The sequence below is a fragment of the Spea bombifrons genome, chromosome 1 (assembly GCF_027358695.1).
Source record: "Spea bombifrons isolate aSpeBom1 chromosome 1, aSpeBom1.2.pri, whole genome shotgun sequence".
Taxonomy (NCBI): Eukaryota; Metazoa; Chordata; class Amphibia; order Anura; family Pelobatidae; genus Spea; species Spea bombifrons.
The window spans coordinates 70,717,809-70,861,987 of NC_071087.1; the positions used below are offsets into that span (position 1 = coordinate 70,717,809).

At 43.4% G+C, this 144,179-nt stretch overlaps 1 protein-coding gene across 1 annotated transcript; it reads right to left on the reverse strand.

Moving 5' to 3' along the window:
* Positions 1–333: 333 nt before the first annotated feature.
* SH2D4A (SH2 domain containing 4A) lies at positions 334–111,040 on the reverse strand. The gene is made up of 10 exons (XM_053463414.1): positions 110,894–111,040; positions 88,428–88,775; positions 53,515–53,674; positions 39,377–39,515; positions 30,404–30,545; positions 28,968–29,166; positions 16,617–16,750; positions 14,594–14,814; positions 1,048–1,164; positions 334–578 (listed from the first exon to the last, which is right to left on the reverse strand). Exons 2-9 carry the CDS (start codon positions 88,606–88,608, stop codon positions 1,090–1,092), a joined length of 1,251 nt encoding a protein of 416 aa, XP_053319389.1. The 5' UTR covers positions 88,609–88,775; positions 110,894–111,040; the 3' UTR covers positions 334–578; positions 1,048–1,089.
* Positions 111,041–144,179: the final 33,139 nt, after the last annotated feature.

Below are 144,179 nucleotides of genomic sequence, written 5' to 3' on the forward strand. Positions count from 1 at the left end.
GTAGACTTTAATAGTGAATACACCACAATTCTGTACACAGATATATACTAAATACATAGCCTTATGATTATATAATCACATATACAGGCAGTGACTTAAGTAAACAGTTTGTAGAGTCACATCCATATTTGTTGGATTTTCTAACGACTGTGCTTATCACCTCTCACAGGTTATTTACAAAATCATAGTACCTTATTAGGATCTCAAGATTTCAGTCTAATATTTTCCAGCAGATATCAACTAAAAGATGCATAAGAAACAGGGGCGTATCCAGGGTAGATCTTATATTTGGCACTTCCCACACTTTAAAATGTAAAAACACCCACAAAGAAATATGTTTCTGAGACAATTTATTACACAAATTTGCCTCCAAACAGCATGTCTATGGCATATTTGCCACCAAATAGCTTATCTGTGCCATCTTTGTCTCAAATTGGTCAGTGCCCCCAAACAGCTGGGGCTGCTTGTTCCACCTGTGGAATCTTAGGATGTGAAGGGTATGGGTAATAAGAGGTTAAATGTTTTCTGCATTCTGTTGATAAAATGCTCTGGGAGGTACTATTCTTCTGCAGAAAATCCTGTAAAATAAGACATAGGTCAGATTAAACAGCTGAATTAGTTGGTGAGAAACTGGACCATAAGCGTGACTAGGGGTCTACTTCAGGGAAAAGAATGTCTGATTAACATTACTGATTGATATGTCATACACATTAATATTTGGTTGGTTACATTTGTTGCCTTTTATAGTAAAAAGCACATTTATTCTAATTGTTGCAACCTTTAGAAGGCGTGTTATAATGTTCTTCTGTGATCAATGTATATTGTGAGAAACTGTAAAGCCGTAGACCTGCCTTCAAAAGCACAAACAGGTGCAGGTCTCCCTGCAGCTGCTTGTATTTATTATTTAAAGATAAATTATTCCAGGGTGCTAAGCAAGTATGCCACTGGTAAGAAACTAGGTAGTACACAAATAATTTATCTTTAAATAGTAAATAGAAGATCCCATTAACACTCATTTTTGTTGTCAGGAGAATAAGGACAATGAACCTTTTCAACTAAAAAGAAGATATTTCATTACAGGATTTCTTTTTAGTCACAGCTGGGATGAGGCTGGCCAACTGGATAAAGCAGCATCTCTCTTCCCAATGAAGTAATGGGTTCAGTCTGTCAAAATAAAAACATGAACATATGTAAATTAGATTTTTTTATCACACAAAGTGGTTGGACTGCATTACTGTCTTAGTTAAGTTTGTTAACTACCATACAAAAGCCTCTTTAACCCCCTGATGACAATTGACGGTCCGGGCACGCCATGCAGTTAGTGACAATTGACATGCCAGGACCATCACGGCTTTGAAAAAATAAGAGTTTTGGCAAATGGCAAAGTTTCCAAAAGGGTCTCTTCAGACCCTCCTGAAAACTCTGGCTTCACTTGCAGGTTGAATAACAGGTACTGCATTCAACCATGCAAGCTCAGCTTTCTAATCACAATGTGATTAGGAAAATAAATGTAAAAAAAATAATCATTAATAAAAAAGATAACAATAGTTAAAATAAAATAAAAAATTTGAAACTAATTTCCCACTGATGTCACCATCAAAAAAGTATATCATCAGAAGAAGTCACACCCACAAGAACATCCACAGGCAGGGATAATACTGCCCATGCTTTTACAATTTTTTCCTTCATTTTGCATCTCCATCCCCTCGTTATATTGGAAGACCCTTACAGCCATACCCTTAGGCGCGACCGCCACACCCATCCCAATGATTCTGCCTTCAAACCAGATAGGAGAGATTCCTGGCACGGTTCGTGTTGCTGCCTACACCTCCTTTCAAAGACTACTCCCAGCGCTGAACCATTTTTCTGTATATACCGTATTTGCTCGATTATAAGACGAGGTTTTTTCCAGAGCAAATGCTCTGAAAAATACCCCTCGTCTTATAATCAGGGTCGTCTTATAATCAGACCTCAAATAGGTCTGATTATGAGACTAAGATCCAGATCCCCCGCAGCGATGCAGAGGACCTGGATCCCCTCCTGTGTTAACCCCCCCCCCAACTTACCGGGGCTTCTGAGTCCCCGGTGCTTAGTCCGGGCTGCGTGTAGAGCTCTACGCGATACAATCGCGTAGAGCTCTACACGCTTCCCGGACTAAGCACTGGGGACCCAGATGCAGGGGACCTGGATCCTCCTGTGTTAACCCCCGACCCAACTTACCGGTGCATCTGAGTCCCCGGTGCTTAGTCCGGGCTGCATGTAGAGCTCTACGCGATATAATCGCGTAGAGCTCTACACGATACAATCGCGTAGAGCTCTACACGCTGCCCGGACTAAGCACTGGGGACTCAGAAGCACCGGTAAGTTGGAGGGGGGGGCATAACACAGGAGGATGCAGGGGACCTGCATCCTCCTGTGTTATGCCCCCTCCAACTTACCGGTGCTTCTGAGTCCCCGGTGCTTAGTCCGGGCAGCGTGTAGAGCTCTACGCGATTCGCAGGGGACCTGGACCCTCCTGTGTTATGCGCCCCCCCAACTCAGAAGCACCGGTAAGTTTGGAGGAGGGAGGGGGAGTGTTAAATGGGGGGTGTAAGGCATTTCTGGAGGCAGAGTGCTCTGTGAAATGCCTTTTAACCCCTTTAATGCCACTCTGCCCTGAAATGCCTTAAACCTCCCTATATGCCACTCTTCCCCATAATATGCCTTTTAACCCTCTAAGTGCCAAAGTGGCATATAGGGTTAAAAGGCATATCATGGGGCACAGTGGCATATAGGGTTAAAAGGCATATCATGGGGCACTGTGACATTTAGAGGGTTAAAAGGCATATCATGGGGCACAGTGGCATATAGGGGGTATAAGGCACTTCTGGGGCAGATGTGCATAACTGGGGGGCAGGTTGGAAAATAGAAGGAAATAAAACCAAAATAGCTTTTATTAAAAAAAGTGTTTAAATGAATTAACATTTACTGGTAAAACTTTTTTCCTATAGGGTCGTCTTATATTCAGGCTTTTTCTTTTTTTCCTAAATTAATATTAAGATTTGGGGGGTCGTCTTATAATCAGGGTCGTCTTATAATCGAGCAAATACGGTATGTAGAGATATATATATATATATATATATATATATATATATAATATTTTTATGAGCTAAGGGTTAAGAGAGTTATCTGTTAAAATACTGGCATCTTAAATGATCATGGGGTGTCTACTTTTAAAAAATGTGTGATTTGATGGGGTAAATTGAAAAAGGATGAACACATGTCTAATTTCCAATTTGAAAAATGCACATGTCACAAATTTGGCCTTTTAGCCCCCAAACAACCCAACAAACCCATGCATGCTTGGTATCACTGTACTAAGGAGATGTTGAACTCATATTGGGGTGTTGTGTGATATATACCAGAAGCTATAAATTTATACCTAAAGTACAATGTGTGTGGGAAAAATACACACAAAAATAATACTGATAACTTTGACAAAGGCTGGTGGTAGAATTAGTGCATGAAAAGAGTTACAATACCAGCATTTGAAATACACTAAAGTGTCTAGTTTTCAAAAAGATATGGTTTTATTGGGCACACTGAATTGACCAGGTTCAAAGATGTACCAAATAGGGCATGGGCAGTGGATCACCAAAAAAAGTACTGAAAAATGTGCATGCCCCAAATGTGGCCCTTTTGCCCCAAAACAGCCAAGAAAACCCATGCGTGGGTAGTATCACTGTACTCAGTAGATGTTGCTGAACACATATCGGGGTGTTGTGACATATACCAGGACCTGTTAATTCATACCTGAAGTAAAATGTGTGTAAAAAATGACTACCACAAAGTTTGACAAAGACTGGTGGTAGAATTAGGGCATGAAAAGAGTTAAAATACTAGCATTTTAAATACCCTGGGGTGTCTAGTCTTCAAAAAAATATGGTTTGATTGGGTAAATTGCATCGGCCAGCTTCAAAGATTTGGAAAAAATGGTTTTGGAATAGCAACTTGTACTAATTACCCCATTAAAAAGCAAAAAAAAACCTAAAAACTTAGTTTAGTATTACTAAACGCAGGACAAATAGTACAATCTTTTTAGCAGGTTTTATCATTAGCTTTTATATTTGTCAAGTAAAAGTCAGAAAAAGTCATTTTTGTCTCAATTTTCCACCATATTTTATAGTAAATGATATGATACAATCAAAATAATGACATCTAAAGAAAGCCCTTCTTGTCCTAAAAAAAAACATATATAACTTGTGTGGGTTCAGTAAACGGGAAAGAAGAAAATTACAGCTTAACACGAACACCACAGATATAAAATCAGCCATTGCCATGAAGATGTTAAACTAGGAGACAAATGTACTAAATAATAGAATCAATGGCTAGATGGGGTAAATTCAGCCTTATAAGTTTAAATCTAAACTGGTACCTTGAACACTCCAGTAAAAAGCCTACTTACAAAGCATGTAGAATTGTACACCCACATTGACAAAACATTATGTGCTGGTGGGCACTTAGACCTTTTGCTCTGCTCCACCAAACCAAGATTAAATAATCACTAGTAAAATATAAGGGACTTTGTAAATAGTTTTTTGGTGGGTGAGAGTGCCTCTTTCAGTGGCGGAACTACCGCGGTCACGACTGCGACCGGGCCCCGGCGGCAGGGTGGCCCAAGCCAAGGGGCCGCCCGAAATCGGGCCCCGGCGGCAGGGGGGCCCAAGCCAAGGGGCCGCCCGAAATCTTTTTTCCGTTTTTGTTTTTTTTTAAATAAGGCAGGGGCGTCCAACATGTGGCCCGCGGGCCAAATACGGCCCGCGAGACCTCGAGGTGCGGCCCGCGTAAGATCGGCAGCCAGGGCAAGCGATCTTACGCGAGCCGCACCTCAAGCCCTGCTACTTACTTGTGGGAGGGTCTTCTGGACTGCACAGAGGAAGCGGAGTTCACGTGACATCCTACTTCCTCTGTGCTTTAGCAGAGAAGGCAGAGGGAGGCCGCACCCCCTGCTGAAGTCTCTGAGCGGCATCGAGGAGCTGCAGTGCAGGTAAGGGGGTGGGGAGGGTGTTTGAATGAGTGTGTGTGATTGAGGGAATGAATCTGTGAATGAATGATTATATGAATAAATGAGTGTGTGTGTGTGTGTGTGTGTGATAGCATGGATGTGTACGTGCTGGAACCTGGGCATGATGGGACTGTGATTGCTGTTAGCAATCACACTCCTATCATGCCAAGTCAGCCAGCACATGCTGAAACCTGGCCAGCTGCCCCCCTTGTGTAGTGATGCTGCCAGCAGTATGGGGTCTGCACTTACAGCCACCCTGTACCAGCATGTACTGGCTGACTTGGCATGATATGAGTGTGATTGCTAACAGCAATCACAGTCCCATAATGCCTAGGTTCCAGCATTTGCTGGATGGATGTGTAAGTGCTGGAACCTAGGCATGATGGGACTGTGATTGCTGTTAGCAATCACACTCCTATCATGCCAAGTCAGCCAGTACATGCTGAAACCTGGCTAGCTGCCCCCCTTGTGTATTGAGGCTGCCAGCAGTATGGGGTCTGCACATCACTTACAGCCACCCTGTACCAGCGTGTATTGGCTGACTTGGCATGATAGGAGTGTGATTGCTAACAGCAATCACAGTCCCATCATGCCTAGGTTCCAGCATTTACTGGATGGATGTGTAAGTGCTGGAACCTAGGCATGATGGGACTGTGACTACTGTTAGCAATCACACTCCTATTATGCCAAGTCAGCCAGTACATGCTGAAACCTAGCTAGCTGCCCCCCTTGTGTAGTGATGCTGCCAGCAGTATGGGGTCTGCACATCACTTACAGCCACCCTGTACCAGCATGTACTGGCTGACTTGGCATGATAGGAGTGTGATTGCTAACAGCAATCACAGCGAGCACAGTCCCATCATGCCTAGGTACCAGCATTTACTGGTTGCCTGGGTATGATAGGAGTGTGATTGCTGTTAGCAATCACACTCCTATCATGCCAAGTCATATTGCTAATTTTGTCCAATTGTGTGTTACCTACTTTTATTAAAAATGTGAGTTTTTATTATTATTTTTAAAGGTGGGGGTCATTTTCGGTTTTGGCTAAGTGAACCCTGAATGTTTTGGTCCAGAATTTTCATTTTAGTTCATCCCTAGAATAAATCTAAGGAATCCTGAATTTGTAGTCGGAAAACTTTCTAGGCCCAGAAATCAGTGAGAGGAAGAGTAAAGGTTTTGTGTCATTTTACTTTATTTTAATCTGCATATTTTATTAAAGGCCATATTTTTTGCCCTTAACAGATTCTCGCACCCGGGCCCTGAGGTGTCTAGTTACGCCCCTGGCCTCTTTCCTCTCCTTCCAGAAACATTCCAAGCTCTACAAACCAATATCTAATGAAAGGCCCTTGCAAGAACCAAACAACTTTCCTGAAACAACCCAAGCCCTCTGCAAACCAACATCTTGGAAGACACTTGGGGCAGAAGGAAAAAAAGACATGAGGGCCAAACAGAAGAAAAAATCTTGAACAGTTGAAAGGATGAGTATTCAGACCAATTTAATCAGGGTTGTTACGCTCATAACTTTTGCCCTACAATTTTTCCACTCGTTTCCCCACACCATTTTCTTTTCTCTTTTGTTTGCATTCTTTTTGTCCCTCTTCTTTTCCTCACCACTATTTTATTCCTGAAAAGAGTTTTTTGTTTCTTTGGTTCCCACTCTCACCCACCAATAAAAGCAGATTATGAAGCCTACACATCCCCTTATCTTTTGCTATTGATTATTTAATCTCTGTTTGGCGGAGGAGAGCAAAATGTCTAAATCGCAGCAGGCACAGATTCATCTATGACAGGGGTGTCCAAGTTTTTTCTGCAGTGGGCCACTTCATCAGAATTGTATACGTGCAAGGGCCGCACTCATTTTTCACTGTGAGAAAATATGGCCTTTTAATAAGATATAGTAACATAGTTCATAAGGTTGAAAAAAGACCAAAGTCCATCAAGTTCAACCTATATACCTATTGTGTCCCTACTGTGTTGATCCATAGGAAGGCAAAAAACCCTTATGAAGCAGATGCCAATTGCCCCAAACCAGGTCCCAAATATGGCAATCAGAATAAATCCCTGGATCAACGTTCTGTCCCTATTAATCTAATATCCATAACTTGTATTATTATTGCTTTCAAGAAACACGTCCAGGCTCCTTTTGAACTATTTTATTGAGTTTACCATTACCACTTTCTCTGGCAGAGAGTTCCATAGTCTCACCGCTCTTACTGTAAAGAACCTCCGTCTGTGCTGGTGTAGAAACCTTCTTTCTTCTAGCCATAGAGGATGTCCCCTTGTTATAGATACAGTCCTGGGTATAAATAGGTCCTGGGAGTGATCTCTGTACTGTTCCCTTATATATTTATACATAGTTATTAAGTCCCCCCCTAAGCCGTCTTTTTTCTAAACTAAATAACCCTAATTCTGATAATCTTTCTGGGTACTGTAGTCCTCCCATTCCCCTTATTACTCTGGTTGCCCGTCTTTGAACCCTCTCCAGCTCCACTATATCTTTCTTGTACACTGGTGCCCAATACTGTACACAGTATTCCATTTGTGGTCTGACTAGTGACTTGTACAGTGGTAGAATTATTTCCTTGTCGTGGGCATCTATGCCCCTTTTGATGCACTCCATGATTTTATTTGCCTTAGCAGCAGCTGCCTGACACTGGTCGCTACAAGTAAATTTACTGTTAACTAAAACTCCTAAATCCTTTTCCAGGTCAGCCGTCCCCAGTGTTTTCCCATGTAATACATATTCCCAGCCTGGATTTTTCTTCCCCATGTGCATAACCTTACATTTATCTGTAATATATATTGTAGTTTTCCTCCCCCCCATTCCCCATTAATATGCACATTAAAATAAAGTAAATGACAAAAAACCTTTACTTTTCCGCTCACTGATTTTCTAGAACTAGAAAGTTTTGTGACTACAAATTCAGGATTCTGGATAAGTAAACTAACAGTAATCACAGTCCCATCATGCCTAGGTTCCAGCACTTACACATCCATGCTATCACACACACACTCATTCATTCATTCCGCTTCCTCTGTGCAGTACAAAAGACCCTCCCACAGGTACTAAGCAGAGCCCTGGCTGCCGATCTTATGCGGGCCGCACCTTGAGGTGCCGAGGGCCGCATTTGGCCTGTGGGTCGCATGTTGGACACTCCTGATCTATGATGTTAACTGCTGCAAGGATAAGTCTTTTTCCTAGTCATTACAAGGAAAAAGACATCCCTGCAGCAGGTCTCTCATAATCTAACCATCATTCGGGAAGCAGTTGGTTGGAGTATACACATATCTTAATAGCTGGCCGGTTACTGTGGAATTTGATTTGTCACATTATAGTTATGCCACTATTCATAACATGTGTGAATGTTCATAAATAACTAATGCAAAGTGCAGCTAGAGGTCATATTTGATCTTGTATGACACATCTGTGTAAACTAGAAATCTTCTATGCACATTATCTCCATGTGGTCTAAATCACTAGGCACATTGTGACTAAAATTAATTCACAGCTGGATTGGCCATGGGGCAAATTCATAGAGATGCACTGGGCTAGATTTGCATTTCAATTGCATTAAGAATGACATTCACTGTGGGCTTTTGGGCTTCAACTCTTAAGTGTAAGCATCAGGGTGCATTTTCCCCCTGGGAGACAGAGCTTGTTTTCATTATGTTACATTCATTTATAAAGCACATATTCTGTAGTGCTATTACAATAGGCATGCAGTGTTAATTGATGATAACATTAAAGTTGACAAGATGCAATTTGACAATAAGATTCATACAAGTTAAATTAGGAGAAGACACTGCTCTCTTCTCTTCACTTCTTACCTCTCTGATCTCGTACCTTCAGCATCTCCATCTCTAGTACCACTTCCCCTCCCCCTCTCAGTTGGGGTACCCCAAGGCTCAGTTCTAGGATCCCTTCTCATTTGGCTTTCAATACCACCTGTATGCTGATGACACCCAGATCTATCTATCCTTCCCTGATCTCTGTTCCTGTGTCTCAGATCGTGTAACTAACTGCCTTGCGTCTGTCTCTACCTAGATGTCTGCACGTTTCCTGAAACTCAACCTCTCCACACCGAACTTCTCATCTTCCCTCCCTCCAATGCTAAGATTCCCGCATCAATTTCCCTCAATGTTAATGGTGCTATCATCTCCCCGTCTCCTCATGCTCGCTGTTTTGGTGTCACCCTTGACTCCGACCTTTCGTTCACCCCCCATATTCAGTCTGTCACTAAAAACTGTTGTCTCAATCTAAAAAACATTGCCCGCATCCGTCCCTTCCTAACACAGCATGCCACTAAGGCTCTTGTCCATGCCCTTATCTCCTGTCTTAGCTGGGCTCCCTCTTAACCATCTCACCCCTCTACAATACACCATGAATGCCGCTGCCAGACTTATCTTCCTCTCCCATCGTTTTACTAACGTCTCTCCCCTCTGTCAGTCTCTTTACTGCCTGCCTGTGCGCTTCAGGATTCATTTCAAAATCCTGACTCTTACTTTGAAAGCCCTTCACAGCGGTTCCCCTCCCTACATCTCCTCTCTCATCTCTAAATACACTCCTCGCCGGTCTCTCCGCTCTTCCAATGATCTCCTTCTAGCCTCTCCTCTGATTTCTAGCTCTCATGCGCGCTTACAAGATTAATCTAGGGCTGTCCCTATCCCCTTGAATGCCCTCTCCCGGCCTATCCGTGTCTCCCCCTGCCTTTGGTCCTTCAGAAAATCCCTCAAAACCCACTTCTTTAAGGATGCTTATAATATTGCACATAAATATTCCCCCAAATTCCTTTAGCTCACCTCTTCTAGTCTCTATTCTGCAATACTTACACTAGAGTCCATCCCTTACAATGTCATTTTTACATTTTACCTATTATGTAATACACCCTAAATCCCTCTAGATTGTAAGATCATTTGAGCTCACCTGTTGTCTCTGTAAGTCAAACTGTTATGTTACATCCTACTTGTTATGTCCTGTATACCCATTGAACAGCACTACGGAATTTGATAGCGCTATATAAACAATAAATAATAATAGCATACAATTCTATCAGTTCTACAGTTTTGCTATCACTATATTTATAAGTCATCATTATAAACAGCTTGCACATTACCTAGATAAACCTATATAACTATAACTGCAATCGTGAGACATGTTAAGCTGTTCATAATAAAACGCAACTCGTCTAATCACATGATACACTGATAACCAGTGTATGATGTGATTAAACAAGTTGCTAAGGGGTGCTCAGGCATTTACTAAACGAGGCTAAGGCCTTGATTCCATTGCACTGGGGTGAAACCTCGCCTTCCTTCCGAGAGTGGGTTATGAGAGTGGAGGGAGTGCGTGCCCTGGAGGAAATAGTGGCCGGATTGAATGGTCTCGAGGAGAAACATGGGAAGAACTGGTTTTACTGGTCCCGGTATGTGACTTTTAGTCTAGCTTTGTGGTGTGTGATGGGATCTGCGACTTTCCATTGGAATTTACTGCTTGTCCTGTGTTTATAATGTTCTGCTGCACCAGGATCTTGATAATTGCTGACACCTCCCCTCCCATCTTTCCATTTCTCTTGTTCCACAAAATCAATAAACTTTGATTTACCAAAAAAAAAGACAAGTTGCTTTTGATTATGACAAACCCATCCTAAAAATGTACTGTGTCACAACCCTGGGTTAAAAAGTGCCATTTAATAATCGGGGGTTGTGATTGTAGTATATACCGTATTGGCTCGGATATAGGCCGCCCCCGTATATAGGCCGCACCATAAAGGTTTGGTGCTTTTCTAAAGAAAAAGTTTTTTTCTTTAAAAAAGCACCAAAAAACATGCTGCCACTCTGTCCCCCCCCGAGATATGCTGCCACTCTGTCCTCCCCCTCCGAGACATGCTGCCACTCTGTCCTCTCCCCCTCCCCGAGATATGCTACCACTGTCCTCCCTCCCCGAGATATGCTGCCACTCTGTCCCCCCCCCGAGATATGCTGCCACTCTGTCCTCCCCCCCCTCGAGATACGCTGCCACTCTGTCCCCCCCCGAGATATGCTGCCACTCTGTCCTCCCCCCCCCGACTTACCAGAGCAGACTCCCGGGTGTCTTACGGGGCCGGAGGGGGACATCTATGCACATCGTGTATTCAACTCCCGGTGCCGGCACTCAGCGGAAGTGCCGGTACCGGAAGTTGTATACGCGTATTGCGTAGATGTCTTCCGCCGGCCCTGCAAGACACCCGGGAGTCTGCCCTGGTAAGTCGGGGGGGGTTAGAATGCATCGTGCGCACGTTCACCGGCAACGGCGCACCCCCACTTTAAAGACTTAAAGTGGGGGAAAAAAGTGCGGCCTATATTCGGGCCAATACGGTATCTATCTGTGTGAATATCTTATGTGCCTTTGTTCTCGAGCTATCCATCGGTACCCCGGGATCGCGGGCTACGGTGCTATTTCATCAAACAATCAAAGCAGTTCCTGGTCCCTTCCAGCACTGGAAGTGGTTAACCCTTGTGCTTCCGAAAGGAAGCAACAAAGAATCGACAGGTGTACCCAGCCGGGGTACCCAAGGCCCGTCACATACAGTATTGGCCCGAATACAGGGCGCACTTTTTTACCCCACTTTCGGTTTTTAAAATGTGTGTTTGGCATATATTCGGGTTGTAGCTCAGGGATGCACAGTTCGTACTTCCCGCCCGGGATGAATGTTTTTTTTCATTCATCCCTGCTGCAGGTAAGCAGCAGGGTTAGGATCCAGATCCCCCGCAGCCCCTCTGGCAGCCGTGGACGTCTACGCGATGCACATTGACAACCTCCATTGCCAGCACTTCCACCAGGGCTTCTATGGTGGAGCACCGGCGTGACATAACCTTCTGGTGTTCCACTATAGAAGCCCTGGCAGAAGTGTCGTCAGCGGAGGTTGTCTGCTCGCATCGCACAGATGTCCACCGGCCGGCCCCGCTAGACACCAGGGAGTCTGGGGGTGCATTGGTAAGTCACTTCTAGGAAGCAGAGTGGCATATCAGGGGGCATAAAGCATGTCTGGGGGGCAGGTGGGCATTTATAGGGGACATAAAGTATTTCTGGGGGGTCAGAGTCCCATATCTGGGGGGCATAAAGCATATCAGGGGTTATAAAGCATATTAGGGGCAGAGTGGCATATATTCGGGTGTGGACATCTGTGCGATGCGAGCAGACAACCTCCGCTGACGGATTGAATGGTCTCGAGGAGAAACATGGGAAGAACTGGTTTTACTGGTCCCGGTATGTGACTTTTAGTCTAGCTTTGTGGTGTGTGATGGGATCTGCGACTTTCCATTGGAATTTACTGCTTGTCCTGTGTTTATAATGTTCTGCTGCACCAGGATCTTGATAATTGCTGACACCTCCCCTCCCATCTTTCCATTTCTCTTGTTCCACAAAATCAATAAACTTTGATTTACCAAAAAAAAAGACAAGTTGCTTTTGATTATGACAAACCCATCCTAAAAATGTACTGTGTCACAACCCTGGGTTAAAAAGTGCCATTTAATAATCGGGGGTTGTGATTGTAGTATATACCGTATTGGCTCGGATATAGGCCGCCCCCGTATATAGGCCGCACCATAAAGGTTTGGTGCTTTTCTAAAGAAAAAGTTTTTTTCTTTAAAAAAGCACCAAAAAACATGCTGCCACTCTGTCCCCCCCCGAGATATGCTGCCACTCTGTCCTCCCCCTCCGAGACATGCTGCCACTCTGTCCTCTCCCCCTCCCCGAGATATGCTACCACTGTCCTCCCTCCCCGAGATATGCTGCCACTCTGTCCCCCCCCCGAGATATGCTGCCACTCTGTCCTCCCCCCCCTCGAGATACGCTGCCACTCTGTCCCCCCCCGAGATATGCTGCCACTCTGTCCTCCCCCCCCCGACTTACCAGAGCAGACTCCCGGGTGTCTTACGGGGCCGGAGGGGGACATCTATGCACATCGTGTATTCAACTCCCGGTGCCGGCACTCAGCGGAAGTGCCGGTACCGGAAGTTGTATACGCGTATTGCGTAGATGTCTTCCGCCGGCCCTGCAAGACACCCGGGAGTCTGCCCTGGTAAGTCGGGGGGGGTTAGAATGCATCGTGCGCACGTTCACCGGCAACGGCGCACCCCCACTTTAAAGACTTAAAGTGGGGGAAAAAAGTGCGGCCTATATTCGGGCCAATACGGTATCTATCTGTGTGAATATCTTATGTGCCTTTGTTCTCGAGCTATCCATCGGTACCCCGGGATCGCGGGCTACGGTGCTATTTCATCAAACAATCAAAGCAGTTCCTGGTCCCTTCCAGCACTGGAAGTGGTTAACCCTTGTGCTTCCGAAAGGAAGCAACAAAGAATCGACAGGTGTACCCAGCCGGGGTACCCAAGGCCCGTCACATACAGTATTGGCCCGAATACAGGGCGCACTTTTTTACCCCACTTTCGGTTTTTAAAATGTGTGTTTGGCATATATTCGGGTTGTAGCTCAGGGATGCACAGTTCGTACTTCCCGCCCGGGATGAATGTTTTTTTTTCATTCATCCCTGCTGCAGGTAAGCAGCAGGGTTAGGATCCAGATCCCCCGCAGCCCCTCTGGCAGCCGTGGACGTCTACGCGATGCACATTGACAACCTCCATTGCCAGCACTTCCACCAGGGCTTCTATGGTGGAGCACCGGCGTGACATAACCTTCTGGTGTTCCACTATAGAAGCCCTGGCAGAAGTGTCGTCAGCGGAGGTTGTCTGCTCGCATCGCACAGATGTCCACCGGCCGGCCCCGCTAGACACCAGGGAGTCTGGGGGTGCATTGGTAAGTCACTTCTAGGAAGCAGAGTGGCATATCAGGGGGCATAAAGCATGTCTGGGGGGCAGGTGGGCATTTATAGGGGACATAAAGTATTTCTGGGGGGTCAGAGTCCCATATCTGGGGGGCATAAAGCATATCAGGGGTTATAAAGCATATTAGGGGCAGAGTGGCATATATTCGGGTGTGGTCTATATTCGAGCCAGTACGGTATATTTCCCCATTAATACCAAATCTAATAGTAAAAGTAACAAAAACTAAATAATTTCCCTAAAAGTCCTCACATCTCTCTTAGTATTTAGTATATTTAGTTGTGCATACATGTAGATTGCTGTCTGTGACAGTACATCTTGCAGAGAAGACACAAGAAGGGGTTCAATTCCATAATGATGCCTTAGAAAACACATAAAACAAACATAGAAAATGTTTTTGATCATTCTGGCTGAAATGTTAGTTTTGATCAACAAAAGCTACAACAGTCCAGGAGAGAAGTTAATTTCAAAAGAGGAGACATTTTAGAACAAAAGGCTATTATCTAAAATTAGATGTAATGTAAGGAAGTTTTACTTTACTCTAGATAAGCAGAGCAGCCTACTGGCAGAAGTGGTAGAGTCTAATATAGTGAGGGAATTTAAAATCCATTTGACAGGCATAAAGCTTTCTTAAATGTAAGACAAGATCCAGGTCTGATTTATCTTTAGATAAGAAAAATGGGCCGAAAGGGTTCTTTTCTGACTTCAAGTTTTTTGTTTTCTAACCTTGTGATATTCAACAAGCTCAGCCAAAGTTGCATGCTGCAGTTGATCCACGCCCAGGAAGCTGTAAGATGTGCCAGACGCATCTATCATAAAGTGCATGTATCCTTCTTCAGAACGATAAGAGAGAATGTAACCCTTGATCTTTCCACTGATACGCACCAAGAAACTGCCTTTCACATGGCTTTTTAAAAGATCCTCTGATTCTGCTCTTGATATGATACCTATTGGTGGTAGAGAAGATGAAATGGGAAAGAACTACTAATTAGTAGTTCTAATTAGAGTAGCAACTTTTACCTGAAAATTACAATGCCAGTGTAAAAGCATACCACTAACAGTCTTACTTATTACATAGTACTGATGTGAATATTTTTTTATGATTAGATTGGCAGATATGTCTGCATTTGCAAAAAGGAGCACAGGGGTGGGCTGGCGTAGCGGCAATTGCACCCTGGACTGGCCCAACTTTTTCAAACAAGGCTGATCTGAAATGGGCCTACATGTTCTGGGAGGTGAGAGCTACATGAATAGAAAGACAATAACAAGAAGTGTGGATCTATAAGAGAGAAGCCAGGATGTGTGAATAAAAATTACGTTTAAACACCACAGGAAATGTAACTCTTTTACAGTGATCACACAAACTTGCATTTACAAAAACCATTAATTGAATTTTTCAGCATACATTTTAATGTCTACCTTTGCTATACAACCTTGTCAAGGTTTTTTTTTTTTTTTCAGGATACACATTGCATGGTACCAAGCTCAAGACCTATTATCAGGAATTGTACCAGAGGATTGGAGGAAGGCAGATGTGGTTCCTATATTCAAAAAGGGTTCAAACTCTGTGCCCGGAAATTATAGACCTGTGAGCTTAACTTCAGTGGTTGGGAAAGTATTTGAAGGGCTGTTTAGCGATATTATTGAAGAATTCATTAGGAAGAACAGTATTATGAACAAAAATCAGCATGGTTTTATGAAACATAGGTCCTGTCAAACTAATTTAATTGCATTCTACGAAGAAGTAAGTGGAAGTGTAGATCAGGGTGTTGCAGTGGATGTAATCTACTTGGATTTTGCCAAGGCGTTTGACACAGTTCCACACAATAGGTTAGTATTCATACTGAAGGAAATTGGTCTAGATGCAAATTCTTGTTCTTGGGTAGAACATTGGCTTAGAGACAGAGAACAGAGAGTTGTTATAAATGGTACATTTTTAAGCTGGTCAAAAGTGGTAAGTAGTGTCCCTCAGGGTTCTGTTCTGGGACCATATTTATAAATGACCTGGCAATAGGCCTTGAAAGTCATGTTTCTGTGTTTGCAGATGTATTACTTTACCTAGTTTAGTTAAACTAGGTAAAGTAATACAGTGCGAGCAGGATATTACAGTGCTGCAGAGGGATCTAGATAGACTGGGGGACTGGGCACACAAATGGCAGATTAAATTCAATGTAGATAAATGTAAAGTTATGCAATTCGGGGTAGGGAATGCACAAGCAACCTACACCCTAAACGGTAGTGAATTAGGAGTCACGACAAATGAGAAGGATTTGGGAATTGTTATAGTCAACAAACTAGGCAAACTATGTAACTATATGGGGAGCGGGGTCATCATTTTGCAAAGAATGATTTATTACGTTCATAATATTCCATTACGGGATAATGGAAAAATACATTACGCAGTAGTTCAAACAGCTGTACTTGTACACAACACATTTGTGACATTTGGAACATATGTTTGCTTGTCCTAACTAAGTTATACTAAGTGAACCGAATTTAAAATAACAATCTGAAAATATGAAATCTTAGTATAGAAAATGCCAATGTGAATCCCAACACAGAAGCTAAAGACCCACTAAACTTTAGAAATATTTGACTTTTCTAAATTCTGGGAGCTCTGCAAGAATAACTTTGGCTTCTTTAAAATAAGTTTTTAAAGTATAGTGGGCCCTCTGGGTCCAACTAAGAGCTAAGTCTAACAATCACATGAAATCTAGTTATACAATTATAGTACTAAACCAAAGCTTACCATGAAACCATGGTGCAATGGAAGTTGCTGATCTTGCAAATCCCGCACTTAGCTGCTCTTCCTTAAACCATTTTATGATATTTTCTTGGGTGGAACCAGAATTCACTCTTCTGACGCCTTGTCTTCTCTCGGATCTAAAAAACATCCATGCAAAACATTAGAAACAAGAATTTCTGTCAGTCCAAACTTTATAATTTCTATTTAATTGATTAGGAGTGCATACATTTAGTCAGCTTGGACACTGATCTGACACAATGAAGTTAATTCACTAAACTATGAACCAGGTTTCTAATGTAGCATGTAATTAATTGTACTTTTTTATGCTCATTAACTACACGGTGCATTATGTAGAAACAACAGGCCCTGCATAATTAAATTGATGAAATGTATTGAATATCATATCATTTCCCTGCCTGGGGCACTGCAATAGCGACATTCGCACACCCATATAACCAGGGCCGGCCCTATAATGGGGCAGACTGGGGCAATTGCCCCAGGCGGCACTTTAGAAGGGGCGGCACTTTGCCGCCCCAAGCGCTTTTTTTTTTTTTTTGAAGCGGAGGAGAGAGAGAGAGAGGGGCACCGAGTGGTTTTCGCTTACCCGCTCGCCGCCCCTCTCTCTCTCTCCTCTGCGGCGAGTCTCCCTGTTCGGTCCCGGTGCCGGCTTGTAATGCAGAGCGCCGGAAGTGACGTCAATTTCCGGCGCTCAGCATTACAAGCCGGCACCGTGGCAGAGCGTCAGCGTCGGCGAAGTTTAAAATCCCCCCCCGGCATTGGCGGGGGGGCGGCGTTTTAAACTTCGCCCCAGGCGGCGTTAAGTCTTCGGCCGGCCCTGCATATAACAGTCAGAAATTTAAGATCAAAGGTTACTTTACTTGTGGTAACTAGAGGGACATTTAAGTATGTAGATGATAGAATCACAGGTAATGTCACAAGTAATGTCAAACTATATAAAATTATATAAATGATACATGCAGGTACAAGAGATAGGGATGGCCCAGTTGCTAGGCATTTTAAAATGACAGGACACTTAGTGAACCAGTTTAGGTTCCAGGTCATTGGCTCCCACCTAGTCATGGCTGAGATCCAGAGATGCAAAACGGAGACTAAATGAATTAACCCCTTCAATCCCAGGGGGTTTTGGTACCTCAAGTCCCAGAGCAATTTTGCCATTTTTGCGCTATGTCGGTTCAGTGAGTATTCTCTTTTCCTGTGAATAGTGTACCCATGTAAACTATATATTGTTTTTTCAAGGAGAGATAGAGCTTTCTTTTGATACCATAGTTGGATGATTAGCTGAAAACATAGAATGCGAAATTTAGTAAAAACTAGCGAAAATTAGAAAAAAAACACCTATTTTTTTTTTTTTTAAAAAATGTTCCCTCTGAATCCTCACAAAGTTAGGTAAAGTGATGGAAAATCCCCTCCAAGTTTATCAATTCAGGTGTCCTGATTTCAGAAATACCTAATTTATATAGATTTTCCATACTTTCCCAGCACCAGGGAACATAATATAAGGTGTACATTTTTTGTAGAATTTTTATGCTTATGGCTTTGGGCAGGTTTGGGGGTTGTGAACGGGGGAAGGAGGGTTATAATGGGTAGCTATTATGCTAGGGCAATGTTCAACATTTTAGTAGAATATTTATGCTTATGGCTTAAGGGTTTAGGGGTTGTGAACGGGGGCAGGAGGGTTATACTGGGTAGATATTACGCTAGGGAAATGGACTTTCCAGCATGACAATGACCCTAAACACATGGCCAAGTTGACCCTCCAGTGGTTGCAGCAGAAAAAGAGAAAGGTTCTGGAGTGGCCATCACAGTCCCCTGACCCTAATATCATTGAATCACTCTGGGGAGGTTTTTAATTTTTATTATTATCTTTTTTATATATGTATTGTATTTTTGTATTTGTATTTTTTTTATATTGTATTTGTATTATTGTATTTGTATTTTTTATATATATACCGTATTTGCTCGATTATAAGACAAGGTTTTTTTTCAGAGCAAATGCTCTGAAAAATACCCCTCGTGTTATAATCGGGGTCGTCTTATAATCAGACCTCAAATAGGTCTGACTATGAGACGACTAAGATCCAGATCCCCCGCAGCTGCAGGGGACCTGGATCCTCCTGTCCCCCCTCCCCCGCCCCACTTACTGGTACTTCTGAGTCCCCGGTGTGGCTGGGGCAGCGTGTAGATGTCTACGTGATTCGCGTAGACAACTTCCGCTGCAGCAGGAAGGAGTTGTGGCTAGCAGCGGGGGTTGTCTGCGTCCATCGCGCAGACCTTCCCCGGCTGTCAGAGATCAGAGTTCCAGGCACCGGTGCGGGGAACTTTGATCTCTGACAGTCGGGGAAGGTCTGCGTGCTGGACGCAGACAACCCCCGCTGCTAGCCATGCCTCCTTCCGGCTGCAGCGTAAGGGCGTGGGATCTACATGCTGCCCTTGCTACATGACAGGGAAGTCAGAAGCACCGGTAAGTTTGGGGGGGGCGGTTGAGTGTTAAATGGGGGGCATAAGGCATTTCTGGACGCAGAGTGGCACATAGGTGGTTAAAAGGCATATCATGGGGCACAGTGGCATATAGGGTTAAAAGGCATATCATGGGGCACAGTGGCATTTAGAGAGTTAAAAGGCATATCATGGGGCACAGTGGCATATAGGGGGTATAAGGCATTACTGGGGCAGATGTGCAGAACTGGGGGGCAGGTTGGAAAATAGAAGGAAATAAAACCAAAATATTTTTCTCAATCATAGCTTTTATTAAAAAAAAGTAGTTTAGATAAATTAACATTTATTGGTAAAACTTTTTTCCTATAGGGTCGTCTTATATTCAGGCTTTTTCTTTTTTTCCTAAATTAATATTCAGATTTGGGGGGTCGTCTTATAATCAGGGTCATCTTATAATCGAGCAAATACGGTATATATATATATTTTTTTAATGGTTAGAGGTCCTCTTAGGGACCACCTGAACATGTTATTAATGCCAGTGATGTCACAATGACATCACTTAGCTCACTTTAGTGCCGGCTTCTGCTGTCAGGGGGGAGTCCAGGCTGTCAGGGATGTGTCCCTGACGCTGCAAGCAGGGCTGGACGTACCGGTACGTCCATAGGGGATTCTTGGGATGCATTTTTTGGACTTACCGGTACGTCCATAGAGTATTGAAGGGGTTAATAGCCCTCAAATGGTTCAATAAGGATTATGACCTTAGACCGTTTTTATGATACTTCTGCTATGACACACCACAGGCACCACCCAAAAGTGCCCCATGGACAATTGTCCAAATAATGTAAACTCCCAGGCAAGAGATTTTATCACCTTTCTGGTTACAGCTAATGGTCTTAGAAGGATGTCTAGAAGCATGCAGCCTGCTGTGAGCGTATGCAACAACTTGTACCCTCAGGAACTATGTATGCTTTACCCTGTCTTCTACGTAATATCTTAAATCTCTCTCCCAGTAATGGGCAGACATTAACTCATTAAAACCCTCATGACCTTCTATGCCATCACGTATGGCATAGAACACAGAAAAAAAAAAGGTTGGAATGCAGCACTCAGAGTGAGATGGTGCACAAGCCAGGGTACCACCAAGTCCTTCAATAAATCCAAAATAAAGAAACATCATAATAGAAAAGGATATAATCTTTCCAAATTGGATAGACAGGTTCTTGTAAATTTATGTATCTAATGATAAATTGGTGTTTAGGCCAGCTGATAAGGGGGGTTCACCTGTGGTAATGAATCAGATTGATTATGTTAAAGAAATTGAAAATCAACTTAGTGATCGTGTGAACTTAATGCAGACCCTCTTCCAAAGATTAAAAGGTTAATATTTGATGTTGTGGACAATGCAGTACAGGATTATGTCATTGATGGAGCTTTAAAGGATTTCCTGACGAAAGAATTTCCTATGACACATGTTCTTTATATTTTACCTAAAGTGCATAAGTCATTGACCCAACCTCCTGGTAGGCCCATTGTAACAGGGGTGGACTCTATATTTAGTCCATTATCTGTCTTTTTAGATAGGATCTTTAGTCCTTTTCTCATTCAGAATCTGTCGTATCTTATTGATACCACTGATTTGTTAAATAAAATTGCAGATATTAAACTTAAAGATCAGGCTATATTAGTGACCTTTGATGTAGCAAGTCTTTATACTTCTATTCCCCATGTGGATGGTTTAAATGCTATGGAAACAGCAGCTAAGAAATTGGGATATAATGGAGCCTCTTTAAATTTTTTGATGGACTTATTACATTTGGTCCGATATGAAACTTATTTTCGTTTTGATGATAGATTTTTTGGACAAATTCGTGGGACAGCTATGGGCTTAAATGTGGCCCCGACCTATGCGGGTAGATTCATGGGCATGTTTGAGGAGAAGTATATATATATCAATTCCCAGCATACCATCAACATGTTAGAATATGGTATAGATATATCGATGATATACTTTGCATATGGGAGGGCCATTTGAACCCTTACAGGAATTCTTAGTCAATCTTGATTAATTTTCGGATAATATTAAATTTGAGATGACATGTGATAATACTAAGATTAACTTTTTAGATACTATGATCCAAAGAAAAAATGAGTCTCTGATAACCGATATATATGTTAAACCGACTAATAGAAACAATCTTCTTAGATATGACTCGGCCCATCCAGAAAGATTGTTAAAATCATTACCAAAAAGTCCATTTATCAGAGTAAAACGGATTGTTTCTGACGAGGAGACACAAGAAACCAGATTTAAAGAGATGTCAAAAAAGTTTTTAGATAGGGGTTATCCCCCAAATTTATTGGATGATACATATAGATCAGTTAAGAAAACATCTACAGTGGATCTGTTATCTAAAACAGATCAGACTGGCTTTTGTGTCCGATTTTGGTACCCATAGCAGAGCTGTTACAAAGATTTTTAGAAAACATTGGCATATATTATCTGATGGTTACCCAATGATAAAAGAGTTTGCATCGCACCCTCTCATGGCATTTAGAAGGGGTGGTACCATTCGGGATCAATTGGTCCATGCTGAGCTTAAAAATGTTAAACGTGATAACTCGCAGCGGTTTTTGGGGTTAAAAAATCTTAAATCCCATTAGATCCTATGTGGTTGAAATACTTACGTGTCCTTGTAACCTTTTATATGTGGGAGAAACTACACAGAAGATCAAAAGTAGATTTTCCAAACATAAATCCACCATCAAATTAAGAAAATTGGATTTACCGGTCACTTTGATGAGTTGAAACATAAATTGACGGACCTTAAATTTCATGTTATTGAACACCTGTTCAATAACATGAAATTTAAGGTCCGTCTAGACCTAAACGGGGGGTGATCGAGTTAATATTCTTAAACAACGTGAATCATGGTGGATTTATGAATTGGATACATTGTTTCCAAATGAACTCAATAGGGAATTGGATTTAATGCCATTTTTGTGAGCCTACGGCCATACCATCCTGAATACACCCGATCTTGACTGATCTCGGGAGCTAAGCTAGGCTGGGCCTGGTTAGTACGTGGCTGTTAATTTATGTGAAAGCCATGCCCGAATATGAGATATTTAGGGTGATTGTGAATTAAATTATTTTGGAAAAATACCGTATTGGCTCGGATATAGGCCGCCCCCGTATATAGGCCGCACCCTAAAAGTTTGGTGCTTTTTAAAAGAAAAAGTTTTTTTAATAGACATGCTGCCACTCTGTCCCCCCCCCGAGATATGCTGCCACTCTTCCCCCCCCCGAGATATGCTGCCACTGTCCCCCCCGAGATATGCTGCCACTCTGCCCCCCCCCGACTTACCAGAGCAGACTCCCGGGTGTCTTGCGGGGCCGGCGGGGGAAATCTACGCAATACGTGTATACAACTTGTATACGCGTATTGCGTAGATGTCCCCTGCCGGCCCCGCAAGACACCCGGGAGTCTGCTCTGGTAAGTCGGGGGGCAGAGGTAAAACGCATCGTGCGGATGTTCACCGGCAGCAGCGATGCACGTAAACAACCTAAGCTGCCGGCACGTCTGCACGATGTGCTTTAACAATCTCCCCGTGTGAATTCCCGGCAAGGTTAAAGCTGCTGCCGGTGAACGTCTGCACGATGCGCTTAGACCCCGAATATAGGCCGCACCCCCACTTTAAAGACTCAGGTCCCCTGCATCCTCCTGTGTAATGCCCCCCCTCCAACTTACCGGTGCATCCGAGTCCCCGGTGCTTAGTCCGGGCAGCGTGTAGAGTTCTACGCGATTGTATGGTGTAGAGCTCTACGAGATTGTATCGTGTAGAGCTCTATGCGATTATATCGCGTAGATCTCTACACACAGCCCGGACTAAGCACCGGGGACTCAGATGCACCGGTAAATTGGGTCGGGGGTTAACACAGGAGGATCCAGGTCCCCTGCATCTGGGTCCCCAGTGCTTAGTCTGGGAAGCGTGTAGAGCTCTACACGCAGCCCGGACTAAGCACCGGGGACTCAGAAGCACCGGTAAGTTGGGGGGGGTTAACACAGCAGGATCCAGGTCCCCTGCATCGCTGCGGGGGATCTGGATCTTAGTCTCATAATCAGACCTATTTGAGGTCTGATTATAAGGCGACCCTGATTATAAGACGAGGGTTATTTTTCAGAGCATTTGCTCTGGAAAAAACCTCGTCTTATAATCGAGCAAATACGGTATTTATTTAAAAAAATGCGTAAACTTTTTTTTTCAGTTTGTCATGTATAGTTAGTAATTTATACATGTTAAAAGTTCCTGCTCATTGAGAAACAATAAAAAAGTAATGCCTAACATGCACTTACACAGATGGCAGGAATATGCATTTGTTGTCCACAACACACAATGAGCCCATTGTGAAAACGTGTCAAAGGGAAAAACATCACTAAACCAAAGTGCATTGTAGACTACAATAGACATATGGGTGATGTTGACCACTGCCTGAAATTATATTCGGTAGACCCCAAAGCCAACATTTGGTACAAGGTAGTTTGCATCTATCTAACACAAATGGCAATGTTCAACTTCTTTATATTAAATAAAAAGGCAGGCACAAGGAAGGAACAGCAGAGAGTTATCCAAAATCTCCTGCACTTCTGCATCCTAAAGATATCACCAGACTCCCAAGGGAGGATTCCACTAACTGCCTCCAAAGAAATCAGAGACATAGGGTCTGTTGGAAAAAAGGCATAAGAAGGCATAGTAGCTTTTACTATCCCTCTTGTCCATCTCTGCCAGGTCTCTGTATCAACAGTTGTTTCCAAAACTAGCACATGCAAGCAGACTTCTAGATAACATTTTTTTAAAGTTTTAAAATGTGTTAATTATTATGTTTAGACTTCAGTTTTAGATGGAGGTGTCCTTTCCTCATGGGCAGGTAGGAAAAAATAAAATAAAGAAAAAAAAACATGTAATAATTAAGTTTTTTTAACCCCCTTTATTCAGTAAAATGTGGGGAAAATTAGAAAGGAAAAGGAAACATTTTCACCAATATAACCAGTGCAAATGGAAAGCGATTATAAGACAAGGTTTTTTCAGAGCAAATGCTCTGAAAAATAATCTTATATTTGAGGTTGTCTTCTAATCAGACCTCAAATAGAGGTGTGACTACAAGACTAAGATCCAGATCCCCCGCAGTGCTGCAGGGAACCGGGATCCTCCTCTCTGGCAGCCTCTGCTGCTGCCGGCACTAAAAAACATGTTATATGCATATTTTCTTCAAACTATATATGCAGTGTATATAGTATGTGTTTATGAAGTGATTGTATGATAGATATATACACACGTTATTTCTCATATTTTGTCTATGAGATAAAAACCAGGACCCAAACAAACATGCCAGGACAGGCTCTGCCACAGCGACACCCAAACACACACACACACACCAGGGCAGCCTCTGCCACACCAACACCCAAACACACACACCAGGAAAGGCTCTGCCACACCGACACCCAAACACACACACCAGGACAGGCTCTGCCACACTAATACGTAAACACACATCAGGACAGGCTCTGGCACACCAACACCCAAACACACACCAGGACAGGCTCTGCCACACACCCAAACACATGCATCAGGACAGGCCAAGTGTAAACTAAGCATTATAAAATGTATTTTCTGCACTGCTTTGCCATTAACCCCTCTTTTATATTTAATGTGTATTAATGCCCCAGCCAGGCCTCCCTTTTGTATTGATTAATGTGTTCCCCCCACGACCTTGTATATTTATGCCCCACACCCTTGTGTATTGATTTATGTGATGCCTACCAGCCAACCCCCTCCCTTGTGTATTGATGCCCCCACCTGCTTAGTATTTATTTGTGTAATGCCAGCCACCCTCTTGTCTCTTGTGATGCCACCCACCCCTGTTTATATTGATTTTGTAATGCCAAAACCGAGTCACCCCTCCCCTTTTGTATTATTTAATTTTTAATGATGTCCCAAAGTGTAAATGTAATGTTTAGAAAAAGAGACTGGGCATGTTGTACCCCAATATTGCCAAATACATAAAAAACATTGGGGGGCATTTCAGTAATCTGGAGACGCAGCTGAATACATTTTGTTGGGATTTTCTGCAGTTACATGTAATCTGTGCAAGCAATCCTAAAGTTGGTGGGAAAAAAAATGAAAATGAATGTCCGGACTCAATTTGCCAGAGATTGGTGACCAAATGCTTGCATGATAAGTGTCCAAATGCTCTTAGTGAAATACCCTTGGTTGTCTTCTATCCAACAATACATACCTTTTTGGGGGTATTTTGAGATGGTGGGCTACTAAACAGTCCAAAATGAGACATTGAAAAAAAAACACCTATATATATCGTATTTGCTCGATTATAAGACAAGTTTTTTTTTCAGAGCAAAAATATCCCTCATCTTATATTTGAGGTCGTCAAATAGAGGTCTGATTACAAAACTAAGATCCAGATCCCCCGCAGAGCTGCAGGGGACCTGGATCCTCCTCTCTGGCAGCCGATGGAAGTCTGCTTGATGTGCACAGACAACCTCCGCTGCTACCTGACACTTCTGCCGGAGCTTCTTTGATGAGACATTCCGGTGCTCAGTCATAGAAGCCCCAGCGGAGGTCCCGGGTAGCAGCGGAGGTTATCTGCGTGCATCGCGCAGATGTCACAGGCTACCCCCACTAGGGATGCATTGTAAGTTGGGGGGGCATACAGGGGGAATAGGGCAAATGGGGGTATAAGGCAACTTTTTCCTATAGGGCAGGGGTGTCCAAGTTTTTTCTGCAGTGGGCCACTTCATCAGAATTGTATACGTGCGCGGGCCGCACTCATTTTTCACTGTGACAAAAAATATGGCCTTTAATAAAATATGCAGATTAAAATAAAGTAAAATGACACAAAACCTTTACTCTTCCTCTCACTGATTTCTGGGCCTAGAAAGTTTTGCGACTACAAATTCAGGATTCCCTAGATTTATTCTAGGGATGAACTAAAATGAAAATTCTGGGCCAAAACATTCAGGGTTCACTTAGCCAAAACCGAAAATGGCCCCCACCTTTAAAAATAAAAACTCACATTTTTAATAAAAGTAGGTAACACACAACTGGACAAAATTAGCAATATGACTTGGCAACCAGTAAATGCTGGCAACCCAGGCAACCAATGCTGGTACCTAGGCATGATGGGACTGTGCTCGCTGTGATTGCTGTTAGCAATCACACTCCTATCATGCCAAGTCAGCCAGTACATGCTGGTACAGGGTGGCTGTAAGTGATGTGCAGACCCCATACTGCTGGCAGCATCACTACACAAGGGGGGCAGCTAGCTAGGTTTCAGCATGTACTGGCTGACTTGACATGATAGGAGTGTGATTGCTAACAGTAGTCACAGTCCCATCATGCCTAGGTTCCAGCACTTACACATCCATCCAGTAAATGCTGGGACCTAGGCATGATGGGACTGTGATTGCTGTTAGCAATCACACTCCTATCATGCCAAGTCAGCCAATACACGCTGGTAGAGGGTGGCTGTAAGTGATGTGCAGACTCCATACTGCTGGCAGCATCAATACATAAGGGGGGCAGCTAGCCAGGTTTCAGCATGTACTGGCTGACTTGGCATGATAGGAGTGTGATTGCTAACAGCAATCACAGTCCCATCATGCCTAGGTTCCAGCACTTACACATCCATGCTATCACACACACACACACACACTCATTTATTCATATAATCATTCATTCACAGATTCATTCCCTCAATCACACACACTCATTCAAACACCCTCCCCACCCCCTTACCTGCACTGCAGCTCCACAATGCCGCTTACAGACTTCAGCAGGGGGCGCGGCCTCCCTCTGTCTTCTCTGCTAAAGCACAGAGGAAGTAGGATGTCACGTGAACTCCGCTTCCTCTGTGCAGTCCAGAAGACCCTCCCACAAGTAAGTAGCAGGGCTTGAGGTGCGGCTCGCGTAAGATCGGTTGCCCTGGCTGCCGATCTTACGCGGGCCGCACCTCGAGGTCTTGCGGGCCGCATTTGGCCCGCGGGCCGCATGTTGGACGCCCTTGCTATAGGGTCTTTTTTTTAAATTAATATTCATATTTTAGGGATATTCAAATAGAATAACATTAATCCGATTGCCTCTTGAAGTGAAGAAGGAATTTTTCCCCCTGATGGCAGAATTCGAAGTAGCTTATAATAGGGTTTTTTTGCCTTCTTTTGGATCAAGAATACGAAGGTTAGGTAGAAGAGTTGAACTTGATGGACTTAGGTCTTTTTTCAACCTTATGAACTATGTAACAAAAGGAGAATCATGGTTAACCCCCTTTGTGACAGGACTATTTTTGGCATTTTGGCCCTTCATGGCAACAGCTGTTTTTCCATTTCTTTGGTGTTTGTGTTGTCTGTAATTTTCTTCTTTCTTGTTTGCTGTACCATCACAAATTATATATAATACAAGAGGGGCTTTTTTTACATGCCATTATTTTCATACTCATATATAATGTATAATAAAAAATAATAAGATATGGTGATTTTTTTTTTTTTTTTTTTAAATATGGCTTTTATTTAACCCCTTAATGACAAAGCCCATCCATGTACAGGCTCAAAATGCATTGTTTTCAATGGGTTTAGGGACCACCCATTGTCCTTAAGGGGTTAAAAAATATTTGTCTTGCGTATCATAGTATCATGTGACGTTCTGGAATATTATTGATGCATTTCAGCAACACCTGCTGAGAGAAGCTCATTCTAGCAGCACCGCACTGCCTTTCAATATGGCGAATGTGATCGCTCCGCAGTAGCCGAAAGCGTCAATACCCCATGAGGTGTTAGTCATGTCAACTGTCGTTAACTGTATGTTTTTCTGTGAAACCTCACGCCAATTGTCACAAAGGGGTTAAATAAACAATATAAAAATGCTGAAAATGTTCCAGGTTTTTGGGTCTGCCCTGCCAGTACAGAAGAGGTTAAGAGTTATTCTGTTTTAACTGCTGAAGTTATTTAAGATGATTGCCCTCTGAACATCTGTACACCACTGAGCTGATTATTGGTGGACTTTGACTAGTGAAATGATGCTGCCCATTTTGCATCTTGACTGACAATATTTTGGGAAGATTGTTGGCCACTTTTGCATGCTCACAGTTTGCAAGTGCTGACATGACTATTAGGACTCTTATTGGTACACTGCATTGTTTGTAATGAAGTTTACTCTATTTTTGATTATATACCGTATTTGCTCAATTAGAGGACGACCCTGATTATAAGATGACCCCCCAAAATTTGAATATTAATTTAGAAAAAAAAAAAAGCCTGAATACAAGACGACCCTACAGGGAAAAGTTTTACTAGTAAATATTAATTTAACTTTACTCCCCAAACTCCCCAAATTAAATACAATCAAAACCACACAAGTGTCTGCGCACCCAAATAATAAGAGAGTAAATTATATGTGCAACACAAAAATAATATGTATCCCACACAAGTACCAGTGTGGGATAAAGAAACTCCTAAGGAAACCATTACACTCTATGTATGGGCATATTTATGCCCTTTAAATTGCATAATTTTTCTTTTTTCTCTTCCTTTTATATATGAACCTTTTGGATACTGTGTGTGGGAACTCTCGCTGGAAGGGTATCTTTGTACATATTATTTTTGTGTTGCACATATAATTTACTCACTTATTATTTGGGTGCGCAGACACTTTTGATTATAAGATTTTTCAGAGCATTTGAGTTTTGACATTGAGTTTTTACACAAATATCAAGGTGTCAGTCAAAAATGATTAGAATCTTAGGATTTTACTCGAGCTGACTTATTCTCTAGAAAACAAGTAATTGTTGGAAACCAAAACAATATTCCTGGTCTTAGAACATGCTCCTACCTGCTTATGCCAGAGTTGTTCACATAAGTAGCAGGTTTTGGTTTGGGAGGCAAGGGTGGACGCTTCACTTCTCCAAAACTTTTGGCCTTTTCAGCCACACTACCTCTTTCAATGGCTTGCATCGAAAGCCTCTTATAGTCGTCCCGGGCTTGTTTAGCCATAGACCTCCTCCGCTGATCAGCTGCTTTAGACTTTTTTACTACAACATGACAATAACACAGTTTAATAACTCAGTATTACATCAGCATTACCCAATTTAAAACTGACAATACTTGCATGTAACAGACTATATCCATCATTTAGTAACAACAAACGTATTCCACCAAGGATATGTCTCCCATAAGAAGAAAATGTATAACAGCTATTTAGCACATTAGCAAATTTATAAAACCATTTTAAAGCATTTCTTTAAAAAGACAGTCACAAGACAGTAATTCATAAAAAGACCAACGTAAGCTGGTCATTTCTTTGGAAGGCTCTTGGGCCTTGGGAAGTTAACTTCTTTGGTTGATTTTTTTAAATTAAGTTTGTTTCTCCCTCTGATCTCCCCTCTTAGCAAACATGGCTCATAGCAATGCATAGGTGATAGCAACGTGTATTATCAGTCAGCAGTGGGAGCAATATGAGATCCCAGCATGGTCTGGACACAGCATTGACATTCCCAGCATTGACACCTAACGGAACAGAATGCCTTATCGCCCATTAATGCAATAAAGGTGCACCGTTACAGGAGATCTGTTAGCAGGAAGCTAGAAAAGCTTGCGTCTGCCGACAGGGGAGAGTCCGGGCTGTCGTTTGTACGATCTCTAGTATGGTGACAGGGAGATGTCCCCTACTGCTGCAAAAAAGACTGGACTTACTGGTTCGTCCGAAGGGACATCTCGACACAACTTTTATGGACATCAAAAGCGTTAATGGATATGATATATGAGAGTTCATTTTAAAGTACATGGTAAATACATGTATTTGCCCCTTCTGCTATTTTCAGCACAGTAGATATATTAAGATGAACATATCTCCTGCCATGTGATATACTTACTGACAGTGCTAGCTTTGCAAAAGTTGTGGTGGTCTAAGGGGCCCCCTTTGCAAATGTGGAGATATAGTCCCCAGAGATGTGGCAAAACACACCTCCCTGCACATGATACACTCACTTCCAGTCAGCTCCAGTGCTGGCCGAGAACGCAATGAGCATATGTGGAAAGTGCTCCGATTATTTTCAATGAGAGCACTTACCAGCTGCTGTCTGGTTGCTTCAAGCATCCAATCAGTGGTAATACCACAGAAGAGGAGGGCAACTACAGCAGCAGGGATGCATCTTTGTGTCTGGTAAGCATTTTTTTTTTTTTTTTTTTTTTTACTTTCGAATAATGCATGCTAAAGTACACCTTGAGTCCGTTTAACTAATATTTTTGGCTCATATCATTAAAACTTACATGTCTCCTGCCACTCTGAATCTTCTTTCTCTAAGTTTATTTTAACCTCTTGTGCTTCTTTCCAGTTCATGTAAATTTCCTGCGTTCTTTCCTCTAGCCTTTCAATCCCTTTGCCGTGCGTCTCCAACTTCATAGTTTTTTTCTGTAACAAAAGGACTTTCAGGGTTGTGTTCCAAATAAAAAAAAAAAAAAAAGCATCACGAAAATAAGAAACAGAGGGAGCAATACACACACACCCACACTCTTGCTTGTTTTTACCTGGAGCCTGGCTTGAGCTGCTATAGGGTCATATACGGGTCACATATAGGGTAACATGATACCACTGATCTTCTAGTGGGCTGTCCAATGGACCTGTTCAATGGGGCAATTGCTCCTGGGCCAGTCCACTCCTGACAAGAAACCCAATCTCCTTCTTTTATCCCCTGTACCTCTTTTTTTTTTAAAGGAGCTCAGAATGTTTGGTGGATGACAAATTCCAGTCTGGACACTAAACTTGTAACCTGTAGGTATAGTGGCTCATGTTCCCAAGCAACTTCACAGGGTGAATGGATGATTAAAGGTCAGCATTTTCTCTTTGTAGCTCTTCAATAGTTTGTAGACAACTATGAGTAAATACATGTTTATTTCAAAAACACAATTAAACCGTTTCAGTGCTGGAAATTCTGAACCAAAAAGGTTCAGGGACACAGTTCCAAATGTCAACCTTAAAAGATGCAAGTTGAGGTGAAAAGTGCTATCCAGGGACCAGCCAGTGTCTAATGTACTAAAAATGTAATCATCCACATATCTGCCATAAGCTAGGGTAGGTGGTTGTGGAGATCGCACTGGAAGCCAGGCAGAGGTGGTAGCCAACCGTTCTCTTCTTCTTTCACGAAGGCGGCCGTCAATCTGGGTGACAAGTGTAATAAAGTCCTCCAAACTGGTAGGGATAGAGGTGCGGGCAAGCTCGTCCTTCACGGCCTCTGAGAGACCCCAGCGGAATTGGTCGTGTAATGCTGCCTCGTTCAAGGAAGAGTCAAGAGCAAGACCACGGAATTCGGTAATATACTACTCCACTGGTCTTTTCCCTTAGAGTGATTGTGGCGGATGAGGCTCTGAAAGGGTCATCGTAGAGGGTGTCAAGGCCAGAAATCCAGGACCGAGTTTTGGTTGTGGATCAAATTATGTGCCCACATCTGAGGTTCTTCCGCCAGCAGGGCGATGACTGTGTGAACCTTAACATAGTCCGTAGCATAGGTTCTGGGCTTCAAATTAAACATGATTTGACAGGAGGTGATGAATGTGCGGTACTTGGTACGATCTCCAGCAAATCTCTCAGGAAGCGGAATAGCTGGCACTAAGGCAGAAGCTCCCTCCGGGGCTGGGGCAGGAGAGGTAGTGGCAGCTTCAGATGCAGCTCCTTGATGGAGCTGAAGTTGATGCACCTGTTATCTAAGGTGATGTTGACTGGTCTGCATCTCTTGAAAGGATTGTGTCATGGCTGCCATTTGCTGAGTCAGGGCAGTGAGGGCCTCTGTAAATCCTGCGGGCTCCATATGGCTCAGTTATTATGTCAGGATATATATAAGGAACAATCTGGAAAGGATCACAAATAGGGAAAGTTGCCGCGTCCAGGTAAGTTGGTAAGTTACCGGATCCAGGTAAGTTGCCGCGTCGGGTCGCCGGACCCTGACAAAGTCTGACCTTGCCATCTGAATGTCGCAGCTGGAATCGAGACTCATCAGACCAGGCAACGTTCTTTCAGACTTCTATTGTCCAATTTTGGTGAGCCTGTGTGAATTGTAGCCTCGGTTTCCTGTTCTTAGCTGACAGGAGTGGCACCCAGTGTGGTCTTCTGCTACTGTAGCCCATCTGCTTCACGGTTCGACATGTTGTGCGTTCAGAGATGGTATTCTGTGTACCTTGGTTGTAACAAGTGTTTATTTGAGTTACTGTTGCCTTTCTGTCATCTTGAACCACTCTGCCCATTCTTCTCTGACATCAATAAGGCATTTTTGTCCACACAACTGTGTGGACAACTCTCTGTAAGCCCTAGAGATTGTTGTTGGGTTGATTGGGTTGTACGTGAAAATCCCGGTAGATCAGCAGTTTTTGAAATATTCAGAGCCTGGCACCAACAACCATGTCATGTTCAAAGTCACTTAAATCCCCTTTCTTCACCATTCTGATGCTCGGTTTGAACGTCAGCAAGTTGTCTTGACCATGTCTACATGCCTAAATTAATTGAGTTGCTGTCATGTGATTGGCTGATTAGCTAATTGTGCAATTGAACAGGTGTACCTAATAAAGTGGCCCGTGAGTGTATATACACACAAGCCCTTCAGTGTTTTGTTAAAGGGGCGGAGTCTCTGAGCACAGCGTCTTCCGTCCTTTTGAGGAAGTGCTCTCTGAGGCCTTGGTCAGTAGAGTTGGTACCGGGAGAAGAGAACAGAAGAAAGAAGACAAAAAGAAGAAGAGGCAAGAGAAGAAGTGGAGCTGCAGGAAGCAAGGCAAGGACATAGACGCATTCATTAGACAATGTAGGGAGACATTAAGAGAGCATGAGCAAGAATTTGAGAGAGCATGAATAAGAGTGAGGGAGTAAAAAAAGCAACAAAATGCTAATGAAAAATTATGATAAAGTACTGCCGTAAATATCTGGCACAGCATACAGTTTTGGGAGTTATGGTATACCATTATCAATTTTAGGCTCAGTATATAGTGATCAGAGTCATGCTCTACCAACATCTTTGTCTGGATCACTATATTATTGCTGAAAGTGGTAAAGCAAGACTTCTATTATTATAGGAGTCTTGCTTTACCACTTTCAGTCTAGATATATTATGGGAGTGGTGGTGTACCACTGTCAGGCTTAGTATACATTGATAAATTATACTGTATCACCCTCAATATCTGGCTTACTATTTAATGATGGGAGTTTTTCAGTACAACCATTAGTAATTCTGTATAAGTATGCGCCGGGGGGGGGGGAGATGGATAGAAAAAAGGTAATGTCTGGGAGAGCTGCTAGACACCTGAATGAACTGTTTTTCAAGGACAAAGAAATGCTGTTGGAAAAAAAATTGAGATGAGGGTTGGTAAGAACAACTGAATAGTTAAAATATAAAAACAAAATAATTTAATAATAAATGTTCATTTCATAAATGAGAATCAAAACTTCAAAATCATATGATGTTATAATGTTTCTGTCTGGTGCTGTGAGGCGATATCCAACAGCTTCTTCAGAGGTGAGCAAGTGTAATAGCAGATTACAATAACTGCCAAATATAAAGAATAGGAAAATAATAATGAGTAAAGAGAGAACATGATAATGATTTATATTTAATAGCTATCCAGTTTTGTAATGAGTATATTTTTGTCCTAACTTTTATCAACAGTTATCCAAGTATTTCCTACTGAGTTGGTACATTTCTGTGGTTTTTACTACCGTATTTGCTCGATTATAAGACGACCCTGATTATAAGACGACCCCCCAAAATCTGAATATTAATTTAGGAAAAAAAAAAGAAAAATCCTGAATATAAGACAACCCTATAGGAAAAAAGTTTTACCAATAAATGGTAATTCATGTAAACTATGTGAACAATTGTTTGTTAATAAAAGCTATGATTGAGAAAAATATTTTGTTTTTATTTCCTTTTTTTACAACCTGCCCCCCCCCAGTTATGCACATCTGCCCCCAGGCTTGCCACTCTGCCCCAGAAATGCCTTATACCCCCTATATGCCACTGTGTCCCATGATATGCTTTTTAACCCTCTAAATGCCACTGTGCCCCATGATATGCCTTTTGACCCCATATGTGCCACTCTGCCTCCAGAATTGCCTTATACCCCTATATGCCACTCTGGCATATAGGGAGGTATAAAGCATTTCAGGAGGCAGAGTGGCGTATAGAGGGTTAAAAGGCATTTCTGGATGCAGAGTGGCATTAAGGCATTTCACTCTGCCTCCAGAAATGCCTTATGCCTCCCATTTAACACTCCCTCCCTTCTCCAAACTTACCAATGCTTCTGAGTCACCGGCATGTAGAGCTCTAAGTGATTCGCGTACACAACTTCCGCGTAAGGCTCTACACGCTGCCCGGACTAAGCACCGGGGACTCAGAAGCACCAGTAAGTTGGGGGGGGGCATAACACAGGAGGATCCGGGTCCCCTGCATCTGAGTCCCCGGTGCTTAGTCCGGGCAGCGTGTAGAGCTCTACGCGATTTGCGTAGAAGCTCTACACGCTGCCCGGACTAAGCACCGGGGACTCAGAAGCACCGGTAAGTTGCGGGGGGGCATAACACAGGAGGATCCAGGTCCCCTGCATCGCTGCGGGGGATCTGGATCTTAGTCTCATAATCAGACCTATTTGAGGTCTGATTATAAGACGATCTCGATTATAAGACAAGGGGTATTTTTCAGAGTATTTGCTCTGGAAAAAACCTTGTCTTATAATCGAGCAAATATGGTATATTTGGTGTAAATTGTATAATTGTACATGTGATTCATTTTTTTTGTTGCAAAATTCAAGTACAGCAATGTATCAATTTGTTCAATGATATTGAAATCCTATAAAATCTTTGAGAATAAATATGTCCATAATAAGAGGAGAGGAAAAAAAGTATACATATATGATATAAATATATAGATATAGTGTCTGTATGTGTAGCATTGTGCAATGCTCAGAGAAATTGCAAAAAACCCAAGGGTTAGATCTCAGACTCTATAGGCCTTAGTTAGCATGTTAAGTGTTAAAGTTCATGACAGTACAATTAAAAAAAGACTGAACAAGTATGGCTTGTTTGGAAAGCCTCTTCTCTCTAAAAAGAACATGGCAGCACATCTTAGGTTTGCGTCTAAAAAAAATAAAAGGTTTCTGGAGGTTTCGTGAGGGGGATGAGTGGAAAACCGCGTTCAGGTGTCGCTATGGCCACTTTGAATACCGAGTGATGCCCTTTGTACTATGTAATGCTCCGGCCACGTTTCAGCATTTCGTTAACAATATCTTTCGTGACATCCTGGATCACTTTGTTATCATATATCTAGACGGCATTCTCATTTTTTCTTCCACACTGAAACTTCACAGGGAGTATGTACGTCAAGTACTTACCAGATTGAGAATCCATGGTCTGCTAAATTAGAAAAGTGTGTGTTCGAGGTGCAAAGCGTGGACTTTTTGGGATACATCCTTTCACCAACCAGTATCCAAATGGACCCCAAAAAAGTGGAGGCCATCCTCCATTGGCCACCACCTATGGACCGTAAAGGAGCACAACAATTTATTGGGTTCGCTAATTATTACCGAAAGTTCATTAGAGACTTTTCCAAACACATACAACCCATCACAGCTTTGACCTCCAAGACCACCCAGTTCATCTGGTCAAAGGCCGCTCAACAAGCATTCGACTTTCTTAAGACCAAGTTAATTTCCACTCAGATACTTCAAATGCCTAACCCTCAAGCTCCTTTTACTCTCGAGGTTGCCGCCTCTTACTCTGCCGTAGGAGCTGTTCTATCCCAAAGACAGGACACCGATGAACAATTACATCCCGTGGCCTATTTCTCACATACCCTGTCCCCCACCGAAAGGAATTATTGCGTTGGGGAACGAGAATTATTGGCTATAAAACTGACCCTTGAAGAGTGGCGGCATCTCCTGGAGGGCGCCTTGCACCCAGTGACTGTTTACACTGATCATAAGGATGGCACACTTTATCCATTATAGTCGGAAGATCTCCTTAATGAACAAGGCCGCCGTCTCGGTGGCTGGAGGAAGGCTCCTTCAGCCACCGAGACGGCCGCCTTGTTCATTAAGGAGATCTTCCGACTACACGGATTACCTGAAAGAATCGTCTCCGACCGAGGTTCACAATTTACCTCTCATTTTTGGAAAGCATTCTGTACACAACTTCACATCTTCTGCCTACCATCCTCAAAGTAATGGACAGACGGAGCGGACTAACCAGACTATCTTAGTCTATACGACTTATTTGCAAGACGATTGGAACCAATACCTACCACTCGATGAATTCGCTTACAATAATCACATCCACCGCTCGATTAAGACGTCTCCTTCCTTTGCCTCGTACGGATATCATCCTTCCATGCTACCAGGAGCACCGATCCTCAGCCCAGTACCCTCGGTTGCCGAACATGTTAAGCGTTTGTCAAAAACTTTTTTACATTTACGCAAGACTTTGGTTGATGCTCAACACCGTTATAGATCTTTCGCAGATCATCACCGGAGAGCAGCACCAGCCTACCAACCTGGAGACAAGGTTTGGCTCTCCACAAGACATCTTAAATTAACTTGCCCTACGTAGAAGTTGGGCCCCAAGTTCATTGGTCCATTTACTATTGTGCGACTTATTTCCTCCTCTGCAGTGGAATTACAATTACCGTCATCTTTGTCCGTTCACCCAGTCTTCCATGTATCCTTAGTCAAACCTTGGGTCATGAACCCATTTCCCGGTAGACATGTGTCACGAACCGAGGACACAGGTTGATAAGAAGCCCAGGTGCAGGGGATACGAGGGGCTCTGTCTGTACCCCACGATGCATGATGGCTTGGGGTCGGTACAGACAGGCGTCGGAAATAAACCACAGACAGGAGATGCGGATTAAGAGTTGTATTGTAGATGAACAACAATATATTTGCAAGGAAAGTCTCTTGGCTGAAAGCCCGCTGTATGGGGCACACTCGGCAGGAAACCCTCGGGATGGGGCACACACGGCAGGAAGCCCTCGGGATGGGGCACACACGGCAGGAAGCCCTCGGGATGGGGCACACACGGCAGGAATCCCTCGGGATGGGGCACACACGGCAGGAAGCCCTCGGGTTGGGGCACACACGGCAGGAAGCCCTCTTTCAGGGCACACGGCACGACTAGAAGCCCTCTTGCAGGGCACACGGCACGACTAGAAGCCCTCTTGCAGGGCACACGGCATGGCTAGAAGCCCTCTTGCAGGGCACACGACTAGAAGCCCTCTTCCAGGGCACACGGCACGGCTAGAAGCCCTCTTCCAGGACACACGGCAGGTTGCCCACTTGCAGGGCACACGGCAGGTTGCCCACTTGCAGGGTACTTGACTTGGGAGTCCACTTAGTGGGGCGCTGGCCGCAACTCAGGAACACGGCAGGTTGCCCACTTGCAGGGCACACGGCAGGTTGCCCACTTGCAGGGTACTCGACTTGGGAGTCCTCTTAGTGGGGCGCTGGCCGCAACTCAGGAACACGGCAGGTTGCCCACTTGCAGGGCACACGGCAGGTTGCCCACTTGCAGGGTACTCGACTTGGGAGTCCACTTCGTGGGGCGCTGGCCGCAACTCAGGAACACGGCAGGTTGCCCATTTGCAGGGCACACGGCAGGTTGCCCACTTGCAGGGCACACGGCAGGTTGCCCACTTGCAGGGTACTTGACTTGGGAGTCCTCTTAGTGGGGCGCTGGCCGCAACTCCGGAACATGGCAGGTTTCCCACTTGCAGGGCACACGGCAGGTTGCCCACTTGCAGGGTACTCGGCTTGGGAGTCCACTTAGTGGGGCGCTGGCCGTAACTCAGGAACACGGCAGGTACTGGAACACGGCAGGTACTGGAACACGGCAGGTACTGGAACAAGGCAGGTACTGGAACAAGGCAGGAACCAAAGCAGGAACAAAGCAGGAACCAAAGCAGGAACAAAGCAGGACCCAAAGCAGGAACAAAGCAGGACCCAAACAGGTAGTCCTCTAACTTCAATGTCAAGGACCAGACTGCAGGGCTGGGCAGGTTTATAAAGGCTGTCTTGATCATGAGATCAACTGCAGCTGGACCTGATAACCAGTCTGAGTGGTTCTGAATGGCAAGGGCGGCCACTAGTGGCTGGAAACGTAAAATGAATGGCACAAAGTTTAACCAAGTCCATACAGCGAAGGGTGAACGTTACAACATGCTAGTCCTCCTCCTCCTCCGGTCATCGTAAACGATTCTCCTGAATACGAGGTTAAGGAGATCCTGGATTCACGTTTCTTTCGCAATCATCTGCAATACTTAATTTGATGGAAAGGCTATGATCCTGACGAGGACTCTTGGGAACCTGCCAATACGGTTCACGGTCCTGCTCTGGTTTCCTCCTTTCATCATCGTCATCCTGATCGCCCAGGTCCTCGCAAAGGCCGGAGGCCTTCCATTGGGAGGGGGAACTCTCAGAGTCCGGCGACCCGATGCGGCAACTTACCTGGATGCCCGCTACCTGCGGGCATCGGATCCGGTGCGTCTTCCTCTGCCTCCTCTGTCCGTCCGGCTTCTGCTAGGCACGCGCGCCCCGTTCTAACTTTATTGTTCCCGGAACACTGTTTGCGGGAACTTGCTGCAGTAGCTTCCCACTCGGGGGCGGAGCTTCCCCCAAGCGGCAAGTTTAAAACTCAGTTATTGTGCTTCCTGCTACATCCTGAGTGCGTCTTCCCTGTGATTATACCGTGTACCTACCTGGCTTTCCTCTGACCTCGCTCCTGCCTGACCCTTATCCACTAAACGGCTTGTGATTTATCTGTGCATTTACCTGGCTCTCCTTTGACCACGAATCTGTCTGACCCTTCTGTACCTCACTGCCCGCTCGTGTACCGTGTTTCTGACCATGTCCATCCCTTCTGATGGCTACTTCTAGCAGGATAATGCACCATATCACAAAGCTCACATCATCTCAAACTGGTTTCTTGAACATGACAATGAGTTCAATGTACTCCACAGTCACCAGATCTCAATCCACTAGAGTACCTTTGGGATCTGGTGGAACGGGAGATTCGCATCATGGATGTGCAGCTGACAAATTTGCTGCAACTGTGTGATGCCATCATGTCCATATGGACCAACATCTCTGAGGAATGTTTCCAGCACCTTGTAGAAAGTATACCACAAAGAATAAAGGCAGTTCTGAAGGCAAAAGGGGTCCAACACGGTACTAGCAAGGTGTACATTAAAACAAATATATATTCTTACATTTAATTGTTACCTGGCTTTCTTTATTGATCATTGCTTGTTCTGGCATCCTGGCTTCTTCCACACTTTTCTTCCATTTCTCTGTAATTTCACTTTGGGTCTGAAGTTTCAAAGTTGCTGACAGTTTGGCTAATTCTTCTTCCTGTGCTTTCCTGTTTGAAAAACAAAATCAACTGTTAATAGCAGGAAAGTTATGAAGTATCAATTTTTTCTACTGATGTATTTCAAAGAGACAAGAGGCCACGACAGCAGATTTTTGGAGGGGGGTCATAAAAGCATTTAGATTTGTAAAACAATTTTACCTAATTTGTACTTAATGTGTTAAAATGAGGAGTCCCAAGAACTCAAGAAACACACTAACATGAATGAGCGAATTAAATGAATATTGTTAATACCTTCTGAGGTAGATCTTCAAATAAAAAAGCAAACGTGCTAATAAAATGTCTGCAATAAAAGTCTGAGAAACCACAACCAAATGTAATTGAAACAACACAACTATTGTAAAATAGATTGAACCAATATTACCATATATTCACTTTGATATAGTGTTAACCATCATATATATTTATATATACACACTATATAGACAAAATTATTGGGACACCAGACATCTGGGACATTGAGGATATCATTAAATACATTAATATGTACTTGGTTCCTCCTTTGCAGCTATAACAGTTTCTTATCTTCTGGGATGGTTTTTCACAAGATTTTTGCGTGCTTAAGATTTCCCTTCACTGGAAGTAAGGAGCCCAGCACAATCCCTGAAAAACAACCCTATACCATTATAACTTCACCACCAGCCTTTACCATTGGCACATTGCAGTGGGGCAGGTAACATTCTCCTGGCATCTGCCAAACCCAGCCCACCAGACTACCAAACAGATAATTATGATTTGTCATTCCACAGAACATGTTTCCACTGCTCCAGAGTCCAGTGGCGGCGTGCTGTACACCACTACATCTGTTGTTCTGCATTTTACTTGGTCATATGAGGCTTGCATGCAGGTGTTCAGCCATTGAAACCCATTTCATGAAGCAGTTTTTGTTCTGATATGAATGCCAGTGGAAGTTTGGAACCCTTCAGTTATTGTTGTCAAATTTTATGCATCATGTGCCTCAGCACTTGCGATGACCACACTCTGGGACTTTATGTGGTCTCCCGCTTTGTGGCTGCTGTTAAATGCTTCCACTTTTCAATAATACCACTTACAGTTGACTGTGGGGACATCTAGCACGGATGAAATTTCACGAATTGACATGTTTCAAAGGTGGCGTCCAATCCCAGTACCACGCTTGAATTCACTGAGCTCTTCAGAACAACCCAGGAGTTGGTAACAATGTGTGTAGTCCCTCAATTCAACCTCCTGGAAGCGCTCCGACTTCTGTGATCATACACATCAAAGTTAACTTTCCATAGTATATTTGAATATTTATTATATTTATGGAAATATTAATGAATTTCGGAGAATATTGATTATATTTATATAATTCATCCATTGTGTATTAGTATAGTGGGTCCAGCTATTTATGGTGGTTATTGGTATACATATATGTATATATATACACGCTATTGGCCCGATTATAGGCCTATAATGTGGGTTTACCACAGGGATGTGCAATCTGTACCGCCCGAAGCCCGGGACAGCAGGGTTAGGATCCAGAGCCCCTGCAGTGCTGCGTGGGACCTGGATCCTCCTCTCTGGCAGCCGGTGGACATCAGTGCGAAGTACCTGCCAGCAGCAGCAGAGGTTGTCTGAGCGCATCGCGCAGACGTTCACCGGTTGCCAGAGATGAGGATCCCCCACAGCCATGCAGGGAACCTGTATCCTCCTCTCTGGCAGCCAGTGAATGTGTGTACGATGTGCGCAGACAATTTCCGCTGCTGCCACTACTTCCGCCGGGGCTTTTATGACGGACAGCCGTCATAGAAGCCACAGCGAAAGTGTCGACCAGCAGCACAGGTTGTCTACACACAGACGTCCAGCGGCTGCCCTCGCTAGACACCAGGGAGTCTGGGGATACATTGGTAAGTTGTACAGAGTGCCATATCTGGGGGGCAGAGTGGAATATCTAGGGAGCAGAGTGGCATATCAGGGAGGCATGAACCATATCAGTGGGTCAGAGTGGCATATCAGGGGATCTGAGTGGCATATCAGGGGATCAGAGTGGCATATCAGGGGGGCAGAGGGGCATATCTATAAGTAAGGTGCTTTATGAATTAATGGGGGTGTTAAAATGGCTATTGGCTTTCCAAATTTCTGTTTGTATATAACCTAGGTTGCATAATAGATACCAAAAAGTTAAAATACATGTATTCATGTTCATTAGATAAAATACTGTTTATGAATTCTCCGTTTATTGAAAGGTTCATAACAAAAAATACCAAAATACAGCACAGTGCACCAAAATGGTATACAGTCGTAGCCGAAGATAAAATACTGTTTAACCATTCCACTCATTTATGTTTTCTTTAAAAAGGCACCTAACTTTAAGGGTGCAGCCTATAATCGAGCCTCTCACATTGTTGTAATGGAATTCCTTCAGTTCATTGAGGTTTACAGGCATTTGTTTATGCACAGCTCTCTTAAGGTCCTGCCACAGTATTTCAATTGGGTTGAAGTCTGGACTTTGATTGGGCCATTGCAACCAGGGGCGGGCTGGGCCAGGGGGCAATTGCCCCCCAGGCCCCTCGAAATCTAATCTAAACAGCCGCTGGGTGCTGATGCCGCCGGCCGGCGCTACTTTAATACTTTTTTAAAAAATGTAATATGGCAAGCCGGATCGGCTATTAAATGAAAAAAAAAGTATTAAAGCAGCACCGGCCGGTGGCATCAGCACCCAGCGGCCGTATGCGATGGCCGCCAAGTGATGGGAGCAGCGTGAGGGGTGAAAGCTCCGCCCCCTCACACTCACCTTTCACCCCTCACGCTGCTCCCATCACTATGCGGCCATCAGACTGCTGGAAATCGAATCTAAACAGCCGCTGGGTGCTGATGCTGCCGGCCGGCCGGCGCTACTTTAATACTTTATTTATTTATTTTTAATATGGCAAGCCGATCCGGCGTATTAAATAAATAAAAAAAGGATTAAAGTAGCTCCGGCCAGTGGCATCAGCACCCAGCGGCCGTTTAGATAAGTTTTCCAGCAGTCTGATGGCCGCATAGTGATGGGAGCAGCGTGAGGGGTGAAAGGTGAGTGCGAGGGGGCGGAGCCACTTCACTTGACTTGCCCCCCAGGCCTTAGGCTGCCAGCCCTCCCCTGATTGCAACACCTTGATTTTTTGTTCCAGCCATTCTGTTGTAGATTTGCTTGTGTGCTTGGGATCACTGATGTACTGTTGTATAACCCAATGTCGGCCTAGCTTCAGCTGTCAAAAAGATGGCCTCACATCTGACTCTAGACTACTTTGGTATACAGATGGTCGAATGCAGGATTCCCAGGTCCCATGGCTGCAAAACAAGCCCAAACCCCCACCAAACCATGCTTGACAGGTAATATAAGATGTTTATGCTGTCTTTGCTTTTTGCCAAATGAACATCTTCACTTTGGTCTCATCTGTCCAAAGAACATTGTTCCAGAAGTCTTATGGTTTGCTCATACGCAACTTTTGCCTTGTTCTTTATAGAGAGAAGAGGCTTTCTCCGGGCAACCCTCCCAAACAAACCATACTTATCCAGTCTTTGTCTAATTGTACTATCACGATTGGCAACTATCTTGAATGTTTTCACTTTTGAATAATCTGTCTCACCGTAGAATGATTGTTTGGAAATGGCCTTATAATCCATCCCAGTCTACATCGTGAGGTAAAAGGGGCAGCTGCCTCTTAGGAGGTTGTAGAGGTTGAATTGTGATAGAAGGCAGAAGGTTGTAGTTAATGGTGTCTATACAGAGGAAGGAATTGGCACTAGTATTGGGAACTGTGCTTTTTAATACTTTTATTAATACTATGACAAAAGGTCCTAATGGTATTGTATATCTTTTTCCAGGTGATACAAAGGTCTGCAACAGGGTAGACATTCCGGGTGGAACAACTCAAATGCCGAATGACTTAAGCAAATTAGAAGAATGGTCGAGAGTTTGGCATCTGAAGTTTAATATTGATAAATGTAAAATAATGCACTTGGGATATAAAAATCCCAAGGCACAATATAGCTTGGTGGCACTGTTCTGTCAGTGGCAACATAACAGGGGAACTAAAGTAATTATTTTTGCTGACTTAAAGGTATGCAATAAAGCATCTCAAAGCAAGCAGCATGCTGGGTTGCATAGGGAGAGGCATTAGTAGCAGGAAGAGGGAGGTGATTATGCCACTTTACAGAGCTCTACTCAGGCCTCACCTAGATTATTGCATACAGTTCTGGAGACCCCATCTCAAGAAGGATATTGACACATTGGAGAGAGTTCAGGTGAGAGCTACAAAAAATGGGTTTCAGTGGTTTTTCAGGACATAAATTATCAAGAAAGATTATAGGATCTTAATATGTATATCTTGGAGGAAAGAAGATGTGATAGAAACACTTAAATACTTAAAGGGGTTTAACAAAGTACAGGAGGCAAGCTTATTTGGAAGGAGGAACAATGTCAGAAGAAGAGGTCATGGTCTAAAACTAGAGGGCCAGAGCCTTAGATGTAACGTAAGGAAGTTCTATCTACTGCAGAGGGTAGTAGATAAATGGAACAGTCTCCCAGTATAAGTAGTGGAGGCTGATACAGTATGAATGAATATGTGTGAATGACAGAATATTTGTCAATAATTATGTGTGAATGAGTATGTGAAAAAGGAATGAGGATTTGTAAATATGTGTGACTATCTTTATTTGTTCTATACCACCTAAAGTGAGTGTGATTTTTCCAGTTGATCTATACCTGTAAGGGTGGGTTTGTGACTAATTTGGTTGATCTAAACCTGCAATGCTGTAATTCCATGGTTATTTATATACCTGAACTTCATGAGGGAGGAAAAGATAGGGGTAGTATAAGGAAGAAGGGTATTCTAGGAGTGATGATGAGGAGGAGGCACCACTGGGGTGGCCCACACAGGTCACCTGAACACCTAAAGGAAGCCCTGATCACGGCTCACATTATGTTTCAGGTCACTCACCGGACCCGCAGCATTCATCTGTTATGCAATTGGCATCTCTCCCCTGCCCTTGTTTGTGGGGCATGAGGACATGTCACGCAGAGTCACACTAGGATCAAAAGGAGGCAAGTATTTTTGGGGGGTTTTTTGAGGTTTTTTTTGGTGTTGGAGTAGAGGGCCTGGGTGTAGTGGGGGCAAGCAAATGTTTACCCAGGATCCTATAAATATTAAAGGATGCGCTGCATTTTGACATTATTTTTGTTGAATGAATCATGACACGGAGTAATATGTCATGTGGTGTATTTACCTAACTTTTAGACCTGCTTTAAGAATTTTAGACCGAACTTTTAGGATTTATCTTTACATCTATATAAATCTGTGTGCAATACCTCTTCATTACCCTGAAGAAGTGAGAAAAGATGTAATACATTAGTGGTTATCTGGTTCGCAGGGACAATGTGCCATTGTGGGTGTGTTTTCTTTGCTGTGTATAATCCCGGTAGTAAATTGACTACACCCATCGTTACCAACTCCTTCTGTGTGGCTGTTTAAAAACCGTTTGGCAGATAACATCTGGAATTGAGGACAGCAGATGGGGCGTGATGACGCGCACGCCGTAGGAGGTGGAGATGCGCGCTCGCTGCGGGGAAGGAGGGCTTGGATGAAGAGGCGGGTAGCCGGAGACAACGCTGCCGTTTTTCTCGCTCCCGTGCCTGTAATTTGGCAACGGTATTGAGCGGCATCGTGAGCGGCATCGTGCTCAGTCAAGCCGACTGAGCTGGCTTACTGCACGGGCGTTTTAGCCCGGCTGACGGTATACAGGACGGGCGTCAGGCCCGGCTAATGAGCGGACTTGACTGTTTGCCCCCCCCATTGCCTGTCTGGGCTCCAACGTTGTCTCTGGTGGAGGAGAGGAGGAGTTTCCTGTGATGCCGGCTGATGCTGGCCGATGCTGCTAGATGCCGCCTGAAGACAGCTGATTTTGAATAAAGCGCCAAACAAAAGATTTAACGGTGGCTCTGGTAAAGTGATACAGACGGCTGAATTCCGGCTAGGTGTACGCTGGGTGATTTAAAATCAAATCAAAGTCTACAACGAGAAGTTGGTCTGGAAAATTGATCAGAAACTTTTTTTTTTGTTCTTCTTTAAATCAATTCAGAATACTCTATACAGATTATTTGAAATACACTTGATACAGTGATAATAATCTGTTTTGTCTTGTGGAGATATTCTTTCCTCTTAAAACATGGCAACTAAAAGGAATGTGAATAGAGATCTTCCTAAAGAACAACCAAAAAGAGACAAAAAAGAGAAAAGAGAGAAACAACCTGGAATAATGACGGAATTTTTTTCTCCTTCCCAAGACAGAAATAAAGAAAAAAATCTAAATATGTCAACAATTTCTCAGTGGGATGAATCCAAGGACCTCCAAACTCGTAGCAGTCTTAGTCCAACATCAACAGTGTCTCAAGATTTTATGCTTGCTCAGTTTGAAGAAATTAAGAAGGAAATATCTAAAGGCTCATTAGAAATTAAGCAGGAGATAAATGAGCTGGTTAACAAGCTATCTGATCTTAAATCTTAATCTACAATGCTTAACTATGAAGGAAAATATTATAAATGTTACCCAAAGAGTTGATAAGATTGAAACAAAATTTAGAGATTTGGAGGACAGATTTAGAAGACTAAATCTTCGCTTTTGTAACATTCCAGAGAAAGTTTCTCAAGATAAACTTAAACCGTTTCTATTTGATTTATTCCATGCTCTGGGTGTGTCCCTAAAAGACTCTGATTTAACAATGGACAAATTATACAGACTTAGACGACTAAATGGGATTCCAGAAATAATACCACGAGATGTCATTGTCTCTTTTTCATCTTTATATATTAAAGAACAAGTGCTACGTGCAAAGAGGAACTCTAATTTGAAAGACGAGGTCTATCAGAATATTCAAATATATCAAGATTTATCATATCAGACTCGGATATGGAGGAGAGAATTTTCTACATCCTTATCTACTTTAAGACAGAACAATATTAAATATAGCTGGACTAGCTCATCCAATGTGAGACTCTGGTGGGAAGGTCAAATAAGATCTTTTGATTCCCCAACCATGCTGGCTGAATGGTGCAAGAATCTAAACATAATCTCAACAAAATAATTTTTTTTTTCCTTTTATTTTTCTTCTCTTTGGTGTTTATTAGATACCATAGATTTCACGTAAGGTTAACTTGAATAAAAAAGAATAGGGGAATTGAGTATCTATCACAGGGTGGTGTTTGCATAATTTAGATAGATAAAGTACACAAGAATTCTATAGGCCCCATGGGGGCTATAGATAGGAGTAAATAGCCAAGTAATTGGTTCACACTAATGAATTTGATCAATGGTATAATAGAAAATTGTATATGGGTGACTTAGCTGCGCACGTAATAATTAAGTATAGATCTGGTATTCCTTTTTTAAAAAAATTTTGTTCTAACAAATTAATTATATAAGCAGCACTATGGAATGCACTTTTTGAGCTTAACTGTGGGCACTTATGGCTCCATGAGGGCCACATATAGAAGTAATTAGTCAAATAATGGGTATACACCAATGAATGTGTTTAATGGTATAATAAGAAAATTTTATATAAGGACGATTTAATGTTGTGCACTAAATTAACTAAGCAAAGGTTTGATACCGATAAGATGAAGTCACTGATTTTTCAACTCTTTTTCTAATATATGAATCATAGAAGTAGGATTAGTAAATGCACTTTATGATCTAGTTGTGGGTTCTAATTAAAAATGCTTGAAAACAAAGAATTATTAATTTTTTTTTTCTACTATATAAAAGTGTTTAACAGAAACATGACTATACAGATAATCATAGTTCAGGAACATTCTATGGAAGGTGTTAATTTATAGTACCGTCTCCCTAGCCTCCTTATATTTACAATTGGAATAATATATTTAATAGCAGTGAGTGTTGTTATCTCTACTATATGTCTTAAATTAGACATAGGAGGTGCGTCAGTTTTGAGACTCCTCATGTGGGGAGACGTAGGTGGTATATCTAACGCTACCTACAGTTTTGTCTTATGTTTTTTGATGTATGTGCTCTTGGCCTCAGATTTTCTGAGGACCAATGAGGTTGTAGTTTCTTTGTTGTTTTCATCTCCTCCTCCTGGGGCCTTTTGGCGTCGAAAGAGGAGTGAGCTGAATGGTAGTATGGTTTTTTTATATGTTTTTTTTTTCTTTTGTTATATGGTTTGTCATAAGCTGCATAAGGAAGTGTAGAAGTGTGATCCCTAGAATTTCTGAATGATAAAGGTGTGTTCAGTCAACACCCAAGGTTTAAATTTGCCATACAAGCGCTCCATTGTTTATAATTTTTTATGTAGAGAGCATATAGATGTGGGCTTTTTACAGGAGACCCATTGGAGAAGAACTGATAATAACAAATGGGGAGGGAAGAAATACCCGGTTTTGGTTCATGCTTCAAATGAAATTAAAAAGAAGAGAGGGGTAGCAATAGTTTTTTTCTGCTATACTCCAAATTGAAATTAAATATGAATTTCATGATTCGGAAGGTAGATACATAATTATAGTCTGTAAATTAGATGAAGAGTGGTTTACTCTGGTAAATGTTTATTTACCCAATGTTGCTCCAGTCCATCTCCTGAATAAGATATCGGAACGTGTAGACAATATTAAGATTGGCTGTTGTATTATTGCAGGTCACTTCAATTGTGTCTTAGATAGTGAATTAGATACTAAAACTTAAAAAAAAAGACTCAATGAAGAAAAATTAAAGTCCCAAGCAAGAGCTTTTAATAATTCTCTCAATAAATATGAGCTTATGGATACAAATTCAAGCTCGAATTAATGATAAATTGATGGAGAGAACAGTTAACAATATGGAGAAATTAAAAACTAGATATTATTGTTGTAGCAACAGAGTAGACAAAATTATGACGAATAGACTAAAGAAATTAAAAAGTAATAATCGGGTCCACAAGTTAATAATAGATAATAAGATATATTATACACCAGAATTAATTGGAGAAAAGTTTAACCAATATTACGAGAAATTATATAATTTGAATAATAAAGTTTCATTAGAAGAAATTGACAATTATCTCGATAAAATAAACTTTCCCCAGATATCTATAGAGCAGAGAGCTACTCTAAATACTGATATAACATCAGCTGAAATTGGAGTAGCTATATCTAAACTAAATAAATATAAAACACCAGGACCAGATGGGTTTACAAATCTATTCTTCAAAACATTTAGTCAGCAAATTCTAGATTCTTTATCTCTTACTTTTAATTCTATTGCTAACCGTGGTAAGCTTCCTATTGAAATGTCTAGAGCTAATATCCTTCCCATTCTTAAGCAAGGTAAAAACCCGACAGATCCGGCTAGTTATAGGCCAATTTCTCTAATTAATGTAGACGTTAAATTATATTCTTCTATTCTCGCTAACAGATTGAAATCTATTCTTAATACTATTATTAATTCAGACCAAGTCGGTTTTATTCCGGGTAGATCATTGTGTAATCATATTAGAAGAATTATTAATATTTTAGATCAGGCAGAGAAGAAGAATATTCCTATTATAATAATGTCAGTTGATGCAGAGAAGGCTTTTGATCGGGTAAATTGGGATTTTATGAGTAAAGTCTTAGTAAAGTTTGGAATAACGGGTTGGATACATATGGCAATTATGGCTCTGTATTCTAATCCTGTTGCCAGGACAGTTGGACCAAATATATGTTCAGATTGGTTTTCTCTAAAAAATGGAACAAGACAAGGATGTCCTCTGTCCCCATTGTTATATATATTATCTGTTGAACCTTTAGCCATTTGTATTTGAGATAATTGTGAAATTCAAGGCTTTCGTATCAGAGATTTAAATCTAAAAATTTATTTATATGCAGATGATATACTAATTTCTATCACTGATCCACAGGTCTCTCTAAGTTTTCTTATGGTGGAATTTGAATACTATAGTAAAGTATCGAATTACAAAATGAATACAAATAAAACAACATTATTAGAAATAAACCTAGAAAGCTCTTTAATTGATCAGATTAAAAGAGAATATGATTTTGTTTGGGCTAAGTCTGATTTCATATACTTAGGTATATATGTAACAAAATCTATTTCTTTATTATTAGAGACCAACTTTATAAGACTATTGAAATTAACAAATATCTGATTAAAAGAGTGGAGAAGTAAAGAATTTTCCTGGTGGGGAAGGATTAACATACTAAATTCTTACATAGTACCTAAATGGTCATATATGTTTTCAATGCTGCCACTAAGTATGCCTGACCCTTGGATAAGAATGGTACAGACGAGCTTTGAATGTTTCGTATGGAAGGCAAAAAAACCTAGATTAAAAGCTGCTGTAATGGCACGTAAACAGATTGATGGAGGTTTGGGTTTCCCTATTCTGAAAAATATTTTTCTGGCAAATACAATAGCTCATATATATAGAATGCAATCAGAGAATTTTCTAAATGAAGGGTGGTACGCGATTGAACTGGAGACAGGTGGTTTGAAAAATTTGGATGATATTATATGGTGCTCCCTGACTCCAAAACATCTTTCAAAAATAAAAAGTTCCAATTTTATTCTGGGACAGATCTTTTCAATTTGGGAGTATATCAAGAAAAATCTGAACCTTAAAGGGATTCCGTCCTTCTCTAAACTCAAATCTGTAGAACTGTTCATTTTGGATATAAATTTTGATGATTGGAAAACCAAAGGTATATTAACTTTAGATCAACTTTTGACCTCAACAGGACCTAAACCAGGACCTCAATTGATACAAGAATATTATTTATCTAGTGCTGACATATTTAAATATTTGAGAATAAAATTTTTTCTGATGAAAGATCTATGGAAACCTAGTCAGGAGCTTTTAATTCGAATTAAGAAAATATTTACTGGGTATGAGGTGGATAAAGTATTATCGAAGTGTTTCGACTTAATAAATTTTGTTATGCTTGAATATACTTCTCCAGTCATTAACATATGGGAACAAGAATTAGATATAGAGATTAATCAAGATAATTGGGCTAGATCCCTATATGATGTTAAGGTTTCTATACATTCATTGTCATTAGTTCAAACTCAGTTTAAAATACTGAATAGATGGTACTTGGTTCCTTCGAGATTGCATAAAATGTACCCCAATTGTTCAGATTTTTGTTGGAGATGTAAAGCAGATAAAGGAAATTTTGTTCATATTTGGTGGAATCGTGCAAGTGTGAAAAAGATATGGTTTAAGATGTATGATTTAATCTTTGCATTAACAGCAAAAAATCTTAATCGATCTCCTGTAACGGCGCTACTACATTTAGAATGGCCAAAGTGTAATTACAAGGAAAAACAGTTTATTATTCATTGTTTTATAGCTGTGAAAATCACGATTGCTCGTTTGTGGAAACAAAATCTTCCAATTCCATGGAACATGGTAATTTCCCAGCTGAAATTCCAAATAAAAATGGAAAGACAGCTTTATAAATCTTACTTTATCTCTGAAAAGAAATCTAAGATGTGGGGATCATGGCTAATTAGATTAGAGGAAAGTACGAGATAGGGCCTGAGTGTGTTGACTGCTCGCTTTCATTTCAATTATGATGAAGTGATTACTGGTTAAGGAATAATAAGGGACCACTAGTCTACATATATCCAAAATGCAGCTTTTTAATTCTGTATTTATGTATTTATCTTGTTTCTTTGATTTTTTTTTTTTTTGTATTGTACTAGTATTTATGTATGTATGACTTGTGTATTTTTGTCTTTTTATAACGGAAAAAGTAAATAAAGACATATTGAAAAACAAACAAACAAAAAAACCGTTTGGCGCTACCATTGTTTCTGTGTCTGTATCATGTCGCTGAGGATATTTATCTTTTTTTAAATTTATTTTTGTAAGTGTATATTTTCTAGCATGATTAGGCGTCTTTATGGGTCTATAAGTGTTATCCTGTGCTGGGCTATTTGGTTTTCATTAAATTTAGATTAGGGCTGTATTGTTTAAGCTGAATAAGAGCTTGGACTGCTTCTTCAGACCAGTGATTGCAATTCACTTCTTTTCTTATCATGGCAGTGACTGGGGCCACGTTCTTAGAGAAGGTCAGTATTACATTTTCTATAAAAATTAGCAAAACCCAGGAACCATCTGAGAGGTTTGAGTACCTGAGGTTGAGGCCATTCCAAAACAGCAGATTGTTTCTTTGGATCTATATTGAAGCAAGAAGCACATGTATTGCAGAAAAGAAACATGAGGAATTTAGAAGGATGCTTCTCCAGCTTGGCATATAGGCGTTTATGTCAGAAGACTTGGAAGACGTTACGAACATGTCTCAGATAAGTATCCAGTTCAGGAGATTGGTTGCTGGAGTCAGCTGACTAGGCTCAGCCAGGAGGACTGAATACAGAGATGGATATTTTAGCTTCCATATAAATTTTATTAAGCACTTGGACTTTATCAGAGCAGTGGCACTTTGCCCTGCATCAGCACTTTATTTTTCCCTTGCTTCTGTGTTTATTATACACAAGCACCCTTAGGTGGATATAGTTTCAGGAGACTATTGGGACAGGACCTGGCAAAATTACCCTTTTGGCCTTAGTAGAAAAAAAAGTATTTTGCAGGTCCTTTCTTCTAACAAGAACCACAACTTGCATAGGGCCAAGACACAAGCTGCTGTGAGTCAAGGGAAGTGGACTTTTGTGTCAGTCTTTTTCTCCTATGAGCCATAAATGCAAACTCCTTGAATTAATTAGTTGGTTTCTGGTGGACAGTTCCTTTTTGAAACGTTCTGAAAGACCATCATAGAAGGCCGCAATGAGAGCTTCACCTGACAGGGCTATATTTTTTCAATTCAATGGCTTATTCCACCATGGGTTAGAAGTGTTGGGAGACTGACAGGGAAGCAGTGGCGGCTTTCCCTAGGGACATCAAATGTCTTAGGAACTCCAATGTGAAGCCCATGCCAGGGCATTGCTGGTCTGACGCAAGACACCTACCAAGGGGTTGAGCCCCAACATAAGTGATAGAGACAGATAATCCCAATAGTGTAAAGGCCGGTATATTAGGCACTGGGTATAGGTGGCTAACAATTGTAGGAATAGCTGGATACCTGTATTGGCTATACTGCAGGTGGAATATCAGGACAGATAGCATTGGATGACAGGTAGCAATGCAGAACGGATGTTCAGCCACAGTCGGGTTTGGTTAATTAAGCAGATAGTCAGACAAGCCAGGTATAGTACACAGATATGAACAGCAAGGAACAAAATCTCTAAGCAGGAGAGTAGTCAAAAAAGCTAGGCATCAACAACTCAACTTCAGAAACCAATACAGTAGTGAAGCAGGACCACACTAGGCTACCTCTGGTTAGCAGTTCCAGATTTTTAAATCTGGAGCCTAGCCTGCCCTGCGTCATAGACGCCCAGGCTGCTTTGTTTGACAGGTCTCCCTGCTTCCTGACAGAGCCACTTGATGAGTTCACAATGCATAGAGACCTCGTCTAGCCGTGACGCTTCTGTAAAAGGGCTGAGCCACAGTGCACATCACAGGGACAAAAACATAGAAAAGACAAAAGACTTCTATAATAAAAAAAAAAAGTTTCCTGAAATTCTCACATTACTTGAAACTGACATACTGAGGCATTCCAAGTTATGCATCCCAAGTTAAAGAAATAATTCTTTATGGTCTAGGAAAAGCTACCTGGGTAAATCACATGGAGGACAAAACGTGTCTTTAAAAACATTGGGTTAATAAATGCCGTCTTGAATAAGCATTTCCTTTAAAGTTACCATAAAGATCCGTTGTCCCAAACCACTGCTTTTATTGTTCAATATATTCTTTTATATAATTTTACTATACATAAAGCAATTGAAGTAGAGTAATTGGATATACAGTATATCCATTGTCTTTGATTTCATGTTTTATTCCCACAATGTGCTTTTAACATGTAATATTTGCCTTTCCTTGTGCACCCAAAATAAATGTTTTACTCAGACATGTATTCATGGATTACAGACAAGTAAAATTTACCTTTGTTCCTCTGCTTCTTTTTCAGCTTGCTTTCGTGCTTGCTCAGCAATGATCTCATCACAGATGACATTGTAGGTTTTATCTGAAGAGTGTTCACCCATAACCCAAACCCAGACCTCCTGATCTGTGCCAAGTCGCCAATGTACTGATTTCTTTGGAACTAGGAGAAATGTATTTAATGTATATTAATTTAAAATAGATATTAACATAAGATGTTGCTTTTTTGGTGAATACTTCAATAAATAAAAAAAGTTGTAATGCAGCACTAACTCAGCTATACCTGTTCAGGGATACAGTAAGTTACTTTCACTACTAAGGAACTAGGATAAGTGGGATCTACGAAGTTGTGAATTTCTTGGTCTCAAAAAAAGTCTGAAACATAGACAGGTATTTTTGTGTATTTCAGAACAAATTTTCCAACTAGGAGGCTGGAATAATCTTTGTACTTTTGCAATAGCTATACCTGGGTGGCATCCTTATAAAGAGTTAAAATTTTTCACTGCCTGTCCCTTTCACTGATTCCTGCATAAAGGCATAGGTTGGATAATTTGTTCTTTTACATGCTAAAAACCATTTCTAGACTACAAAGAGACCATAAAAAATTTTTAAACAAGAAAAACAAATCCGCTAATATTCATTATTTTAAAAGAGGAGACCATGCCAAAGCGTGGTAATTAAACAACTTACATGGTTTCCATTTTTTTGTTGCCTTCATTATTATGGTGTACAGTATCTATAAAGGTGCCAACAATGTAAATAGTATTTCAAATAGAATGTGGAATATGACAAGCTCGGGTAGAGGAGAGAAAAAAGTAAACCTAGCTTTACACAAAAATATAAATTGCCCCCCCAACAATACAATAAATCTCTTATTAGTTCTCAATTAATACACTTGAAGCATCATGCTACCAAGTTGACAGGAGTTGCTAACTGACTATCATTAGACTTGTGCATTCGTCTTCGGGCGAACATGAAAACGAACACGAAGAGTCCGTTTTTTTGTTCGCTCCGAAGAAACGTAGAACAGAATACAGTGCCGGTAAAACGTAGGCGAAGACGAAGACGCACAACCACGAAGAATCTTCGATTCGTCTTCAACCGTCACATTTTCAAACAGGAGTGAGCTGATCCTCGTCTGTCCATTCAGCTCGCACTTGTGACGTCACGCTAAGGGTCTCGTCCAATGCCTGTGCTGCTGTATAAGACCAGAGCTTGCCTGAGAGATCCATTGATTTTTTGCTGTGACTGCTTTGGCAACACTGCTGTGCTGCATCCGAGCGTTACAGAGAGAGATTGTTCTGTGTGAGACTGGTAAGCCTCAGCCTGCCATTTCTCACAGTGTACTCTTCTTCACTTTAGTTCTACTGAATTAATAATTTAGTCATTTTTTAATAGAATTTTTTTCCCCAGTGCTTCTGTCTGTCATCAACTGTGTAGTGCTGTTGAGTTGACAGTGCACACAGTGCCTCACTGACACTGGGGTGCCCTTTGCCCTGGACTGGCAGTGCCTACTGCCTGCCCTGTCTTCACTAAGATAAATTAAATAAATAATATAATTTATAAATAATAATTTAATAGAATATACCGTATTTGCCCAAATATAGGCCCCCCCACTTTAAGTCTTTAAAGTGGGGGTGCGGCCTACATTCGGGGTCTAGCGCCCGCAGCGATGCAGGGGACCTGCATCCTACTCTCTGATACGCTCAGACAGCCTCCCCTGCCGGCACTTTCCACGGGGGGGAGTGCCGGCACGGGAGATTGTCTAAGCGCATCGCGCAGACATTCACCGGCTGCAGCGATGCACGTAAAAACAACCTCCGCTGCCGGCACGTCTGCATGATGTGCTTTAACAATCTCCCTTCCCGGGAATTCCCACGAGGGGAGTCCCAGCAAGGGAGATTGTTAAAGCACATCGAGCAGACGTGCCGGCAGCGGAGGTCGTTTACGCGCATCGCCGCAGCCAGTGAACGTCCGCAAGATGCGTTTTACCTCTGCCCCCAAGACTTACCAGAGCAGACTGCCGGGGCCTTCTACGCAATATGTGTATACAACTTCCGGTGCCGGCACTTCCGCTGAGTGCCGGCACCGGAAGTTGTATACGCGTATTACATAGATGTCCCCCGCCGGCCCCGCATGACACCCGGGAGTCTGCTCTGGTAAATCGGGGGGGGGGGCAGAGTGGCAGCATATCTATTACAAAACTTTGTCAGTCATATACTATAGTATACTATGTAGAGCGTAGACAAGACAACTACTAGTGTCTAATCTAAAATCATTATAGTAATATTATATAATTCATTTTAGCTAGCTTAATAACTACCGTATTTGCTTGATTATAAGACGACCCTGATTATTAGACGACCCCCCAAATCTGAATATTAATTTAGGAAAAAAAGAAAAAGCCTGAATATAAGACGACCCTATAGGAAAAAAGTTTTACCAGTAAACGTTAATTCATCTAAACTATTTTTTTTTAAAAGCTATGATTGAGAAAAATATTTTGGTTTTATTTCCTTCTATTTTCCAACTTGCCCCCCAGTTATGCACATCTGCCCCAGAAATGCCTTATACCCCCTATATGCCACTGTGCCCCATGATATGCCTTTTAACCCTGTAAATGCCACTGTGTCCCATGATATGCCTTTTAACCCTATATTCGACTGTGCCCCATGATATGCCTTTTGACCACCTATGTGCCACTCTGCCTCCAGAAATGCCTTATACCCCTATATGCCACTCTGGCATTTAGATGGTTAAAAGGCATATTATGGGGAAGAGTGGCATATAGGGAGGTTTAAGGCATTCAGGAGGCAGAGTGGCGTAAAGGGGGTTAAAAAGGCAATTCTGGAGGCAGAGTGGCATTAAGGGGGTTAAAAGGCATTTCACAGAGCACTCTGCCTCCAGAAATGCCTTATGCCCCCCATTTAACACTTCCTCCCCTAAACTTACCGGTGCATCTGACTTCCCTGTCATGTAGCCGGGGCAGCGTGTAGATCCCACGCACTTCCGCTGCAGCCGGAAGGAGGCGTAACTAGCAGCGGGGGTTGTCTGCATCCATCACGCAGACCTTCCCCGATTGTCAGAGATCAGAGTTCCCCGCACCAGTGCGGCACCGGCACCGGTGCGGGGAACTCTGATCTCTGACAGCCGGGGAAGGTCTGCGCAATGGACGCAGACAACCCCTGCTGCTAGCCACACCTCCTTCCTGCTGCAGCGGAAGTTGTCTACGCGAATCGCTCACCTCAGTCCATCAGTGAATTGAACTTGTTGGGCTAGTGAGTGCAGCCGCATAAGTGCTGTGTGTTTCTGTTCAGCAAGCAGTGAAGCTAACTGTTTTGTTGTTACATTTTATTTTCTAATTTCTTTTCAAGAAAGATTGACTGTGTGACGACAAGCAAAGCTTCAAGGTACTAGCTGTACTAAAACAAAATTATTTTGCACATTTTTGTAGATTAAGCAGAAGTAGGACAACTATATCTGTCTGCTTCTGTATCTGATTTAAACTAAAAGTTGTTTAGCCCAATATATAATTTAATAAATAATTATAATCTTTAATCTTAATCTATAATATATTATATAACATAATATAATAAATTCTAATTAATAATCTATAATAAGTAATTCAAATTCATAATCTATATTCTATAATCCATAATATAAGTAATTCTAATTTATAATCCATTAATATTATATAACGTAATATTAATTAATAAATCATATACTGAATCTGATTTAACCTCACTTTAGCTTAGTGGGCTTGAGAGCGTCTGCCTAGAGTTAGACTTAGAATAGTAAGACAATATAGCTTTAGCATAGTAGTAGGCTAGGCTCTTAGGCCCGTGTAAATTTAAATTAAAAACAAAATACTGCTAGTTAATAAATAGTTAATCTTGAGTTAATAATTGAAATAACTTGAGCACTTTGGCAGATTGCACACAACAGCACAGTGGAATTGTGCATAGTTTTACTTTTTCAGCAGTAGCACTACACTACACACACAACACAAAATTTGAAATGGATCCTCCTTTTGGAACTAAGGAGGGATAAGCTCCATCTACCACCACCACCACCACCAGTTCTAAGATGCAGCCTTTGCGTCAGTCTAGTCGGCCAAGTAGGCCAAGCTCTCGCTTATCGTTTGGGGAATCATTGCTTGAAGGATCTATGTCATCAAGTAAAGGAAAGGCACCAAAAGCAGGCAGTAGTAGTGCTGCTAGGCCCACAAGCTCTATGTTTTTTTACGGAAAGCCTAAAGCACCAGAAGCACGTTCAAAGTTAAAGGGTAGCACGACTAGTACTTCTACTAGCCCAGTGAGTAAAAAGAAGTGCCTTTTGCCCCAAGCAGCAAATTCCCCATCCACAAGCAGCATGCAATGTACCAAGCAGAGCCAAATTAGCAGCAAGACTCAAAGGGGTTTTCCCAAACCAAAGCGATCTAATTCCTGCGTAGGGAAAACCATCACCACCACTAGTGCTGTGCCTACTGTTCCCACCGATACCGCAACGCCATGTCCTCCTAGCACCTCTAGCAAGCCACCAAGTCCTTACAATATTTTTGTAAAGACGGTTAGAGAGAGGGCTACACATAGTGGAAGTCCACCTAGCGAGGTACCAGAGGAGCCTGAGAGGCCAAGTGCAGAGTCTGTTCTTCCTGCTCACACTACAAGTCACGATATCAGTCTTAGCTCCAGCCTAGCAGGAATTCCACTTGATCTGGCTAATGAAGAACTTGACGATGAGCCAAAGGAAGTAGATGAGATGAGTGGTCAGGAATCAGATTCCTCAGGGAGCAATGTACAAATGACTAGTGCACAATTTTCCCCTGAGCCTCCACCTTCTCCGCTACGATCATCACCACCACCAGCAGCAAAACCTACCAAATCTGGTAGAGTTAAAGCAGTTAGCAGTCCCACTATGGCCAGTACTGGTACCACCAGTGCCACCACCACTAGTTCTGCCGCTGTTCATCCACCCCGAGCAGTAGAAGCAGCACCCAAGGCTATGCGTGCCCCAATTTGGGAGCACTTTGAAAATGTCGAAGAAGGGCGCTATGGAAAGTGCAAACATTGTGGGAAGCTAATAAGCAGAGGGAAAGTGTCTGGACATTTTACCAGTGCTAGCATGAAGCATCATCTCAGCACTCAACACATCGCTGTGCTATTGGGGAAAGATGCAGAAGAAAAAGGTAGTGCAGGCAGCATAGCTGGTGGCTGTGGTACTACAACAACAACTAGTACCATCTCCAGAGAGAGTGGAAAAACCCCAACAGCTGCTTCGGAGCCAATAGAAGCAACAGCTAGTGCTGGCAGCCAGAGACCAAGGCAGGTTGGAGCACTGCATGTCCAGCCCACCCTGGAAGAATTTGGGGCATTCCACAAAATATTCTGCATGCAATGAGGAAAATGTTTAGCCTTTGGGTGGGAGCAGAGGCGGGCACCAATGTTGAAGTTGGTTTTGTGGTAACTGACGGAGGTGCCAATATGGTGAAAGCGCTGCGGGATGGTCATATGACCATCGCTGTGCAGCTCACATCATCCATCTTGTAGTCAAGGCAGCAATGTCAGAAGGAACTAATGTAGCAGCAGTAGTTCTGTCACGCTGCAGAAAGATCGCTGGGCACTTTCACCATAGTGTTAAGGCTAGCCAACTTTTGAGGGAAGAGCAAGAGAGGGCAGGTCTTCCCGTACACTGCCTATGACAGGATGTCAGTACCCGGTGGAACTCCACTTTAGAGATGTTGGAGAGGATTTTGGAGCAGCAGAGGGCAATCCATAATGTTGCCTCAGAGCATAATATTGGGATTACATCTCCATTGAATAGGGAGGATTGAACAGTGATCACCCAGCTCGTGGCAGTCCTTAAACCACAAGGATGCCACAGAAAATTTAAACTCAAACACTGCCGGTCTGGCCTAGGTAACCCCAGAGTTCTCCCATCTAGGCAGCAAGATGGATGTGTTCCTTGAAAACCGTGAGGCTGTTCAAGGTGGCACTCTACATCCTGACGTAGCAGCCATAGTCAGGAAGCTGAAGGATCTGCTAAAAGTACGCCTTCGCAAACGCATGGAAGAAAGTCCCGAAATGATGCTAGCGTGCCTTTGCGATCCAAGGATTAAGGGAAAGCTAGCAATGAAATTCAATGTTCTCAGTAGATACGGGGAGCAAATGGTTCAAAAGGTGCGTGACTGGCAGCGTAAAATGGGAATGCTGTCCGAGGAGGGAGAAGTTTGTGGTGCTTGCGGTGTGGCAACGCCTGCTACATCTGCTGGTGTAGCCAGCTTACGCTAGGGCCTAGTGTCTGAGCTCTGGAAGTCCGCAGCCAAACGTCTAGGACTGACAGTGTTTGGATGTGAAACAGGTGAGCGGGTTGCCAAAATGCCCACTCATTCACCTTTTCCATCTTTCAATGCTGGTGGTGGTGCCAGCGTCTCTACTCTGCCAATTCGCTTCCAGGCTAGAGTCATGCCTCAAATGTCCCTAATGGTAAGGGTAGTTTCTCCCCCTGGCTGCGTCTGTTTGCAGTGTGGCAATGCCTGCTACCTCCGCCAGTGTAGCCAATTTACGCTAGGAACTTGTGTCTGAGTTCTGGAAGTCCGCTCCCAAACGCCAAGGACTGACAGTGTTTGGATGCTTTGCTCTGGGGTGAAACAGGTGAGCGGGTCGTCAATTGCCCACTCATTCGCCTTTCCCAATGCTGCTGCTGGTGGTGGTGCCAGCGTCTCTTCTCTGCCAGTTCGCTTCCTGGCTACTGTCATGCCCAAAATGCCCCTAATGGTAAGGGTAGTTTCTGCCCCTGGCTGCGTCTGTTTGCGGTGTGGCAACGTCTGCTACCTCCGCCAGAGTAGCCAGCTTACGCTAGGGCCTAGTGTCTGAGCTCTGGAAGTCCGCTCCCAAACGTCTAGGACTGACAGTGTTTGGATGCTTTGCTCTGGGGTGAAACAGGTGAGTGGGTCGCCAACTGCCCACTCATTCGCCTGTTCCATTTTTCAATGCTGGTGGTGGTGCCAGTGTCTCTTCTCTGCCAGTTCGCTTCCTGGCTAGTGTCATGCCCAAAATGTCCCTAATGGTAAGGGTAGTTTCTCCCCCCTGGCTGCGTCTGTTTGCGGTGTGGCAATGCCTGCTACCTCCGCTGGAGTAGCCAGCTTACGCTAGGACCTAGTGTCTGAGCTCTGGAAGTCCGCTGCCAAATGTCTAGGACTGACAGTTGTTTGGATGCTTTGCCCTGGGGTGAAACAGGTGAGTGGGTCGCCAATTGCACACTCATTCGCCTATTCCATTTTTCAATGCTGGTGGTGGTGCCAGCGTCTCTACTCTGCCAATTCGCTTCCAGGCTAGAGTCATGCCTCAAATGTCCCTAATGGTAAGGGTAGTTTCTCCCCCTGGCTGCGTCTGTTTGCAGTGTGGCAATGCCTGCTACCTCCGCCAGTGTAGCCAATTTACGCTAGGGCCTTGTGTCTGAGTTCTGGAAGTCCGCTCCCAAACGTCAAGGACTGACAGTGTTTGGATGCTTTGCTCTGGGGTGAAACAGGTGAGTGGGTCATCAATTGCCCACTCATTCGCCTTTCCCAATGCTGCTGCTGGTGGTGTTGCCAGCGTCTCTTCTTTGCCAGTTTGCTTCCTGGCTAGTGTCATGCCTAAAATGTCCCTAATGGTAAGGGTAGTTTCTCCCCCCTGGCTACCTCTGTTTGCGGTGTGGCAACGCCTGCTACCTTCGCCGGAGTAGCCAGCTTACGCTAGGGCCTAGTGTCTGAGCTCTGGAAGTCCGCTCCCAAACGTCAAGGACTGACAGTGTTTGGATGCTTTGCTCTGGGGTGAAACAGGTGAGCGGGTCGCCAATTGCCCACTCATTCGCCTTTCCCTATGCTGCTGCTGGTGGTGGTGCCAGCGTCTCTTCTCTGCCAGTTCGCTTCCTGGCTACTGTCATGCCCAAAATGCCCCTAATGGTAAGGGTAGTTTCTGCCCCTGGCTGCGTCTGTTTGCGGTGTGGCAACGTCTGCTACCTCCGTCGGAGTAGCCAGCTTACGCTAGGGCCTAGTGTCTGAGCTCTGGAAGTCCGCTCCCAAACGTCTAGGACTGACAGTGTTTGGATGCTTTGCTCTGGGGTGAAACAGGTGAGTGGGTCGCCAACTGCCCACTCATTCGCCTGTTCCATTTTTCAATGCTGGTGGTGGTGCCAGCGTCTCTTCTCTGCCAGTTCGCTTCCTGGCTAGTGTCATGTCCAAAATGTCCCTAATGGTAAGGGTAGTTTCTCCCCCCTGGCTGCCTCTGTTTGCGGTGTGACAACGCCTGCTACCTCCGCCGGACACACACGTACAATCCACAAATCATAAGGACCTTTCCTCCTGTTATTTGCCCTGGCCTTCACTTCTACACTCACTAGCATTAACGCTAGCTTACGCTAGGGCCTAGTGTCTGAGCTCTGGAAGTCCGCTGCCAAACGTCTAGGACTGACAGTTGTTTGGATGCTTTGCCCTGTGGTGAAACAGGTGAGTGGGTCGCCAATTGCCCACTCATTCCTCTTTTCCATTTCCATTTCATTCTTTTCCGTCTGATACACAACCAACCAAACATAACATACACAATAACACATAACACAATGACATAACACATATAACACACACACATGTGCCAATTGCCCAGTCATTCGCCTTTTCCATTTTTCAATGCTGGTGGTGGTGCCAGCGTCTCTTCTCTGCCAGTTCGCTTCCTGGCTAGAGTCATGCCCAAAATGTCCCTAATAGTAAGGGTAGTTTCTCCCCCCTGGCTGCGTCTGTTTGGAGTGTGGCAATGCCTGCTACCTCCACCGGAGTAGCCAGCTTACGCTAGGGCCTAGTGTCTGAGCTCTGGAAGTCCACTGCCAAACGTCTAGGACTGAATGTTGTTTGGATGCTTTGCCCTGGGGTGAAACAGGTGAGTGGGTCGCCAATTGCCCACTCATTCCTCTTTTCCATTTCCATTTCATTCTTTTCCGTCTGATACACAACCAACCAAACATAACATACACAATAACACATATAACACAATGACATAACACATATAACACACACACATGTACAATTCACAAATCACAAGGGATTTGTGAATTGTACATGTGTGTGTTATATGTGTTATGTGTTATGTCATTGTGTTATATGTGTTATTGTGTGTATTATGTTTGGTTGGTTGTGTATCAGACGGAAAAGAATGAAATGGAAATGGAAAAGAGGAATGAGTGGGCAATTTCCTTCTGTTATTTGCCCTGGCCTTCACTTCTACACTCACTAGCATTAACGCTATAACTCACATTTCACCCTATAACATTTTTCCATCCACATACCTGCCAACAGACCCAACTTTTTCAGGGACAGTCCTGCTTTTTTCTAGTCCTGTCCAATCAAATTTAGCTAAACTAGGTATGCTAATGCATGTAGGTAGGTATTGCTGGGTAGGGTAGGTATAAATAAATATAATAAAGTAAATAATAAATATAACTTTAAAATAAAATAAAATTAAATAAACCCCTAATTATTATTATTTAGACATAATACTTCTTTAACCAAAACACGCAACTGCTACTACTCTTAAACATAACTGTATATTAACCCTAAGCTATTTTTAGTTCTTATCCCACATTTTTCCATTCGCATACCTGCGAGGAACGAGTGGGCAATTTCCTCCTGTTATTTGCCCTGGCCTTCAGTTCTACACTCACTAGCATTAACGCTATAACTCACATTTCACCCTATAACATTTTTCCATCCACATACCTGCCAACAGACCCAACTTTTCCAGAGACAGTCCTGTTTTTTTCCAGCCCTGTCCCCTAAAAGTTGGGTTGTTGCAAAGTATGCCATTGTAAATAGGTAGCAAATGTTAGACATGTATTTAAAATCGATTTAAAAATGTAAAATAATCCCTATTCCTGTATTAAACATCTATGGATGTGTGACTGTGTATGATAAATAAAGAATGCCAAGTTCCTTGGATCATTTGTCTAGGTCTCAGACAAGACAACTGCTCGGAGGAACTCGGCCCTCAGTTTAGGGCAATGTGTATTGTGTACATCTCGGATACCACCATGAAGGTACGTGTGTGCAACTCTATTGGGGGCTCGCCTGCCATCAACGAATGAAGTGCATTCTGCAGTTCTGCAATTCATTTGTTGATGCCAGACGAGCCCCCTTCCGGCGACCAATAGAGTCGCACACACGTACCTTCTGCTGCTGCTGCTGCTCCGATGTGTTCTTAACCCCGTATTAACCCCTGCTAGGCAACCGGGAGAAAACGAAGATGAAACGAGCACGAAGAATGTCCTCGAATATTCGCCTGAAGAGAAGACAGGAACAGGCGAATATTCGCAGAATACAAAGATTTTTTTTTTCCTGAAGATGAGCACGAAGACGAACATGAAGAGCCCCCTGGTGCCCAAGTCTAATTATTACCATGTAAAACTGTATTTCATAAAATAAAACTGCAAAAATATGAACAGTATTGTCATAAAAGTATCCAAGTAAATGCTGAACACATTACCAAGGATACAGTGGATGAGTGTAATCGAGTTAATGATTGACAAACATCTCTTTTAAATTTTCTTCTTTTTGTTGCATAACTTCAGCAAATAATACCGATTACAACAATCCTAGCAACCACAATGTCATTTAAAGATATGCTTACAGTTCACCCCATTGAATATAGCGCGACTTTACCTCAATAAAAGCTATGACATAATAAAATAAAATATACATGTAGCCCTGGCACTAGAACTCCTCCAGTTACCATGGTGATCTAGATATAGCTTCATCAGCCAGTATTATGAACATGTGTAAGCCAATCACTTGGGATTTTTTTTGGAAAGGAAAGGGAGGGTCAAGTCATCCATCTTAGAGATTGAGGACCTGAAGAAGAGGAGCCTGGAGAATCTATTGCATATCTGTGCCCCAGAGATTAAAAATCTGAAGCACACAGGGGCAGAAGAAGCTAAATTTAGTCAAGCATGAATTAGTGGTTGTCGGAGTTGAATACAGCCTCAACATTTGGTAAAAAAATGCCTACTCTCTTTTAAAGAACAGACCCTGGGATATGTGAGTTGTTACCAGTTTCTTCCATAAAGTTTTGGTGTCATCCTAACCTGTTATACCAAGATAATACCATCTACTACATTGAAGGGCCCCGCCTAAGTGCACCACCGTTTCCCTGGGGAATCTGGGGCTGGGTTAATGCAAATTGGACACAAGCTTTTGTGAGGGGGCATTGTGAAAGTGGGCATTGTTGTCTAAATTGTGCTATTGCATTCTGTATAAATGTTAGTTTAAGAGCTGTGTGCTTACGTAGTTTATAGTTACTGATGTTCTAATATCACATAAAGTATAGTCTGCTACAATATATTTAGTGGATGTCATTGGTCTTGTGAAAAAAAGGTTTCTACTGTGTCTGCCATGTTTTTTTTTTCTTTTGTTATTGAAAAGTTATTTTCTTAGTGAGTAATATCCCAGCTAAGTGAAGGCATCATTAGATCCCCAATCTCTCAACAATTTGCAGAGGCTCAGGACTACCCGCTATGACTAATATGGAGGTAACCAAGCTGGAGACTAACCCTGCACCCAGGTTAGTCCAAAAAAGGGTTAAATACATATAATATATGAGCGGGCGCATCTTCATTAACTCTTCCATGGCATCTTCAGCTAACCTGCCTTGCTGCTGCTCACCAGACTCAAGGTCAGTGTAGACAACTCAGCGGTTCGCCACCCCTTCACAAAAAAAGCGTGGTAAATAGGGTGACCACATTTTATTTCTGATATTTAGGGACACACTATGAAGACTATGAGATCACACACACACACACACACACACACACATATATATATATATATGTGTGTGTGTGTGTGTGTGTGTGATCTCATGGGCTTCATAGTGTGTCCCTGAATGGCAGAAATAAAAATAGTCTTTACTTCTTATGTAGTTAAAAATGCATATATTTTATATATATATATATATATATATATATATATATATATTATAATTATATGCCACATGCCTCCCAGATATGACACATACCCCCAGATATGCCACTCCTCCCTCCCCACATATGCCTTATATACCCTATATGCCTTATACCCACTGATGTGCCACTGTGGCCCCTGATGTGCCACTCCATCCTCCCCAGATATGCCATAGTGCCCTTGTAGATTTACAGCCTCGTTCGCAGCACACTGACACAATACTTTTATAAATAAAAAAATACAGGATTAATCTTCACTGCCCCCAGGATTTAGATTCCCCTTAGTTTGCCCCCCTTTACCTCTAACCGCACCTTAAGTTAACTTTATTAAATTAATCCTCAATCCTCAACATTAAATTAACCCTAAAGACCCCAATAACCCTAACTGCCCCTAAATTAACCCTAAACACCCCATTAACCATAACTGCCCCTAAATTAACCCTACAAAAAACCATTAACCATAACTGCCCCTAAATTAACCCTAAACACCCCATTAACCATAGCTGCCCCTAAATTACCCCTAAAGACCCCACTAACTATAACTGCCCCTAAATTAACCCAAAAGACCCCATCAACCATAACTGCCCCTAAATTAACCCTAAAGACCCCATCAACCATAACTGCCCCTAAATTACACTAAGCATCTCATTAACCATAAGTGCCCCTTAATTAACCCCCACCTCCCCTAACTTTCAGCAACCCTAATTAATTTTATACTTACGGTTATGAATTGCTGAGCAGTGTGGATACTATAAGGAAAGGGGCGGGGTCAATCATCAGAGTGACTGCAGGGAGGGACTGCTAACCTATCTACCTATCCTCCCTCATCAGCAAATATACTGCAGCCCGCCCTTTAAGATTCAACAATGACCTGCTCCTTGCATGTTCACTTATCACCTCCTCCAATGCCCGCCTACAGAACTTCACTCGCGCAGCACCAACCCTCTGGAACTCTCTTCCCCGTGCTGTTGGACTCTCACCAACTCTGCCCTCCTTCAAACGGTCCCTACAAACCTCTCTCTTCAGGGAAGCCTATCATTGACATTAACATCAAAACTTCTCTCTCACCCACTTACAACAGTTCAATTCCCGAGCCAGACATTCACAATGGCACAGCATAACTGCCATATTATATACTGTGCCAGACATTGATGGGGGTACACCATAACTGCCATCGCTATATACTGTGCCAGACATTGACGGTGGTACAGTATAATTGCCATCACTATATATCAGTCATGGGAGTTAGTGTACCACGATCAGATGGCCATGCTTTTTAACATTCTCACAATGTTTCCTTACCTATCTCTGTCTCCTCTCCTCCAGCTCCTCTTTCTCTACCTCTACGTTTTCTTCTTTTGACTCAGTCTGTTTTGCCTCCTCCTACTTTTATTTTCCTTACTTTTCTACTTTCTTTAAGAAAAGGCGATCGCGGCATTGAAGGGGTTAATGCTGCCCTGTCGCTCTCATGGAGCGATCAGGCAGCAGGGGGATGTTGTGTCAGGTTGTGACCTAATCAACACTGAACCCCCTTTCCTGAAGCTGCCTGTGGCAGCTGAAAACGCTATTGCAGGTTTTCCTGCAATCGCGGTTTCAGCCTACAGGATCACTCCGTGGGAGTGATCTCAGGCTCGGGGGCGGGCTCTGAGTGGCTGTGCTGTCTCCTGGGCAGACAGCAGCAGCAACATCCCCGCGTGGTGGCGTGGTGACGCGGGGGCATTTTTTTGTGGATGTAAGAGGCTGACAAACTCCTAGGCGCCAGGACAAAATTCTGAGTCGCCATGACGACCTGGCGCCTGGGATTTGTCGAGCCCTGATGTAGCATAACCCCTATATACTAAGCCAAACATTGATGTGGTGTAGGCCTACCGCTTCAGTGTCTGGCTTAGTATATAGGGATGCAGAAATGAAAATAGAAATGAAAATTCTGGGCCGAAAATTCAGCATTCACTTGACTGAAAGTGAAAATGACCCCCCTTTAAAAAAAAAATAAATAAATAAAAAAAAAAAAATACTTTATTAAAAATAAAACACCAAAATTGGACAAAAAAAACCCAACAACAATATTACATATCTATATACATGATGTCTAACAGCAATCACACTCCTATCATGCCCAGACAGCCAATACATGCTGGAACCTGGACATCATATTAATGTGATTACAGCCTCCCTATGCCATGCTATTCCCCCCCCCACGAACGCACCCTACTCCAAGTGTGCGTGTGACTTGGTTCTGATGGTAAAAGGGTTAAGATTCACTATCTATCTGCCCTAGACCGGAAATAGTGATCAAAATACAAATATCCACCCTTAATACCACCCACAATTAACTATAATGATGTAACTAATATCAAAATAATACTGCCACCACCAAGACTAAATGGGGTGCCTTGGTCCCCCAAGCGAATCAGACTAAAAACCCACACAATATATTTTAACACGATAATTATGTGATTTTAGATTACCGATAAAATGGTCTAATCAGGTAACGTGAGTCTTTACCAGACAAAGGCAGAACTTAATAAAGAAATATTTATTATGAACAAAAAATCACAGTGCATACAAAAAGATGATAAACAGATTATTTACACCAACAGATAAAATAAAAAGGAGAAAATTACAGAAAACCTAACTACTCACTTGAATGGTAAAGTAACAGTTTTTCTGTCCGTAGGGCTCCGACAAGGAAACATGGCGACTTACTCAAAATTAGATCTTGGCCCCTAGTAAGCACACTGACCAATCCTCTCTCGTTAACTTTATACTCTTTTTCAGTTCATCTCGAGTTTCCAAGCCGGCCCAGAGGTGGTATAAGCGGAGGGAAGGTGTACCATAAGTGACCTCCCCCTTGTGTGGCGGAAACATATCAGTCAAAATAACTTATTTTCATTTTATCGTCCCTCCTGTGCTCGCCACAGCAATGATTCATGCATTTATGAATTTCTTGTAAATTGTGAAGTCCATAGATATGTCACACATACTTATGACTGAACATCACAGACTTCACAATTCCTTCCAAACCGTTTAAGTTGCGCCACCATGTTTGTACTCTTTTTGTAGGGTGCGCTTTCCCCGTTCTAGGTATGCACACAAGGAGGTATGATAATGAATCTGAGTTATTATTCATATGTGTTGGATATGACCTGGATATGAAATGGTTTTCCTGAGTGCTAGTTGTCACTTAGCATATCAAAGAATCCAGTATCTATGAGGGGATACAGGAATATGGTGAATGACTCAGCTAGTAGACTTAAAGGCACTGCTGCCCTGTTATATTTCACACCTTGCAGAGGGCCTTGGTTGTAGTCCCAGCTTCAAAAGACCAATTTATCTTAAGACCTTTTGGCACCACATGCCTATACGATCGAATTAACCCCTCACATACTGAAATTGGCCATACCCTCTCTACCGGGTAGCAAGTCCATGTACGTATTACACCAGTTGGTGTGACACCCCCCCCCTTACGCATCCATGCTATCACACACACACACACACACACACACACACTCATTCACAAACATTCAGCATAAACTACAGCATAATCACTTAATGTTTTCCTACCTTTCCTCTGTTAGTTACTTTTCCTCCTCCTCTTCGTTCTTCCTCTTGCCTCTTCTTCTTCTGTGTCCTGTCCTTCCGGTGCAGTAAAGACGGTTGGCGTGTCTTTAGTGCTGTGCGCCGGGATATGACATCAAATCCCGACGCACAGCATCAGTTGCCGCGCGCATCGCAAGGGAGCAGGATCGGAGGTCTGCATTAACAGACCTCCCGCTCCCTTGATTGATTTTATGCCGGTTGGAGGGAGATCCTTGATCTCCCCAACCGAGCTTGCTCCTCCAGCGACGGGCATTACTGTCCGTCTGTGGAGGAGTGACAGCGTCACCCTGGACGGCATCCTGGATGGACTGCCTGCCCCCCCCAGCTCCCCGTTAGGTACTGTGCACACAATTTTAGCGCACAGCTTAAAGGGAACACTGCCTACAAACTATCTTTTTTTGTAATTCAATGTGGTTAGAGCAATGCGTTATATCTCTCATAGCCTCTTAAGACTCAAGCCATATAAGCTTAGGATGGAGTCCTCACCACATGGACCAGGAAAACCCTGTATCAGTGGATCAGAGCGTATTCGGTGGGCCAGTGGTTCGAAAGTGGACAACCCTGACGCGTCCCGTTAAAAATCAAAAATGGAGAGGACACGAAACCTGAAAAGTATACAGAGGCTGAGGGCGAAGAGTAGAGGGCTATAATGGAACAGATCAAGGAGGGCGGGAAAGCGAATTTCCCTAGAACCGACGAAAGAAATCGCCAATGGAGCCTATCAAAGGCTTTTTCCGCATGGAAAGAAATTAAAAGACACGGAATTTTTTTCCGGAAAGCTTCCCAGGAGGCGTTGATAAATTTGCGAGTATTATCATTCGCTTGTCTATATCTAACAAATCCCACCTGGTCAGAATGCAAAAGAGATGGAAGTACCGTATTTTCTCGATTATAAGACTAGGTTTTTTTCAGAGCAAACGCTCTGAAAAATACCCCTCGTCTTATAATCAGGGTTGGCTTATAATCAGACCTCAAATAGGTCTGACTATGAGACTAAGATCCAGATCCCCCACAGCGCTGCAGGGCACCTGGATCCTCCTGTCTTATGCCCCTCCCAGCTTACCGGTGCTTCTGACTCTCCGATCATGTAGCCGGGGCAGCGGGTAGACGTCTATGCGATACGCGTAGGCAACTTCCGCTGCAGCCGGAAGGAGGTGCGGTTAGCAGCAGGGGTTGTCTGCGTCCATCGCGCAGACCTTCCCTAGCTGTCAGAGATCAGAGTTCCCCGCACCGATGTGGGGAATCCTCTCTGACAGTCGGGGAAGGTCTGCGTGATGGACCGCACCTCCTTCCGGCTGCAGCGGAAGTTGCCTACGCGAATCACGTAGACGTCTACCCGCTGCCCGGACAACACACAGGGGAGTCAGAAGCACCGGTAAGTTTGGGGGGTGGGCGGGGGAGTGTTAAATGGGGGGGCATAAGGCATTTCTGTAGGCAGAGTGCTCTATGAAATGCCTTTTAACCCCCTTAATGCCACTCTGCCTCCAGAAATGCCTTTTAACCCTCTATACGCCACTCTGCATTCAGGGGCTTAAAAGGCATATTATGGGGCAGAGTGGCATATAGGGGTATAAGGCATAGGGGGTCAAAAGGCATATCATGGAGCACAGTGACATATAGAGGGTTAAAAGGCATTTCATGGGGCACAGTGGCATATAGGGGGTATAAGGCATTTCTGGGGCAGATGTGCATAACTGGGGGGGGCAGGTTGGAAAATAAAAGGAAATAAAAACAAAATATTTTTCTCCATCATAGCTTTTATAAAAAACAAATAGTTTACATGAATTAACATTTACTGGTAAAACTTTTTTCCTATAGGGTCGTCCTATATTCATGTTTTTTCTTTTTTTCCTAAATTAATATTCAGATTTGGGGGGGGTAGTCTTATAATCAGGGTCGTCTTATAATCGAGCAAATACGGTATTAAAGATAATCTGTTTGCTATTAATTTGGCATATTTATTAACATTGTTTAAAAGGGAAATTGGCCTGAAATCTTCGCATTTATCTGGAGTCTTGCCTTGCTTGGGAATTGTAACAATATGTCCCTTGGACATAAAAGACTGGAAAAGAGATAGGAGGTGAGGGCCAAGGATCGGGAAGAAAATCTTATAGTAATAGCTAGTTAGCCCGTCTGGACCAGGAGCGGAATTTTTCAATGGTAGCATCGAGGCTAAGCCTCATGTCCTCTGTGTAGGTTCAGGTAACAGAGTTCAGGTAACTATTAATAGAATTGAGTGTGGGTTGTGGAGTAGAGTTGTGATTGGAGAGGTTGTATAGAGAGGAATAATAGTTAGCAAACTCATCAGCAATGTGAGAAGGGTTCTTCAAAATCAGCCCTTTCGATGACCGGAGAAAAGATGGACCCGCCAGGGTTGAGAGGTGTCTGAGTTTGTTTGCTAACATAGTGTCAGCCTTATTTCCTTTAGAATAGAAACGTTGACGGATCTTCAACAGCATCTGTGCTGTGTGGTGAGATTGGATTTCAGCTAGTTTAAATTTAACACATTTAATCTCATTGGTGTATTGGGAGGAGGGGGGCTTGTTTGTTAAGACTCAAGATCATACAATTTAAGGAGCAGAGAGTCCTTATCACCCTCTCGCTCCCTCTGTTTTTAAGAAGTGAAGCTTGTCATGGGAGCCCCCGTGCCATGGGTTCCTGGCAGGGAATGAGTGGCAGCCTACTTACTACAGACTATGGGCCCTGGTAAAGAGTGCCATGTTATCATTTTGTGTGTTATTAATTAAAATGTATTTTATTATTGCTTTATTTCCTAACCGTTTACACACAGCACACTAAGGTCTGGGAGATAATCTAATCAAGACAATGTGTATTTCTTATTTTAGTGGTGTCTGTATCCTTTTGTATTGTTAATCCCTTTACTGCCCCTGTTGTCTCTGGGATGCAGATTAAGGGGGCGGTTTGTATCCCAATATCTTGTTTTATGTTAATGAGTGTTTTGCTGGATATATCCAGCCGTCTGTGTCTAAAATAAATCAGTTCTCCTCTTGTTGTACCTAAAGACTAGTCTTGCCTGTTTTTTTGGGTACTGGATAGCGATATCCCTTTACTTTGCTTTTACAAAGCTATACTAATGAACCTTCCCCCTAATCACTGCTTTATGCGCATTCCATAAAGTCTCAACAGAGGTGACTGAACCCTGATTCTCCTGGAAGAATAAATCTAGGTGTGAATGAATTTAAGATTTAATGGATTCATCTGAAAACAGGGAATTATTAAGGCGCCATGAACCTTTGCCTAAAAAAGGTTGAATCACTTGCAATGATAAATGAACGTAGCGTAAATTTGTCAACTAGGATACAATCTATCCTGGTGTAAGACCGATGTAACGCAGAGAAAAAAGAATAATCTCTTTTAGAGGGGTGATGAAGATGCCACGCATCATATAGTTGAATCTAATGGAAAGATGTAGTAAGGGTGTTAGCTAGTGACCTCATCTGTTAACCATATCTACCTGTAAGGACTGAGGAAGTATCCAGTAGAGGGTCAAGAAAAGCATTAAGATCGCCACAGAGGATAAAATGACCCTTCTTAAGAGATTCTACTTTAGACAACAATTTTTTAATAAAGTGGACCTGTGACGTGTTAGGTGTGTAGAAAGAGACTAATGTATAATCAATAGAGTTAATAACACAATTAAGTATCAGAAATCTACCCCAGGGGTCTGCCGTCTTCCTACTTAATTGAAAAGAAAGTTTTTTAGAAAGAAAAATAGAAACTCCTGCTTTACAAGTTTTTTGCTTGAAATGCAAACCAACAATATGACCATCTCGCAGCGCTTTCACCATGTTTGCACCTCCATCAGTTACCACAAAACCAACTTCAACATTGGTGCCCGTCTCTGCTCCCACCCAAAGGCAAAAACGTTTTCCTTATTGCATGCAGAATATTTTCGGAAGTGTGCTTTTCATCCATCACTTCTGCATGAAGAAGGAATGATCGGTAGCCTGCTGCAGCAGCTTCCTTAGGCACACCGGGCTGCCACCAGTGTGCTGTCAAGGAAAGAAAGGCATGCTGCCCACTAGGTGCACTCCACAAATCTGTTGTGAAATGGACACACTGACCAGCAGCCTTGGAAAGCTCCTCTGTCACTGCTGAAACACAGGACTTATACAGTAAGGGGACAATATTCCTACTGAAAGTGGAACGTGAAGGAACTGTGTATTGTGGAGCCACAGCCACCATCAATTGTTGAAAGGCTCCCCTTCAATCATAGAGAACGATGCCCTTCCTACAGAAATGAACTGACCAATAAGTTGGGTTATTTTATTGGCTTGCTGTTTGGGAATTGACCTCCTGGAGTGGAATGCCCCAAATTCTTCCAGGGTTGCCTGGACATGTTGCAGTACTCCAACCTTTTTTGGTCTGTGGCTGCTAGCAGTAGCTGTAGCTGCTATTTGCTCAGAAGCAGCTGTTGGGGGTTTTCCACTCTCTCTGGATATGGTACTAGTTGTTATTGTAGTGCCACAGCTATGCTGCCTGCCCTATGTTTTTCTGTATCTTTGTCCAATAGCACAGCGTTGTGTTGAGTGCTGAGGTGATGCTTTATGCTAGCACTGGTGAAATGCCCAGACACTTTCCCTCTGCTTATTAGCTTCCCACAGTGTTTGCACTTTCCATAGCGCCCTTGTTCTACACTTTCATAGTGCTCCCAAATTGGGGCGCAGAGAGCCTTGGACTGTGCACTGGGTGCTGCTTCTACTGCTTTGGGTGGATGAGCAGCGGCAGAACTAGTTCTGTGAACACTGGGAGATGGCACATTAACCTCACTCTCCGTCTCTAGGCTCTCTACACTGCTACTAACAGTGGTTGTTCTTCTTATTGGCACAGTTACAGTATTGAGGGTGGTACTGGTAACTGTGACAGCGCAAACAGGAGTACTGGCCATAGTGGGACTGCTAATTTCTTGAATTCTACCAGATTTGGTAGGTTTTGCTGCTGTTGGTGGTGGTGGTGATGATGATGATAGTAGCGGAGAAGGTGGAGGCTCAGGGAAAAATTGTGCACTAGTCATTCGTACACTGCTCCCTGAGGAATCTGATTTCTGACCACTCATCTCCTCTACTTCCTCTGGTTCATAGTCAATTTCTTCATTAGCCAGAACAAGTGGAATTCTTGCTAGGCTGGAGCTAAGACTGATATAATGACTAGTAGTAGTGTGAGCAGGAAGAACAGAGCCTAACTCTGCACTTGGCTTCCCAGTCTCATGCTCATCTGGTACCTTGCTAGGCAGAGTTCCCTTATGTGTAGCCCTCTCTCTGTCTTTACAAAAATAATGTAAGGACTTGGTGGCTTTTTAGAGGTGGTGCTAGGAGGAAATGGCGTGGTGGTTTCAGTGGGAACAGCTGACACAGCACTAGTGGTGGTCTTGGGAGGCGGATTTTTTTCTACAAAAAGCCTCCCTGGGAAAGAACAAAATCGCTTTGGTTTGGGAACACCACTCTCAGTCTTGATGCTAATTTGGCTCTGCTTGGTACCTTGCATGCGGCTCGTGGGTGGGGAAGATGCTGCTTGGGGCAAAAGGCACTTTTTTTTACTCACTGGGCTAGTAGAAGTACTAGTTGTGCTACCCTTTAACTTTGAACGTGCTTCTGGTGCTTTAGGCTTTCCTTTAAAAAAACATAGAGCTGGTGGGCAGCACTACTACTGATTGCTATTGGTGCCTTTCCTTTACTTGATGACATAGATCCTGCAAGCAATTTTCCCCAAACAATAACCAAGAGCTTGGCCTACTTGTCCAACTAGACTGACGGAAAGGCTGCATCGTAGAAGGACTGGTGGTGGTGGAAGTAGATGGAGCATGTCCCTCCCTCCTTTTCTTAGTCCCAAAAGGAGAATCCATTTCAAATGTTGTGTTGTGTGTAGTGTTTAAAACTAGGGGGACAGGGAAAATAACTTAATAAAGAAAAATAGGATTAAAAGAAAAAATAGAAACCCCCCAAAAATTTGAGGCAGTTTCTCTTCAGTGCTACTGCTGAAAAACTTTGCACTGTGCTGTTGTGTGCAATCTGCCAAAGTTAACTAAAGCCACTAAATGCGGTTATTTAACTATATACGCTAACTAGTAAAACTACTATTAGTATTTATTTTCAATTTACACAGGCCTAAGAGTCTACTACTATGCTACAGCAATATTTCCTTCCTATTCTAAGTCTACCTCTAGGCAAGGGCAGACGCTCTCAAGCCCACTAAGCTAATGGGAGGTTATATCACGATCTCATATTATTAATTAATATTATTAATAGATTATAAATTATAATTATTATATTATGGGGTTAACCCCTTCAGGACCGGGACGTACCTGGTACTTCCTGGTCATAGGTCACCGGTAGAACGGAACGTACCAGGTACGTCATCCCCCCAAAACTGCCCCCCGCATCGCCACAATCGTGGTGATCGCGGGGACGCTGCTGCTGCTGTCTGCCCAGGAGTCTGGGCAGACCATCACAGCCACTCAGAGGCCGCCCCCAAGCCTACGATCACTCCCACGGAGTGATTCTGTAGGCTGAACCGCAATTGTGTTTTCAGCTGCCACAGGCAGCTTCAGGGAAGGGGGTGGTGTGTTGATTGGGTCCCCACACACTGATCCAACACCCCCCTGCTGCCTGATCGCTCCATGAGAGAGTCAGTGCAGCGTTAACCCCTTCAATGCCGCGATCACGGCATTGAAGGGGTTAATTCCTGTTTTGTATGGGGCTCTGCTGCTGGTCCACGCAGACCAGCAACAGCAAAAACGACTGTGGGACTGATCAAAGAGACTCCTCCCCTGCAATCTCCAGTCTATGGGAGATTGTGTCCCTGCTGCCAGAGGCAGCTTCAGGGACAGGGATACAGGGTTCTTTGGTCTCACACATCACACATGAGTGTGGAGACCAGCCCCCACCCCCTCCGTTGCTCAATTAACCCGTACCCCCCTCTTGCTCAATTAACCCCTTCAATGCCGCGATTGTGTATGTCCCCCATCGTAGCATTGCAGGTGTTAATATTAATCCCCCACAAGTTTATGGGGACTATATATCAGTCAATGCTGTGCTTCAATGGAGCATCAGCATTGAAAGAGGTAAAAAAAAAAAATGTTAAAAAAATAAAAATGAAAAATGAAAAAAATAACAGCACTGACCTGAAAGTCCAGGGTGCTTCCAGGTCAAATGCTGGGCTGGGCTGATGATGATCAGATCACTCCTGGGCAATAGGAGTGATCGGATCATTATGGCAGCCCATGGATGACCCTGCCCTACAAAGAGAGAGGGGTCATCTAGGGTAATTATGAAAAAACAAATTATTAATTTAAAAAAAAACATAATTATCACCTGATCACTTGTCGGTGACATTTTAAGTCGCTGATTATTGATCGGTCTCCCTGATTGATGTCAGCGGCCTAAACCTGTCACTTACAAGTAATCTGATTGTAATTGAGTAATTGAAATGTGCATGTTCCAGTTTTGTCCTCATAGCTTCCACAAAAAAGGCATGAACCATGCATGTGAGGTTTTATTGGAACCCGGGGGATGTTGGTGAACAAAATGTGGTGTTTTCTTCCACTGTTGCACATATGCTGTGCAAGAAATAAATTGCAACATTGAAATGTATGCGTTTAAAAATGCAATTAAATAAATTTTCCGTGAAATTTTGGCAGACATCGATGAAGAAATGGCTGCCTGAAAACTGTCAAAATTACCCTAGTTGAATACCTTGACTTGTCTGCTGTTCATAAATATATACTTTTATTGGGTAATATACAGGGGAGGGGCTTCCAAAATGTCCCAAATGGGATATGGGCCCTGTAAACAAATTACTGAAAACTTGCGCATGTTCCAGTTATGGCCTCATGGCTTCCTCAAAAAATGATGGGATGTTGGTTAATAAAATGTGTTTTCTTCCACTGTTGCACATATGCTGTGCAAGAAATAAATTGCAACATTGAAATGTATGCGTTTAAAAACGCAATAAAATACATTTTCCGTGAACTTTGGCAGACATCAATGAAGAAATGGCTGCCTGAAAACTGTCAAAATTACCCTAGTTGAATACCTTGACTTGTCTGCTGTTCATAAATTATATACGTTTGTGGGGTTATTTACAGTGGGGGGCTTCCAAAATCTCCCAAATGGGATATGGGCCCAGTAAACTCGTTTCTGAAAATTCTAAATTTGAAAACTAAAATGCGCATGTTCCAGTTTTGCCCTCACAGCTTCCTCAAAAAATGCATGAACCATGCACGTGAGGCCTTGTGGGAACCGAGGGATGTTGGTGAACACAATTTGGTGTTTTTTTTCTGCAGTTGCACATATTCTATACAAAATATAATATGAAATCTAAAGCAAGATTGCAACATATGCAAAAAAACAAAAAAAATATACCTCAAAATCTGGCAGCAATTGGCAATAAAATCCCTGTTTGAAAAGTGTCAAAATGACCCTAGTTGTACACCTTGACTTATCTACTATTCATAAACACATAATTTTTGGGGGATAATCAGTATCTGTGACAACTATTGCAGTTATTAGACTACCATGCCAAATTTGAAAAAAATTACATTTTAAAAATGTGATGCATTCCTTGCAATATATTTGCCCTATACTGGTCAAAATAGATGAAAATCCTGGCCATATCGGGTGGTTTACAAATCAGGACAAGTTAATGAATATATTTTGGATAATTTTTTCCCATTGGTTCAATGTGTGTACAATTTTTCCCCACTTTTTCCAGTTTATTTCAAACAAAACAATGTACTACCCAGCTAAATATGGTTTCAAATGAAAGCCCTACTTGTGCTGAAAAAAAACAATATATGATTTGTGTGGGTGTAAGAGAGAAATTACAGTTGAAGAACGACATAGCAAAAACACAAAAACGGCTCTGGTCCTTTAGCGACACCTTTGTATCAAAATCCCGGTCCTGAAGGGGTTAAACAACTTTTACTTTAAATCCGATACAGAAGCACACAGATATAGTTCTACTACTTCTTCTAAACCTACAAATATTTGCTGAATTATTTTCTTTTTTACTAGTACTACAGCTACCTTGAAGCTTTGCTTACTACAGTTGTCGTCACACAGTCAAACTTTCTTGAAAATAAATTAGAAAATAAAATTTAACAGCAAAACAGTCACCCGCTCCGCTACGGGTCCTACCTCCGTTGCGCACGCCCGCACGCACACCGCTGGGCGCCCCGCCTCCGCTACCTCCGTCGGGCACGCTTGTCTGCGTTGCCGTAGCGACGTCACAATGGTACGTGACACATGCAACGTCGCACGCCCCACGCATCGTCGAGGTCTGTGACGTAAGTACCGGTTTTGCGCTGTTTGTCTGTCTCTGCCTCCTCTTCCTATATAAACCCGATTTCCTTTGTTGTCATTGCCCGTTCTAAGCGCTACTTAGCTTTTGGGTGTGCTTTTCATGTCATTTGATATTTGCCTTGTGTACTGATCTCTGCCTGTTACGATTCTTCTCTGCCTGCCTACGAACTCGGAATGTTTATCGTTTTCGAACCTACTCTGCCAGCCCTGACCTCGGATTTGTTTGACCACGCTGCCTTCTATTGCCCTTGACCTCGAACCTTGACCCTTCTCTAAGTGGAGCCTACCTGGTCCCAGTGATTGTTCGATCTCAGGGGCTCATCCACTGGGTGAGAACTATTGTTTGGGTGAAGATCTAGCGCCTATCTGCATTGTCAGGTCCACCTCTTCTACCTTACACCGTGACAGAAACAGTTACTGCTTGCTGAACAAAAAACACAGCACTTATGTGGCTGCACTCACTAATCCAACAAGTTCACTTCACTGATTGAGTGAGGTGAGCAAAACAAATGAAATTAAAATTAAAAATAATATTAAGAAGAAAAATGTACTTTGCTGTTGCAAACACAAAGCACTGCAGCGCCAGTACTAGTAAGATTAGCTTAACTTTAAAATTAAAATGTATTAACTAAATTATTAACTAAATAAATAATTTATTATTAGGGATTTCTTATATTAATATAATTAATAATAAAATTATCAACTTCTATTTTAAGCTTAAGGGTAGTAGGGGACTGGATAATCTTTATGTGGGATAAATTAACTCTTCTACCTGACAGAATGTCTCAAGCAAAATAAGCTAATATAATATAGCTAATTTAGCTAGCTAAAATGAATAATAATAATTTATATTATTATTAAATATTAATGATTTTATATTACACACTAGTAGTCGTCTACACTACTATATGACAATATTATTATTATTGTCACGTTCTACCCAGGCTGTGGAGTTGCATATCTTGCTATAGTTTCTCTGTTTTGCTTAAGAATGCAAAAAAACAGAATGTTGCAGAATCTTGTAATACCTTTTTTATTGGACTAACAGTATTTAAAATAATAGACGAGCTTTCGGGAGTCCTCCCTTTATCAAGTCAAAAGCATTTCTGACCAAGCAAGTGAAAAACACAGTTTAAAACTGACCAGTACATGTTCTGATACAGGGGTTAAAACAACTAGATAGAGAATTTGCAGACAAAAAACTAAGAGGGTCGTAAATAGTAAATAATGGCATATACTGCACAGATAAGGGTAGGGGGGAGCAGGGGTAAGCATGTAGGAGAGAGAGAAGAAGAAAAAAAAAGGCACAGGTTATAGGAAGTTTTGATAGTGTGCTAAGAAGCTCAAATCCACATTAAGTCCTCTGTTTTTGCCAACACATCTGTACCAGCAACACAGCCACCCACAACAACAAGACATACAATATTAAAGGATCATACTCATGCACTTCACAAAATGTTGTATACATGATTCAATGCACCAAATGTATAATAGGGTGTTACATCGGTGAAACCTGCCAGCAACTTAATAAAAGGATGAATCTGCACAGATACTCCATCAACCATCATGATGAAGAAAACTTTTGCACTCCAGTTGGGCACCACTTTACCCAAACAGGTCACTCCATATATGACCTTAAAATCAAAACACTGAGAGGTCATTTCAAAAACACCCAAGAAAGAAAGACATTTGAAGCCAAAATGATACATTTTTATGATTGTAAATTTAAGGCAAGACAGGGCAGGCAGTAGGCACTGCCAACCCAGGACAAGGGCACCTCAGTGCCAGTGAGGCACTGTGTGCCGCAAACTGTCAGCTCAACAGCACTACACAATTGACTAGGGCTGCAGCTAACGATTATTTTAATAATCGATTAGTTCGTCGATTATTTTTTCGATTAATCGGATTAAAAAAATGCAAATTTTTTCAATTTAAAATAATGTAATAAAAAACGTACAATTTACACTTTCATCTCTTTATCGCGATGGCCTCTCTCTCTCTATTCACCTTCTTATTTTACTGACATAATAATAAAAGCTACAAGAACCCAAACAGTGTTTCTCAAACTAGGTTTTAATACAAAGTTATTAGTAAATATTAATTCATATGTTAACTATTTTTCATATTTAATAAAAACTATGAGAAAAAAGCCTTGTTTATATTTTCTTTTATTTACCAAACTGCCCCCAGTTATGCACATCTGACCCCCAGCTTGCCACTCTGCCCCCATATATGCCTTATTCCTCCTATATGTCAGAGATTCCACGGTGCCCCCGATATGCCACTGTGCCCCCGATATGCCTTTTACTCCTTATATGCCAGTGATATGCAACTGAGCCCCCTGATATACCTTTTACCCCCAGATATGTCTTATACCCCCCTGATATGCCTAATATCGATATGCCTTATAACCCCTATATGCCACTGTGCCCCCTGATATGCCTTATAACTTCCAATATGCCACTCGCCCCCATTTATGCCTTATACCTCCCTATATGCCACTGTGCACCCTGATATGCCACTCCGCCCCCAATACATGACCTGCACCACCCTGAAATTCATTATACTCCCTGATTCACCACTCTGCCTCTCCCAGGTATGCCACTCTGAAATTCATTATACCCCCATACACCACTCTACCTCCCCCTATACACCACTCTAACTCCCCCAGATATGCCATTCTGCCTCCCTGAAATTCATTACATCCCCATACACCACTCTGCTACCCTGAAATTCATTATACCCCCCATACACCACTATAACTCACCCATACACCACTCTGCCTGCCTCCTCCACTCTGCCTCCTCCCCCCTCCCATACACCACTCTGGCTCCTCCCCCTCCCATAAAGTGTAACTTTTGCCTCCTCCCCCCTCCCATACACCACTCTGCCTCCTCCCCCTCCCATACACCACTCTGCCTCCTGTCAGCAACGGAGGTTCACAAGACACCAGGGAGCCGGGTAGAGAGGCAGAGTGGTGTATGGGAGGAGCCAGAGTGGTGTATGGGAGGGTGGCTCCCATACACCCCTCTGACTCCTCCCCCCTCCCATACACCACTCTGCCTCTCTCCCGATTCCCTGGTGTTTTGTGAACCTCCGTTGCTGACAGGCACTTTCACTGCAGCTTCATAGAAGCCTCAGTGTAAGTGAAGGGCAGTAACGGAGGATGTCTGTGTGCAGATGGTGGGGGTCTGGACAATGTGCACAGACAGCCTCCGTTACTCACCTTCACTTCCGCTGGGGCTTCTACATCATGTGATGCTGCCACTGCATTGTAGGAGCGGAAGTGGAGGGGAGAGGCGGAAGTTGTCTGTGCGCATTGCACGGCTGACAGTGAGGGAATCCAGGTCCCCTGCAGCGTTGCAGGGGATCTGGATTCTAGTGTTATAATCCGATCTCTGTTTGAGGTCGGATTATATAAGGAGAGGAGTTTTTTGATCTGAAAAAAACCTCTTTTTATAATCGATATAATGAAAATCGTTTATCGATTAGTTGTTTCGGCCCTACAATTGACCCAGCACTGAAAAAAACCTACTTCAGTAACACACTGTACACTGTGAGAAATGGCAGGCTGAGTATTACCAGTCTCACACACAACAATCTCTCTCTGTAACGCTCGGATGTAGTACAGCAGTGTTGCCAAAGCAGTCACAGCGAAAATGAATAGATCTCTCATGCAAGCTCTGGAGGTTTCTGATTTTAAAAAAAAAGGCAGCACAGACATTGGATGAGCCCTCGGCATGATGTCACAAGAGTGAGCTGATTATTGGACAAACGAAGATCCGCTCACTCAATCTGTGTTCTCCTCTTCTTTGATAAATTGGCGGGCGCGCCGCGAAAACGAGGACGAACACGAAGAAACAATGATTCTTCGTTTTGTGTGTCTTCGTGTACGTTTTGGCGTTACGTTTTTCGGTTTGAACGAACTCATTAAACCCAAGAAGGGACTGTTGTGTCTGTATAAACAAAACCTAAAGGATATCGTGTGCCCCGTATATATTTTATCCTGGAATAGTGTAAACAAACAATCTGTCATAAATGGAATTGCATGCTAACCTGCTGCAGACCCTGGTCCACACTAATGTCATGATAATGGGGCGATGTTCAATTTCCATTTCCAACCAATTGTTTAACAATCTAATCGAAAAACCCTTACTAGTCTAGAGGTAAAGAAAATCTGTGCACTCAATCGTTTCAGATGTGATATATAGGTCATTTAATGCATCTAATGGTTCCTATCGATTTTTGCGTTATCCATATTGCAGAATTTCCCATATGCATTTGCCCTTTCTCCAGCTACACAGGAGATGTGTTTGGCTGAATGGATCTCCATACACGTGATATACATAAAGCCAGTCAGCTCCAGCGCTGGCTCAGCTAACATGGCAAATGCGGGATCTATTCAGACCTACTTGAGAATGTGCAGCAAGAACTACCATTTTTTTCAATGGGAGTGCTTTCCTGGAAGTGATTGACTGCCTAACCCCAGGGGTTTTTGGTACCTCAAGTTCAGGAGCAATTTTGCCATTTTTGCGCTATGTCGGTTCAGCGATTATTCTCTTTTCCTGTGAATAGTGTACCCATGTAAACTATATATTGTTTTTGCAAAGAGAGATAGAGCTTTCTTTTGATACCATAGTTAGATGATTAGCTGAAAATTTAGAATGAGAAATTTAGTAAAAACTAGCGAAAATTAGAAAAAAAATACCAATTTTTTTTATAAATTTTCCCTCTGGCTCTCGGGGGGACGTGATGACGTAAGACGCGCACGGAGGCGTTAGGCGAGGGCAAGGGAAGACACGATAGAGGCTGCCTACCGTGGATCTGGAGCTGCCTCGCTGTGTCCGGGACGCCTGAAGCTGCCGCTACTGCCTTACCGCCGGGGTTCACCGGTGCGGCTGTTTCTCGCTGGCTGAGGCTTCATTCCGGCCCCGAGGCGGAACGCAAAGGGTGGAGGACACTACCCGAAAGGTAATGCCACGAGGACGCCGAATGCCAAAAATGAGTGATTTATCTACAATTTATAAAATGGATTGATGCTACAATTTAGACGCAAAAAAAAGAGAGGGAAAAAGAGAAAAAAGAAACGCTGGACTATACTATATGAGATTTCTAATATTAAGACAAGGTCTTGATTTACATAAAGAAAGAAAGAAAAAAAGGACGGCTTGTAAGAGTTATCATTATGGCGACGAAAAAAGAGGAATCTAAATATAAAAAAAGAGAAAAGAGGGAATTTGATCTAAAAAAAAAAGATAAAAAGATTACAGCTTTATTTTCACCTCAAGGCTCAAAAAAGTTAGAGGAATCACTTTGCTTATCAGATACTACAATTGAAGAACATGGAAAACAATCATTAAGTCCGGGCGTACAACAAACACAAATGATTAGTAAAGACTATCTTCAACATTGTATGGACTTGCAGCTTAACCTTCTTAAAGAAGAGATCTTGAAATTACATAATGAGTGGAAACAAGAATATAAAAAAAATAGATGATCGTCTAAAATTAAATGAGCAAAAGATGGAATACTTGGAATACGAGATAAAAACTATTAAAGAGGAACTCAACCGTAAAGAGGATACGATCAAACACCTCAAACAAAGATTAGTAGATACAGACGATAGATCACGTAGGAAAAATTTAAGAATTCGAGGTATATCAGAGGATATAAAGCAGGAACATATCAGAGGATATTTGAAAGAACTGTTCAAAGATATGGACATTCCAGGAGGAGAAACAGAGGAAGAAATTGAGCGAGTACATAGGACAACCAAGCCAAAGAACATAGCAGAATCGATTCCACGAGACATAATTATAAGTTTTTCATCTTTTTTTGTTGCGTCAAAAAGTTCTTAAAGCATCAAGGAACTATGTTTCTAAAAAGGACAAATTTCCAAATTTATTGTTTTTTCAGGATCTCTCCTCATATACTAGGCAAAAAAGAATGGAATTCAGAGAAGTAACCAAAACTCTTAGAGATCGTAATATTAATTATAACTGGGGTTTCCCAGTAAAACTGATTATTAGAATGGGAAAGCAAGTAGTAAAAAAAGATACACGACAGGTCAGCACTTCAATAGAGGCTGGGAGGGTAATATTATTCTTTATTTAAGTTAATTCATTTTTTTTTTCCTCCTTCTTTTATCCTTTGCTATTTAGAAATGCGAAGTAACAGATAAAAATAGTTATCCATGTTATCTGGAAACTTGAAAAGATGACACATTTAGAATATTAATCACATTAGAAAGATATATGATTAGTATAAGAGTTTTTAGTATTAGTTTTTTTAACACTATTTGATATATGTTTAGTATAAGAGGTATAATGTGAACACTGAAAGATATAAGATAATACTTATTGTAGCACTTTTTCATTTTTTTTTTTAACAATATTTGATATACGTGAAGCAACTATCTAGTATGATATTTGGATATTTGAAATTATGATTTTGAAGATGACACATTTTGATAATTAACTACATTGGAAAGATAAATGTTTAGTATAAGAGGTGTAATATGAACACTGAAAGATATAAGCTAATATATATTGATGCACTTTTTTTTTTCCCCCCACTCATTATGGCAGAAGCGGTTCACTTAATTTAATTGAATGGAATATATTTTTTGTCAATTAGATATGGGAAGCAATTTTTTTTTTTCCCTCTGCCTCCCCGTAGATGATATAGAATATAACGAACTTGCACCTCGCCTTAATAATTGAGGACGTACTTGAACCCCGGAAAGTTTTTGGGTTTATTTCCGTTTTTTGGTATTAAGTACATAGTCCGTTGTTTAAATGGGTATAAGTAAGAATAGTATGAATGTATTTTGGATGGTAGGTAAGAAAGAATGATATGAGGAATAGTGGAATATGGCATTTTCAAAAAGGATGATTTTGTTTGATATTAAATATCATGATGTTAGGAAAAAGGGAAGATTGGATTAAAATCACTTCAGTGAATGTACAAGGTCTCAACCTCCCACATAAAAGATATTCTTTATATGATTATATAAATAAGGAACATATAGATGTGTGTTGCATATAGGAAACTCATCTGAAGAGCAGTGATATACATAGATTGAATAATAAGAAATATACTGTAGTAGAATATTCATCGTTACCTAAACAAAAAAACACGTGGGGTCGCAATTTTAATATCCAATAATATTAAATTAGAGATTATATATAAACAAAAAGATGCTAGATATGTCTTCTTAGTATGTAAATTAGATGATAAAATATTTTCAATATTGAATATCTATGCTCCTAACACCAAACAGATACATTTCTTAAACAAAACACTGAATAAAATTCAGAAATTTGTTCAAGGCACTTTTATATGTTTAGGAGATTTCAACTGTGTCATAGATTATGAATGGGATAGTACAAGCATCAGAAAATTAAAAAGATGTAACCAGACTAGGATGTCTAAAGCTCTTCAAGAAACATTAGGAAAAAACGGATTATATGATATTTGGAGAACTTTAAGACCACTAGATAAAGACTATACGTATTTTTCACAAAGACACAAAGTATTCACACGTATAGATTTAATATTAACTAAGGCCAAATCAATAAAAGAATGTAAAGAAATTATGATTGGGAACGTAGCATGGTCAGATCATGACCCTGTTTGTCTCGAAATTAGCAAAAAATATAAGCAGAGTTTTCAGTCATGGAGATTAAAAGATTCTTTCTTAACCAATAAAGAGGATTTAGAATATATTAAACAACAGACTACTCAATTCTTTCAAGAAAACCTTACTAATGAAATTAGTTTAGGAAATGTGTGGGCAGCCTATAAATGTGTTATGAGGGGTTACCTAATTAAGAGAGATACTTATACAAGAACAAGAGGAAATAAAAAATTAGCTGATTTATATGTTTCTTTATATAATATAAAATGAAAAAGTAGAGAAAAACTTAATGACCAAGATATTTCAAATATGATTAATATAAAGAAAGAGATATAAAGAGGATAGATTTATAAGCATAGCAAATTATAATTTGATTAAAATTAAACAAAAATTTTACTATACAGGCAACAGAGCAGAGAAACTCCTTACAAACTGTTACTTACCTGCCCCTGGCTCCCACGTTGCCGCCACGGAGGAGAGGGAGACCCCCCTCCAATGCACGGCCACCGGAGCCGCCACGGAGGAGAGGGAGACCCCCCTCCAACGCACGACCACCGGAGCCGCCACGCAGGAGAGGGAGACCCCTCTCCAACGCACAACCCCCGGAGCCGCCACGCAGGAGAGGGAGACCCCCCTCCAATGCACGGAGTCCGGAACCGCCACGCAGGAGAGGGAGACCCCCCTCCAACGCACGGACACCGGAGCCGCCACGGAGAAGAGGGAGACCCCCCTCCAATGCACGGCTATCACCGCTGCTGCCTCCTCGCAGGAGAGGGAGGCCGCCCTCCAACGCGGTGCCGCTTCCATCGACATCTGCTGGACTGCCGCGCAGTAGGGGCAGACCTCCTGGAACACGGCGTCCGGCTTCGGCGCTCGCGCGCCCTCTGGTGGCGAACTCCCAAACTGCAGGTATATATGAGGGGAGATTACGCCACAACCAGGATGGTGGTGATTCCCGGACATTGGAAGTGACGTCATAGGTTTGGCGGGAGATTTGAACTTCCTCTGCGGTTCCTATTTAAACCTGCTCAGTTCTGTCTGACTTTGCCTTCTGTTGGTTGTCTATGCCTAGTGCTAGTGCCCAGATAGCGTTTGATCCTGTATTCTCGTGTATGACCCCGGCTTGTCTGACTTCGTTGATTTCCTGATTCCTGACCTCGGCTACCTTTACGTTTATCCTGCTTTCCTGAATCCTGACCTCGGCTACGTTATTTGACTATCCTGCTCTCCGGAAACCTGACCTCGGCTTCTTTGACCTGTTCTGTCCTGGAGTCCTACCTGACCACGGTGTCTCCTAAACTACTTGTACGTGACACAAACCAACTAAAAAAAAGGAAATGGAAAACTAGAATTTATAAACTTATAAAGGGGGATAAACATGTGTATAGCCCCGAAGATATAGGGCGGGTTTTTGGTGATTTTTATTCTAATTTATACAGCATACCTTCCCAAAATCAGGATAGAGATCAAATAAGAAAATATCTATCAGAGTCCAAGCTGCCGAAAATATCAGCGAATGAAGCAGAGCAATTGGATATCCCTTTCTCAGAGATAGAAGTAAGCAGAGCGATTAAAAAATTAAAACAACATAAAGCACCAGGCCCAGATGGCTACACAGCTCTGTTTTATAAAAAACTAGATAAAAAATTATCACCATATTTAACCAATGTATTTAATGAGATTCGTATAAATAAAACATTTCCTAACGGTATGTTGGAAGCAACTATCCTCCCTATCCTTAAAGCAGGGAAAGACGAAACAAATACAGCAAATTATAGACCAATCTCTCTGAGATATCCCGTCCTCCGATGACCTTCTAGGTGACGCCAGCAGATCGGACAGCAGAAAATAGACGATGCTGGCTTCTGCTGTCAGGGGGAGTCCAGGCCCGTGCAGGGCGTACCGGTACGTCCATAGGGAATTCTTGGGATGCATTTTTTGGATGTACCGGTACGTCCATAAGGGACTGAAGGGGTTAAAGCAATCAGTGGCAAGAATCATTGGACCACTGAGGACCTACAGAGCTGGAGCTACTACCCACAATAAGTATGTGCTTTATTTATTTGTAAGAATGCATATTAAAGTACTCTGTAAATACTTTAATATGCATTCTTGCATTTAGGAGTCGGGCCTTAAAACCTTTACATCAAAGGTGAAACTAAATAGTATCTGAACAAAGTCACAAGACATCTACTAGAGCAGTCCTCAGAGTAGAGAATTAGTGCAAAATCAAGTCAGTCAAGGCCAGTTTCTAGTTTACTTTAACAGTAACATTTGATGTGTTAACAAGTGGTTAAGATTAGACACAAGACTGTGTTAGTATCACTATTTCAATAAAATATCAACATCAAATTTACAACAAGTAGAATATGATTTACCTTGCTTTGGCTTCATGATCCCCTTTAGAGCTTCATTTTGTTCAATTATTGCTTCCCTTTCTTTCCACCTTCGGATTTGTTCTTCCCTCATTTTAAAAAATAGGATGTGTTTCTGTTCTTCACTGAGCTCTTCCAGGAGCTCTGGGTCAATGTACATATTGGCTAATATCTGTTTCAGCATGGCTGATGCTTTCTTTTGTTTCTTGTGATTTCTCAATAGATCCTCACGATGAAAGTCCCAGTGGCAGCCTAACTATACATTTTTTTTCTTGATACAGTGAAATTGACAAAATCGGGGAACTTAACAAAGAATCCACGATATTGGCTGATAATCGTTCCTGAATACCCCTGAAGACCAAAAAAGGAAAATTACTGAGGATGTTAATAAATATCTTAAAACTACTGATTCTCTACCATATTTGTTATTATAATATTTTATCTGAATATATAGCAACATGTGAAAAGAAAGCAAAAAAAAACTAAATTCCATGTTTAAAATAAAAAAACGAATATAATACTTCCCAAATGTAAGCAGCTGCCAGCAGCACTCTTCCTCAAAGTGTATACAAAAACGAACAGTAGGTCATGGAGCGCATATATATAAGGGAAAAAATAAAATACAAATATAGTGCAATATGTTAAGACTGAAAAGAGCTTTAATATGGTGTAAGATCCACTCACAAGCAGGCAGTATCTTCGACAGAGGTGGTCTCAAGAAAGTCTGAATACACTTACAATTAGATGTGGCACAACTACAACGATAGTGTGCATAAGCGTTTTATGACTCAATTGTCCTGTAGCTGCAGATAGTCCGGTATGATCTCTTGAACGTCTCTCAACGCGTTTCCCCAATAGCTTGCCGGCATCCTCAGAATAAATTTCAAAAAAGAGAAAATTTGCAAGTGCTCTGTGTGCTCGTCCGTCCGTTCTTATAGGTAAGTATTTCCGGGTTTGTACGGCGTCTCGTCTTCGCGTACGTGCGGAATCGACACGTACAACGTTTTCACACAAGATGTACGGAGTGGGACCTAACCAAAGCAGGCATCCAATCCCGTAGCCGTCATCGTCTCGCGTTCCGACGGCTTCCTTTTCTGGTTATACCTTCCACTACAGGAAACGAGCAGATCCGCGGCATCAAAGTGAAGAAGCATCACAGAGCAAAAAGGAGGAAGATCCATCTCCTTCTTTATGAATCTCGATCTCATATTCCGGAACTTTTACTTACACATGAAGTAAAAGTCACCAATAAATAAAGTATAATTTATTAAAACAAATCTTGTTGGGTCCCTTATTCCTTAGCTCATTTGATGATATATATATATCTTAAGCTTTTTGGAGGAGACAGCTGAAAACATACACAAAATCTATATTATACCAACATAAACATTATATCTGGTGTAATCCAGATGATTGTACATGTTAACCCCTTAAGGACAATATGGGTTATAACTCGTAGTATATTCAGGGACAATGGCCCCATGTGCCATTTCGGGTATCTTTGAAGCCGGCCAATGCAATTTACACCATCAAATCATATATTTTTAAAAACTAGACACCCCAAGGTGTTTGAAATGCTGGTATTTTAACCCTTTCCATGCACTAATTTTACCACCAGCCTTTGTGAAACTTTATGGTAGTACATTTTTTTTGTATTTTTTTCACACATGTTGTACTTCAGGTATAAATTTATCGCTCCTGGTATATGTCCGTGTCAAACAACACCCCAATATGTGTTCAGTAACATCTCCTGAGCGCAGTGATACCCTCCATGCATGGGTTTGTTGGGTTATTTGGGAGGTAAAAGGCCGCCATTGTGAGGTTTGTATTTTTATGCCATTTAGACATCTGATCCTACTGCCCCATGTCCCATATTTGGGACATCTTTGAACCCGGCCAATTCAATTTACCCCATCCACTCATGCATTTTTTAATACGAGACACCCTATGGGCATTTGTAATGCCAATATTTTAACTCTTTCCATGCTGAAATTTTTGTAAAGATAAAGAATTTTAGGACTTGCTTATGAAGTTTCTTTGGGGGGAGCCTTTTTACATGGTACCATATTTTTTTTTTAAACATTTTTGAACAATAATTTTTTTTGTAATATAGGTTCACACGTTCTTGTAAACAGTAGATTTCAAAACGATTTCTGCAACATGCTTCAAAAAATTATTTCTGCAACATGCTTCAAAAAATTATTGTTCAAAAATGTTTAAAAAAAAAATATTTTTTTTTTTATTATGCCCCCCTGATATAAGAAAAACTGACATCGCTAAAATAGGTATAAAAATATATGCTTTAATAAATATACAAAAAAAAAATACAATACAATATATATAAATATATGGACACTATAAACAATAAATCAAATATTAAAGCAATCAAAAAATAAAAAACACAAATTAAAGAATGCACATAATTAATAGATCCCAAAAAAATTCTACCTGCTACTTCTGCCTGCCCCACCATATATCAACAGAAGAAACACGGGGCAAATTAGCATAAAAATAAAGATAATAGTCCAAGCTTACCCACTGCTTGTCCTGTTTTTCTTCTGTTGATATATTGACCCTTGGTGGGGCAGGCGGAAGTGGCAGTGAAGGGAAGTAGTGGAGGTTGCGCACATCGCGCACTAAAATCCAAATCCCCTGCAGCGCTGTAGGGGACCTGGATCCTCTCTGGCAGCCAGTAGGGGTCTGTGCAATGCGCGCAGACAGCCGCTTCTCCCCTCCACTTCCGTTGGGGCTTCCATGATGGAAGCCGCACCGGAAGGTCACGTTACGCCGGGTTCAGTAATAGAAGCCCCAGCGGAAGTGAAGGGGAGAAGCGGAAGTGGAGGGGAGAAGTGGAGGATGTCTGCTCGTTTTGCACAGACCCTCACTGGGTGGCAGAGAGGATCCAGGTCTCCTGCAGTTTTGCGGGGGATCTGGATTCTACTGTTATAGTCCGATCTCTATTTGAGGTCGGATTATTGGAGGAGCATTTGCTCTGAAAAAAATCATTTTATAAATCGATTTTCATAATCGATTATTATCGATTCGTTGTTGCACCCCTAAAACCAATTAATTTCCAATCTACTCAGCAACCAAATAAAATCCAAAAAGTAAAAATCAGGGTGGTAACAAAAAGATCACTATATCTCACTGTATTAGTCTTACTAATACAACAATTAAAATAATTTAACTAAAGAGTACTAGTGAAATTTCTAATATATGCAAATAATGTCAAACTTCAGTTACAGGTAAAAATACCTTTTACATCATTGTCAGTATTACGGGTTATAAACTGCCGTCTCACAAGCCGTGTTGTATACTATTTCCCAGAAGGGAATTCTATATTGAAGTAGACAAAATTCACCTCTGTTCAGGAAAATAAAACCATTATATTTACCACCACTTGTTGCAGTGGTCCAACTGGTCCTTGTAGATATCAATCCAGGTTCAGTGGAAAAATGAAGTGGAATGAAAAATAACTTTCTCAAAGTTATATATATGTTAGAAACTCAAAGTAATTATAAGAGTCAAAATATGGTGCCAAAATCTTGTGATGTTCCAAAATTCCAATTGTCTGGGTTCAAATTGTCTGGGAGTCCTTAAACTGTTTAAAATATAAGCTTTTAAAGACAGGGCTTGAAATTCTCCAATCATAATTGTGGGTTTTACCCATTATAATTAGGACTTCTTAGCATATTTGTACCACTGTATTTCCATCATTTTCCTCTAAGAGACGCTCTGGTATAAGAAATGACTTTAAGACAATTACATATACATCTGGAATTTGCCCTTGATCACACATATCTCTAGACGTTCCCTCCTAGGTAGTAAATCAGTTTCGGTGGTCTTGCAATGTATTCCCCATTCCAATTTACATTCCTAGAGATAAGCAGCTTCTACTCCTTAAGTTTTCCCATAGAAGATAATTAGGAAATATTTGGTGAAGCAGCTATAATAAAAGATTCTTTGTTCTCAATTATAGAGAGAACAAGGATTAAAAATAAAACATTATATGATTAAGGAAACAAAATGGTTCTGACTCCATTTTGTGTTCATATAAAATTCACAAATATAAAATACTTGTTTTCCAGCCTAAAATATCTGACAGGCCACCACCTTCTATCCTCTTCTCCAGTGCTAACCCCTAACAAAACAAACTTACAGAGCTCACCTCATATTTGTAGGCCATTACCAGATAATACCATTACCCAACTGGCCTCACTAGAACCTCTCTTACCTTTCGTTTTAACCCTTTCCTGCCCAGACACAGCAGCCTCATTTTATAACAATACACCTGCTTCATCACTCGACACAATAGCTCCAATTACTACATTACCCCCGACAATTTAAACGCCAACTTCTTTCTTCAGAAGTGCTGCTGAACACTTCTTCAGACAATCCAGCAAAGACTTTACTCACTATATATTCATGCTTCACACCTACAACTCTGCCCTCTCTCTCGCCAAACAGCTCTACTTCTCCACTCTCATATCCTCCCTTTCTTCCAACCCGCGATGCCTTTTTCTACTTTTAATTCCCTTTTCTGGATAGAAAAGGGAATTAAAAGTAGAAAAAGGCATCACACCCACACCACAAACCTCTCTCACTGCCCAAGATCTTGCTACCCACTTCAAAGAGAAGATCAAGACTATTAGACGAGACTACTACAGTCTGGTTTCAAACCCCTTCACTCTACTGAAACAGCTCTAACAAAAGTCTCCAATGACTTGCTATCTGCCAAAGCAAAAGCTCACTTCTCTATTCCAATACTATTGGATCTCTCTGCTGCTTTTGATACTGTTGATCACCACCTTCTTCTAGACTCACTTGCTTCTATAGGCATTCGAGATACAGCTCTCTCCTGGATCTCCTCATATCTGTCTAACCGTTCCTTCTCGGTCAACTTCTCTGGCACACAAACACACATACACCAGGACAGGCTCTGCCACACCGACACCCAAAACACACATACACCAGGACAAGCTCTGCCACACTGACACCCATACACACACCAGGAAAGGCTTTGCCACACCAACACCCAGACACAGACAGACCAGGACAGGCTCTACCACACCGACACCAAGACACACACACCAGGACAGGCTCTGCCACACCGACACCCAAACACACATACACCAGGACAAGCTCTGCCACACCGACACCCAGACACACATACACCAGGACAGGCTCTGTCACACCGACACCCAAAACACACATACACCAGGACAAGCTCTGCCACACTGACACCCATACACACACACCAGGAAAGGCTTTACCACACCAACACCCAGACACAGACACACCAGGACAGGCTCTACCACACCGACACCAGGACACACGCACCAGGACACACGCACCAGAACAGGCTCTGCCACACCGACACCTAAACACACACACCAGGACAAGTTTTGCCACACCGACACCCAGACACACACACACCAGGACAGGCTCTGCCACACCGACACCCAAACACACATACACCAGAACAGGCTCTGCCACACTAACATCCAAACACACATACACCAGGACAAGCTCTGCCACACTGACACCCAAAAACACACATCAGGAAAGGCTTTGCCACACCAACACCCAGACACACACACACACCAGGACAGGCTCTACCACACCAACATCCAGACACACACACCAGGACAGGCCACACTGACACTAAAGATGCACCGAAATGAAAATTCTGGACCAAAACCGAAAATTCAAGATTCACTTGGCTGAAAACCGAAAATGACCCCCCACCCTTTAAAAAAAGAAAAGTAACCACACTTTAAATAAAAGTAAGTAACACACCAAAATTGGACAAAAAAATTCAGTATTAATATATATGATTGTTAACAGCAATTACACTCCTATCATGCCCAGGCAAACATTACATGCTGAAATTTGGATATGCCTAGGCATGATAGGAGTGTAATTGTTGTTAGCAATCATAAATATTTAATACAGCAATCACATGCCTATCATGCACAAGCAGTCAATACATGCACATCACTTACAGCCTTTCCTGTGCCATGCCCCCCCACTTACACATCCATGCTATCATACACACACACTCATTCCCTCATTCACAGATACTGAAAACATTTGGCCCAGCCCCATGTATTTTATCTTGTGGTCGAGCTCTTGTACAAACACACGCATCCCTCATACATACCTGAGTCACACTATTTGCCAAATAACTATAAATCATTCTTTTTTATCATATTATTTGTACTAAAATCTCAGAAACAAAAAGTTGTGATGAGATCTGCTTATTGAAATAGAGAAAATAACACAATACCTAGAATGTTTTGTGTTCTAAAGCAGTGGTCCCCAACCACCAGGACAGGCTCTGCCAAGCCGACACCCAAAAACACACAAGGACAGGCTCTGCCACACCAACACCCAAACACACATACATAGGACAAGCTCTGCCACACCAACACCCAGACAAACATACACCAGGACAGGCTCTGCCACACCAACACTCAGACACACACACACCAGGACAGGATCTGCTACACCAAAACCGAAACACACATACACCAGGACAGGCTCTGCCACACCGAGACCCAGACACACAAACACACCAGGACAGGCTCGTCCACACCGACACCCAAAACACACACACACCAGAACACACACCAGGACAGGCTCTGCCACACCGACACCCAGACACACACACACCAGGACAGACTCTACCACACCGACACCAAGACACACACACCAGAACAGGCTCTGCCACATCGACACCCAAACACACATACACCAGGACAGGCTCTGCCACACCGACACACACACCAGGACAGGCTCTGCCACACCGATACCCAGACACACACACACCAGGACAGGCTCTGCCACACCGACACCCAAACACACATACACCAAAGCCCAAATAAATTACAGAGATTAGACAGAGTGGAATCAAAACATTTGCTACTGCAAAAACTTTTAGATAAAAAAGTTCCAGTTCAGCCAGTGTGTATGTAAAAGGTTCTCCCTTAAGGGGAAGAACCAATGGGAATTATCCCCTGTACAGCAAAATGAAATCATGCCTTACAATTAAATTGGGTTTCATAGACTCCCAACCACCATCTGCGACTATACCTTTGTGATGAGATCTGCTTATTGTAAGCAACTGGGCCGCGCGGCGGGTGTTTATCTTTTTTTCATTTAGCCCTGCTGCGGGCAAACAGCAGGATGAGGATCCAGATCACCCACAGCGCTGCAGGGGACCTGGATCCTTCTCTCCGGCAGCCGTGGATGTCTGTGCGGTGCAGACAACCCTGCTGCTGCCGGCACTTCTGCCGTGAATTCTATGAAGGAGTGCCAGTGTTATGTGACCTTCTGGTGCTCCACCATAGAAGCCCCAGCAGCATTGGAGGTTGTCTGAGCGATTGTGCATAGACTTCCCCCGGCTGCCAGAGATAAGGATCCCCCTGCAGTGGACCTCTATCCTCCTCTCCTGCAGCCAGAGATGGCCTGCGCAATGCGCGCAGACAATCTCCGCTGCTGCCAGCACTTCCGCCGGGGCTTCTATGACGGAGCGTCAGCATTGAAACCCCAGTGGATGTGACGAGCAGCAGCAGAGGTTGTCTACGCACATTGCACAGATGTACAATGGCTGCCCCCACTAGGCACCAGGGAGTCTGGGGGTGCATTGGTGGTCAGAGTGGCAAATCTAGGGGGGCAGAGTGTCAAATCTGGGGAGGCAATAAAGCATATCTGGGGGGGGCATAAAGCATATCATGAGGCAGAGTGTCATATCAGGGGGCATAAAGGCACGATTTTATGTTCTTTTTATGGATGGAAAGACAACCAGGGAAGTTGCAAATACATTTTATTTTAAATTTAATAATAATAGAAGTAAAATGCACAATAAATGTAATGCACTTGAATCAAACCCAAAACACCCCGCCCGCCGTCTGTGGAAAAAATTGTCTGGGGACTACGCATTCGGGGGGGGGTATCTCTAGATAAGTAGAAAATTAAAAAGCCCAATTTACTCCTACAGAAAGTAAGAAAGTAATGTTACAGGAAACAAGTGACGAAACACACCAGGACAGGCTAAGCCACAACAAAGCATTAAAAATGTATTTTCAACTCTGCTCTGTCATTAAACCCACTCCCTTTTGCATTTTTTCCTCCTTGTGTATTGATACCACAGTCAGGCCCCCATTAGTATTGATTAATGTATTCCACCCCACAGCCTTATGTATTGCCCCCCTTTATGCATTTATGCCCCCACACCCTTGTGTATTGATTTATGCGATGCCCCCAGCCAACCCCCTTCCCTTGTGTATTGATGCTCCCACCCCTTTAGTATTGGTTTATGTGATGCTCAACCACCCTCGTCTATTGATGCCCCCACCACATGTATTACCCCCAGCCACCCCTGTTTATATTTATTTTGTGATGCCACAACCTAGCCACCCCCCTTTTGTATTATTTAATCTTAATGACTTTTCACTAAACCTTTTTTTTTAATTTTTTTGGAAATACTTAAACAAAAATAGTTTAAAAATATATATATATTAAAAAATAAACAGGCTACATGTAATAGCAGCAATCAATAATATAGCAGCTCTCTCCCTCTCTCTCAGGGAGCCAAATGATCTCCCTCTGCTGCTCAAAAACTGTAGAGTGGAGCACTGGCCCACGCTGCTCTCCAAGTGTTCCACCCCAGGGACCCAAAATACAAAACATGGAAGCAATAATTCCAAACATCTCCCTGGGGCAAAATACAAGGGGATATATACACTCCCTCCATAATCAGTGTCTCAAAGTTATTCACAGGGGGTATAAGGCATATCTAGGGTCAGATATGCATGATATGCCTTTTAACCCTCTAAGTGCCAGAGTGGCATATAGGGTTAAAAGGCATATCATGGGGCACAGTGGCATATAGGGTTAAAAGGCATATCATGGGGCACAATGGCATTTACAGGGTTAAAAGGCATATCATGGGGCACAATGGCATATAGGGTTAAAATGCATATCATGGGTCACAGTGGCATATAGGAGTATAAGGCATTTCTGGGGCAGATGTGCAAACCTGGGGGGGGGGCAAGTTGCAAAATAGAAGGAAATAAAACCAAAATATTTTTCTCAATCATAGCTTTTATTAAAAAAATAGTTTAAATGAATTAACATTTACTGGTAAAACTTTTTTCCTATAGGGTCGTCTTATATTCAGGCTTTTTCTTTTTTTCCTAAATTAATATTAAGATTTGGGGAGTCGTCTTATAATCAGGGTCGTCTTATAATCGAGCAAATACGGTTATTGAAAAAATCATATGCCAACTAATCGATTATGAAAATAATAGTTAGTTGCAGCCCTATATATATATATATATATATATATATATATATATATATATATATATATATATATATTGTAACAAGGTGCGGGGTGTTGTTGTGGAAGGGGTATACATTCCCCCTCGATTTTGCAGGGTTTTATATGACATATAGGGCAGGCTGGTGCACCTGGACTGACCCAGGATCCAGGCCAGGAGTTTAAGCTGACTCCAATGCACTGGTCAGCTGCAGGTAATTAGTTGCACTGACTGCAAGATAACCTGACCTGTTGGACAGAGAAAAAAGAAGAGAGAGTTTGTTTGGAAGCAGCAGGGCTTGCTTTGCACAAGAGAGACCATCAAAAAGGTTGGTGGGATTACATTTTGTTTAGTTTTAGACCCTGAGTAGTGAGGGGAGTTATATGTTAGTAAGCGCTCAGACGAGCTAGGCTTTTGTTTGTAGGGAATTTTGTGTGCTATGAAATTCTGTATATAGCTGCATACGTGGACTACAAATAAATCGTGGTTGATTACCTAACTGAGATGTGGCGTTAATACCCTAGAGGACCGTGCTGTTTGGTACCCTGTGTGGGTGCAGCATCACAATATATATATATATATATATATATATATATATATATATATATATTAGGGCTGCAACAACGAATCGATAAAATCGATAATAATCGATTATGAAAATCGTTGTCAACGATTTTCAGAATCGATTAGTTGAATCGATTTTCATCGATTTATAAAATGATTTTTTTCAGAGCAAATGCTCTGCAAAACTCCCCTCCTTCTATAATCCGACCACAAATAGAGATCGGATTATAACACTAGAATCCAGAGCCCCCGCAAAGCTGCAGGGGACATGGATCCTCTCTGACATTTCCACTGGGGCTTCTATTACTGAACCCGGCGTCACGTGACCTTCCGGTGCGGCTTCCATCATGGAAGCCCCAACGGAAGTGGAGAGGAGAAGCGGCTGTCTGCGCGCATCGCACAGACCCCTACCGGCTGCCAGAGAGGATCCTGGTCTCCTGCAGCGCTGCAGAGGATTTGGATTTTAGTGCGCGATGGGCGCAACCTCCGCTACTTCCCTTTACTGCCACTTCCACCTACCCCACCAGGGGTTAATATATCAACAGAAGAAAAACAGGACAAGTAAGCAGCACTGGGTAAGGTAAGCCTGGACTATTATCTTTATTTTTATGTTCTTTTGTCCTGTGTTTCTTCTGTTGATATATTAACCCCTGGTGGGGCAAGTAGAATTTTTTCGGGATCTATTAATTATGTGCATTCTTTAATTTGTGTTTTTTTATTTTTTGATGTCTGTAATATTTGATTTATTGTTTATATTGTCCATATATTTATATATATATTTATATTGTATTGTGTATTTATTTTTTTGTCTATATTTATTAAAGCATATATTTTTATACCTATTTTAGCGATGTCAGTTTTTCTTATATCGGGGGGGCATAAGACATATCAGGGGGCACAGTGGCATAAAGGGGCTATAAGTCATATCAGGGGGCACAGTGGCATAAAGGGGCTATAAGGCGTATCAGGGGGCACAGTGGCATGAAGGAGCTATAAAGCATATCAGGGGGCACAGTGGCATCTCAGTGGCATAAAGGGGTAAAAGGCATATCAGGGGGCATGGTGGCATATCAAGGGTAAAATGCATATCAGGGGGCATGGTGGCATATCAAGGGTAAAAGGCATATAGGGGCTATAAGGCATATCAGGGGGGCACAGTGGCATATAGTGGGTATAAGGCATATTAGGGGACAGAGTGGCATATCAGTGGCATATAGGGGACTATAAGGCATATCAGGGGACAGAGTGGCATATAGGAGGTATAAGGTGGCACAGTGGCATCTTTGACATATAGGAGGGTATATAGTTTACATGAATATTTACTAGTAAAGCTTTTTTTGGTATTTTTTGGGTTCTTCTTAAAATATAGCTTTAATTATTGTCAGTAAAATAAGAAGGCAAATCGTGAAATGCCATTGTAAATTATAACTTTTTATTTTAAATAAATGAAACATTTGTTGGCCAACTAATCGATTATGAAAATAATCGTTAGTTGCACCCCTAATATATATATATATATATATATATATATATATATATATATATACATACATACATATACATACACATATATATATATATATATACACATATATATATATATACATACATATACATATACATACATATACATATATATATATATATATATATATATACACACACACATATACATACCTGGGATTGCCGGGTGAGCACTGTTTGGAATTCTCCTCTCTGGCAGCTGGGGAAGGTCTGCGAGATGCGCGTAGACAACCCTCGCTGCTGCCCGCGATTTCGCCGGTGCTCGGTGACAGAAGCCCTGGTGGAATTGCTGGCAGCAACTGAGGTTACCAGACATGAGGATCCAGGTCCCCTGCAGCTCTGCAGGGGATCTGGATCTAAGTCTCATTGTCAGACCTCTATTTGGGGTATTTTTCAGTGTGTTACAACAATATTATATATATATATATATATATATATATATATATATATATATATATATATATATATATATATATATATATATATATATATTAGGGCTGCAACTAACGATTATTTTAATAATCGATTAATCGGCCGATTATTTTTTCGATTAATCGATTAATCGGATAAAAAAAACAATATGCAAATTTTTCGTTTATTTAAAAGAATTTAATGAACTGGATGTTAAAAAACAACTTAAAATTTACATTAACATTCTTATTTTGTTATGATGTAATAAAAAACAATATTTTCAAAGTACAAGAACCCAAACACAATATTTATGAAACAAAATAACCCCAAACATTCTGAAAAGAGGTGGACTATTACTGTTCAAGAAACTTTGCCCCAGCACTTTGCACTTTGCACCCAGCACTTTGCACCCAGCACTTTGCACCCAGCCCTGGCACTTTGCACCCAGCACTTTGCATCCAGCACTTTGCACCCAGCATTCAGCACTTTGCACCAGCACTTTGCACCCAGCCCTGGCACTTTGCACCCAGCACTTTGCACCCAGCCCTGGCACTTTGCACCCAGCACTGGCACTTTGCACCCAGCACTTTGCACTGTGCCCCTGCACCCAGTCTCTAACTCTGCCCTGCACCCAGCCCTGCCCCCACATTCTGCCCTGCCCCCACACTCACACTCTGCCCTGCACCCACTCTGCCCTGCACCCACACTCACACCCTGCCCTGCATCCCCACCCCCACTCTGCCCTGCACCCAGTCTCCCACTCTGCTCTGCACCCACACTCACACCCTGCATCCCCACCCCCACTCTGCCCTGCACCCAGTCTCCTGCCCTGCACCCCCCACCCCCACTCTGCCCTGCACCCCCACTCTGCCCTGCACCCCCACCCCCACTCTGCCCTGCACCCACACTCACGAACCGCTCTGTGCGAATGGAGCCACTCGCACAGAGCGAACCGCTCTGTGCGAATGGAGCCACTCGCACAGAGCGAACCGCTCTGTGCGAATGGAGCCACTCGCACAGAGCGAACCGCTCTGTGCGAATGGAGCCACTCGCACAGAGCGAACCGCTCTGTGCGAATGGAGCCACTCGCACAGAGCGAACCGCTCTGTGCGAATGGAGCCACTCGCACAGAGCGAACCGCTCTGTGCGAATGGAGCCACTCGCACAGAGCGAACCGCTCTGTGCGAATGGAGCCACTCGCACAGAGCGAACCGCTCTGTGCGAATGGAGCCACTCGCACAGAGCGAACCGCTCTGTGCGAGTGGAGCCACTCGCACAGAGCGAACCGCTCTGTGCGAGTGGCTCCATTCGCACAGAGCGATTCGCTCTGTGCGATCCGTGCACATAGACATGAAGAATACTTACCTCCGGAACGCGTCACATCCGTCACGTAGCTAAAAGAAGGCGGAGACTGCAGAGCGTGTAGCAGAAGCGGGGAACGCTCGCGGAGGTAAGTAAAAGGAGCCGAGTGCTCCAACAATGAATTGATCACTCGATTAATCGATAACGGAAATCGTTATCGATGATTTCCGTTATCGATTATTATCGATTTTATCGATTCGTTGTTTCAGCTCTAATATTTATATACCGTATTGGCTCGGATATAGGCCGCCCCCGTATATAGGCCGCACCCTAAAAGTTTGGTGTTTTTTTTAAAGAAAGTGTTTTTTTAATAGACATGCTGCCACTCTGTCCCCCCCGAGATATGCTGCCACTGTCCTCCCCCCCCGAGATATGCTGCCACTGTCCTCCCCCCCGAGATATGCTGCCACTGTCCCCCCCCCCCGAGATATGCTGCCACTGTCCCCCCCCGAGATATGCTGCCACTGTCCCCCCCTCCCGCCGAGATATGCTGCCACTCTGCCCCCCCCCCAGCTTACCAGAGCAGACTCCCGGGTGTCTTGCGGGGCCGGCAGGGGACACCTACGCAATACGCGTATACAACTTCCGGTGCCGGTGGGCAGGGGCAAAACGCATCGTGCGGACGTTCACCGGCTGCGGCGAACGTCTGCACGATGCGCTTAGACAACCTCCCGTGCCGGCACCCCCCCCGTGATAAGTGCTGGCAGGGGAGGCTGTCTGAGCATATCAGAGAGTAGGATGCAGGTCCTGCTGCCCTGCTGCCTGCCCGGCGCCCGGAACTGCATGTCCCGGGCCTCGGGCGCTACAGCCCGAATATAGGCCGCACCCCCACTTTAAAGACTTAAAGTGGGGGGAAAGAGTGCGGCCTATATTCGAGCCAATACGGTATATAGTTGCTAACAACAATCACACTCCTATCATGCCCAGGCAGCCAGTACATGCTAGAACCTGGGCAGGATAGCAGTGTGATTACAGGCTCCCTATGCCATGCTACCCCCCACACACACACTTACACATTCATATACTCATTCATTCCCTTAATCATGCATACTTGCTCATAGACTCTCCCCCATCCCCTTACCTGAATTGCAGATCTCTCACTCGCAGACTTCTGCAGGGGCCCTGCTGCTTCCCTCGGTGTGTTGCTGTATGAGCAACTTCTCTTCTCGTGCCCCCAGATGAATAAGAAATGACTCCGCTGGGTTCCTGCTTTTCCTGGCCAGTACAAGAGACACTGCTCGCACTAAGCAGCCTGGCCCCCGGCGGATGGTTATTTTCAGCCGTTTTTTTTATTTCTGCATTTTTCAACCGATATATTTCGGTGCATCCCTAATTATATATATATATATATATATATATATATATATATATATATATATATATATACACACACACACACACTGCTCCAAAAATTAAAGGGAACACTAAGATTACATATCCTAGATGGAAAACCACACTACAGGCTGATCCAACTTTGATGTCCTTAAAACAAGTCACAATGAGGCTCAGTAGTGTGTGTGGCCTCCACATGCCCGTATGACCTCCCTACAACGCCTAGGCATGCTCCTGATGAGGTTGCGGATGGTCTCCTGAGGGATGTCCTCCCAGACCTGGACTAAAGCATCTGCCAACTCCTGGACAGTCTGTGGTGCAACGTGGCGTTGGTGGATGGAGCGAAACATGATGTCCCAGATGTGCTCAATCGGATTCAGGTCTGGGGAACGGGCGGGCCAGTCCATAGCATCAATGCATTCCTCTTGCAGGAACTGCTGACACACTCCAGCCACATGAGGTCTAGCATTGTCTTGCATTATGAGGAACCCAGGGCCAACCGCACCAGCATATGGTCTCACAAGGGGTCTGAGGATCTCATCTCGGTACCTAATGGCAGTCAGGCTACCTCTGGCAAGCACATGGAGGGCTGTGCGGCCCCCCAAAGAAATGCCACCCCACACCATTACCAACCCACCGCCAAACCGGTCATGCTAGAGGATGTTGCAGGCAGCAGAACGTTCTCCACGGCGTCTCCAGACTCTGTCACGTCTGTCACATGTGCTCAGTGTGAACCTGCTTTCATCTGTGAAGAGCACAGGGCGCCAGTGGTGAATATGCCAATCCTGGTGTTCTCTGGCAAATCCCAAACGTCCTGCACGGTGTTGGGCTGTAAGCACAACCCCCACCTGTGGACGTCGGGCCCTCATACCACCCTCATGGAGTCTGTTTCTGACCGTTTGAGTGGACACATGCACATTTGTGACCTGCTGGAGGTCATTTTGCAGGGCTCTGGCAGTGCTCCTCCTTGCACAAAGGTGGAGGTAGCGGTCCTGCTGGTGGGTTGTTGCCCTCCTCCACGTCTCCTGATGTACTGGCCTGTCTCCTGGTAGCGCCTCCACAGCTCGCATTGATTTGCCATCCTGGACGAACTGCACTACCTGAGCCACTTGTGTGGGTTGTAGACTCTGTCTGACGCTACCACTAGAGTGAAAGCACCGCCAGCATTCAAAAGTGACCAAAACATCAGCCAGGAAGCATAGGAACTGAGAAGTAGTCTGTGGTTACCACCTGCAGAACCACTCCTTTATTGGGGGTGTCTTGCTAATTGCCTATAATTCCCACCTGTTGTCTGTTCCATTTGCACAACAGCATGTGATATTGATTGTCCATCAGTGTTGCTTCCTGAGTGGACAGTGTGATTTCACAGAAGTGTGATTGACTTCGAGTAACATTGTGTGGTTTTTTATTATTAAATATATAAGTGGGCTTGACAAATTTGTTGTGAATCTAGGCGCCAGCTAAAAAAGTTAGGAGCCAGGATTTTTTTTTAAACTAACAGTTGGTTAGGAGTGATCTGATCATCATCAGCCCACTTACTAAACTCACAGCATTTGACCTGGAAGCACCCTGGACTTTCAGGTCAGTGCTGTTTTTTGTTGTTTTTTTTAAATTGTTTTTAATTATTTTTTAATAATGTTTAAATGTTAACCCCTGCAATGCCACAAATGTGTTATACACAATTGTGGAATTGAAGGGGTTAACGCTGCACTGTCGCTCTCATGGAGCGATCAGGCAGCAGGGGGGTGTTGTATCAGGTCCCCACACTCATGTGGAGACTGAAGAACCCTCTCCCCCTGTCCCTGAAGCTGCCTCTGGCAGCTGGGACGCAATTGCTGGTCTATAGACCAGCCATTGCAGGGGGGAGTCTCTCTGATGACTGCTGTAGGCTTCTATGCCTACAGAAGTCATCAAAGGGCTTGTGGGGGGCTCGTTTTTGCTGTTGCTGGTCTGCCTGGGCTTCCAGGCAGACCACCAGCAGCAGAGCCCCGTACAAAACTCATGGAGCCATCAGGCAGCAGGGGGATGTTGTGTCAGGTCCCCACACTTGTGTGGGGACCCAGTCAACACTGAACCCCCTTTCCTGAGGCTGCCTCTGGCAGCTGAAAATGCTATTGCAGGTTTTCCTGCAATCGTGGTTTCAGCCTACAGGATCACTCCATGGGAGTGACCTCAGGCTCGGGGGCGGGCTCTGAGTAGCTGTGCTGTCTGCCCAGACTCCTGGGCAGACAGCAGCAACAGCGCCACCGCGTGGTGACGGGGGGCATTTTATTTGTGAATGTAAGAGGCTGACAAACTCCTAGGCGCCAGAACAAAATTCTGAGCCGCCATGGCGACCTGGGATTTGTCGAGCCCTGATATATATACACATGTATATAGGTATGTGCATATACCGTATTGGCTCGATTATAGGCCGCACCCTTATGCTTTATGTCCCCTAGACATGCCACTCTGCCCCCCACCCTAGACTTACCAATGCATCCCCAGACTCCTTGGTGCCTAGCGGGGGCAGTTGGTGGACATCTGCACAATGCCTGTAGACAACCTCTGCTCACCACTGTCTGTGTGCATCGCACAGATGTTCATCGGCTGCCAGAGAGGAGGATCCATGTCCTCTGTAGCGCTGTATAAATATGTCCTTTTTACCTCCAAACAACCCAACAAGGAGAAGCATCAGTTGTTCCCAAAACTGTAATAAATATGTTTTATGTTAAAAGTGAACTGTTAAGGCCTCAAATATTTACCAGTTTAGGGATAGACCATTTCTTGTTAATAATTCGAGATGTTACTTAAAACAAAAAGTCATAATTTCAGTATCTAGCCTTTGGTTATTTGGATGCAGAGGCGTACCTATTTGACACCCAGGGCAGATTGTGTATGTGGTGACCCCTTCACTTTAAAGTGTAAAGACACTCTCAAAAAAATTATGATGGCAAGCATTTTTATTTCACAAATCAGTAAGATGTAATTTGTGGGTAACTTTAAAGTGTGTGTGGGATGGATGTACGACTCCACACATCTTGTCATGGCCAACTGTCTTGCCTTGCTTATTCCTCCTGCCCAGCTAATCTCTACTGAGAACAGAATTTGAAAGCCTATGTTGTTCTGACTGAAGTCCTAATTAATATCTAGAGACACTTTGTTGCAATACTTCATCTTTTCTGAGTGATACATGTTGGCAATTAATCAGATATTAACCCCTTAAGCTAGGTTTCCACTTGGTTTTTTTTTGCTAAAAACGCCTATAAAAACGCCAATAGCGCCACCTGGCGTTTTTTGTGTGAAAAACGGCTGCAGCCAGATATTAGCTGTAATTCAATAGGAAATCGCAAAATGCCATTTCCACTTGGCGTTTTTCTGTTTGGCGTTTTTTCAGTCCTCTTTGACGTTTTTCTGCTTTTTTGGGCTCTGTGGCAGTTTTTCAAAATCGCAGCATGTTGACACTCTGGCGTTTTTTGCAAGAAATCTTGGCGTTTTTCCTCCAATAGAAGTCTATGGGAGAGAAAAAACGCCATGAAAAAGCCATGTGGGTTTATTGCCTTGGCGTTTTTTCCACAGTTACAATGCAGAGGATGGACCCAGTATCTGTGTGTCCTACGAGAAATAGGCTGAAAACAAACAGTTTCACACAAAACAAAGTCCTGGACTGGTTCATATTGAATTTTACACCATTTGGAACAAACATGCCATTACAAACAAACATACGCGACTGGATCCTGCGTGCCAAAAGCAACAGCAAACAATTTGCACCATCATTTGGGGCCAATCTTCCCAGAGGAGCAGACATTCGGAATAAAGCATGCCTTACAAACCACAGAAAAGAGACAAAAGGGTCTACCAAGTAAATTACATCAGGAGAGGGCAGATACTTGCCATTTATCCTAATCCCTTTTAGCTGGGTGAAACTTCTAACTTGTAAAGGCTGGAAAAACTGCCTAAGGTCAAAAAAAGCAATTTCCACAGAAAGGCTAAAACGCCAGAAAAAAATGCAGAAAAAACACCAAAACGCAGGTAAATGCAGCGGCAGTTTTCTTGGCAGTTTTCCTGGCGTTTTTCATCAAGAAAAAAACGCCGGACAAAAACCCAAGTGGAAACCTAGCCTAACATCCACTGACGGGCCAGACACGTCACGCAAAAAACGGTCAGGTAACGACCAATGACGTGCCTGGCACGTCATTTCGTTAAACAAGCTTAGAAAATGATCTACGAGATCGGCATCAGGGGCCATATCTGGCCCCTCACTGGGACAACAACATCCGCCATACACTGTATTAAAAGAGTTTTAAAAGAGTTTAGGAGGCGATCAAACTTCAAATGGTGTCGCTGAAATGCCTCGATAGTGAGGCATTCGGCGACACGAAACACCCACCCCAGGACGCGCCGCAAAGTTGGAAAAGTTTGCTAGAGGGTCTCCAGACCCTCTTGAGAACTCTGGCTCTACTTGCAGGTTGAATATAGGTACTGCATCCAACCATGCAAGTCAATGGAGCCCAGCTTTCTAATCACAATGTGATTAGTGAAATATTTTAAAAATAATTAAAAAAATATGAAAAAAAAGCTCAAAAAGAGGAACCATCCAGTTCCAGCATAATGTAAAAAAAAGTCCAAAAAGAATAAAATAAAAGTTTATTATTATGAGCAAGTGTTAAAATTAGCACTGTATCTTCCCAAAAATCTTGACATGGAAAGAGTTAAAGTAAAAGCATTTCAAATACCCAAGGGATGTCTAAATTTAAAAAAAAAATGAATGGTTTGATGGGGTAAATTGGAGTGGCCGGGCTCAAAGATGGGGCATAGGCACAGACTGACCAAAATGGGGAGAAAAAGTGCACTTCCCAAATGTTACCTTTTAGCCCCCAAACACCAGACAAACCCATGCATGGGTGGTATTACTATACTTAGGAGATGTTGCTGAACACATATCGGGGTTATGTTTGATAGTGACGTATACCTGGAGCTATACGTTTATACCTGAAGTACAATTTGTGTGAAAAAAATACAAAAAAAAAAACTTTGGCAAAGGCTGGTGGTAGAACCTCATGCATGGAAAGGGTTAACGTACCTTGGAGTGTCTACTTTTCAAAAATATAGAAACATAGAAAGTGATGGCAGATAAGAACCAGTAGGCACATTCAGTCTGCCCAACCTGCCCAGTACTTTCCTTTAGTTCCTGCCCTTATCCTATACCTAGCTTGGCCTTAAATGCCTTTACAGTATTAACATCTACCACTTCTCCTGGATGGCTATTCCATGCGTCCACTACCCTTTCCGGAAAGTAATATTTTCTGATGTTACCATTAAACCTTTGCCCCCCTAGCTTACGACTATGTCCTCTTGTTGTGGTAGTATTTCTCCTTTTAAATAAACTCTCTTCCTTTATCTTGTTGATTCCCTTTAAGTATTTAAATGTTTCTATCATTTCCCCCTGTCACATCCTTCTTCCAGGCTATATAGGTTAAGATCCTTTAACCTGTCCTGGATCCATAAACCATTTTATTAGCCCTTCTCTGAACTTTCTCCAACATATCTATATCCTTCTGGAGACATGGTCTCCAGTACAGTACACAATACTCCAAGTGAGGTCTCACCAGTGATCTGTACAACGGCATGAGCACTTCCCTCTTTCTACTGCTAATACCTCTCGCTACACAACCAAGCATTCTGTTGTAATTACCTGCTGCTCTACTGCATTGTCTGCCTACCTAAATCCTCAGAAATAATTACCCCTAAATCCCTTTCCTCACACGTTGAGGTTAGGACAGTATCAAATATTCTACACTCTGCCTTTGGGTTTTTATGCCCTAGATGCATTACTTTGCATTTATCCACATTAAATGCCAGTTGCCACCACTCTGACCATTTTTCCAGTTTACCTAAATCATTTGCCATTTGGCTTCTTCCTCCAGGAACATCAACCCTGTTGCAAATTTTTGTGGCACAGTGTCAAAGGCCTTACTGAAATCCAGATACGCAATGTCTACTGCACCACCTTGATCAATTACATTAGTCACCCAATCAAAAAAATCAATAAGATTTGTTTGGCATGATCTTCCTGAGGAAAACCCATGTTGTCTTTGATCTTGAAACCCATGTGACTTAAGATGTTCAACAATCCTTTCCTTTAACATTGTTTCCATTAATTTCCCCACTACAGATGTAAGACTAACTGGCCTGTAGTTGCTACTTTTCAATCCCCTGGCACGACTCCCGTTACCAATGATTTGTTAAATAAATCAGTTAACGGTTTTGCTAGTACACCTCCCCAAGCTCTTTTAATAACTTGGGGTGTATCCCATCAGGCCCCAAACCAAATATATGGTTTGATGTTGTAACCTGAATTAGCCGACTTCAAAGATGGCCCTATTAGGTCATGGGGCAGTAGGACCAGATGTAAAAGTTCCAAGTTAAAAGAATGCGCACTTCCTAAATGTGGCGTTTTACCTCCCAAAAAACTCGGGAGATATTGCTGAACACATGTTGGGGTGTTGTTTGAAAGTGACGTATACCAGGAGCTGTAAATCCATACCTAAAGCGCATTTTTTTGCTTGCATTTGAAATACCTTGAGGTGTCTAGTTTTCAAATATATATAGTTTGATGGGTCGGCTTTAGAGATACCCGAAATGGCTCATGAGGCAGAATTACCAGATTTGGGGAAAAAATGATTTTGAAATAGCAAAACGCAACTTGTACTTATTGCCCAATAACTTGCAGAAAAAAGCAAAAAAAAATATGGGTATTTCTAAACTCAGAACAAATAGTAAAAGATTTTTCAAATAAAAGTGATAAAGTTGTTTTTTTCAATTTTTCATCATATTTTATTATTTTTTTTTTAGGAAATTAAATAATATGATCAAAAAATGGCATCTGAAGAAAGCAATATATAACTTGTGTGGGTACATTAAATGGGTGAGAAAAAAATTACATCTAAACACGAGCACCGCATAACTGTTAAAACGGTCCCAAAGGATACAAAAAGTGAAAAACAGCCTGGTCCTTAAGGGGTTAAATTCTATATACTCATTTTCCATGAAGCTGTTAATGGCCATTCTGCACCCTATTGGGACCATGCTGTTGGTTACAAACTATAGCCAGAAAGTAAAATTTACTTTAATAAGTAAGATATTAAAGATGCGGTTTCAAACAGTATGAAGGTAGTTGTGGGAATTGCCAGACACCCCACCTTTTCTATGCAGCGTTTCACTACACTTTCCTAAACGTGCGTGATTCAATTTCAATCCGTTTTAAACTACAAGACCTTAAAGCCACCACCCCCTCCGTGAGGTCAGAGAGGGAGTGGCAGACCAGTGAAGACTGACAGGATTAAACACCCTTCTTTTAAAATGTTTTCAAGAATAAAAAACAGCAAAATGTTACGGTATTTTAAGAAAATAATGTTTATTTAAGGTACTTGTACTTTTTATACCTTTTATGCTACGTTCTTATATAAGAATCTAGTTAATTTGGGGGAAAGCTGTAATTCAGCGCTAGTAAAGTATAATATTAATATGTAATTTATTCTACATGCTAAGAATTTATTAGGAAGCTCCTATCTGTACTGGCAGCAGAATATGACAAATATTTCTTTTTAGTCTGACATGGAGGAAAGCTATATTTTTTATACACTATAGTAGTTAGCTCAAGCATAAAAAAAAACAAGTTATTCCTTTTAATTATGTCTCAGCCACCTTGTAATGAGTATACCAAGACAAGAAGCAGATCCCAGGAATTGTTCCTGGAAATCCACAAGTACAAATGCACCCATCACCCTCTTTAACAGATACTTCATACTAGCATTATTAACTACTTTGGTAACTGATTATTTTAACAAAGAAGGAAATGATCCAGAATACATAATAAATGGAACTGAACATTGGTATAAATCAGAGTCAGGAACACTGTTTCTGTAAGCTCAAAGTTCAGAGAACAAAAGGCAAATATTATGTACTTACCACAACCTCAAGAAGCAATCGACTTATTTCCTGTATGACAATCCCTGTACCAAAGGCAGGGCAATTATTGCACCGAAGGTAGAACTGGTTTGTACAGGGCTGGAATCAAACCTCTTATCTGCATATCTCCACCTTGAAATCGCCTGGAAATGATTAACAGTATTTGTCTGATATTTGTGTTGATTACAAGCGCCATCTTCTGTATGCCTTATGTTTTGCATGGTTCAAAACTGCACACCAAAATGGGTGAACATGTGCAATGAGTTGAATAATAAAAATAACTTACATAGGGTTACAGTCAATGTTCCCTCAAAATGCTTCTACAGTCCATATAAAGCGAAGTTGGTGGAGCTGCAAAAAAAAAATCACGTTGCAAGGGGAGTGGAGCTATATATTTCCAACTCTTTTGACTCTATAGTCTATTTTAAAGGTGAAATTCTCACTGCAAAAGTTAATTATGAGCGAATCACGAGCGGGGGTGTGTGTATATATATATATATATATATATATATAATTATTTTTTTATTGGGAAAACTGCATAGCTTCTGTCGTTAGGCAATCATTGACAGGGGTACAGCATAACACCTATCACTATATACTAAGGCACACATTGACTGTGGTACAGCATAACACCTATCACTATCTACTGAGGCAGACATTGACGGTGTTGCAGCATAACTGCTATCATTATATACTGAGGCAAACATTGACGGTGGGGCAGCATAACACCTATCACTATATACTGAGGCACGCACTGACGGTGGTACAGCATAATACCTATCACTATATACTGAGGCACAGCACAACAAATATCACTATACATTGAGCCAGACATTGCCAATAATGTAGCATAGCCCCTATCACCAAATACTAAGCCAAACTTTGATGTGGTGTAGGCCTACCGCTTCAGTGTCTGGCTTAGTATATAGGGATATACAGATATATAGATGGTCCCCAGACACTCTAGAGAACTCTGGCTTCACTTGCAGGTTGAATACAGGTACTGCATTCACCATGCAAGTCAATGGAGCCCAGCTTTCTAATCACAGTGTGATTAGTAAAAATAAATTAAAAAATAAAATAAAATTAATAATAATTGGAAAAAAATAGTAAAAAACCAGTAAAATGTAAAAATAATTCAGGAGAACCTTCAAGTTGAAAAAAATGTTATTTTTTTTTTTTTAAAAAAAGGCAAAAAAAATAATAAATAATTTAATTTATCATAAAAATTGGCATATTAGCTTAAAACAATTCTCGAATGAAAAGAGTTAAAATACTGTCATATTAAATGCCCATGGGGTGTCTACTTTTAAAAAATGTATGATTTGATGGGGTAAATTGAATTGGCCGGGTTCAACAATGTCCCAAATAACACGGGGGGAAGGATGGCCACACATCTAATTTCCAATTAGAAAAATGCACATGTACCAAATGTGGCCTTTTAGTTCCCCCCAAAAAAGACAAATCCATGCATGTGGGGTATCACTGCGCTCAGGAGATGTTGCTGAACACATATTGGGGTGTCGTGTGACAGCAGCATAAACCAGGAGCTGTAAAGTCATACATAAAGTAGGTGTGTGTGGGAAAAATACACACAAAAAAATACTACTGCAAACTTTGAAAAAATTCTGGTGGTAAAATGTGTGCATGCAAAGAGTTAAAATACCAGCATTTAAAATACCCTGGGGTGTCTAGTTTTCAAAAATATATGGCTTTATTGGGCACACTGAAATGGCCCGGCTCAAAGATGTACCAAACAGGGCATGGGCGATGGATCCCCAAATGCCAAAGTTCAACATTGAAAAATGCGCATGCCCCAAATGTGGCCCTTTTGCCCTCAAACAGCCAGGCAAAATCATTCATGTGAGGTATCGCTGTACTCAGGAGATGTTGCTGAACACATATTGGGGTGTTTTGTGATAGTGACATATACGAGAACCTTTTAATTCATACCTGAAGTAAAATGTGTGTGGAAAAACAAATGCAAAAAATGACTACCACAAAGTTTGACAAAGACTGGTGGTAGATATGGTGTAGGGCTGCAACAACTAATCGATAAAATCGATAATAATCGATAATGAAAATCGTTGCCAACGAATTTCATTATCGATTAGTTGAATCGATTTTTATCGATTATAAAATGAGGGTTTATATAATCCGTTTAGTTTGACTCACAGCAGCAGCTACTACTTACCAGTCCCTCCCTGTAATCACTGTGACAACTGGCCCCTACCTTCTCCCAGAAGGCCAGAACCACATGGCTGTGACACTCATCTAACTGTAAGTATAAAATTAATATTTGGGCTGCTGAAAGTTAGGGGAGGTGGGGGTTAATTTAGGGGCAGTTATGGTTAATGGGATGTTTAGGGGGAGCTATGGTTAATGGGGTGTTTAGGGTTAATTTAGGGGCAGCTATGGTTAATGGGGTGTTTAGGGTTAATTTAGGGGCAGTTATGGTTAATAGGGTGTTTAGGGTTAATATAGGAGCAGCTGTGGTTAATGGGGTGTTTGGGGTTAATTTGAGACAGTTGTGGTTAATGTGGTGTTTAGGGTTAATTTAGGGGATGTTGTGGTTGATGGGGTGTTTAGGGTTAATTTAGGGGATGTTGTGGTTAATGGGGTGTTTAGGGTTAATTTAATGATGAGGACTGAGGGTTAATTTAATTAATTTAATAAAGTTAACTTAATGTGCAGTTAGAGATAAAGGGGGGCAAACTAGGGGGAATCTAAATCCTGGGGGCAGTGAAGATTAACCCAGTACTTATTTATAAAAGTATGGTGTCAGTGTGATGCAAACAGGTCTGTGACTCTATGAGGGGACTATGAGGTATCTGGGGGGGTATAAGGCATATCTGGGGAGGATGGAGTGACATATCTGGGGGTAGAAGGCATATACGGTATATAAGGCATATGTGGGGAGGGCAGCGTGGCATGTCTGGGAGGCAGTGTGGTATGTCTGGGGAGGATGGAGTGGTGTATCAGGGGGTATAAGGCATATCAGGCACAGTGGCATATGTGGGGGTAGAGTGGAGTGGCATATGTGGGAGGCAGCGTGGAGTGGCATATGTGGGAGGCAGCATGGCATGTCTGGGAGGCAGCGTGGCAAGCTTATGAAAATTATGAAAATAATCGTTAGTTGCAGCCCTAATATGGTGCATGGAAAGAGTTAAAATACTAGCATTTGAAATACCCTGGGGTGTCTAGTTTTCAAAAATATATGGCTTTATTGGGCACACTGAAATGGCCCGGCTCAAAGATGTACCAAATAGGGCATGGGCAGTGGATCCCCAAATGCCAAAGTTCAACATTGAAAAATGCACCATTTTGCCCCCAAACAGCCAGGCAAAATCATTCATGTGAGGTATCGCTGTACTCAGGAGATGTTGCTGAACACATATTGGGTTTTGTGATAGTGACGTATACGAGAACCTTTTAATTCATACCTGAAGTAAAATGTGTGTGGAAAAACAAATGCAAAAAAAATTACTACCATAAAGTTTGACAAAGGCTGATGGTAGAATTAGTGCTTTGAAAGGGTTAAAATACTAGCATTTGGAATACCCTGGGCTGTTTAGTTTTCAAAAATATATGACTTGATGGGGTAAATTGCATTGGCTGGCTTCAAATATACCCGAAATGGCACATGGGGGGAAGAATTACCAGATTCGGAAAAAATGGCTTTGAAATAGCAAAACGGTACCTGTACTTATTGCCCCATAATGTGTAGAAAAAAGCAAAAAAAACATAAAAACATTGGGTATTTCTAAACTCAGGACAAATAGTTGAATCTATTTAGCAGGTTTTTTCTTTACCTTTTATAGAGGAGTAAAAGATTTTTCAACTAAAAGTTTGAAACAGTCATTTTTTTTCTAAATTTTTTCACCATATTTTATACTTTTTTTAATAGTAAATAATATGATACAATCAAAACAATGTCATCTAAAGAAAGCCCTTCTTGTCCTGAAAAAAACAATATCTAATGTGTGTGGGTTCAGTAAAGGGGAAAGAAGAAAATTACAGCTAAACACGAGCAGCGCAGAAATGTTAAAAAGGCCATTGTCACGAAGGGTACAAAAAGTAAAATCAGCCTTTGTCACGAAGGGGTTAAATATACATGATTGCTAACAGCAATCACACTCCTATCATGCCCAGACAGCCAGTACATGCTGGAACCTGGGCATCATAGTAATGTGATTACAGCCTCCCTATGCCATGCTATCCTCCCCCTTACACATCCATGCTATCACACACACACTCATTCATAAACTACAGCATAATCACTTAATGTTTTCCTACCTTTCCTCTGTTAGTTACTTTTCTTCCTCCTCTTCGTTCTTCCTCTTGCCTCTTCTTCTTCGGTGTCCTGTCCTTCCGGTGCAGTAAAGACGGTGGGCGTATCTTCGGTGCTGTGCGCCGGGATATGACATAAAATCCCGACGCACAGCATCAGTTGCCGCGTGCATCGCAAGGTAGCAGGATCGGAGGTCTGTATTAACAGACCTCCCGCTCCCTTGATTGATTTTAAGCCGGTTGGAGGGAGATCCTTGATCTCCCCAACCGAGCTTGCTCCTCCAGCGGCGGACATTACTGTCCGCCTGTGGAGGAGTGCCAGCGTCACCCTGCCCGCACAAGCGCACAGCTTAGAGGGAACACTGGTTACAGTTGTAGGGCCTCCAAAAATAACTAAAGAATGCAACTAGTTTTCAATAGTTTACACTATTTCACATCCAAGGGGTTTTAGCCTTTGTGTCTTTGTTCAATTAATACTCCCCCTTCTCTAATGTAGTGTACCTGTACAAACAGCAGGGTTATAGCAGGGCAGCAGGGTTATAGATTTTTTTCTACTCCATGCTGGAGTTATGGATGAGCAGTACATACTAGCTCACAATTCGGAAGTGCTTAGGAAAATGCTGGTGCAGTAAACTGGACGACAACAGGCAGGCATAGTAGTGGAAATGGAAGTTGTGGTGACTGACTGGGCAGCCAACATGAAAACAAAAGCCTAAACTAGGGGGAATGGGGTGACAACCTACAAAAGGTTACTGTAGGTGATTGAGGGACTAAGGGATACCGGGGCTGCATGCACTCTGGTGAAGCCGGAGGTGGTGAAATCCGAAGAGCTCATCCCTGGAAAAACCATGGCCATCAAAGGAATTGGCGGGTGCGTCCTTCAGTGCCAATTTCACAAATGCATCTGGATTGGGGTGTGGGTAAAGGTTTGTGGGAGGTGGGGGTGTCTGAGGATATTCCTGTTAATGTTTTGCTGGGCAAGGAGTTGGGACAATTTATTTGTAAACCCTGTAAACCCAAAGGGCTGAAAGATGGCCATATACACCTTAAGGTACTATGTGACTGTGTGGGGAATATGGGTGGCTTGGGAGGTACAGAAGGTAAGGGAAGGCCTGTGTTACCTGAGGCTGTTTCTCCCAAAGATGTTGTGGGGGATGTAGAAGGTTTTTTGCATGTGTACCAGGGGCCTAGTCCCAGGGAATCAATGTTAAAGGGAGGGAGTAACTTAATCCCTGATGTGCCAGAGGTTCAGGAACAGGGAGTCTACAGTGGCTCTTCTGGTTCCATGTCCTCTGATACTGAAAACCACAGTGTAACTGTGGGGAACCTGGTGGCCACAGGATTCAGGGATGCTGGGAGTGAATGTGTTCACATGCCTACAGAAGTTGCGAGCCCTGAGGGTATTGTCCCTCGAAAAGGCATGGTACTCACAGGAGTTGGGGCATGTACCCTGAAATGACTATAGCACATAAGTACCTTTATCCGCGTGCGGGCAAATGTTTGCAGGTGGTAGGGGTGTCGGCAGATATTTCTGTAAATGTTTTGCAGGGCAATGATTTGGGCCGGATAGTTGGTGCTCCAGGAAATGTTGAGGTACTTTGTGAAAGTTTTGAGACCCTGTGTGACATAGAGGGGGGGCAGAGAGTAATGGATAGCCTGCCTGTGCCTGAACCAGTAATATCTCATCAAAGAGACAACAGGGTTTTTTTGCAATGTGATGTTCAGAGCAAAAAACCTAGTTTAAATGCTATAGAGGAGGGCTTGATTTAACCCTTGTGTAATGTCAATTCATGAATTGGCATTTGGTATGCAATATAATGTGTTTTTTGTTATTATAGTCATTATTGTGGGGTTTGACCTGGAAACCTCTAGTTTGTAACACCAGGCCTATGCCATAAAATGTACTCAGAAGATAACTGTTTCATGTAAAGAAATCAAGACACAGTAAGCTGTTGGTTTGAGAAATCATGTTGAACTGTATAACTACATCCAGGTCAGAGGTTGGAACAGGAAGTACAAGGCAAAGAATATTACCATAAACAAATAATATCATAAACAAATAATACCATAAACAAAGCATAATAACTCCATAACATCTCCCCTTTTTTGCATTCAATGCAGAATTTGCAAGCAATTAACCGAAAACAGATCCTGAACAGTCTAAAACATAACATACTGTGTTACTGGTAAATACGCTACAGATTGAGTGTATCTGGTGGTCTTGAAACTCGACCGCTACGCAGAGCCACAGGGATTTTGCCCAAAAGGTTGCCATTGTTCCTGGCTGGTGTGTTTGGCACAGAAGAACATACTGGTACATGCGGCTGCATTATGTCATCCTCATTGTATCCTTCTGATATGACAGCAGTATTGTCTCTGCCTTGCTTACGTGGTCCAGTAGGACTAGGGGCATTGAGCGCCTCGGTAGGGTCCCGTGCAGGATGTTCATAGGTTTGTTCAGCCACTCGCAGGTCAATTCGATTCCGGCGGTAGAGACTGCCTTCCACATCCACAAGATATGAGCAAGGAGCAACACTCTGAACACAGGTACCCAGTCTCCAGTGGCCAGTCCTGTCACCAGGGAGTGGCTTCATACGGATTGGCTCTCCAACGCTTAATTCAGGTAATTCTTTGGCAGAGACATCGTATGTCAGTTTGGAGATCTGTTTCCTCCTTCGCAGTTTCTCCAGTACACCTGTTACCACACAAGGTTCAAGTAATTTGTTGGCCACTGGCGATGAAGTCTTCAGTCTCCTTGACATCAAATGCTGTGCAGGACTACTGTCCATGCCTTCGGTTGGGGTGTTCCTCCAATGTAGAATGTCTTTCCATGGGTCATTTCCATCATACTTGGCCTTCTTGCAAAGATTCTTTACTATCTTTACAGCTGATTCCGCTTTGCCGTTAGCTTGCGGGTGGCGTGGGGAAGAGGTACGATGTTCAAACCCCCAATCTGTAGAGAACCGTCTAAATTGCTCACATGAAAATTGAGGTCCATTATCCGAAAGGGAGGGCGAACTCCGCAAGTGGGAGGAGGTCAGCCCAGTCATTCTGGTTGTCATTAACAAAAGCACGTAGATATTGTTCAAGGCGCTGATTAGAGCGTTCCGCTGCCCCGTTGGTTTGGGGGTGATAAGCCGTGGAAAAGGACAGGGTGATACCTACGGCTTTACAGAAGGACCTCCAGAACCGGGAGATAAACTGGACTCCACGGTCAGATACGATGTCCTGGGGAATTCCGTGGAGTCTAACAACTTCTCTCATGAAGATGTCCGCGAGTTCTCTGGCCGTGGGAAGTTTAACTAGCAGAACAAAGTGAACCATCCTGGAGAAACGGTCCACGATGGTGAGTATGGTGGTGTAGCGACGGGATAGAGGAAGTTCCACTATGAAGTCCATGGCAATATGGGTCCAGGGACGACAAGGCACCGGAAGGGGCTGTAGGTGACCAGCTGGAGGAGTCCTGGGGGTCTTGGTAGTGGCACATATGCGGCAGGATCTGAGGTAATCAGCCACGTCTTGTCTCGAGAAGGGCCACCAAAAACGGCGGCTTAGGGCCTGGCTGGTGCGTCGAAGACCAAGGTGGCCTGATAACTTTGTGGAATGGTGTACCTGAAGTATCCTTTCACGGTACACAGGAGGCACAAACAGTTTGTCAGGTGGGGTATGGGCTGGAGCAGACGGTTGGCTGGCTTGAATGCGTTGCAGGAGGGGAGAAGCAACAAGTAGAGATACAGCGGAGACAATACGGTTAGCAGGGACGATGGGTTCCGGGTCTGGTTTCTCCTCAGTGGCTGTGAAGAACATATGGGATAAAGCATCGGCCTTGGTATTTTTAGACCCCGGGCGATAGGAAATAACGTAATTAAAACGGGATAAGAAGAGAGTCCATCGTGCTTGTCTGGGGGTTAAATGTTTGGCATCGGCAATATACTGGAGGTTCTTGTGGTCTGTGAGAATAGTAACAGGTATGCGGGAACCCTCTAGGAGATGACGCCACTCAATAAGGGCGAGGATGACTGCCAGTAGTTACCGGTTGCTGATGTCATAGTTCCTCTCCGCAGGAGAAAAGCGTTTGGAAAAGAACCCACAAGGATGTAGCGGCCCTTCGTATGTTTTCCGTTGAGATAAGACCCCTCCAGCGCCGATTTCTGAAGCGTCCACTTCAATAATAAAAGGTTGAGAGACATCAGGGTGAACGAGGACCGGAGCAGAGACAAACAGATTCTTCAATTTCTGGAAGGCCTGAACAGCGGAGGCAGGCCAATTATGACAGTCAGACCCCTTTTCAGTGAGCACGGTCATGGGAGCCACAACCTTAGAAAATAAATCGTTGATAATAGTTAGCAAAGCCGAGGAACCTCTGGAGGGCTTTCAGTCCTTGTGGTTGAGGCCACTGTAGAATAGCATGCAGCTTGTCGGAATCCATCTCGAACCCTGTACCGCTAATGACATAACCAAGGAAGGGTACCCGGGAAACTTCAAATACGCATTTCTCCAGTTTAGCGTATAAACGGTTTTCACGAAGGCATGCCAGGACCTTTTTAATGTGTATCCGATGTGAAATCGGGTCCGGCGAGTGGATAAGTATGTCATCAAGGTAGATGACAACGAATTGGTGAAGGTAGTCCCGGAAACAGTCGTTAACGAATTCCTGAAATACTGCTGGGGCGTTACAGAGCCCAAATGGCATTACTGTGTACTCGTAATGGCCAGAGCGGGTATTAAAAGCTGTCTTCCACTCATCGTTCTGACGGATACGAATGAGGTTGTAGGCACCCCGTAAGTCCAATTTAGTGAACACCTTCGATCCCTTCAGGCGGTCGAACAACTCGGTAATGAGTGGCAAGGGGTATGTGTTTTTAATGGTGATTCGATTGAGACCCCGATAGTCTATACACGGACGTAGACCGCCATCTTTTTTAGACACAAAAAAGAAGCCTGCACCGGCGGGAGAAGCGGAGCGGTGGATAAAGCCCTTTTGGAGGTTTTCTCTGGCATAGACCTCCATGGCCTCAGTCTCGGCCAGGGATAACGGATACACTCTGCCCCGTGGGGGTACGGTGCCAGGAAGCAGGTCAATAGGGCAATCATAGGGACGGTGAGGAGGCAAGGAGTCAGCCTCCTTCTTATCAAACACGTCAGCATATTCCTGGTATTGCGGAGGTAGGGTGGTGGTATCCAAGAAGGTGATTTTCACTATGCATGGTTGAGGGAACATGCAGGAGGAGCACCGCCAGGAAGTGATCTCGCGGGTAGACCAATCGATGTCAGGGTTATGCAGCTGCAGCCAAGGGTAGCCCAAGACAATGGGAGCAGCCGGAGAAGTTATCACATGGAGTGTTATAGTCTCTGTATGGAGAACCCCTACTCTGAGACGAAGCGGGGTAGTTTCGTGGGTCACCGCTGCAGGTTGAAGAGGTCGACCGTCGATGGCCTCCACGAAGATCGGGGAGGTTTTCTCCTGCAAGGGTATATTGTGGAGCCTGCAGAAGTCATGGTCAATAAAGTTTCCTGCAGCTCCAGAGTCTATAAGGGCTGGAGCCAGAATGGTGTTCTCCTGAACAGTGAGAGATGTAGGCACGAACATACGAGGCACCTGGTCATGGGGAAAGGCAGCAGAAAGGCCTAGAGGAGGTACCCCAACCCTCCTTAGGCCTTGTAGTTTCCCTGCTTCACAGGGCAGGAACGCACATAATGTCCTCGTTTGCCACAGTACATACAGAGGTCCTGTTGGCGCCGGAGGGATCTCTCCTCCTCGGAGAGATGTGTGGAGCCGATCTGCATGGGCTCCTCAGGCGGAAGAGAAGCAGAGTCACAAGAAGCCGGACGTGGGGCAAAACGCACTGGAGCCCTCCTTTGGCGATCTCGCTGTACCTGGCGTTCCCGGAGGCGCAGATCAATGTGGCCAATGTAGTCGATGAGTTCTTCCAAGTCCGTGGGCAGGTCCCGGGCAGCCACCTCATCTTTTAGGCGGTCAGATAGGCCATTAGTGAAGGCAGCAACCAAGGCGTCCTTGTTCCATACCACTTCTGCAGCCAGGGTACGAAATTCAATGGCATAGTCAGATAAGCTGCGTGTACCCTGACGCAGTGAGAAGAGACGAGGCAATATGGCCGCGACCTGGCCTGTCAAATACTTGATGGAAAGTGGTTACGATGTCAGTATAATCGTTGACCACTGGAGAATTGTGTTCCCAAAGAGGAGTTGCCCAGTGAGTAGGGCGATGACATTCCCCACACGGGCTCTATCGGAAGGAAACAAGTAGGGAGACATCTCGAAGTGAATGGAGCACTGATTGAGGAATCCACGACAGGTAGCAGGATCTCCCCCATATCTGGGAGGAGGCGGTAAATGGAGGGTATGAAGACCTGGGTCAGAAGGTGGTGGAACAGCAACAGGTGCAGCAGCAGGCACAGGAGGTGGACCACGTGCTGGATCAGTCCTTGCCAGGAGTGTTTGCAAAGCCTGAGCACACTGGTCCATGCGAAGATCCAGACTTTCAATACGGGCTTCACAGGTAGACATCTTCTGGCCAATCTCCGCGGGGTCCATGGTGACCCTTGGTACTGTAATGGTATGGTGAGGTAGGACCCCAGATGGCGGAGTGGGCCAGGCCAAACTGGAACCAGAAAGTCAGAGAACCAACCGGGTCAGACAGGTAATCAGGATAAGCCAAATCAGAATCCAGAGACGAGGTCAACAAGGCGAATCAATACCAGACGAGCAGGAATCAGGAGCCGAATTAGGAGACAGGAACGAGGTCAACAAGCCAAGTCAAACCGGAGCAGTCAGTAATAATCTAATGCGCAAGCAAATAGCAGAAATACACCAACCAAGGGTGACCCAGAAGAGGAAGTCCAGGTTTAAATAGGGACAGGTGGAGGTGTGTCCTGCATTAAGGAGGCCACCCGAGGTTATAAGAACACGTTACATCTGTAACGTGTAATATTATGTTTTGACCTGTTTGCCGCGTGGTCGGCCACGCGGTGAAGACGCCGACCGGGTAGCGGTGGTACTCGCTGCCCGGGAAGCCGGCCGAGGAGGAAGCGTTGCGGGACCGACCACGGCGCGGGACCAGAGAGGCAGGTAAGTCCTTACACTCGTACTCGGAATTTGTGTCTGCACTACGCTCCGTATTCGATGTTCCAGGCAGGAGTTCAACCGTTTCATCCTCTCTCTTTAACATCCGTCAAGGGGAGCGTTCTCTGATGGACAATGCTTTTGAATGTCGCACCCTTATGGCTGAGGTGGACTGGACTAGCGAAGCACTGATTGCAGCTTTTTTGAATGGATTATCAGAGACTTTGAAAGACAAGATTGCTGCTCGAGATCTTCCCTCCGACCTGGACTCTGTAATTTCTTACGTGACACAGATTCAGATTCATCTTCGTCTCCGCGAGCGTCAGGTGCAACGGGACAGTCTGAGAGCACGTGAGAGAAGACCTCCTTTGGGTGTGCTGGGTCTGTCCTCTGTTTCTAGCGGCACTCGGATGACTGTTCCGATTCGGGTATCCTGGTCTGAGGGATCCGTTTGCACAGAGCCTTTTTTGGATTCGGGAGCTGCAGAGAACTTTATCAATGCCCGTTTTTGTGAACAGCAGCTTATTCCCACTATGCCTAAAGACACGCCTGTAAGGCTTGAGGCCATTGACGGCAGACCACTTTATCCTGCTCAGGTTACCCAGACTACTATACCTGTGACACTCTCCGTAGGCATGCTTCATAACGAGAGACCTCAGTTCCTAGTTATCTGCTCTCCCTCTACTCCAGTCGTTTTGGGTTTTCCGTGGTTGCAGACGCACAATCCTACCATCAATTGGACGACTGGAGAGATCACTTCATGGAGTCAAGCCTGTGGGGAGCACTGCACTGAACCCATTAGACTGGCCATGGTGTCTACTACGTCGGAGATTGTCGCAACAGCCCTTCCCAGTCAATACCAAGACTTTGCGGATGTGTTTGACAAGAAGGAGGCTGAGAGGTTACCTCCGCAAACGGGGCTTCATCCGTCGGTCTACGTCCCTGGCTGGAGCTGGTTTCTTTTTCGTCAAGGAGAAAAATGGGGAATTGAGGCCATGCATCGACTACAGGGATCTGAATAGGATTACAAGACGGAATTCGTATCCTATTCCTCTCATCTCTGAACTTTTCGACAGGTTACGTGGGGCCCAGATCTATACTAAGTTAGATCTTCGTGGGGCCTATAATTTGGTCCGTATCCGTGCCGGCCATGAATGGAGGACAGCATTCAACACACGTTCTGGACATTATGAGTACCTGGTCATGCCGTTCGGTCTGTGCAACGCTCCGGCAGTGTTCCAGGAAAACGATTGTCTTCGGGACTTTCTCCAGCAGTTCGTTGTTGTTTACCTGGATGACATCCTGATCTACTCTGCGGACTTACCCACCCATCGTGAACAGGTTCGGCAAGTACTAAGTCGTCTTTGACAGCACGGACTGTTTGCCAAGTTAGACAAGTGCGTCTTTGAGACCCGCAAGGTGACGTTCCTGGGGTACGTGATTACTCCTGAGGGGTTCGATATGGATCCATCAAAGGTTCTGGCAATCAAGGACTGGCCACAGCCTATGGGTCGCAAGGCTCTTCAATGCTTTCTTGGTTTTGCTAACTACTACAGACGCTTCATCCGTAATTACTCGAGGATTGTTGCTCCCCTAACTGACTTAACTAAGAAAGTGGCCAATGTCTCTGAGTGGTCCTCCGAGGCCGTATCTGCGTTTGCCCTTCTCAAAGAGAAGTTCACGACAGCTCCGGTGTTACGGCATCCCAACCCTCTTCTGCCGTTTGTTCTAGAAGTGGATGCCTCTGAATCTGGGGTTGGAGCTATACTCTCCCAACGGGCTTCGTACAGCGGACCATTGCATCCTTGCGGCTACTTCTCCAGGCACTTCTCCGCAGCTGAGAGGAATTATGATATCGGGAATAAGGAACTGTTGGCAGTTATCCTGGCCTTGGAGGAGTGGCGTCACCTGTTGGAGGGGGCTTCTGTACCTACCTTGATCCTGACCGATCATAAGAACCTCCAATACATGGAGTTGGCCAAGTGCCTTAATCCTCGTCAGGCCAGATGGGCTCTCTTTCTCTCTCACTTTCCCTTCGTGCTGACGTACCACCCTGGTTCAATGAACGCTAAGGCGGATGCGTTATCTCGCATGCATGTACGACCAGAGGAGGAGAGCAAAGAACCCGAACCCATTGTCCCTTCTACCAAGGTCGTTGCAGTCATTCGGTTGCGAGGTTATGCTCCCTGCTGGATCACATCACTCGCTCTCAAGGTCAAGCTCCAGACTCCTTGCCTCCAGTGAGACTGTATGTCCCTCCCAGTCTGCGGGTACCTATCCTACGTACACTTCACGGCGCCAGAACCTCGGGACATTCGGGAGTGGCACACACCAAGGACTTACTTTCACGGACTTTTTGGTGGCCCCACTGGGGTTGGGACGTTACAGCGTTCGTCCAGTCGTGATAAAAAACAATGTTGATCTTGTGTCTAACATTCAAGTGGGGGAGCACTTGGGTAATAGTGATCACAATATGGTCTCTTTTGAAATAAACTCAAAAAAGAAATTGCCCATGGGGAATACTAAAACGTATAATTTTAAGAAGGCCAATTTCAATAAGATAAGGGCAGCTTTACAACTTATTGACTGGCAAAAACTCTTCAGGGATAAAAATACTGAGGAAAAATTGAGTATTTTCAAACAAATATTAGCAGGGTACACTTCTCAGTATGTACCACTAGGAAACAAATATAAAAGAAACAAATTGAAACCGATGTGGCTTAGTGGGGTCGTTAAGCAGGAAATTAAAAATAAGAAAATGGCTTTTACAGCATTTAAATCAGACGAATCAGAGGCATCCTACATAAGATATAAGGAAGCCAATAAAGCATGCAAAAAAGTGATTAGATGGGCTAAACTAGAAAATGAGAGGGTGATTGCCAAAGAGAGCAAAACTAACCCCAAAAAATTCTTTAAGTACATAAATTCTAAAAAAACGAAGAATGAAAACGTAGGTTCATTAATAACAGAGAGGGGAGTGTTGGTTAAGGAGGACCAGGAAAAAGCAGAAACTTTAAATAAGTATTTTTCCTCAGTATATGTTATGGAGGAACCTATGGCAATGGAGATACATAGGACCACTGAGAAAAATTTTCAGTCAAACTGTGAGTGGATGGCCCAGGACAAGGTGCTGCAGCAACTAAAGAAAATTAATGTTAACAAGGCTCCAGGGCCTGACGGTATTCACCCACGAGTACTTAAGGAGCTGTGTCAGGAAATAAGTGAACCTATGTTTCTAATCTTTCGGGATTCTTTTCTTTCAGGAATTGTACCAGAGGATTGGAGGAAGGCAGATGTGGTTCCTATTTTCAAAAAGGGTTCCAACTCTGTGCCCGGAAATTATAGACCTGTGAGCCTAACTTCCGTTGCTGGGAAAGTATTTGAAGGGCTGTTTAGGGATAATATTCAAGAATTCCTGGGGAAGAATAGTATTATTAGCATAAATCAGCATGGTTTTATGAAACATAGGTCATGTCAAACTAATTTAATTGCATTCTACGAAGAAGTAAGTAGAAGTGTAGATCAGGGTGTTGCAGTGGATATAATCTACTTGGATTTTGCCAAGGCGTTTGACACGGTTCCACACAATAGGTTAGTATTCAAACTGAAAGAAATTGGCCTAGATGCAAATTCTTGTTCTTGGGTAGAACATTGGCTTAGGGGTAGAGAACAGAGAGTTGTTATAAATGGTAAATTTTCAAGCTGGTCAAAAGTGGTAAGTGGTGTCCCTCAGGGTTCTGTTCTGGGACCAATTTTATTCAACATATTTATAAATGACCTGGCAGGAGTCATTGAAAGTCATGTTTCTGTGTTTGCAGATGACACAAAACTAGGTAAAGTTATACAGGGCGAGCAGGATATTACAGTGCTGCAGAGGGATCTAGATAGACTGGGGGACTGGGCACTCAAATGGCAGATGAAATTCAATGTAGATAAATGTAAAGTTATGCACTTCGGGGTAGCGAATGCACAAGCAACCTACACCCTAAACGGTAGTGAATTAGGGGTAATGACAAATGAGAAGGATTTGGGAATTGTTATAGACAACAAACTAGGCAACAATGTGCAGTGTCAGTCTGCGGTTGCTAAGGCCAGTAAGGTATTGTCGTGTATAAAAAGGGGCATCAAGTCGCGGAATAAAGATATAATTTTGCCTCTGTATAAATCAATGGTAAGGCCGCACCTTGAGTATGCTGTGCAATTTTGGGCACCTTTTCTAAAGAAGGATATCATAGCACTAGAAAGGGTGCAGAGGCGGGCTACAAAATTAATAAAAGGAATGGAGCACTATAGTTATGAAGAAAGGTTAACTAATTTAAATCTGTTTAGTTTAGAAAAACGTCGCCTCAGAGGGGATATGATAACGTTATATAAATGGTTTGTATTGGCCCCGAATATATTTATATTCGGGGCCAATACAAACCATTGTGTGGAAATCTGTTCATAAACAGGACTATGCATAGGACACGTGGTCATGCATTTAGACTGGAAGAAAGGAGATTTAGACTAAAGCAGAGGAAAAGGTTTTTTACAGTGAGGACAATAAGGATGTGGAATTCTCTGCCTGCAGAGGTAGTTTTATCAGAGTCTGTACAGACGTTTAAACTGCAACTGGATGGATACCTGGAAAAACATAATATTCGGGGATATAATCTTTAATTATGGGGAAACAGCTTATTGATCCAAGGAGAAATCTGACTGCTATTTTGGGGTCAAGAAGGAATTTTTTTTCTCTGGTTAGTGCAAAATTGGAAAGAGCGAAGCCGGGGTTTTTTGCCTTCTTTTGGATCAAACAGCAACAAATTAACAGATATAGGAAAGGCTGAACTTGATGGACGCATGTCTTTTTTCAGCCTATGTAACTATACTAGGTGCGCAGCGAACAAGTCCTCTCGCACTCGTCCTGCTGGTCTTCTTCGACCTCTTCGTTGTCCCTCGGTTCCCTGGACTCATGTGGCCATGGACTTTATTGCTGAGTTGCCTCCGTCCAGGGGACGTACCGTGATTCTCGTGGTGGTCGACCGTTTCTCAAAGATGGCTCACTTCATTCCGCTACGAAAATTACCCAGCGCCTCCACCCTGGCAGACGTTTTCATCCGGGAGATCGTTCGGCTCCACGGAGTGCCATCTGAAATCATGTCGGACAGAGGTACCCAATTCGTAGCAAGATTCTGGCATGAATTTACTAAATCCTTGGGCATTACCTTAGCCTTCTCCTCGGCTTATCACCCTCAGACGAACGATTTGGTGGAGAGAGCAAATCAACATCTGGAGCAATACCTGCGTCTCTTCATCAATGACCATCAAGATAATTGGGTCGATCTACTGCCGTTCGCGGAGTTCGCAAGGAACAACACGCTCCAGGAGTCTACCAGGATTTCTCCGTTTTTCTGCCTCTATGGCCTTCATCCGCAGTCTCTCCCAGAGACATTACCAGTTTCGCCTGTTCCTGATCTGGAGGAGAGACTTGCTTCCATTCGTGCCACCTGGGCTTCGGTTCATTGCTCACTAGAACGCGCTGCTCAGCTCCAGCAACGCCAGGCCAACAAGAAACGTTCTCCCAACCCCTCGTATCGGCCTGGCGATAGGGTTTGGCTGTCTACACGGTTCCTGAGATTCCGGGTCCCTTCCATGAAATTGGCTCCACGGTTTATTGGTCCCTTTCCGGTTCTACGTCGGATTAATCCGGCTTACGAACTCTCGTTACCCAGAACACTTCGCATTCCGCGGGTATTTCATGCCTCGCTGTTGAAACCTCTGGTCTGCAACCAGTTTACCCGAGGCGAGAGGTCCACTACCGAGACTGCCAGGAGGACTTCGGAGAGACGCACTCCTCAGGTCATCCTCGATTCGCGGCAGCAGCAAGGCAGCTTACAGTATCTGGTACAGTGGAGGGGACTCGGTCCCGAGGAGCGCTCTCCGTGACGCAGTTAATACGTGCGCTTCATGCTAGACGCCCTTCTCGTCCTGGTGGTCGCCCTGAGTGCGCCCTTTTGAGAGGGGGTACTGTTACTCATCTGTCCTTGGCTCCCACGTTGCCGCAACAGCTGCCGCGAAGGAGAGGGAGACCCCCCTCCAACGCACAGCCACCCCCGCTGCAGCCGCCACAAAGGAGAGGGAGACCCCCCTCCACCGCACAGCCACTTCCGCCGCCGTCCTCTGAAGTGCCGCGCAGGAGAGGCAGACCTCCTGGTACACGGCGTCCTGCGTCTGTGCGCGCGCGAACTCCCAAACTGCAGGCCTGTATGAAGGGAGATTACGCCACACTCATGATGGCCGCGATTCCGAGATACTGGAAGTGACATCATAACGGTTTGGTGGGAGATTCGAACTTCCCCTGAGGTTCCCTATTTAAACCTCCTCAGTTCAGTCATACGTCGCCTTCGGATGGTTGTCTATGCCTTGTGCTAGCTCCCAGATAGCGTTTTGATTACTGTTTCCCGTGTTTGATCCTGGCTCGTCTGACTTCGTTGTTTTCCTGAATCCTGACCTCGGCTACATTTACCGTTTATCCTGATCTCCTGAATCCTGACCTCGGCTACGTTATACGACTATCCTGCTCTCCGTAATCCTGACCTCGGCTTGTTTGACCTTGTTCTGTCCTGGAGTCCTACCTGACCACGGTGTCTCCAAACTACTTGTACGTGACACAGAGGTCTCGATTTTTTCATGTTTTCATCCAAATCTGGTAGTGCATGTAGCTTCCATATAATGCTTCCCACATTACTTTTATGTTGGTTGTTATTTGGGGTGCTGAAGATATGATTTAAAACAGGTTTGAAGAATTTGAAGAAAAAAAATTTGGCAAAAAAGTAAGGTCCGATTTCAAGATCTCTCCTCCATAACTTTGTGCAACAGACGCGCTCTGAGACCACTAACATATTTACTTATATACCGCTGGGGGTTCCCATTTCAACTAGTTATTCCTTATGAGGGCACAACATATATTGTGAGGCAACCTGGAGACGTATCCTTGGTGTCTAGATCGCTAGGAGTACCTACTCCACATGTGGAAAACTGGTTGCTCGTCACCGGACTAAATCCCCGTGCACAACACTGACAGTACCTTGGCTCAGAAAAGCGTGTCCATCTACCTGCGGACATACCGGCGACACTACCTCGCAAAGCACTGAAGCTGCCTATAACAGATGGATCCCACAAGAACAAATGCCTTTTTTAAAAAATTATTTATTTATTCCGAGCGCGCCTCTCGAGGTGAGTGCGCCAGGCAATTGCCCTGGCAGTTCCACTCACCACCTTCAGCATGAGAAGTGCATCATTTACCATCTGTTTCATAAGTCCCTGACTTTTCGCTAAGGTTACTCAATTCGACGGAAGCGGTATTTTATTTTCTTATTTATTTAATTATTTATCTATCTATATACATATATATATATATTTTACTTTGAATACGCTGATGCAGGGGATGAGCTCGCTGGAAGCTTTTATTGACTGTTACGGCAATCTTTCTGTTATTTCTGCATGTGTCTCTAGCGAACATGCGCATATGTAGATTGTGGAACTCCTGGACCATTGGGACTTTCCTCATCAATGCCATATTCCTCATTTTCACCCCTGCGGCATGACTTCACATTTGTGTTATACCACTCAAAGCTGTAATTTCTATGTTTAGTTATAATGCGCACTGTGGTTAATGTTTATTTGGCTGCTAAGAGGGTGGGTGTTTTTTAAAAAAAATATATTATTTATTTCTACACGTGTAATAAAAATATAGGGCCAACACAAACTTCAAATAATTGGAAAACACACACACACATATATATATATATATATATATATATATATATATATATATGTGTATGTGCATCAAAGATAGGCAGAGTCACTTAGATGCAAACAAAGGTAAAACATTTAATACAAACAAAAATAGAAGAAGAATATAAAAAGTAGATAACAAAAACAATACAAGATAAGTCTTACAAAACCTTGGAGAGGAATTTAGTTCATGGCATCTGTCCTATGCATTCCTGAGGATGGAGGGAGGGAGTGTTCGGGACGTGAAGAGTCCGTGGATGGCGAGTACATCTTCCCTCAACCTTTCTTCCCATGCCTTCCTCATGTCTTACAAATGCCTAGCTTTTATGTGGTTTGGATAATGATGTCAGTCTATTGGTCTTCACCTAACTGGGTGTTCAAACATGCTTACTAAGGTCTTTACATCTCTAAACCCTATTTTAGGTGGTCACTGTAAGCATATTGTAATGCCCTTTTATAGTTACCACTATACCATGCATTAACAAGTTACTATCCTATCTATAGAATGCCTGTTCAGCAAATCCTTCATTCCATATTTAAGGTCAAGGAAACCCTGAAGCCTATTAATATATGTAGTAATATTAAATATGGACTCACATGGGCCCCGTTTCAGTAGTGACTGGAATATTTCCCCCCTGCATAATCCCTGTCTCCACAAATTTAGACCTCACTCCACAAGTGACTACTGGGAGATGGGCTCCTTCTAGCGGACATACACACATACTCACGCACTGGAGGTATATATATATATATATATATATATATATATATATATTTCTTTTGTTTTGTTTTTTTCCCCCCAAAATATAGTTGCCCTACATAAGCTTGGCTTGGGTTCTTGCCCACCCATCATAAGTGAGTGCTCGAGCGGGATGTTTTCTATTCTTATTACTGATCCTTGCCTGCACCAAGTTGTTCAAATGTTTTAATTTAAAAATTTTATTTTTTATGGGCTGGACAGTGATCTAACTTTACAATGTGTTGGATGGTTACGTAGATTGAATGTATAAATGTGGGCACATCCTGTGGAACACTGCAATGTCTTGACTTTATTTTTTGTCACTACTTGTCAGGGTCCGCAGCAAGGCAGAGAGAATCCTCGCCGCAGTAACTCACTCCCGCCCTGACCTTCGGACTGCTTCTGGTTTTGCCTTGTCTACTAAACCTTCCCTCAGCTCCTGGAAGGTAGCCTGCATACTGGGTTCCTCACCTCGCTCCTATCAGCTTGACACTACTCCTCCTTGGATCCTGGGTGCAGTACATTTTGGGCGAAGCTTCCATAGCTCCCCTAGCAAATCGGGATACTCACAGTGTTGCTGGTCTTGGTACATCACTTTAGACCAACTACCCGCCCTACCTGTTAACTGCTGTTGAGTGCTCTATTCGAGCTCTCTAACACCTACTTCGGTGTAAACCTTTCCCCTCCTCCCTCCCTCCTTACTGGTACTTCCTCTATCAAACACCCGAGAGCGCTTCTCAGGAGTTTTGAGCCCTCGCACATTAAGACTCATTACCACCATAGGGCAAGAGCGGAAGGTTGCAACAGGGGAGACGCAGACGACCGAAGGTGGGCAGAACAAAAGGACCCGTGAGGACGGGTAAGTAACCAGAGAGAAGGTCCCCTGAGAAGCGCTCTCGGGTGTTTAGGGACCTTTGGCGTGCCTCCCCTTCAGTGGTATTGCTACAGGAGACTCATTTCCGGGGGGTTCCCAGGCCCCGACGTTTCGTGATCTGGCGTTCCCACAGGTGTACACAAGTAATTAGATGATATCCAAGTCCAGGGGAACTGCCATTTTGTTCTCATGTCATGTCCCTTTTCAACTGCTTGACACCCGGGAGGACCCCGAGGGGAGATTCAAGTTCGTTAGGGGTACAATACATGATCAGGTTTTCACTTTTGCCTCGATCTATTTACCCAACCGTAAACAGTGCTCCGCGTTATCAAGTATCCTACGAACTCTGATGGAGTTCAAACAAGGTCTGCTAATACTGGGAGGTGACTTTAATATGCCACCTTATCCCCGGATGGATACTTCCTCAGGGGTTTCTTTTCTACCGCATTCAGGCGCTTTTGCTCCATTCTCCGCAAATATAAATTGGTGGATTGTTGGAGGGCTTTTCATCCGGAGGGGATGGATTATACATGATACTCTGCTCCCCACTGATCGTATTCCAGGATAGATCTTTTTCTGATGGAGTACTGCCAGGTGGGAGCTTTGAATGGTTGCACCATTGGTGCTGCAGAGCACTATTTTTTGGAGAATTCGAATGCGGTTCCTTATAAGCAAAGCCTCTGATATAAAACGCCTGAGATCTTGGGAAATTCTGGACCTCTCGTCACGCATTGCCGATTTGGAGTCACCCCATAAACAGTCATGTGATGAGCGGGTTTATTTGGATCTATTGGGCCTCAATCTGTAAGCGATTGAGCACACTGCTTAACTATAAAATATTGGGTTCCTTTTTATGTACCAAGGCCCACTTCTATGAATTTGGTAATAAGAGCGGCCGGGTGCTTGTGAGAGCCCTGAGAGCAAAGCAGCAGACGCTCTATATTAGCAAGATTAAAAGCCCCAATGGACCATGGTAGCCCGATCAGCACTGCAGCCTGCTCCTCAGTGACCAAGAACAGCCAATAGAACCAAATTTTCCCATACTGTTCCTGTCGATCGGCAGAAGCCATAGCCAATTCCTCCAACGCTCTAATCTGTTCCACCTTCAAAATCCATTCCCTGAAAGAGGGGGGGAGAGGGCTTTTTTTTACAATAAAGCGGATCAATGATTTCACAGCATTCAGGAGATGAGGTATGATTGACTTCTTATAACTCAAAACCGAACGAGCAGTGTGGTGCAAAAGGAACGTTTCAGGTACGAATGGGATTGGGCAATCTGTGAAATTTGGCAGGATCGCATGGATTTGTTCCCAGAATGGCGCTATCCTCGGGCACTCCCACCACAAATGTAGGGAGGTTCCCACAGCGGCCCCGCATCTCCAACACGTATCGGGCAGGTCAGGAATTCTAGTATAGATCCCCTTAGGGTGGGAAAAGAAACTATAATCCCTATCACTTGGGTGCAATGCTCTCCAACAGTCCACCAGCTGGAGGTCATGCAACAAGGTTTTAATTTTACGGGAGACATGAGGGGGAGTGCAGGAGTGCCCTACGGAAGTATCCACCCCGGGTTCCAAAGCCACGTTAAGATCACCGCCAAGCAATAGGAGGCCCTCCTGAAAGGTCTGCAGCAATCGGCGGAACCTAGAAAGGTATCGATGTTGTTGTCTATTGGGGAGATAAATATTAGCGAAGGTATACATGAGGCCAGCTATGGTGCCCTTAACAAAGAAGTATCTACCATTCTGGTCAGTTAAGCAGGCCTTCTCAATAAAGGGTGTATGTTTATCAAAGGGAATGGCCGTGCCTTTGGACTTGGTTGCGACATTGTTGCTAAAAAACCCTATCGGATAGTCACTATTTAGTAACCGGGGTGGCCGGGAGGCCTTGAAGTAGGTTTCCTGGAGAAAAACAATGGAGGCTTTATAGTGTCTCAGGTCCCTCAACAAATGGGAACACTTTTCAGGGATATTTAAACCCTTTACATTAAAGGAAACGACATTGAGGTCCCTGGGTAAGAAGCGAGGCTGCCGCGCAGACGCGGACGCCATAGGAAACTAAGAGAGAAAAAAGAAGAAGAAGAAGAAAAAGAAAAAAAAGGGGGGGAGGAGAGGGTGGAGGTAGGAGGAGGGAAGTGTTAGGAAGAAAAGGGAAGAGAGGGAGGAAGAAAACACGTGGAGCGTCTATTGGGTAATGGAACGTGCCACCCCAATATATTAAGGCACTCCCGATGAAGGGGCAAGGGCCAACCACCCGAAAAGGGAGTACGTAGAACCAGAACTCGATAGGAACCGGTGAGTAAAGAACAATAACTCGGGCGCCGCCACACCCCAGCCCGGAGTAGCATACAGGTCCCGCAAAATTAGAGCACAGGAGAAAACAGAACGACTTGTAACCTGAGGTCGATATGGGCACAATTATGAATACTAAATATCAGCCACACAGGTGGCTCTCCAGATGCAGTGTGTTCTAGAAATGCATTTCAAATACACTTGTAATATAGTTTGGGAGAAAAGCATGGTATGAGACATGTAGGGAGTGTGTCAAGGGGACACCTCCATTGTGAGTAAGCATATGAAGTGGACGCGGTCGTGTATACAAAACAAATAAAAAATTGTGTTAATTCGCAAGGTAGGCGTGTGACGACAAGCACACAGCCCATATAGTGTTGGAGGAATGTGGAGCCTCAATAATGTAATGGAATATGTAACGCAGGGAGGCACAAAAAGCCCAGGCGAAAAGGGGAAGCATACCCCATTGTAGAATAACAAACATCGAGGTGAGCATACATAAACAACCAAACTGTATCAAAAACCCAGGGAAACGTCTCCCAGGGAGCGGATGCTGGGGGAGAGGGTGAAGCGGAGAGATGCTCCCCAAGGAGGAAAGTTAAACTGTCAAGCAATAGAAACAAGCATCTCCCATATAAAATGAAATAAACGGATGGGTAAACATAATAAACAAATAAATAATAAAATAAATCAAATAACATTAGAGAAGAAAAAAAGAAAAAAAATAATAATAATAATTAATAGGGAAAAAATATATATATACACCTCATGCAGATATCAGTTGTGTGGGTAGAACAGTAGCTGTGTGTCTCCAGGCGTTAGACATAGGGCACCTGCAGTGGCAAGAGGGCCCACATCCTCCGTCAGAACAAACATTATGTGAGAGTACAAATGTAAAAGATAAGTGTAATGTGTGAGGAACGATAAGTGTCGTGTATATCAAAACAAGTAAGCAAATGGGAAGATCACAAACAAGAAAGTCAGCGAAATGAACGTTCCAAGAGGTACCAAGAAAGCGTCTTGTGGTGTCCACATGAGACTACTCACTGCTCGGAACAGTCACTATTCTTCCCGCATAAGTCCACTGCGAACTTCGGTGTCTTGGCGCGAAGTAGTAGTGAGCGGATCTGGCCGTAGTCCCCGAGGTCGAGATGTCTCACGACGTGGCAGGTGATCTATCGGTCCCCCTGGTAGATGAAGCTCCGGTAATCCCCAGTCAGCGATGTGTAGGTCAGAAAGTCCGAGCTCCTCCAAGAACTCCGGTAGCTCATGATGATATCGGAGAAATCGAACGGTGTTGTTGATGTGCACATTGAGACTGAAGGGGTAACCCCAGCTATAGCGGCCGCAGTATCCACCGGGTTTGTAGGGTCAGATCATAAACATCATGGTAAAAAGATATCTCATGGCCTTCGTAGGGCCAGGAGCTTACCTCTCTTACGCGTTTTATAATGGATTCCTTCAATTGGTAATCCACGAGGTGACAGATGATATCTCGTGGAGGGGCCGTCAGTGGGCCACGCGGTCACAGGGCTCTGAGCTCTGTCAATGGCAACCACGGCATCACTGGGCCTATTGAGGAGCGAATTAAATAGCGTGGTAGGAATCTGGAACACATCTTCCTCCACCTGGGGCCGTGCTTCAGGTAGGCCTTGGACTCTGATGTTATGCCGTCTGCCCCTGTTATCTAGGTCTTCAAGTCGGCATCGGGAATCCACCAGATAGAGGGCATGTTGTTTGGAGATTTTAGCCACCTGGGTGGCATTGCAGGTCAGTCGCGTGGATTCTTGTTCCTGAGCGGTGATCCGCTTCTCTAGGCCCACTAGGTCTGCTCGCAGGGACACTTCCTCCTTCACCGCGTGTTTGAGTTCCGTGATTAGGGTGCTAAAATCATCTTTCCACGGAGCTGAAGAGAATAGTCAGTGCACGGTCTCCCAGGCTGGGAGATCCGTGGAGGTGGTATCACCCCTACTCTGTCCGCTGCCGTCAGTACCCGTCGAGCTGGCCGGTGAAGAGGCCTCAGGGCCTTCAGGGAGCTGCGAGGTAAGGTCTCTCGGCGTCTGAAAAAATTCTCGTAGCGACGCAGATGTAGACTTTCCCTTGCCTCTAGGAGTCTCTGAGTCGCCTGGCAGCTTTTTATTTCTGACCATGGTGCAGGATGGCTAGAGATTGCTAATAAGGCCAGGTTCGTGGCGGAGCACCTCTCTCAGGCGTACATCTTGCTAGACGACCGACCACGGCCCGGTCTAGATTTTTTCATGTTTTCAGCCAAATACGGTATTGCATGTAGCTTCCATATACTGCTTCCCACAACATTACTTTTATGTTGGTTGTTATTTGGGGTGCTGAAGGTATGATTTAAATAAATTTGAAAGAAACCAAAATTTTTGGCAAAAAAGTAAGGTCCGCGGTCCGGTGGCATCGCTACAGGGGGGCAATTGCCCCCCTAGGTTAATCCTTGCCCCCCCTGTTGCCCCCCTGCCGAATCTGCAATAAAGTCGCAATGCGACTTTAAATCCCGTCTTATTTTTATTATTATTATTTTTTTTTATAGAGAGGGTGCGGCCCACGTAAGGTCGGCAGCCAGGGCAACCAATCTTACGCGGGCCGCACCTCGAGCACTGCTACTTACCTGTGGGAGGGTCTTCTGTACTGCATAGAGGAAGCGGAACCTAGCAGAGTTCACGTGACATCACATGACTCTGCTCCAGTCCTGCTTCCTCTGTGCAGTACTAGAGAACACAGAGGGAGGCTGCGCCCTCTGCTAAAGTCTGTGAGCGGCATCGAGGAGCTGCAGTGCAGGTAGGGGGGTGGGGAGGGTGTTTGAATGAGTATGCGTGATTGAGGGAATTAATCTGTGAATGAATGAGTGTGTGTGTGATAGCATGGATGTGTAAGTGCTGGAACCTAGGCATGATGGGACTGTGATTGCTGTTAGCAATCACACTCCTATCATGCCAAGTCAGCCAGTACATGCTGAAACCTAGATAGCTGCCTCCCTTGTGTATTGATGCTGCCAGCAGTATGGGGTCTGCACATCACTTACAGCCACCCTGTACCAGCATGTACTGGCTGACTTGGCATGATAGGAGTGTGATTGCTAACAGCAATCACAGTCCAATCCTTGTCTAGGTTCCAGCATTTACTGGTTGGATGTGTAAGTGCTGGAACCTAGGCATGATGGGACTTTGATTGCTGTTAGCAATCACACTCCTATCATGCCAAGTCAGCCAGTACATGCTGAAACCTAGCTAGCTGCCCCCCTTGTGTATTGATGCTGCCAGCAGTATGGGGTCTACACATCACTTACAGCCACCCTGTACCAGCATGTACTGGCTGACCTGGCATGATAGGAATGATTGCTGTGTGGGCAGTGTGGACGCCAGGGCTGGCTTTGGGGTGTGCAACCTGTGATCTGCGAAGCCGGGGTTTTTTGCCTTCTTTTGGATCAAACAGCAATAAATTAACAGATATAGGAAAGGCTGAACTTGATGGACGCATGTCTTTTTTCAGCCTATGTAACTATGTAACTATGTAACTATGCCTGTAATTTAGGGGGTTTTAAATATACCTTTTAATGACGTGTTTTTATGTGAATTCCAATTGATCTATACCTGCAAAGCTGGTTTTCCATACATTATTTATGTATACCTGCAAATACAGTGTTTGTATGTCTTATTCAGTTGATTAATACCTGCAATGCTGTTTCCATGTATTTATTTGATCTATACCTGCAATGCTACGTTTCATATACTATTGTATACCTGCAAATACAGGATTTGTATGTCTGATTTTGTTTATTTGATATATACCTTCAGTGCTGAGATCACAAGTGAATTTCAGTTGATCTATACATGCAAAGCTTGGTTTGTGTGTTAATGTGTTGATCTATACCTGCTATTAGCAACTGGGGCTAATATTAATATATATGGGCAGCAGGGGCATCAATACACAAGGGGCAAAAACACTAAGGGGGTATAAACGACAATGCAGTGTGAAAAATCCATCCTGATGTAGATGTCTGTGACGTAGATTGTGTCCTGCTGTTTGTGTGTTTTTGGTTATCAATGTAGCAGAGCCTGTCCTCAGGTGTGTGTGTGTATAGGTGTTGGTGTGGCAGAGCGTGTCCTGGTGTGTGTTTGGGTGTTGGTGTGGCAGAGCCTGTCCTGGTGTGTGTGTTCGGTTGTCAGTGTGGCAGAGCCTGTCCTAGGGTGTGTGTTTGGGTGTCAGTGTGTCAGAGCCTGTCCTGGTGTGTGTGTTTGGATGTGGGTGTGGCAGAGCCTGTCCTGATGTATGTGGCTGTCTGTGTGGCAGAGCCTGTCCTGTGTGTGTGTGTGTGTGTGTTTGGTTGTCGGTGTGGCAGAGCCTGTCCTGGTGTGTGTGTGTCTGGGTGTCGGTGTGACAGAGCCTGTGTTGGTGTGTGTGTTTGGTCATCTGTTTCCTGGCACTTAACTTACAGTAGGAATTATTTTATTTATACTTATCCAGAGATAAAATGCCCTCCTGAAGTTGTAGTGACTTCAGGGGACAAAACATTCAAGGCCCTGAAATAATTTAGTGGAAAAGTTATTTATTGTGTTATAATATTTATTTCAAGGATAAGTCACACTCAATTGTGGCTTCAGGCTTCCCATGTTGAATGATCAAGTATTATTTTAGCCCAATAACAAAAGTATAATTCCATAGCACATTACTTTTGGAAATTATGAATGCGCCCCCAGTTTGACTGTGGTTTCTTGTGTGCCCCCCCTATATATTGTTTCTAGAGTCGCCACTGCCACGGTCTAGATTTTTTCATGTTTTCGGCCAAATACGGTATTGCATATAGCTTCCATATACTCCTTCCCACAACATTACTTTTATGTTGGTTGTTATTTGGGGTGCTGAAGGTATGATTTAAAGCAGATTTGGATCATTTGAAAAAATATATATTTTTTGGCATAAAGGCAAGGTCCGCGGTCTAGATTTTTTCATGTTTTCAGCCTAATACAGGATTTCATGTTGCTTCTAGACTTGTGCATTCGTCTTCGGGCGAACATGAAAATGAGCATGAAGAGTCCCTTTTTTTGTTTGTTCCGAAGGAACAGAATACAGTGCCGGCAAACTGTAGGCGAAGACGAAGACTCACAACCACGAAGAATTCTCAGATTTTACTAGTCTCATGACGTAAAGTCATGATTTTATGACACGGAGGCGAGTATTATGCTATTCTCTTCCTTTATTTCCCTCAGCAGCAAAGAGTTAAGGAAGAAATAAACAACAAAAAAACTAAAATAACAACCAATAAGGAGGTAGCATATCAAATAACATAACACCCCTTCCCATAATCCTCCTCTTTCGTGCTGAAACCGATGCTCCCGAAGAACCAGCAACTCGGAGAACTCATCCACAAAAGGAAAACCAGGAAATTGACATAAACACAATAATAAGATAATATAAAACCAAAATAACCATATGACTAGGATAAGGTAGCAATATAAATTGTAACTACATAGTGTAAACATACAATCCCACATGAATGAAAAAAAAACAGGGTATAGGAGGGAGGGAGGGATGGAATAATACTCGCCTCCGTGTCATTAATAAAATCATGACTTTACGTCATGAGACTAGTAAAATCTGAGAATTTTATTAAGACACGGAGGCTTCGTATTATGCTAGTTCAAAGCTGATGAACTACCTGTAAAGCAAGATGAGTAATAGGCCGGAAATAAAAGTCACGAAATGTAGACTCCGAAGATCAGTCAGCGGCCTTCATAATGTCCTCCAATCGACACCCCAAGGAGGAGACCTTAGAAGCCATAGCTCCTCGGATAGAATGAGGGGCGAAAATGCTAGTATCAATATCTGCTAAAGCCAAGAGCCACTTGACCCAGCGAGCAAGGGAAACAGAAGAGACAGGATGATAAGGGGAGCGAAAAGATAAGAATAAAGGCGCAAGACCACTTTCTCGGAAAGCAGCAGTACGTGCCTCATAAGCTTGAAGGCACTTCACTGAGATTAGGTCTGTCAGGAAAAGCAGGATAAAAAACCGAAGGAGTAGAAGTTTTAGTGCGACGAGAAATGTCAAACCGCACTCCTTCTGGCACAAAAGAACGAGCAGTAATATACAACGCCCTGACATCCGAAACACGTTTGCGCGATAGCAAACAAAATAAGGTGACCAATTTCGCTGACAATTGCTTCAATGACAAGTCTTCGTTAAGACCCCAGTGGTCAATGAAAAGTAAAACTAAGTTAACATCCCAGAATGAAGAGTAACGTGAAGCAGGAGGACGAGAGAAGGGAACACCTTTAAGAAGTCTACATACCAAAGGATGACGTCCAACGGGAACACTGTCAACAGGTAAGTGGCCAGCCGAAATAGCCGACCTATAAACGTTCACCGTACGATAAGCCTTGCCGTCTTCAAACAGTAAGGTAAGAAAACTAAGAATATCATTCAGAGGTGTAGAAACGGGATCCACGTGTCGTCCCATGCACCACTTAGACCAGGAATCCCATGCTGAACGATAAGCTCTTCTGGTACCAGGCGCCCATGCATTTTCCATAAGCCTGAGAGTCGATTGCGAAAAACCAGAGATCGACCATGGTCCCGGGAAATCAGCCAGGCGATCAGACGTAGTGTGCCGGAACATACTAACCTGTGTAAGTTCCCTTCCGGATCCGTCAAAATGTCTGTCTGGTCCGGAAGCATCCGCGGCATATCTATGGACATCCCTAAAAGTTGAGGGAACCACGGTTGAGACTGCCAGAATGGAGTGATCAATACCAGAGTGTCCCCTCGGTTCTGAAGCTGGAGAAGGGTCCTGGCAATCATGTTGAATGGTGGAAAAGCATAATGCCGGCCTTGAGACCAATCTTGGAGAAAAGCATCTGTTGCCAGAGCTTCCGGATCCGGTCTCCAACTGAAGAACCAAGGAAGCTGAGTGTTGAGACGGGAGGCAAAGAGATCGGTATGAAGGGGACCCCACAGATCGTTTATCCTGAAAAACAATTGCGGATGAAGACGCCAATCGCTCGCATCCCGGAGATATCTCGAATTCCAATCTGCTGTAGTGTTGGACAGGCCGGGAAGATATTCCGCTACTATCGAGATATTGTTTTGAAGACAATACTGCCAAAAATCCCTTGCGAGGACCACCAAGGCCCTGGATTTCGTTCCCCCCAGATGGTTGATCTAACGAACCGCCGAGATATTGTCCATCTTGAGTAGGATTGAGCAAGAAGCTTGAGTGGGGGAAAGACTGTGAACAGCGAACGATCCTGCTAACAGCTCCAGGCAATTTATATGAAGAAAAGTTTCGTCTAGAGACCATCTTCCACCTGTAGAAATGTTCCCGCAGCGCACGCCCCAACCGTGTAAACTTGCGTCGGACTCTATCACTAGATCCGGAACCGGACCGCAAATCGCTCTCCCATTCCACGCTTCCATGTGTAGAAGCCACCAGGTTAACTCTTCCTTGGACTCCGCGTCCAAGGTTACTTTGGTTTCGTATGAAAGGCCCTGTCCCAGATGCGCTGCCTTCAAACGTTGCAACGCCCTGTAGTGTAACGGCCCCGGAAAGATGGCTTGGATAGAAGACGAGAGAAGTCCTATCATGCGCGCTAGTTGACGTAGAGAGATAAGCTGGAGGCGCAATAGTTTCCGAATTTCTTTCCTGATAGCCACGATTTTCGCTTGAGGAAGATGCAATGTTTGTAATACCGCATCTATGCGAAATCCCAGGAACTCTATGGTCTGAGAAGGATCCAGAATCGACTTCTCCCAGTTGATCAAAAACCCCAGGTTTTGAAGTAAGGACACGGACCATGTGAGATGCTCCATTAGAAGCACCTTGGACTGAGACATGATCAAGATATCGTCGAGGTAAATAATCAGTCGCACCCCTCGACTTCTTAAAAACGAAACCACAGGTTTTAGAACCTTGGTGAAGCACCATGGGGCGGATGACAGACCAAATGGAAGGCATGTGAACCTCCATTTCTTGCCGTGCCATGTGAACTGCTGGTAATTCCTGTCCTCGAGAGCCATGGGAATCGAAAAATAACAAAATAACAGACCCACACATCTGATGTCACGACATGCCACACATTAGCAAACAAAGCTAATCTGCCTCCCACTCTTACATGGGAAAAAGGGAGAAACCATGTACTCACCGTAGGGTCTTTTCCCAGGATAAGTTCCTCTGGTACTACGAGACTGCCAAGGTCGTCCTCTGGACGGGAAGAAAGGAGTAGTCTTGGGTTCGCCAGTTGTAGCTCTACCGATGAAGGAGCCTCGACTTTGGCGGAAAGATCCGCGATATCCGCGGCCGGACAGACGGCCCCTAACTCTGCTGGCCCCTCCAAAAACCTTGGGAGCGAAGGCGCGCTTCATAGAACTCTGAGCTTTATCTAAAGCAGTAAACGTCTTGACAAAGGACCCTAAGTTCTTAATAAAAGAGTCGCCAAATAATAGGCCTTTGGCTGAGGGTCCGGGTTCGCTATCGGCCATATTAACCAATTTCGGTTCAATTTTTAGGAGGGTGGCTTTCCTCCGTTCGATAGCCAGGGAAGAATTAGCATTTCCCAACATGCATACGACACGCTGAACCCACCCCAAGGCGGTATCAAAATCAAAGGGTTGAGTGCCACCTTTGGCGGCCTCCAACATTTCATACAATTTAGTCACCGGACCTAGGGAATCTAACACTCTGTCCTGGCAGTTCTTTAGGGAAAACTCCAAGCCCTTTCTGGGCTTCCAGCCGGATTTACCTAGAAACTGAACAATTTGAGGATCTACCTTGGGGGTTTTGCAAACCACCCCATCGGGAACAATCGGCCGAGGACACTCAGCTCTCAACTTGTTCCTAGTCTCCTTGGATAAAGGCGTTCGAATACGTGATGCCAGGTATTTGGTGATATGCGTAGGGGGTTCCCACTCCGCAGACCAAGGGTGGCGGAGATCGTCTGGGTCGAAGAGCGGAAGCCCTTGAGGATCTAAGATAGGGCCACTAGAGGCCACACAATGGGCACCTGGAGCCGGTTTCTCGTCCGAGCCTGCGTCCTCAATAGGATCCCTATAGGAATCCATCGAACACGCATCCTCCCCGTCACTGGCCTCTGACTCAGAGGACTCAACTAGGGCACGTGCCCTTTTCCAAGTTCTGACCGATTTAGCCCGGCCAAGGGCACTATTGCGCGGTGCATACGCGCCATCTGTGACAGTCTGGGAGCTGTCCATCATAACAGGGGGAACCCCGCCATCATGAAATGAGGAGGGCAAATGTTTGGTCTTGGCAGAAGCTTTACCTAGAGGGTCCCGCATCACCGGCTGTAGTTGGAGGTTGGTCAGGACTGCGAGCGTGGGCAAAGGCTTTAGCAATTGATTGTGAGATGGAGGAGGACATAGCCCCCATAGCTCGCATGAAAGCTTGATCAATAGATCTGGACATGGTAGTGTCCATCATAAGTTGGAACTCCTCTGAGGAGACCAAATGTTCATCCCTAACTAGGTGAGCATTGGGGTCAGCAGTAGGAACATCAGCCCCAGAAAGGGCAGAATCCCTAGTATTCTGCATAATAAGCAGTAAAAGAACAAGAAACAATACTGCAAAAACTCACTATAAAAGTACCAAGGGTTAAATAACCCTAAAATACCAAGAACAAGAAAGAACAGGGCAGGCACACAAGGTAAGGGAGCTGAACCTACGAAAAATATGGCCACCGCACTGAAACAGGAACCAGACGCTGTACAGGGCAAGAAAACGCGCCAAACCCACAACAAAGATGGCCGCCGCGAGCACAATAAATTGCCATAGAAGATCCCAAAGGACCCCAACAGGCAGAAGTGAAGCCACCTAAATGGTCCGCGAAAGACCCCGGACAGACACAAATAGCTCCCACTGAGGTGACTGCTGCAACGCTACCACGCATGCGCGGATGCCACAGCGGATCACCGAAAAACGAGCGCGGCAACGCGAAAAGTCGGCAGAAACAAAAGGAAACCCAAAGAGAAGAGGGTGAACACGGTAGGAGAAAACCCCTAGCCCCCTGAAGACAGGAGAGGGAAGGCTGTCAGGGGAAAAAATCAAAACAAATACCATACAAAATACAATATGAATACAGCAATATAAATAAAATATGTATTTCTGAAATCAGTGAATAAATGTTGAATTAAATGCATTAAATAGAGAGCAAAATTGAGATTCTTAGCTACAAAGAAAGGGAGCAGCAAAGAAAGAGGAGGAT

Bases quoted from the DNA above. Each gene is read 5' to 3' on its own strand.
- SH2D4A (XM_053463414.1), bottom strand. From the start codon at position 88,608: ATGCTGAAACAGATATTAGCCAATATGTACATTGACCCAGAGCTCCTG. The intron at 53,675-88,427 runs GTAAATCATATT...CATTTCTCCTAG, and splicing joins GATCATGAAGCCAAAGCAAG to TTCCAAAGAAATCAGTACAT. The intron at 39,516-53,514 runs GTAAATTTTACT...TTTTTCAAACAG, and splicing joins AAAGAAGCAGAGGAACAAAG to GAAAGCACAGGAAGAAGAAT.